Raw genomic sequence first — 144,179 nt, forward strand, 5'->3', positions numbered from 1 at the left:
AGCAGAGAAGGTGGCCTCTTTGGACAAAGGCACTATAATGCAGATGGATGTGGCAGTTCCAGTGGCAGAAAAGCCACTTCTGGCAGATATAGACTTAAATCACAATAAGCAGGCTCTCGACAAAGATGCTGACAACCTGAAAATGCAAGAGAATGCAGCTCATCAAGCAAACCTGCAGCAGCTCTGCCGCATCTGTGGAGTTTCATTTAAAACTGATCGCTACAAGAGAAGTCATCCTGTGCATGGACCAGTGGACAGTGAAACTCAGGGACTTCTGAGAAAGAAAGAGAAAAGAGCAACATCTTGGCCAGATCTTATTGCCAAAGTTTTTAAGATTGACGTGCGAGGAGATATCGACACAATCCACCCAACTCGGTTTTGTCATAACTGCTGGAGCATCATCCACAGAAAGTTCAGCAACGCCCCATGTGAAGTGTATTTCCCGAGGAACAGCACCATGGATTGGAAGTCCCACTCCCCAAACTGCACTGTTTGTTATACTGCTCATCGTGGGGTTAAGAGAAAGAACCAGCCATCCAATTTACAGCTGGGCAAAAGGCTCAAGATCATTGCAGAATGTGCCAGAAAAACTAAAAGTGTAAAAAAACAAGTACAGGTGAACAACAAAAATCTTATGAAAAAGATTGCTAACTGTAAGAAGATACATCTTAGCACCAAACTTCTTGCAGTTGACTACCCTGCAGATTTCATTAAGTCCATCTCTTGCCAGGTCTGTGAGCATATTCTGGCAGATCCAGTGGAGACGACATGTAGCCACTTATTCTGCAAAACTTGCATTCTTAAGTGCCTCAAAGTTATGGGCAGCTATTGTCCCTCCTGCCGATACCCTTGCTTCCCTACTGACCTGGTGAGTCCAGTGAAATCCTTTCTGAACATCCTCAATTCCCTGGCTGTGCGATGCCCAGTGAAAGAATGTGATGAGGAGGTTTTGCTGGGCAAATACTGCCATCATCTGTCCACCCACAAAGAGGTGAAAAAGAAAGAGATTTACACACACGTAAATAAAGGCGGCCGACCGAGGCAACACTTACTCTCATTGACCCGGAGAGCACAAAAGCATCGTCTGAGAGAACTCAAGCTTCAAGTCAAAGCTTTTGCTGAGAAAGAAGAAGGAGGTGATATAAAGGCTGTGTGCCTAACTTTGTTCCTGCTGGCTCTGAGAGCAAGAAATGAACACAGACAAGCAGATGAGTTGGAAGCTATAATGCAAGGGAAGGGATCAGGGCTTCACCCAGCTGTTTGCCTGGCAATCCGAGTCAACACCTTTCTCAGCTGTAGCCAGTACCATAAAATGTACAGAACTGTAAAAGCTATAAGTGGGAGACAGATCTTCCAGCCATTGCATGCTCTCCGCACTGCTGAGAAGGCACTTTTGCCAGGTTATCATCCATTTGAGTGGAAACCCCCTTTGAAAAATGTGTCCACTAATACAGAAGTGGGAATTATAGATGGGCTGTCAGGGCTGCCACATTCAGTTGATGACTACCCGGTAGACACAATTGCCAAGAGGTTTCGATATGATGCAGCCTTGGTTTCTGCCTTAATGGACCTGGAGGAAGACATTTTGGAAGGCATGAAAGCACAAGACCTGGATGACTATTTGAATGGCCCCTTCACTGTGGTGGTGAAGGAGTCTTGTGATGGGATGGGAGATGTCAGTGAGAAGCATGGAAGTGGACCAGCTGTCCCTGAGAAGGCAGTTCGATTTTCTTTCACCCTCATGAACATCAGTATAGCTCATGGTAATGAAAATATAAGGATCTTTGAAGAAGTCAAGCCCAATTCAGAGCTGTGTTGCAAGCCCTTGTGCCTTATGCTAGCCGATGAATCAGACCATGAGACTCTGACAGCTATCCTGAGCCCTGTCATAGCAGAAAGAGAGACCATGAAAAGCAGCATTTTGCTTCTTGAAATGGGAGGCATCCTCAGAACATTCAAATTCATCTTTAGGGGTACAGGTTATGATGAGAAACTTGTCCGTGAAGTGGAAGGTCTTGAAGCCTCAGGCTCTACTTACATCTGCACTCTTTGTGATGCAACTCGCCTGGAAGCCTCTCAGAACTTGGTCCTCCACTCCATAACAAGAAATCATGCTGAAAACCTGGAGCGGTATGAGGTATGGAGGTCTAACCCATATAATGAATCTGTTGATGAGTTACGTGACAGAGTGAAGGGTGTTTCTGCCAAACCTTTCATTGAGACTGTTCCTTCCATAGATGCACTGCATTGTGACATTGGCAATGCGGCTGAGTTCTACAAGATATTCCAGTTTGAGATAGGTGAGGTGTATAAGAACCCTGACATATCTAAAGAAGAGAGGAAGAGGTGGCAGTCGACTCTTGACAAGCACCTTAGGAAGAAGATGAACCTGAAGCCCATAATGAGGATGAATGGAAACTTTGCTAGAAAGCTTATGACCAAAGAGACAGTGGAAGCAGTATGTGAATTAATAAAGTGTGAGGAAAGGCAGGAAGCCCTAAGAGAACTGATGGACCTTTACCTTAAGATGAAACCAGTGTGGAGGTCTTCATGCCCAGCCAAAGAGTGCCCAGAATTGCTGTGTCAGTATAGCTTCAACTCACAACGTTTTGCTGAGCTGCTGTCCACAAAGTTCAAGTACAGATATGAGGGCAAGATTACAAATTACTTTCACAAAACTCTTGCTCATGTTCCTGAAATTATTGAAAGAGATGGCTCCATTGGTGCCTGGGCAAGTGAAGGGAATGAGTCTGGGAACAAATTATTTAGGCGTTTCCGAAAAATGAATGCCAGGCAGTCAAAATGCTATGAAATGGAGGATGTCTTGAAGCACCACTGGCTGTATACCTCTAAGTACCTGCAGAAGTTCATGAATGCCCATAATACATTGAAAAGCCAGGGCTTCACAATCGATCCAGGCCAGAGTTTAGAAGACTCTCTGGCATTGGAAGACACTTTAGAAATGACTGATTCTATGGAATTCTAAACATAATGATCATTTGAATTGGGTTTGCAATTAAGTCTTCCTAGACGGGGTGCAGTAAGGCCCGCAAATATCACTTTTACACTGAGTGTTAAAGGGAATCTGTCCCTGCTCAGAGGAGTTTGGTAAACATCTGGATGGTAGTTTCCAGAAAATGGTAATACAGAGTAACTGGTTGGTGTCATTTTCCAGCCATTTTGTGAGGTAAAAGTGGAAAGAAAGGTGGTCAATTTATTTTGGTCTCAGATTACTGTTTAATAAATAGCCAAAGTGACCCTAAGTTTTTATACTATGTGATGTATGTGAAATAAAGAGGATTCAGAAGAGAGTTGCAAAGAAAGTGAGGATGTTTTTTTCTTCTGTTTGCATCATTGCATTTTACTTGCTATTTAAGAATAGTTTTTCTTCTTTTAAATTGATGGTCTCTCATTTCTTAAAACATGGAGACATTTAGACAACCATTCTGAAGTACACAGTCAGTATTTTTTGTATAACACATTGATTCAAAGGTTGACCTCACCAACAGTTTAAAATATTATTATTTTATTTAACATTTATATTGTGGTAGTGCCTAGAAACCAATCAGGTTTGGGGCTCATTGTGCTAAGTACTGTACAAGCACAGAGAAAAATTAGTCAGCATTTTAAAATAATAATTATAACCTAGTCAAATTGTTCTATAATGCAAGCTTGTGCATAAGCTTTGAAATCAGACCTTAAAATGAAATATTTTTTGTCTTTGTACATTGTATACTTTCAAGCTTTGCTACAAACCTTGCTAACAGCTGGCACCTACAAGGAATTTTGTTCAATAGGCAAACTGTACTTCCAAGATTAGATCCTAAATGGTGTATATGATCTTAGTTCCACTGGATGAAATCCAGTGAAGACAATGTCACAATTCATATTGACTTCCAGATGCAGAATTTCCCCTATTGATCTTAATGAAGCAACACATACACAGCAGCCAAGGATCTGGCCTGTAGAGATTCCTCAGTTCTGTATATTGATTGCTGTTATGCTCTTCTGTAGGGTATATTTCACAGACTAAGGGAACCTTTTATTGTGTTCCAGTCCTGGCTCTAATATAGACACTGCTGTCTGGAGCATGTCATTTAATTTCTCTGCCTCAGTTTCCATGCCTATAAAATGGAAATAGTTTTTACCTATCTCACAGGTATGTTGTGAGAATTATTTAGTCAATAATGGTGAACTGCTTTGAAAATGAAATAGCTATTTAAATGCTAAGCATTATTACCTCAATATTTAGAAAGCTCATAAGAACAGTTTACATTGTACTAGGGGCATCATTAAAATGGTGGCAATTTTCTTGTACAGTGATATTGATAGATGCCTTATATACATAATAGAAATACATAATTTAGCACAGCAAACTTGACTCTTACAGGTGATAAACATCCAGTCTGTAATATTGACCATGGGTAAATGATTTTAACATATTTGTTGAATATTTATTAAAAAATGTTGTGAAATTTGGCAACCAAATTATTCCTGAACATACTAATTGAATTAATAGCATAGTTTTATGACCCTGATGTAGCAAAGCACTAAAGCACATGCTTTTAAGTATGTGAATTGTCCCATTAAATTCAGTATGACTACTCAGATGCTTAAAGTTAATCCCGTGCTTAAGTGCTGTGCTGGTTGGGGTTCAAATTTAAATTACAAAATTAATCCAATTTTTTTTTCAGGAAATATAATTCAAAAGTACCTAAATGACTGGGAGTTTTGCTCCTAAACACTTACGCACTTTTGAAAATTCCACAATGATTAGCTCAGGTATTTTGATATTTGGAGAATTATACATGACACAGGATTAAATGCACAAATAACTACTGCACATGTGTTTTTTTTAAAGCAATTCAATTCTGCTTTTATTTTCTGTTTTGATATTGCATTTGGCTCATTGGCAATTAAACTGTAATGAGCTAATTGTTTTTATCTTCTGTAGTAGTTTTTAGTTGTGATTATATACTGTATCTTTTAGAGTTTGGTATTTACCATTTATAGACAATTTATAGGGAGAATTAAGTGCTAGTAATTCCTAAATATATTTTAGTGTTATTCTGACTGATTATTTTGATTTTATTGGATGCAATATCTACTTCTCATAAAAGAGTTTTATAATTTAGATTTCACACTTCATATCGTTTCCTTAAACAAACTTTAAGCATTACATCAGGATTGCCAATATTTAATACAAGGTTTTTTGGAACTTACATGCTTCCAAATCATTTTTCAGAAGCACTGCAAAAATGGTGCCTTTTATATATTTTGCAGCATAATTTTCCATTTATAGCATAGTGCTGACTTTGATCATTTTAATTCTCTTTCTTCCCAGATCATTTTTTAAAACTCTTTATACACTATAACAAATATTTTCAATAATGTTTAAATGTCAGTTTTACATAATGTAGCTAACTTTTCTAATAAATTCAGAAACCAACTCAAACAATATTTTTGGTTTGGTTTGGAAATGTTTCATCATGCAAATATGTTGTATCCATTTTTTTTTGCATGTTTATGTGCTATGATTGTAATATACCATGTTTTTTATACTTGAATCCGTTTCAATACCACAGCACCCAATCTAGCAACCCTCATTCATGGTGAAATTCATCCCTGTGCTGAGGGTCAGCATAAGACAAATGCAACATTTAAGACTAGTCTTTAAAGTAGGGTTCAAATGGGATTTAAGTAGTGCATGCTAGCCCTCTGGACAGAAGTGAATTTCACCCATAAGTAGTCCTTACTCACACATGTAGTTCCATCCAAGTCAATGGGCCAAAATCTTCTCCTTTTGCTCAAATTGTCTCAGTACTTTTACTAAAATTCTCAAATCAAAAAATGATTTCAACTAACTGCTTATGTAAAAGCAAGTGAGTTTTGACTCACTGACTTCAACAGGACTAAGTAAGAATTACTCATGCACTTAAGGATTTACAAGACTAGGCACATACTCTGGGGAAGTTCAGTACACTGAACAGTACATGGACTGGGACTTAGGAGTGCAATAGAATTTAAACATATTCTTTTGTGAAATAACAGTGTGGAGTTACACTATTAAGCCAGCAAAACATATTACAAGTACTAGCAATATGTACAGTTTGGCTGGCTTTCATCAGAAAGACAATTGTTATTTTTATTTTTTTTAACAAACTTGAATTTAGTTTCATCTCTTTTTTCCGTTGTTGTCATAGTATTTAAATCTGCTTGAAAGTTTTGAACTCATTAAACCAAACAATTCAAATGCTGAACACCTGCTGCAAGTGAAGCTTTTGTACACAGAAACTAGAAAAACAATACTACAGATGCACAGGCATGCATCTGAATGCAAGTGATTCTTGATTGCTAAAAGGTGCACTGTGTTTTCCCTTCATATTTGAGAAATGATCTATCATTAAGCTGTTTGATTTTGAAGTAGCTTCAAATAAGTGGAGACACTTGTATTCATTTTATGCTTTCAAAAATCACATTTTTTCCTACTCTAATAATTAGTGTAAATACCTCAGATGATTACTTTGTGGGCAATGGTTTTCTTGTTGTGAAAATTGTATTGAATTCTTGATGTTTTTATACAATCATACTCTTATCTTTCTTTGTTTAAAGTTTCTGTAAGAACTTATTAAAGGCATATTCAATTATTGTGCTGTGAAATGTTGTGTAGCAAGCTAGGGTCCTGATTCTGGTCTCATACCATTTTTTTTCGTAAGGATATCTCCATTGATTTTAATGGAATCAGTCCTGATTTATGCTGGAATAAAGGAGTTTAGAACCAGACCCTAGATATTTACAACATCATAATTTCTAATTTGAATAAGATGTTTTCAGTGCATTGTAACACAACATTTGTCTAAGGTTTTTATTGTTACTTATTGTATCCCAGTCTCTTTATTTTTAAAATTGGTTTTAAATAAAGTTCTTATAAATAGACTTTGGATTTGTATGTCTTGGACAGTTTTTTAGCTGTGCAATTTAATGATAATCATTTTGCATTTATTCAGTACCTTTCATTCAAATTATGAGTATTTGTCAACATTTACATTGTAGTAAAGCCAAAGGCCCCAGGCAGGATCTGGGGCCCCGCTGTGGTAGCCGTTACACAAACACATATGAAGATTCACCAAAAGCCCACTCCAGCCCCTCACTCCATAGGACATTACATGCACTATAGCACAGTTAAAAACTCTTTTACTTTTCTTGGAATCTCCTACTGCTTCATTTAGAAATGACATCTGGTCTCTGTTTAAATTCATCTGCCTTGCTCTGACCATGTCTAGCCCTTCTTCAAGTTTCTCCACTGGCTTCCTCACATCCTCTGCATCAAATTCTAGCTTGCCATCCTTGGCTTTAAAGTCAACTGCAGAAATAACTCACCTACCTCTTAGTTCTTGTCTCCTTTCATTGCCTCCACTCCACCCAAGATATACAATCTCTCTCTCTTTGTCTCTCTCTCTCTTTGTGCCCATCACAGTGATAGCTCAAAAATGTATGTGAAACGTCTATCAGTTTTGTGAGCACAAATGACAATGTTTAGTCTTTTCGCTATTTGCTTTTCTTGTACAATCAGGTAATTAGACATCTAATGCTATACTTTGCACCTCCAATCTTATACTTCCAATTGACATTTGACGCAAAATGGTGGGTGGAAAAATTGAGACCATGTTAAAAAACATAGTCCAGTGAGTCTCCTGAGGTTTTGGATTAGCTTAATTCTTTGGCTGGGTTTCACTTTCCACATATAGCATCAGAATCATGGGGGAACTGGAGGATAAAGAGCACTTGAAAGGAGGTAGAGCCCCTTCCCTCTCCAGGGCACTGGTTCAAATCCACCACTTGATGTTTGGTGGCCTGATTAAATTTGACCTGATTTGCAAAGGTTTTGAGCACCAGCACCTCCCAACAACTCTGGTGCTTATTACCATTGAAATCAGGTCAAATTGTTCTTAGTATTGTTTACATTATACAAATATCAACATCTTAAAACTACAGCATTCAGAAAGCAGTAATTGGCCCCCTTGGCAGTCTCAGGAGTGGGACCAAGAAATGAAGATGCTTGGAGTTTGAACTACCTTTTCATCCGAAAAGGTAATCATTGTGACAGTATAACATGCTAGCGTTGTGTTTATGAGAACACCACAAAGAGGCTAAGGTACCTACTACTACTATGAGGTAAAGAAGTTTATTGGCTCACGTGGTATAGAGTTCTGTATGTCCGCTTCCCCACCCCACCCAACAGATATATGTGTGTGTCGGAGACGGAGGTTTATGAACTAATTGGGGCCTATATTTATCAAAAAGTGATTCGTGAGTTTGGGAGCCTCAATTTTTGAGGCCCAAACTGAGATACCTTAATGGCAATGGGGCCTGATTTTCAGAGGGCTGGTGCTTAGCAATTTCTCAGAAGTCAGTTCCCTTTAAAAAATAATAGAATCATAGAAATGTAGGGCTGGAAGGAACTTTGAGAGGCAGTCTAGTCCAGCCCCCCCGTGCTGAGGCAGGACCAAGTAAATCCAGACCATCCTTGAGAGGTGTTTGTCCAACCTGTTCTTAAAAGCCTCCAATGACAGGGATTCCGCAACCTCCCTTAGAAGCCTATTCCAGAGTTTACATATCATTATAGTTGGAAAGTTTTTCCTAAAATCTAACCTAAATCTCCTTTGCTGCAGATTAAGCCCATTACTTCTTGTCCTACCTTCAGTGGACACAGAGAACAATTGATCATCATCTTCTTTATAACAGCCCTTAACGTATTTGAAGACTGTTATCAGGTCTCCCCTCAGTCTTCTTTTCTCATGACTAAACATGCCCAGTGTTTTTAATCTTTCCCCATAGATCAAGTTTTCTAACCCTTTTATCATTTTTGTTGCTCGCCTCTGGCCCCTCTCCAATTTGTCCACATCTTTCTTAAATGTCTCAAGTTAGATAACCAGTAGTGGAAGTAAATAAATAAAATAAATAACTGGAGATATACCAGTCTCCTAGAACTGGAAGGGACCTTGAAAGGTAATTGAATCCAGCCTCCTGCCTTCACTAGCAGGACCAATTTTTGCCCCAGATCCCTAGGTGGCCCCCTCAAGAATTGAACTCACAATCCTAGGTTTAGCAGGCCAATGCTCAAACCATTGAAGTATCCCTCCCCCAATAATCACTAGTCATTTTTTTTTAAACTATGCCTGATTGTTTTGTCTGTAACACATGGATTCTTTGCAGAAGATTTAAGGCAGAGAGATGTGCCTTGGAAGCCTGCACTACTACTGTTTATGCTGTTCCTGTTCTATAGATAGAAGACATGTCAGACTCCAGGTCCCTTTCATAAACATTAAAATCCATGAATGAGTCTTTTGAAAGCCAATAGCAAAATCATGTCCCTAAAAGGAGATTGGAGATCATGATATTGCCCATTCTTGTTACAAAACACAAAGGTCAAATAGATGCAGATGTGAAAGAGGTTTACTTACCTAAACATTAATATCTGCTATATTTTATCTTCTTAGTCAACCCTCTGTGAAGAAAGAATATTTCCTATTGATTATATATCTTTTGGAACCAATCAGCACTTTTCCACAACACACATCTGGTTTCCGGTGGCATTGGAGACACCACAAAATCAACTACCATATATACTTGTTCATTAGACTATTTGTTTATAAGCCAACCCCCCCAAAATGGATAGGCAAAAATAGCAAAAACTGTATGACCCTTTCATAAGCCAAACTTATATTTCAGGGGCTGGAACATGTTGGCTCCCAGTCCATCAGGGTAAGCTGCTGGCGGATCAGGACATTTTGTTTACTTGGAGCATCTGCAGGCATGGAGCCCCTCAGCTGAAAGGCTCCATACCTGCAGATGCTCCAGGTAAACAAAACAACAATGTATTAGATATTCAATTCAATGATTCCATAGAGTTTAAAATCATCAAATTTTGGTGTAGACCCATTTATAAGCCGACCCCCACTCTTTGATGCGTCACTTTTTTTTAACAAAAATATTTGGCTTATGAACAAGTATATACAGTATATTCTCTAATCTTGAATGCTATGTTAAGCATCTTCACAATAATGACTAATGACCACTGATCTCTTATTTCAGTCCATCTGGGATATTATATTTTATACTGCTTATGACTTCCTTTTCCTGCAGTAATTGTATTTTCTGATTTGTGATTCGATACCTGTTAAGTGGCCTCTCACATCAAAGCTGGACTCATGGTTTCACTTAGCAATTTTCTTCTCTATTTGAAATAAATGCATATTTTAAAAAGGCAGCACAAATATACACTGTATTAGTACAATGGACTGGGACCCTGGCTGGACAAGAGATAAGGCCAGCTTCTGTGCTATTTTTCTCAGAAGGCACATCCCGGGAGTGGAGGGGCACAGGGTAGTGACTAGACAAAAGGTGGCTGTAAGCCATTTTTTGTGCCTGGTAGATTCTAGTCTTCCATATTATATAGTGCTCTGGAAGCTGATGTAGACCCCAGTGTAAATTTCAGCAACCCCAGGGGCTATTCTAAGATATTGAAGCTCTTCATGTCTGTCAATGGGCTGCTATGTAGTTCAGAATAGCCTGAGCACAGAGAACTTTGGACATGACACCTCCTACCATTAATCATTCCTCTGATGTGATCTCATGCTGCAGGATGTGATGGTGGCAGTGTGGCAAAAGTCACCTATGCCACCCCTGTGCTAGAGTTAGGCCCTGGAGATTGTTTCTGGCCCTTTATGTCTCCAGAATAGTGTGGCCTTAGCAGAGTAGAATCTGCCCCACAGAATATGGATTTTGGCAGCCAAATTTCTACCAATTTTAAGGGATATTTTTCATGTTATTTGGAAGAACATATTGAGCTTGATTCTGCTCTCATTTATGATGGCATGAAAAAGGAGTAACATCATTGAAGCCAATGGACTTACACTAGTGTAAAATTAGTGTGAGCGGAGAATCAGGTTGGCTCACTTCTGAGTTATGACCCTGTGGTAAACTTTTTCCCATATCTGGACTTTAGCGTACAAAATCTGGGTGCTTACTGTGAACCTCCCCAAGCTTATACCCAGCTTGGATCTTATCTCGCTGCCACCAGCCGAAGTTTTCCAGGGTTTCGGCCCCCTCGGGTTCACAAACTTTTTTCCCTTGGGAGAACACCCCTCCAAGACCAACAAGACCCTGGGGTCTCCTCTATCTCATCCCACCAGTTTCCCCCCTTTCACTGGGTTAGCCGGTGCGATGCTATAACTTAACTCCGGAAATGCAAAACCAAGAGAGCTATTTACCTCCCTCGAGGCTATTGCATTCAAAAACATAGTCACAGCAAAACACACCAAGGGATCACCCCTCCTTGTCTCGAGCAAGTAACTTGAGAACAAACCTCAAACACAAGAGAAAGAATTCGAATTCTTTACACCTTTCTTTCTCTCCATAGCCTGTTCCCATCCCCCGCCTGGGGACAATAGGAAAGTCAACCACACCCTCACATCGAATGTAATGCTTTCAAAGCTTCCTCCCCCTCCCTGTCTTCCCGTGAGGGAGACAGATACTGTCAATTGAAATTTCTATTCCCTCACCCCTCAATGCCTCAACAAGAGAAACAGAAATCCCCCACAAGATAATTAAAAAAACACTTATATATATAAAAAAAAACAGAACTTCTCTACATATACATAAACTCTGCATTAAGAAATTCAATAACAGAGGAAATGGCTTATAAAATAACGAAAATAACAGCAACTGATAAAAAGAAGACACCAATTAAACAGTACCAACAAAATATCAAAGCCACCCCATGTAAAACAAAATCAACCAGCACATCACAGCCCATTCACTTTGTCTTCCTTTGTATCTCACAACTTGTATAAGTAGGAATAATCTGCAAAGCACGAGAGTTAGAAGAAAAGCTTGTTTACTCAAGCGATGGAACAACCACAAAAAACGAACCCCAAAAACCACACCACACGAAGTATCTACAGATATCCATCCCAGACACTTTAAAAAAAAAATTCATGGTTCTGAGTTGCTCTCTGGTCAGGTGTTTGGTTCCCCCTTTGTTCACCCTTTACAGGTAAAAGAAAATTAACCCTTACCTATCTACTTATGACAGACCCTTTCTGCACTGCAACCCCCAACACACTTAGAAGCTGGAAACAGACATTTGTTTATTGTAGATCTTTGTTTTCCTCTATTGCTTATATATGTGCATACTGAATGTTATTGTAGGACTGGACATGAGTATGGTGCTGAGAGCATTCCTTGGTGACAATAGGGTTGCTCAGGAATGTTTGACTACATATACTTGTTTGTAAGGGTGGCCAGAGCTGCACAGGTTGCTCAAGAGTACTGGTCTGCTCATGTTGTTTTTCTATTTTATCCAAGGGCCAGACACGTGAGTTGGACTATGAACACAATGCTTTAATATCATAGGCTCACAAGTGTTGATCTGATTATACTGATATTTTTTTTTAAAGTGAATTGGAACAGTAATTCTAACAACAATAAATTAATTAAATAAATAAATAAAATAAATTAAAGACTTACTGGGACTTTACAAACAGGTAATCCAAGACACCACAAAAAGTTAATAAAATTGGGCCAGTCAATCTTGACAGTGACTTTTGCAATCTGAATTCAATCTGCCCATTCTGCTTTGAGCGCACAACAGTATTAGTTTCCACCCCTCACAATGGCCCATTGGCAAAATCAACCACTATGAGCTAAAGTCTACATTTCAATACTTTCACAGACTGCGAGTCACCCTGGGGTGGGGGGCCGGGTAAAGAAATAGCAGGATAGCAGCGGACCCAAGGGAAATGATATAAGTCCTGTTCAATGTGAGGAACTCCTTTTGAAGTCAATGGGAATTCTGGGCATGGAGCAGGTGCAGAATCAGGCTCTTTATCAGACTTCACATAGGCATCTCAGACATATATACTATACCAATTACAGTCATTGTTTGCAAATGAAGACAGAGCTATTTCCAACCTGAGATTCACAGTACTTAGCTACCCACATAATAGGTGGAAACAAACGTAAAGACCATTTTTATTATAAACTTTATTAGTTCATTATACTTTTTAAAATACAAACACAAATGGCAGGCTGAACAAAGTGATTTTTCTTACATGAGGAGGCCTGTCCATGAGACCCACCTTGAAAAATGAAAATAAAAGAAGTATTTAGGCACCTAAATAAGTGGCCTGATTTTTTGATGAGCTGAGCTTCCACAATTCCAGCTGGTGCTGATCTGTGGCTGCCCAGCACCTCTTAAAATCAAAATTAGGTCCAAAATTAGTCACCCCAAAATAGAGGCTTCCCAAATTAGAGATCCCTTTTGAAAACTGTCTTCATATTTTTGATACAATGGGCCTGAACTAACACGGCTTTACTCCAATTTAACATCAGCTTAAGTCATCTGATTTTAATTCATCAGAGCAGCGTAAAACTGGAGCAATGCAATCATGAATTAGATCTGATATTTCTAGTTCTACTGATTGAATAGATTGATTTGCAAAAGCAAAATGGGTAACACTGTGCTTCCTATGGACCAGAGTCTATATCATTATTCACACAGGGTAGTGCCTTACTCTTCAAATAGTTTCTGTAAAGTCAATGGGGGATATTTATGAAGTAATTGTACTATTCTATTTGAGGAATGCTATCTAAATATGATTCTATGTGTTTGTATAGTGCCCAGCACAATGGGGCACTAATCTTGATTGGGACCACTGACAGCTACTACAATACACACAATAAACATTGATTTGTGAGCTACATTAAATTGAAATAATCTAACAATTAAAATTAATAAAATAAAACACCACTAGGAGCTCTAATATTAAATTCGGTTGCAACCATCATTAACTATCCTTGGTTTGTGATTTCTTCATTTAATCCTAGCAGAACCTTAATCATTAGCTCAAATCTACTCAAATAACCTCCGAAGAAAAGATTTTTTCACTGGCGTTGCTATCTTCATGGATGTTTTTCTGCGCAGTGGTTTCATAGGTTGTTTTTTCACAGGCAGAACCTTCTTTGGTGTTTGCAGCCCTCTAGCAAGATCAACATGCTCATTGCAGAAGTACTTGACATTTGCCTCTGAAAGATGTATGAGCATGCGCTCAGATAGCTCCATACACTGAGCATGGACCCAGTGGCCATTTCCATTGGAACAGTAGATCATAGCTGGCTTGTTCAGTTCAGTCGAATAGAAAGGGACCCAAGTGTTGATGTCAATGTCACAGCTGGAAGAACAGGTGATCCAGTAGCCTGTTTCTGATTCATCTTCTTCATCATCTTCATTATAGGTGTCAATATCATCATCGTCAAAACTATTGGCTTCAGCACTAAAACAGAACTCCTCTGAATCTTCAAATGGTGTGGAATCCCCTGGGTCTTCTGTAGATGTCTGACTGCAAGTTTGTGCCGTCTCCTCCTCATCCTCTCTTGTTCCTCCACATCTCAAAATGTAAAAGTAGTTTGCATCTGAAATTAGTTGCCTGTTGTCCCCTGGTATGCCAAGCAATATGGCCCCATTACCCATATCACTACCAAACCATATCTTGCAGTGTTTAATATCTGGTGTCCAATCTGGGGTCTCCCTTTCCACAATCTCTATGTTGTTATCTTCTAAAGTGATTGTATTACAAAACATCCTTTTCTGGTTGTCGCACTGGTAGCCTCCAACCACGACAAACTCTTTATCACCAGTCTGAGTCACAAGAGCACTGGAGACAGAGATCCCCCCAGGTAAGATGGTGCAGCTCACAGCTGGGCTGCCTAGTGGCAGGTCAATTTTTAGCCTGTATAGGTTGGGAGGCCTGATGTTATTTTCAAGGGAATGACCTCCTAGGATGTAGATGGTATCATTTCTGGCAATGGAGACGTGGAAAGAAACTCCATCCTGAAGCTCTGGAAGGATGTATGAGGTACAGCACCCAAACTCAAAATCAACCAAAAACACATGGGGCATACAGTCTACTACACTATTCCATTTTTCTGTGGTTCTTTGTCCAAGAGGGATATATGACCTTCCCCCAAATATAACACTCATGCTTTTACCTCGGCTATGAACTACATTAATGGTATGGCCATATCTGGCTTCAGGAACATCCCCAACTAACTCTTTCTCAGTGCATTTAAAGGTGATTTTTTTGCTAGACTTGGATACTATAGCCATAACATAAATCTTATCAGATAGTTCATTGTTTGGTGTTTTCCCACCATGGATGACATACTGGGATTTCTCAGACTCTATTCTGCCCCTGAGAGCGCAGACAGCAGGATAACGGAGAGGGGGAAGATAGCAGGAATCCTTAGAGAAAAATGCAGGCTTCAATTTGAGCTCTTTTTTTTTTAAGTCAAGGAGAAAAACTCCAGTGGGGCAAGATCTCTTTGGCCAGCCTTTCTGTCCAAAAAAGAAAACCTGCCCATCAAAATTCAGCAGAGAAAAGCCTGGCTGAATCAAGGATGAATTATTAATAGCTGATATCATCTGCAGGGACATTATGTCTGGTGATTGCGTCATGGTACTGTCAGTATCTGAAAAAAAAAAAAAAGATACAGAAAACCATATCAGGCACGCTTTAAACAATGTCAAGGTGATCAGCTAGGCAACTGACTGACTGTGTGACTTTGGACAAGCCATATCAATTCTGTACCTCAGTTTCCTCACCTATAAAATAGAATAATGATATTTACTCAGCCTTGTAAAATGCTTTGAGATCTACAAATGAAAAGCACAATATAATAGCTATTAAGGTCTAAATAAGGAATTATGCCAGAACTGGGTGAATATTGTAAAAAAAAATACCCCTTTGAATATTTGACTGCATTTGTGACCTTTTTTCTGTGAACTTACTAGGTAAAAAGTATAACGGAGGGAATGGGGGGAGAATGTTCACTGAAAGGGTGAATAATGCAGAATGTTCAAGAAAGGCAAATTCTGAATTACTAATCGTGACTATCTGAACCAGAAATCTGATTCTCAGAGTCGTGCCCAGTCAGAGAACAGAAACATACCATGTGACCTATGTGTTCAATTAAAAGTTTGCATTTTGAATATCAACACTACTTACAGGTGAGCTATAGACCAAGAATTAGTCACAGAAATTATTTAGTGCATTTTAAAAAACAAATTAGTTGAGTAAATCACAATCTACAGAAATCTCACTTCTACACCAGAATCTCCTGCAAAATACATTTGTTATGAATTTATTTGCTGGACTCTAACAAGGGTTGCCACCTGTCCAGGTTTTCCCAGGATCACTCTTTCTTTAACATAGCAGCCCTGGGAAATCTGAAAGGGTGCTCAGTACACACTGCCAACTGTCTAGTTTTATAGGCTCAGGATCATCCCAGGTGTCCTGTTTTTTTTGTACCTAGTGCTAACTACCATATCATGGTTCACTACATCAGCTTCTTCGAGATGTAGGTTCAAGTTGTTCTATAATTTAATAAGGCTGAGCATAAATAAAATATTTTCTTAAAATGTATTCATAGGTTGAATTTGGTGCTTGGATAGTAACTCTGGATTGGACTCCATAACTTTTGCATATGTTCAGTAACATTTACTCCATTGCTTGGCACTACTCACTTGAGCAAATACCACTTTTGTGGGTAAAGGTGGGAGAACCAGGCCTTCCCTGAGTTTAGTTTGATCTTTAAATGGACACCACCTATACTAAGTAACTAATCTCAGCCTGTTGCTTGGTTGGTTGCTGAGGTCAGGTTTTGTTGTATTTAATTACTGCTGGTATTTTAAATGTTAATAAAGAGGGACGCTTTCCCCTACCTGTTCACATCCCCTACACCTATATCAGAACCATTCTGCACCTACACTTCCTGCCACCCAGGACTGCTTTTAAAGAGACACTTGGTATCACACCCCTTCTGGGAACTGGAGTTTTTTCTCTCGTTAGCGTAAATCTCCCAATAGGGAACTGTCCAGCGGAGGGAACTACATTTCCCAGCAGCTGCCTGAGTCTGAGTACGTTATCGATTTGCCGTGACCTCCGCAGAATGGGTTTCAGGTAGGTGAATTGTCAGCGCTGGCGTGAAGGGTTAAGCTGCAGGCTCGTTAGGTGCGAGCACAGGTCCGGTGAAAGCCGTGAGATGGGAGACGGGGGAGGCTGCAGACCGCTCTGGGCTCGGGAGACGCGCCAGGGCCTGGGGGTGGGTAAATGGGGGAGGATCCCTCCACGTGTTTGTCAACATCATGTCAGGGGCAGGGGTGGCCGCTGGGCCGCCAGATCGCAGCGTCCCGGAGGCAGGGAGGTTCTGTCTGCCCTGGGCTCTGCGTCTGGCTCTGACGCTGAGCTATTCTGTGACTAGGGGCAAGTCACTTCGCTGCCTTTGTGCCTTAGTTTCCCCAGGGTGGTGTACGTGAAGATATCGCACTGCAGGCTGCACTCCTGGCCAGGGGGAGCGGGTATCTCCCCTCCGTTTCTCTCCTTGAAGCTCCTAGTATACTCTGGATGCCGCAGAGACTGGTTTATTTTTCTTGCCCTATTTTGCACAGTGCACGGGCTGTGAGGGAAGGGGGCAGAGCACAAGGAACCTCCATGTAGTCTGGGTCAGCAGTTCTCAACCAGCGTCTGGGGCACCCCGGCGGGGGCGGGGGGGGGGCGCACAGGCAGGTTTCAGGGGGTCTGCCAACCAGAGCCAGTGTTAGACTTACTAGGGCCCAGGGCAGAAAGCCAATGTCCAGCCACGGGGCTGAAGCCCTTAACCCTCAGCCCTGCTACCTGGGGCTTAAGCCAAAGCCTGAGCAGCTTAGCTTTGCAGGGTCCCGGGCAACTGCCTTGCTTGCCACCCCCTAACGCCGACACTGGTTTTTATATGCAGAAAAATAGTTGTGGCCACGGAGTTCTTACAGCATGTTGAGGGAGGGGGCTCAGAGGGGGGCTCAGAAAGAAAAAGGTTGAGAACACCTGGTCTGGGTTACAAACATTTAAAGACCAATATGCTGGTAGGAAAATCCAGTTTTATATGTTTTTCCTTCTTCCCCCTAGTCATATTGTTTAGAATATGGACTGAGCTTGGCATAAATGTGATACTGACCCATCCAGGCATCAGAAAGATACTTGTGGCAGAATAAATACTATGGTTGGGCTGTGAATTGTAATCCACACACCCTGTTCAATAATATGGAGTCTGCGAGTGAGGAAACATTTAAGACCAGGCAGTCCAAAAATGACTCTCTTCTCCATATACACACAGGACCTGATGTACTGTAATATTTCTCAGTGAAAATCCAGTTGAACATTGAGAAATTTGAGAATTCACTATAAAAATACTGTAAAAATTATTTAAGTGTATCGGTCAAATTCATGTCAGATTTAATGTCACCATATGGGTGTTATGAAGGCCTAGAGGATCTGTATCCCATCATGCCTACTGGATACAGATCTGCACCTTTAAAATCATATTGTGTGGATTGTGTTAGAACCTAGGGGAGAGCCTGTGTTACCAACATGTCCAGCAAAAATGTCTTTGTTTTTTCAGAAATAGCCATTGAAAAGCTTGGGATATAAAGTTTTCAGATAACTGTTTTTTTCCCTTAACTGTGTCCTCTTTGACTATAATGCTGTTTGATTGGTCATCTAAGTCACATGATAATGTTTCTGCTCTCCAGTTGGATGACTGAAGCAATTTAAACAGGAGGATAATGAATAACAAACATTGCTCTTTAATATGAATTTTCAAATATCATTTGGCTAAAATTCATAAAATGTTTAGTACCCTCAGCTGTTTTCACAAATACCTCGTAGGTGTCTGGATAGTAAATTGCAAGTAATGAATGATATGGCCTCATGAATCTAGTGAACCAACTAAGCTTCTGGTCACAAACAGATTCGCAAAGCACTTTATTTGCTATTTGAATAGCATTTATTAGAATGTTAGACTGCTGACTCTCTAAGAGATCAGATCCCAGGGTAACATTGAATCTTAATTGGTAAATGCTCCCTCTGCTGTTTCTCGAATTCTCCCATCAGTCTGCAATCACTGGTATCTTGGCAGGAACACAGGTGCTTAGTGCAGGGATTAAAAGCTACTTTGCAAGATTGCATTTATTTTCCTCTCGGATGATTCTGCCATTGCAGCATTTTCTTCAAAAAGATTAACCCAGGGCCTTCTGAAGGAGCTGGGGCTAACTCCCCACAGTACATACCCAAGACTTGTAAACTGAGAAGCAAATGTGGCTTCTAAATTCTTTAGGATCAGATTCCCATCTGGACCCCCCCAAGACAGCTCTAGTCTAAACCAGTCAACTACTGAAACATGTAGATAACATTTCTCAAAACTTTCTCTAACTTTGGCATCCAGAGTTTGTTTGGGTAAAACAATAAATATATTAGACCTACCTGGCTGAGGGAGGGTTTTTGGTTCCTCCTGAAACCTTTGTTTGTAACAGGGATTCAAAAGTCAGCACTTGTGAAATCTTCTGTGACTGCACAAAGAGGGGCTGTGGCATGGACAAGCAGGCAGGCAGAAGGTATGTGTGCTTAGCTTGCAGATGTGCTCCTTAGTACTCCTCTAATGTGGCTAACTGTCTGTGACCGTTTTTTTTTTCTTCAGATGGTGCAAAAAGAAATCCATCTTGCACCTTTAGAAGTTTAACCTGTTCATGCCTAGCCAGCTCAGAGTGACAGCAGACATCTGTCATTGAGACTGCAAATTCATTGGGGGTAGATGCGATTTTTTATTTGATATTTGTACAGTGACCATCCCAGTGGGGTCCGATTTTTGCTGTGGCTTTTGGATACTACTGTATTGTAAAGTCGCTGCTAAATTCAAAGACAACGTTTGGAATTCTAATTTCTACAAACTTAAACAACCCCAACACTTTGTTTGGAATAATTTTTTCCCCTTGGAATTCTTAGGCTATAACTAGATTATGACATTGAAACCGAATAAAAGAAGTAGTAAGTGTGTGCAACCCAAAAAGTGAAGGCTTAAGCTCTGATTCAAAGCCCATTGAAGTGAATAGAAACTTTTCCATTGACTTCAAAGGGCTTTGAATCAGGCTCTAAAAGAATGTTAGTACACTGCACACTTCTGTGGCACTTTTCATCAGAGTTCCTCAGAACCCTTTTCACATAAACCGTAATTGAGCCTACTAATTCCCTTGAGAATAGATCCCTTTTACAGATGGAGCAACTGGGGCTCAGAGAGGGTAAGTGACTTGCCTATATGATCACTCAGCAACTCAGTGGAAGAAGCAGGAACAGAGTTCACAGCTGCCTCACCAGCTCCCTTCTGTGGCTGGCAAGGGATCATTTCAGGTACCACTGAAATACAACAGCCTTTGAAGGTGGGACACAGCAGCTGTTTTATGTCACAGAGTAATTCTGCACAACAGTTAAGAACAAATCTGGTATCCAATTAGGGTGACCAGATGTCCAGATTTTATAGGGACAGTCCCGATGTTCAGGGCTTTGTCTTATATAGGTGCCTATTACTCCTTACCCACTGTCCCGATTTTTCACATTTGCTGTCTCGTTACCCTATAGCCAATTGAAAGTGCAGTGGGAATTTAAGGGTTTGGCTACATTTGCAAGTTAGAGCGCATTAAAGCAGCCGCGGGCACCCTAATTCATTATGCCTCCATACTGGCAAGTCACATTGAGTGCCCAGACTCCACAGCTGGAGCGCTCTTGGTAATCCACCTCCACGAGAAGCATAATGCTTGCTCAGCCAGGTATGGAGTGCTGTCAGTGAATCTTTCCAGGTGACCATGCCTACATGTGCCAGGCGATCCCCAGTATGGAGCAATGGCGAGGTGCTGGACCTCATCAGTGTTCAGGGAGAGGAAACTGTCCCGTCCCAGCTGCGCTCCAGCGATAGGAATTATGATACCTTCGGGCAGATATCAAGTGACATGATGGAAAGGGGCTATGACAGGGACGCACGGCAGTGCAGCGTTAAAGTGAAGGAGCTGTGGAATGCGTACTGCAAAGTATGCGAGGCAAACTGCTGCCCCGGTGCAGCACCCGCAACCTGCAGTTTCTACGAAGAGCTGGACGCAATACTTGAGGGCGACCCCACTTCCATTCTGAAGACCACCATGAACACTTGAGAGCCCAGTTCAACAAGGCAGGAGGAGGAGGAAAGCAGGAGTGAGGGTGCTGAGGAGGAGGGAGACAGCCCGGCATCCCTAGATGCATGCAGCCAGGAGCTGTTTTCAAGCCAGGAGCATGGTAGTCAGTTGCAGCGGATGGTGCTTGGGAAAGAACCAACACCAGAGGAGGAGCCTGGTAAGCGGCTTTTATTTTGGGAAGGAAGTTGTTCGGTGCGGGCTCTTGGGGCGAGGAGGATTAGGGCTGCATGCATGCCTAGATGCAGAATAGAGCATTGGTGTGTTCTCTCACATCACGGAAACCGGCTTTAGTGATCTTTTCAAAGGTCTCATGCAGAAGCTGGGCAATCTGCTTGCGCAGGTTCCTTGGCAGAGCTGCTATGCTACTTGTCCCAGTAAGGCTAACATATCTGCGCCACTGTGCTGTGAGGGGCGGGGGGACAATTGCTGCACACAGGCAAGCTGCATATGGGCCAGGGTGGAAGCCGCATTGTAGTAGAAGACCCTCCCTTGCTTCCCAGGTCACCTTCAGCAGCGAGATATCTTCCAGGACGAACTAATCCTGTGGAAAATGTGAGGACAGTGTTCAGTATGGGCCTCCCTTCAGATGTTGGCTTTCCCCGAGGCACAGCACCCAAGAGGACAGTACAGCCGTGAAACAATCAGCCCCCCTTATCCCTGTGCTTACTCACCATTTTGGGGCTCCTGTGGGTTATGTGCGTTCGCTTGGGATGGGCAATTTCTGCTATTGTGTACAATGGCTGAATCATTGCTCTTACTAATGTGAATGATGCTACCTCTGTTAAGTGTTGCATTTTGGCTTTACAGATGCAACCTTGAGATCCCAGCTGTCCTTGTTATCAACGGCCGAAAGACTCCAAAGAATTAGGAAGCGGACGCATAGAAGGTGGGGAGGAATAGCTCAGTGGTTTGAGCATTGGCCTGCTAAACCCAGGATTGTGAGCTCAATCCTTGAGGGGGCAATTTGGGGATTGGTCCTGCTTTGAGCAGGGGGCTGGACTAGATGATTTCCTGAGGTCCTTCCAACCCTAATAATCTATGATTCTATGAAAGAGGACATACTGGATGAAGTAATGCAGCAATCTCTTAATTAAAATCAAAAAGGGAAGTTGGGTATGGCAGCAGAATGCAGATTGCCAGCACTAAAGCACAGAGCGGCTGCTAAGCGTCATGGAGCATTGAGTGGACTTGATACAGGTGCTCATAGCAATACAGGTGGAACACTTCTGTGCCCCCCCCCCCCGCAGCCCTTGTCCCAAAACTCTTTCCCTTCTGCCCCTGTGTCACCACCAACCCACTTTCCACAACATCCAGGTTCTTATCGCCACTAGCTGCTTCCAACACCTGTAGCTTCACCACCCATCCCTGCAGACTACAACCCTTACCCACTGCACTCAACTCCCATCACCATGTAATTTAGCCAGCCTGAAGTGCAGCATTCATTGCAAGGCACTCCAGACAGGAAGGCTGAGCATGATAACAGGACATATGCAAATCTGTGATTGTCCTGTTTCCCACCCCACCCTCTTCCCAAACAGCACGGTTGTCTCATGTCCTTTCTGTTTCCCAAGTAGTTTTGTTTCTTTTCAATAAATGAATTTTTTGGCTTTGAAAACATTCTTTATTATTTCATTAAGAAAAAATTCAACCATATCCCAGGAAAGCAACAGGCAAGTCTGTGCATTATATGCAAAACATTATAACAAACACAGATTCCTACTAACCTTGGAACCACTGCACTTCACTTCACTCACGTGCAGGGCACCAAACATTACTGGTGGCTTTCAGCCTCAAATTGCTCCCTCAATGCATCCCTAATCCTTGCAGCCCCGTGCTGTGCCCCTCTAATAGCCCTGCTCTCTGACTGTTCAAATTCAGCCTCCAGGTGTTGAAACTCTGTGGTCCATGCCTGAGTGAATCTTTCACCCTTCCCTTCACAAATGTTATGAAGGGTACAGCATATGGATATAAGCGTGGGAATGTTGTCATCGGCCAGGTCCAGCTTCGCATACAGACAGCACCAGCAACCCTTTAAACGGTGAAAAGCACACTCCACAGTCGTTCTGCACCGACTCAGTGTGTTGTTGAACCATTCCTTGCTGCTGTCAAGGCTCCCTGTGTAGGGTTTCATGCGCCACGACATTAAAGGGTAAGCAGGGTCTCCAAGGATCCCAATGGGCATTTTGACTTCCCTTATGGTGATCTTCTGGTCTGGGAAGAATGTCCCGGCTTGCAGTTTCCTGAACAGGTCTGTGTTCTGAAAGATGCATGCATGCATCTTTCCGAACCAACCTGTGTTAATGTCAGTGAAACGCCTACGGTGATCCACAAGTGTCTGGAGAACCACAGAGAAATACCCCTTCCGATTTATGTACTCAGAGGCTAGGTGGGCTGTTGTCAGAATTGGAATATGTATCCCATCTATCGCCTCTCCGCAGTTAGGGAAACCCATTTGTGCAAAGCCAGCCAGAATGTCATACACGTTACCCAAAGTCACGGTTCTTCTGAGCAGGATGCAATTAATGGCCCTGCAAACTTGCATCAGCACGATTCCAATGGTCGATTTTCCCACTCCAAACTGGTTAGCGACCGATCGGTAGCTGTCTGGAGTGGCAAGCTTCCAGATTGCAATAGCCACCTGCATCTCCACTGGCAGGGCAGCTCTCAATCTTGTGTCCTTGCGCTGTAGGCTGGGGGTAAGCTCAGTACACAGTCCCATGAGAAAAGTGGCTTTTCTCATCAAAAGTTCTGCAGCCACTGCTCATCATCCCAGACTTGCATGATGATGTGATCCCACCACTCAGTGCTTGTTTCCCAAGCCCAAAAGCGGTGTTCCACTGTCATGAGCATGTCCGTGAATGCCACAAGCAATCTCGTGTTGTATGTGTTATGCAAGTCGACGTAATTGTTGGAGTCCTCATTGTCAGTTTGTAGCTTAAGCTGTAACTCGACTGCAATTCGTGACATGCTGGCGAAACCCATTAGCATATTCCTCAGCAGTTCGGGATCCATTCCCTCAGACTGAAAGGAAAGACAGAGCGCACAGTACAAAAAATGTTGAAAGATGGTGCCAAATGTGGATGGAAGCACAGGGATTGTTGGGATGTGAAGCGATGCATCACAGGGCAACGGGACAGGACCCAGAATGACCCACACCTCCCTGCCCCCTTCGCAGAAGCCACAGTGCCAGAATGGAAAGAGGTGCTCTGTGGGATAGCTGCCCATAATGCACCACTCCCAATGCCGCTGCAAGTGCCGCAAATGTGGCCACGCCAGTGTCTTGCAGCTGACAGTGTGAACACACTGCAGCGCTTTCCCTGATGCAGTCTCTGAGGGCTGGTTTAACTCACAGCGCTCTACATCTGCAAGTGTAGCCAAGCCAGGACATCAGGGTGAATACAGTCGTGTGAAAAGTGCCAGGAGACCTTTAATGACTGTAATGCAGACATAAGAGTGGCTTTATGTCTCATCTGAAATATGGCATCTCCAGCAGCACAACATTCTCTAACACCCGTGTTGGTACATTGCTTCAGTGCTGACACTTGGAGACCATCACATTAATAAAGATAGACTTGAATCACAATGTTCAGATCCAGAATTAACTTCCCCAAATAATTCTGGGCTGTTCAGATCAGGTTCATTTCTATTTCCAGTAGCACCTAGATGATATTTGTCAGTTTCCCATCCAAGAATTGACCCAGCCTGACCCTCTTTAGTTTGTATGATCAGAGGAAAAGTTGGCCTCACTGCAGAAGTGCTGCACAGATTTCAAAAGAAAATTGACAGATTTTTTTCTAGTGCCTCACTTTGTATTTTAGATTCCTTTTACTCTCCCTATGTCACTTAGTGTGTCTTGTCCTTAGAAAATGCTTGTCTTTCTGACATAATTTGGCTCAGAGGAAAGGGAGGTTAAACTTTACCTGCAACAAAATGCTAATCACAGGTAATGCCCTACTGGATGAGAACAATGGTCTTTTTAGTCCAGTTGCCTTTCTCCAACAGTGATCAGCTCCTTCAAAGGAAGGGGCATGAAATCCTGCAGTAGGTAGTTTTGGAGTCACCTGTTCACAAGGGAAATCAGAAGAATCCTGTACACAATTATGTGGGCTCAGAACACTCAGATCCCTAACATGAAAATGCTGGATTCTCCTCCTGAATTTGTTTGGCAGTTAAAGGCATCGCACTATACAAAAACTGTATGCATTTAACAGACCCATTCCTTTAAAAATAATATTTTAATAAAATGAGTATACGTAGCAGGCCTTTAACTAGTCACTTGCTATCCTGGGCATATTGTTTCAGTTGGTTTATTTCTTCTATGGGAATTCATTTGAAATATATCTCTTACATTTAATACAGGATCCTTCATTCCAAATGATCCCAAATTGCTTTACAAATTTCAGAAAACATGCAGTCACCTCTGAGGTGGACCTCATCAGTTGGCTAACCGTGCACTGCAGTTTGCTGTGGAGATGTCTTATTCAATTGCAAGAGGGCTGTAGAGCTGACACTGGCTCTGGTGAAAGGTACCATGGGGTCCTTAATGACCTCAGAACAGTTCCCTTTAACACTGTACCTTACTGGGCATCAGAGCCATCCCTTGGGTATGGTGAATTGGGGCGCTTTGGGGGGCCTCACGGGCTGCTGGTGTGGTTGACTGGCGCTGGGCAGGTTCGGTCCTGGAAGTGACGGGTCGGTCCTGGAAGAAACGGATTCGTCACTTCCGCCCCAGGCCCCTCACCCCCCTAGGGACAGCCCTGCTGAGCATTCAGCGCTGACATGGGCTATGTCTATACTGCCTGCAGCAGCGAGTCTCAGAGACAGACTTGGGCTCGCGACGCCTGTGCAATAGCACTAAAATTAGCAGTGTAGACATTTGGGCTCAGGTTCTGAAGCCAAGGGAGGGGGGGCTGGCCAAACTCCAGGCCAAGACACAATGTCTGCATAGCTATTTTTAGTTCTGTAGTGTGAGCCCCATGAGCCCACGTCTGTTGACCCGGGCTATAAACTCACTGCTCTACCATTGCTCACTGTGTAGATGTACCTAATGTTAAAGAGTGGCCAACTGCATTCCCAGCATCACCTTTTGAAGCAAATGAGGTTTCTTTGGAGGCCTCCTATACGAGAGCTGATGAAACCCACCAGCATTTAGTCTCTGAGATCTGAAAAGGTCATACGTCATGGGATTGTGGCTGCTGGTTTTAGAAAAAGAAATTTACCCTTGTAACCAGTCCAATTCTTTTCTTTTCCTAAATAATCTTTTAAGTAGGCAGCGCTGTCAGAGCCATTTGGAATGCACAACAACTAATTAGGCACTAAGCTCAGGTAATATTTCCACAATCAAACGAGAGCAATATGGTTGCTTGCAGTTAAAGCTCTTAGATAGCAGGGCATCTGCAAAGATGAGATTTAGGGCCAAGTATTATAAAAGCACAAGCAAATCCCAGTCAAGTAAATGGGTGCTGCACACATGTGCTTCTAAAGGCCTGCTCCTTCTCCCACTAAAGTCAGTGGGAAAGTTCCAGTGACTTCAATGGGATCAGGCCCCTAGCTCTTGAAAACAGTTTGAACTAAACAAGAAGCATCCAAGAATCATTTGAAAGTTTTTCTCCTTCATATGTGAAACATCCATGCTTTGAGTTCGTTCATATAGTTCAGTTGATCTGCACCTGCTCATAACCAGAGGCTTAGGGTCTTCTTTAAAGTTCATTCCAGGAGCTGCTGTCTAGCTGCAGGTGGCTGGGGTTTGGGGAAGGAGGTAGGTAGGGCAGGACTGTAACACAAGGGGAGGAGGGAGTTTTTCTGTACAACTGCAGTGCTGTAATCCAACCAACATGACAAACTGCTATAGAGGAATGTAGTTTTTAAAAAGTTGGTGCTCCTGTCTCCAGAAAATTAGGGATCCCCAAGCATCACCCCTCTTATACCTCTTTTATTCTCTGTTCTCTTCAGGTACCATGTTGTAGTGACTTTTCTGATATATGGAATCAATTTAAGCTCTTCTTCAACAGGAAGAAAAAAGCTACAACTACAGACAAAACAAGCTTCCATTCAGCTTGAGTTCCACCTTTGTCTCTATTGTTTACCAGGGACTACAGCCTGTTTGGAACTATACAGCACACAGGACCATCTAGAGGCTGAATGATATATTGTGAGTTAACATATTACAGGGACTGCCATTCTGGCCAAGGTGGATGGACCACAGCTTTCTGAGGAGTTTGTCACTGAGGTTCTTGAGCTGTCCAGTAGGCAGGGGATAAGACTGTGAAATGCAGGGTACTTATGACCCATCTGTCAAATGCAACATGTTATGAAGCATGCTTGCTTAATTTAGACTCACATATACTTCTGCCCTACAGAGACCTGATGCTAACTCATTGTTTATTGCATTAATAATAATATTGTAGCAAATCCATAACCACCTAAGACTTCATGGTGACGTTCATGCTGATCACCATTGTGACAATGGGGACAGAATTCAGACCCTCTTGCTTCAGAAGCATAGACTCCTACTACTAAGGCTAAGTGAGAAATGGCTGTAGGTGTTAGCAGTATAGGGTCTATGAGACACAGTTCAACTGTCCTAATTCTGTGCAATAGAGGATAGTAGTAAATTAGCCTAATTAATGAGGTAATTACGATATCTATATCCATCTGTCTCTCTATCTAATAATCTATGGGATTTCTATGGTATTGATGTCAAAGGGTTAAATAGTGACATTACAGTCTGCCCTGTGTAAGGGACAGCATATTGTTGCACAGCCACTGGAGGAGCCTGGGAGGGACAGTGTTACTCAGGGAGGTACAATCTTCCTTCTGGTCAGCCTGCTGCTCTGGGGAGGGAGTATTGGGTCTATACCTGCTACAGTGTATGCTTCCCAATTTGCCAGTATAACTATGTAGCCAAGGCTTCATCTGTTTCCCACCCTGCGCCGCCCAACTGCATGAGGAATGGAGATAACAGACTTTCCTGGCTTGCTTCCCCGCCTACTCTGCTGCATGCCTGGCTCTCCCTTAGCCGCTATGCTGCCACCCTAGCCAGGCCACAATTCACCCCAAAGGAAGTTCCTTGCATGGAGGTTTTGCTGGTGCAAGAGCAGAGTTAGTACGTTTTACTGATGAAAGGTGCTACAGAAATGTATGTGGCCTATCACTGTCATCTAGGCTGAAAGAGAACAGATTTTGGTTTTGTAATCTGGCTACTCAAGGAGATTTGGAAAACAATGATTTGAGTCCAATATAGGTAGTGGAGTGACTGTACAGGGGAATGAATCAGGCACTATACAATGAAAACACAGCACCTGACGTTAAACTAATAGAGTTGTGGAGCCTGAGACATTCAGATTTAGATTATAAACTTTTCAGGACAGTGATTCTGTCTTCCTGTATCTCTACATGCATCTAAATAAGGCTCTATGAATAAATATATTAATGAATTACCTGTTTTTATTGAGGATGATTGTTGACAGATCCAAATTCCCAGCATTTTAATGTGACTTTCCCCTTTGTATGATAATCAAAAAGACTATACCATATAATGCAGTAGTGGAATATTTATTTCTGAACAGTAGAATTATGTAGGATTTTTCTATGTGCGGTTAGGCACTGCTGCTTTCTCAGTTTATAAGTTTGTAAGTTCATTTTGCTTTCACTGGTTTAAAAAATATAATGACTTTAAAAAAATAATAATGAAGTGCTCAAAAATGCTGTATAAAGCAAGAAGTCCATGTCTCATAGCTACTACATTTTTCATTGTTTAATGGAATTAATAACTGTAATTGAAATCATGCTAATACTCAGCCAACTTGCCTCTGGGATTCACTGCAGACATCTCTGGTTTGGTTTAAACAGCTGAGAGGAAGACTACATTTTGGGAAATAAAATTGATTTTGCACAATCTGCTGATGATCAGCAAGCGTTAATGAATGATAGCCTGAAGTAACCTCATTACTGTAACTTGGATGGATGAGCAGGAGAGGAATGCAAATTTTTCTAAAAGAAAAATTTTTTGTTTCTGCTTAAACACATCATTTTCAGAAACTCTTATTCTGTTACTATTCATAAGAATGTAAAAACAACCATACTGGGCCAATGGCCCACCTAGCTCAGTATCCTGTCTTCAGACAGTAGCCAGTATAGATACTTCAGAGGGAATGAACAGAACAGGGCAATTATCAACTGATCCATCCCCTGTCATCCAGTCCCAGCTTCTGGCAATTGGAAGTTTAGGGAAACCAGAGCATGGGGTTGCATGCCTGATCATCTTGGTTAATAGCCATTGAGGGACCTATCCTCCATGAACTTATCTAATTATTTTTTGAACCCAGTTGTACTTTCCCTCCAGTGTTTCTAACAAGTGGAAATGATTCAGGGGCTTTGACATCTTCTTCCCCCAAGGAGAAACTTCATAACTCCTTTGATGTATTGGAAGGACCTCCTCTGGGGAGAAAAAGGATGATATCAGTCATCATGGTCTATTCAAGCCTTGTTCTCATTATTGAGACTGTTAGCAACAGCAGGCATCAGATCCTCTGGGAAGTGGACTAATTCACCAACATCTTTTACATAGGCAGCCAAACAGCAGTCACGGGACAGTGTCTTTTGGCTGATAGCAACCTGAGCTAGATTTGAACTGGTGACCTAGCTGTCAAAGTTTCCCCAAGCCAAGGTTGATGCAGTTCAGGCACCTCCAAATCATAGCTAATAGTACACAAGGGAATGATGTAGCCAGCATCACGTCCACTGCCTTTGACTGCCCTAGCCCACTAGATCAGGTGTCTGTTATACAGCTGGATAAACTGGAGGTGGCCTTTCGCTGTGAGATTGATTGAGTCTCAAACCCAGGTCTCTCAGGACTGTCATTGAGCACCTTACTACTAAGCCATCCTCCTTTGAAAGGCTCTATATGCCCCTAGTCTTCCTTCAGTGTGATTCTCTCCTCTGCAAGACAAAAAATTGACTTCAGTCCCTGCCAACTTTCTGGTTCTATATTGTCTCTTTTCCTCTAGATTTGGATGGAGGTACCACAGTGTAACAAATCCTTAAAAAGTCGCATTCTGAGAAATATGGCCACATCAAACGTAGAAATCCTGAAGGATTCTCAAGCATTAGGAGATCCAGAATGCTAAGCTAAGAGAAACTCAGTTGCTTTGTTGATATGAGTTCAGCTAGGGTGCTCTTGTATATTGTGAATTGCATAACTGTTTCGCTTTTGGAGAGCAGGGTTCAGATATGAGTTAGTTCAAAAACGAAAATGAGAGTTCGCTGGTCAGCCTGGTTTCCCTTGTTTGCACCACAAAACTTCTGCACAGGGCTGACAGTCTGAAACAACTGCTGGTCTTTATTTAAGAGAGACACGGGACTGGTGTAGAAATGATGCAGCAGGAAGCCACAATGGAGTATAAATGTGTCAGTATAAGAATGTAGGTAGATAGTGTTGGGACAGTTTTCCTAACACATTTCCTGCCATGTACAACTTGTCAATTTCAAGAATGCTAATAATCCACCAACTCTCAACCCTTATCATCCAGACCCATGCAACATAGAACCCAAAACTTCTCCAGAGTGACTAGAATGAGAATGAATAGACCATTTGGGTGTAGAATCCACATACAAAGCTATCTGCATATTTCACGGTGTGAAAAACTGGAAGGTTTTTTTGATTGATAGAACCTTATGCTTCTATAAAGAAGCCACCTGATTCTTCCTAGTCACCATCTCCTAATGTTATTAGGCCTGCAATAGACCCCAGGAAATTTGGGGAAAGTTTGTATCCAGATTGAAACACTACATTTTGGGCCTATCTTTAGTTTTTATTGTTGGATTTCTTGCTCCTGTTTTTTTAAATAAAATAGCAAAACCCTAACACACATCAGCAGGGGTAAAATATACATGCGAGTGACAATAAATGAAATGGAGGTAGGTTTTTTATCTCCCATCTCAGGATTTATCAAATGTATAACTAATTATTTTGTTCTGTAATGCGCTTTTGTGGTTTTCAAAAAATATAAAAGGAAATTCACCCTATGAATTATATAGGTTACAGTACTTATTTTATTTCCTTAACCAAGAGGAACTATATTTCACTCTTCAGCATAGCTAAGGCCAGACACTGGTCTCATTTTCTGGACCAACTGGAGTAACTCCACTGACTCCACAGAATCTGGTCCATTCTTTTGCAGAAAGACTTTTCAAAACTTGAGAAAGTGACCATTTGCCAAGCCTGGAAAACCACTGGGAAATTTCCTCTCATGTCTTTAAGAAGCAGCAGTAGAATCAGTGGGTTTTCTCCCTGTAGTGCATGTATAAATGCCAGTATCCAGGACTGGCTCTTGAGGAGATTAGAGTTCCAGACTTTACCCCTGGTATTTGACTGGACATCCTCACCTGGAGGTCAACATTGCATCTTCTCTCCAACTTTAATTATAAAACCAAGGCCCAGCTTTTTGTGTCGAATCCTAGTGTGCCATTGCTGTCCTGCCAGTTATTCAGCAGGGGATGTTCGCACCTACAACTGAGCTTAGCCAGCTCCAGTTCCAGCATTTAGAGCCTCTCAAGTTCTGTTACAAGTTAGCGAGTACACAAATGAGTGAGAGGTGGGCAGGAGCCTTGGTCTAAGAGCCAGCATGAAGAGCCTCAAGCTGATCATTAAGGAAGGGTGGTTGCAGAGCCTGCTGGATGGGGAAGTCACCGATGAGCACAGCTGGAATCTTAGTTTGGTAAAGAGTTACAGTTGCCCCCCAAATTTGGGAACCACTGGTCTAAGTTATTAGCACAGGGATCAACAACCTTTGGCACGCAGCTCGTCAGGAAAATCCGCTGGTGGGCCAGGATGGTTTGTTTACCTGCAGTGTCTGCAGGTTCGGCCGATTGCAGCTCCCACTGGCCGCGATTCGCCGTTCCATCCCTCAGCCCGCACCACTTCCCGCAGCCCCCATTGGCCTGGAACAGCGAACCGCGGCCAGTGGGAGCTGCGATTGGCTGAACCTGCAGACGCTGCAGGTAAAGAAATCATCCCAGCCCACCAGCGGATTTCCCTGTTGGGCTGCATGCCAAAGGTTGCCAATCTCTGTACTAGCACATAATAGAGCAAACGATTATTAGGAGATCTTGGCTGTATTCCCAACTTTACCGCTAGCTCACTGGCAAATCACTTTAACTCTCTGTGCCTCAGTTTCACCGTTTGTAAAAGGGGGATAATATTTCTTGGCACTTATCACCCAGGATGGTTGTGAGTTGAATTAATTCATGTTCTAAAGTTCTTAGAAATCCTTAGCTAGCAGGTGCTGCAGAAGGGCAAAGCATTGTCATTAGTATTTAGATCATAGATTAACAAATGAGGTTCTTTCATAAATCCTTACAAGTGTTAGCCTTTTGCACAGTGAAATTTACTTGGAGTAGTGACACTAATAACTGAACAGTGATGAAAATATAAAACAAAGCATTGCTTCCTCTTGAAAACCACGAGAATTTGCATAAACCACATTGTTCGTCTGGTAAATGATTATCTGCTCGGTCAGTGCCTAGAGTGGTTAATATTAGCTTGTTTTTAGTGAAACTTAAAGTTCTGTGTTTTGGACTCTATGTGTTTTGGTTTATTTTAAACTTCAGAACAATCACCTCCTGTGACAGTCAACATCACGACAGAGTTAGAATTCATGGTTTATTTTGATGCTGTGGTTAGGATGTTCCGGATTCATTCTGCTTTAACTGCAAATCCAAAATAAAAGGATAAATAAACGTAGCTCCATTGAGATCAACCATGATTATCATGGTAATATTGCCATTGACTTCAGTGGAGCAAGTTTTCACCTCTAAAGTTATTTCTTAGTGCTCCTGTAAATTAAAGACTGTATTTCCAAAAGGCAAGAAACCCTGGGCAGTGTGAAAACATTTGTGTGTAATTGCACGCTTAATATGCATACACATCTATAAAAATTGTGTATACAAACTGGGTAGTTACACATGCACAGCTAGGCTCCCACATGGCCACTTGAGTGTGAGACTGCAGTAATGTGTAGAAATTATGCATATGTGCACGCTAGCCTGGATTCTCTCCTTTAGGTAATCTGGTCCTATATGTACTGAAATTTCATAATTTCCATAATGATAGTACATAGTTCTTTGAAGCACAACAACATTAATGATGTAGTTGAAATGCAACTGTCTCAGGGGCTGTCACTTTCCTTATGCCCTATTGAAAGAGTCAAGATCAGTTGGATGCTGCAGCTGTCTAGCCAGAGCGTTAAATTCCTGGAGACAGGTAGAGAATTGTCAGTGGAGTCCCGTAGTTCTTGGCATTTGTTCTTTGCCTCCCACACTGTGTCCCTTGTGCTGATTGGGGCCTTTGTGTTCTGCCTCAATACAAATAAATAATATTGTAATATCACATTCTTCCAAAGCTTGTGTTTAGTGGCTTTGAGAATATAGTACAAGATGCACCTGTGAAATGAGCTGGTGGATTCAGTCCAAGTTCCCTATGTACAGGTGTCCCTATCATAAAATCCAACACCACAACGAGTGCTAAGTGGCACCCTCTCAGCAAAGAAAGCAAGGGTTGGACAGGCAGTGTTACTGAATTACTTAGACATGGTCCCTCCTGAACAGGGTGGAAGCATGTTGGTAGGACATTCTGAGAGACGCAAACACTGTTGCGCTGCCTACACAGTACCTGTTCTATGGATAGACACCTTCTTTCTCCCAGCATTCAAATAAACCATTTATTTTTCACTTAAATGCACCTGAAATAACTATGGCACTAATCCTACAAATGCCTTCCCCTGTGCCTTCCAAGAACCCCAATGAAGGAATCACGGCCTACAGAATGAGAGAAATAGCTGATTCTCTGAATTCCCGTGCTCACCTACACTATGGTAACTAGAGAAACTCCCTCTGAATTTAAAAGACTCTGATTTGTTTTCTGCCTGAAGAATAAAAAAGACTTTGTTATTATGTATGGTTCTCCCTTTTTTCATTATACAGGAATCCTCTTAGCATAGGTATGCCTATTTGACTGCCATGGTCTTGGATGATGGAAAAGCAACCGTCAAACAACAGTATCCTCGATCAGTTTATTAATAGCCAGAAGCAGACATATGAAGAATTTCTCCGCACGTTCACTTATCTTTGGAAAGGTATGTCAGCTTCTAGAGTTTCCCATAACAAATTACATTGAGAAAGAAAGAATGTAATCATAAAGAGAGGCAGTGTTGTCTACTGGACAGGGCGCTCTACTGGGAGTCAGGACACCTGGGTTCTTTCCTGGTTTTGTCATTGACCTACTGTGTGACCTTGGGCAAGTCACTTCAACTCTCTGTGCCTTAATTTCCCCTGCCACCTTTTGTTTGCCATATCTATTTAGATTATAATCTTTTGGGGACAGGGACTCTGTCTCTCTCTCTTTGTATGTACAGTGCCTACCACGATGAGGTCTCAGTGTTGGTTGAGGTCTCCAGGTACTAGTGGAATGATAATAGGTTGGCCAGGTTTATTGTGTTTTTAAAATACAGTACGAATGGAATTCACAACCACATTGCCATCCACAACTTTACTTCACCTGGTTTATAGGCTGTTGGTCTTGACATAATGCTAGATGTGTATTGTATAAGAAGTTCTGAATCTTTGTAGGGCATGCAGTTCAGTGAGTGTAGGAAGGTGGAAGATTGTAGGCTGCTTGGAAGAGTACAGGCTAGAATTTCCAATCCTGGGTGATGTCAATGGAAGCTGTGGGTGTTCAGCACTTCTGAAATCAAATCATTGTTACGTGGGTGCCTGAATATGGATTTAGTTTCCCCATGTTTGAAAATTTTGACCACAGAGTATAGTATTTTTCACTGAATTCAATTGCCAGTTGATTTGACTTTCTGATTGATTTGATCAAGACCCGCTGGGGAACAATGTTAATAAAATAGCAAAACTTCGTTCCTTTATTTTGATCAATTTTGACCACATTAGTCAGATTTTATTGGGTGATTCCATACCTGTCTTGAGTTTATCACTAATAAGGAGGGGACCAAAAATTTGAATGCAAGAAAGATAAAGAGCCCAAGGAAGATACACAATAATAAAAGATGCCTTGTGGCTCATGGTTAGGGCTGTGATTTTGACATGGAGACTATTCAAATTCATGCTTTCCATGAGTGCTGTAAAGTTTGTGAAATCTTGAAAATGGCTGCTAAACACACATTTGATTAGGCCCCCAAACCAAATGTCGTTGCGAACTGGTGCGCAGGGACGCAGATTCAGCCTGTCTGCCACTCCATCTCCATGTATGGAGGGGTGAGGGTGGGGCCAAACATGAGTGGCACTGTGACCCAGTAAGACAAGTCACAAGGCCCAGCGTTGTGGTACAAGAGCTGCCGCTGCAGGGTGAAAGTGTGGTGAGCTCTCTCTCTAACCCCTCACTGTCCAGGTCTCATCTTTCAGTACCTCCACCTTATTCCTGTGTATGATGTAGAAAAACTGTATTATTTGGTGACCTTTCTGGGACTTACTGTTTTCCCCCCCTGCTTCTCTGATGTGAAATTTACTAAAAATTTCCTTACTCATGGTTGTGTTATTCAGGCACTCTGATTGGCATTATAAGCGCTGATTACATGTGTTCTGCAATCTCTGCTATGCACTGAGCTGGTCATATGGATAACTTAGATTGACAATTGATAAGAAAGGATTTAAAGTGAAGGAAGACCCTGTAGTGAATGGAAGATTAAAGTATTTCTTTCTGACAGCCATACTTTCTGAATGAAGTAAGCGTAACAGATGGAGCTGAAACAGTCTCCGAGATCCAAACATCCACAAACTCTAGCAAAGTTCAGATCTGGCTTCAAAGTCTACAGCTCAGGCTCATGACTGGTAGAAACTGTACCCCTGGGTTCTTTAAATCAGCCTTACAAAATGAGTATGTCAATTTAATATTCCACAATTACATTGCTCCTGGACACAGCTTTCTATTAAGAGTTATATCTTCATCTTATTCCATAAGTAGAGTATTTTCCAATTACACCATGCGGCATGCTCCATTGATTGGCACTCAGAACGCTGCTCTGTTCTTGTCTCTCAGGCATTAGAGCCTTGTCATTCACAGGCACTAGAGTAGAAAAAGCAGCTGGGGGAGTGGAAACGATCTCAGCAGTGCTCCCATGCCAGTCTTCCCACTCTCAGAAAACCAGAGAGAAGGTGAGACACTGAGGGGATCAGATAAGAGGGTTAATAGTAGGGTCTGGTCTGCAACAAGCTTTTTTATGTACAGCTGCTACACTGGGGAGAACTCAGATCCAAGACACAGGGTGCATCTTGCTATGCAGCTTGCAGAAAGCCACAGCATGTACTTCTTTCACCTTGGTTCTCAACACAGCATCTGGCTCTAAATGTATAAAACCTATCTGAAGTTCTAGCTGAAATAAATGATTGTACCAGCCCAGGAAGCTGCATTTCTAAACAAAATAACTTGGGTTGCTTTTTTTCCCCCTTTCAGAATTCCCAAAGGCATCGGTTCACATTATAAACTAATTACCTGCAAAAATTACACTTAAAGCACAAAGCCTTAAGAGCTGGAACATAAGAACATAAGAACGGCCGTACCGACTCAGGCCAAAGGTCCATCTAGCCCAGTATCTGTCTACCGACAGTGACCAATGCCAGGTGCCCCAGAGGGAGTGAAGCTAACAGGCAATGATCCAGTGATCTCTCTCCTGCCATCCATCTGCGTCCTCTGATGAACAGAAGCTAGGGACACCATTCTTACCCTTTTCTGCTAATAGCCATTTATGAACTTAGGGTCCTTATGAATTTAATCCAGTTCTCCTTTTAAACGTTTGTGTTATAGTCCCAGCCTTTCAGAACCTCCTTCAGGTAAGGAGTTCCACAAGTTGACTGGCTGCTTAACTTGTGAAAGAAGAACTTCCTTTTATTTTCCTCCATGTTTTAAAACCTAGCGACTATTAATTTCATTATGGTGACCCTAGTTCTTGCATTATGTTGATTAAGGTAAATAACTCTTTCCTTATCCACTTTCCCACATCACTCAGATTTTATAACTCTATCATATCCCCCTTAGTTTCCGCTTTTCCAAGGCTGAAGAGGCCTAGCCTCTGTTAATCTTTCCTTCATATGGACCACCTACTCCCAAAACCTTATCATTTCAGTGTGCCCGTTACTGAACCTTTTCTAGTGCCAAGAATATCTTTTATTTTAGAGGGTGAGGAGGACCACATCTGTTACACGGTATTGAGATGGTGGGGTACCATGGATTTATATAGGGCATTAATACGTTCTCAGTCTTATTCTCTATCCCGTTTTTAATTGATTACCTAAACATCCTGTTTGCTTTTTGACCACTTCTTATGCGCACTGCGTTGGACCTCTTCAGAGAAACCATCCACGGTGACTCTCAAGATCTTTTTCCTGACTCGTAGTGTAGCTGAAATTAACCCCCCATTCATATTGCAATGTACTCTGGATATATTTTTCCAGAGTGCAATTACTTGAGCATTTTTTATCTTACATTTAAATTTCATTGTCCATTTTGTTGCCCAATCACTTAGTTTTGTTGAGATCTTATTTTGTATTAGCTTCTTCTCTTCACAATCTGCTTTGGTCTTAACTGTCTTGAGCAGTTTAGTATCATCTGCAAACTTTGCCACCTCACTGTTTACCCTTTTCTCCAGATCATTTATGAATAAATTGAATAGGATTGGTCCTAGGACTGACCCTTGGGGAACACCACTAGTTACCCCTCTCCATTCTGAGAATTTACCATTAATTCCTACCCTGGAATATACCCTGGAACAGTGCAAAAATGCATTTTAAACTATTGGACTCCTATTTTATTTCTTTGGTACTCAAATATCATGAAGAAGAGCTATTTGGATTTTAATGAAAATAATTTAAAAGGGCAACTGGGGTAGCTCAGGGTATATCTGATAGTGAAGCTCATAGCTTTTCACTTCCAGGTAAGCACCAGTTCAAGTCCCTTGTATGTCCAGACGTAAAAATAAAAGACTGCTGATGTTTTGCCCGTTTATTTGCATGATTAAATTTGCATGCACTATAAACATGATTATACTTTTACAACCAGTTATATACATGTGAAAATGCCTAGTTTGTGTCTGCAGTCTCAGTAATTTCACATATACATTTTTAGACCTCTAAGTACCTATTTGCATCCTCAAATATCTAGTGTGCGTATGCCCTTGTGTGTGCAAATTGAGATACTTAAGTATACACACATTTTTAACATGTGGACTGTGGACATCTTTTTAAAAACAATTTTTCTTGCAAGTGGTCCCCATCTAATGGCTCTTTGGTGGTCAAACTGCTGGGAAATTAGGAGAAAAAATCACAGAGTTACTTGGATCCCATTTGTATCTCAGGTGTCTGTGTGTTTAGATTCTTATGCGTGGTGATTCTTGTTCATGTGCATGGGGTCAAAGTGCCTTCCTGATTTGGGGTCAGGAGAAAATTTTCCCTAGAGGTTTTTTTTTTTTTATCACTCAAGCATCCCGTAAGGCCCTATCTGCCTATTATTAATACATTATTTTATCCTTATTTGCTAAGCATCAGTAGCTCCAAAAAAACACAGAAGAATGGATGGTCTCTGTCCCAGGGAACTCATGATCTAAACGGACAGGCAAGACAAAATACAACGGGAGATCCAGAGGAAGGGGCCTTTTGGCAGTACAAGTACGTCACCCAGGAGTTTCCTATTGTGTGCATGTAGGGCTCATCTCTTGGTTTTGTATTCCAAAACCTGTGTCTTGGGATTGTAGAAAGCTGAGTATTAATGGACCTTGGTACTTTCTATTTTCTATGGCTACAATAAAGACTATGATCCCAATAAAGCAAAACTAATTTTTTATAATACTGTCTATATATGAATGTGTGATGTTACTCTCTGTTGGCTGCTCTACAGGAAAGGTAGAGGATCTATTACTACTCCTAGTTAAGGAAATTCTCCTTTAGCTCAAGTGGTCCAGGTGTATTGTTTTGGAGTAGAAGGCTAGGACTGTCGGCTTGTTTCCCCAGTTTTGTGTGATTTATCTAATGGTAACTGTGTCTGTTATAAGTAGCCCATGGAGCCATGGTAACTTGGGTGGGGAAAAAAGCCGGGTGTTTAGTACAAGAAATTAAAGTTTTTTGATTTTGGGATTCCTAAGCAGAGCTAGCTTGAGTCACTATTACTGCATACATACTACCAGTGGCAGTGTGAGGGTTCAAGAAACGAAGTGTTATACCTCACTTCTACCAGATCTGATAACTATGGCAGATGGTTAAATGTCATTTAAAAAAGAGTGAACACAGCATTTTAAAGGTCAGCACTCCTATAAAAGATGACCCAGATCTTTTTAATATATCGTCTTTTAAAAAATTGACAGGACACGGCAGCACTCCATGCATAGTTGGTAGAGATTGTAATCATTTTTATTGACCCTATAGTGGGTAGACACGTGAAGGCTAAATTGCAGCTCCAGTAAGTCCTGTGGTTTTCCTGTGAATACTGTCCCAGGTATTTCCTTCATCCTTAGGATAGCATTAACAAGGGGCATGTAGTGTTTAGGGTATTGATGGACCTTCAGACAGGCAATATAGTTTAGTGGTACAGTTTTTTTCTGGTAGAAATAAACTCCTGCATTCTCCTTGAAGGGCTCTCAGAAGCTTCAGCATGGGCAGAATACAACTGCTTGCTTATATAATGGGATGTGAGTAAATCCATAAAAGGCAATGGAAAGCAGCATTCTTTTATAGATCATATTTCTTTCAACATATTCATTTATATTTTTCCCAGTTTCATCGTAACCTATTGTGCTCATGCTAGTATATGCATTTCTTTTTGATTCGTTTGCACCTTTACATTTTTCATATAAAAATGATGAAATAGAAATAAATAAAGAATATTTACTTCCAGGCTCTGGGAAGTTTCAGTGCAGAGCAAATATTAACAAGAATAGTCTGATTGCGCAATTGGACCCATTTGGATGGACTTTCATGACTTGGCGAAATCCCCTCGATGTCAGTGGAGCTCTGCATGGATACAGAGATCCGGTTGCAGGATCAAGGCCTGAGTTAGAAGCCTGGGAAAAGTGGGTTTACAATGGAACTGATGACACGGCTTTATTTAGGTTGGCAGATGAGCGATATTTTCAATACTGACCATTCAGTAGAGCTGATTTATGCCCCACATCTCTTTGATTTGAGCAAAAAATCAAATATTTTAACTGCCTTTTCCAGCTTTAAAAACATGTTTTGAAATCTACTGGTACAAAATAATAAGACAGCATCTGCTTGTTTTTCTAACTTCAGAGTGGAATGGGAAGTTCACTAGAGCATAAAGTATCTTCTTCCTCCCTTCCACAGAAACACAGAGAAAAATTAGAAATGGACTAAGCTGCAAAATTTGCATCTGGATTTTAAATCATCCTTCTGAAAATCTGGAGATGTTTTGATCCAGCACCTGGATTAGCCTGTTATGTAGACAGAGGCTATCAGTAGTTAAATTCTGATCTGAATTTGAGTTTGAGAGTGTTTGGGTACTGTGTTTAAGTTAGTGTGGCCATATAGCAAGTGTGAAAAATTGGGACAGAGGGTGGGGTGTAATAGGAGCCCATATAAAAAAAAGCCCCAAATATCAGGACTGTCCCTATAAAATTGGGACATCTGGTCACTCTAATTTAAGTTCAGTCCATTATAGTTATTATATGTTCTATAGTTCACATCTCAAATATAGGGATTTAGTTTGGATCTTGGCTTTTTGATCAGACACTTTAAGAAAACTAAGTCCTTTTTGTGTGCAGTGCTGTTGTAGCCAGGTTGGTCCCAAGGTATTAGAGAGACAAGGTGGGTGAGGTTTGTCTCTCTTCACACCAACAGAAGTTGGTCCAATAATACATATTACCGCACCCACCTTGACCTTCAATGCTGTTGTTTTGATATTTTTGCACCCAGCAGCAGGCTGGCTAGCAGAGGAAGTTGGAAACTGACTGGCCACTTTTGTGCTTCCAGGTGGCATTTAAGAGGCATTTTCTGTGCTGTTGTGATCAGGTTAATTTAATTCCCCAGTGAATGTTAAGTGGTGTAGTTAGTTCACACTCCATTTAGCAATATCTGTCTGCTTCCTTTTTTTCGTTAACCACGTTTAAAAAAAACAACAAGTTTAAATTTCAGCATAAGTGGCTATGAAGGCCCTTTACACATGTGAGTTTCACAGCATGAAGCACGGCTGAAAATAACACAAGGGACAGCAATAAATTTACTTTAATTTAAAAAATGGACCAATAGGATGACATTAACCCCAAGAGAAATTTGTAGTAGGCCTCGTATGAGTGGATTTGCCAATAAAAGCAACTAGGCAGTTCAATAAAACTAATTAAATTAATCTGTCATCCCCAGGGAACTTAAGCAGGGCATGAAATAGGGAAACAGCCTCAATTCAGAGCTTTTTATTGATGTGTTTTGCCAGATCATTGGAAAATAATTGGTGGGGAGAAAAAAAGGTTTGCAATTTTCTATTGATCGTAAATTCACTGCCCATCTCTATGTAATCTCTTTTATCATGGTGTAAAAGCAAATACCATACAGAGCCCTGAAGTTTAAAAAACAACTATGTGGATACAATGGACTGTAACAGATTTGTATTGCAATAATAATAGCTTATCTGTCCTCTGAATGATTTTCATCCATAGATCTCAAAATATTTATCAAGGGAGGTAAGTAGCATTATCTCCATTTTACAGACAGGGAAACTGAGGCCAAGAGCAGGGAAGTTATCAGCCCAAGTTTGCAAAGTGGATCAGGACAAATTTAGTGTGGCAGCTGCTAATAGCCATTGAATGACACTGCCTCTCAAAAGTGCATGTCAGCAATTGTTTCTTGCTGTTGTGTGGGATTTCTACGTATTATAATCAAACAATTTTTAAAAAAAGTTATTATTTTGTTTTAAATTGTAAAAGATAAAACATCGCTAGTTTGGTTGCATAATTGATTTTTTTCTGTTTCCAGAAAGAAAGATTTAAAGGAGATTAAGTCATTTCTGGTTTGGATATTTTGCTATAAATCTCTTTCTACTGTTTTATACATTGCATGGTTGTGTAGTATGCTTATTTATGAAACCGTAATATACAGTATGTAACAATAGTTTGGTTTGCCAGAGCACTCTTCCACCAATGATACCAAAATGCTTTGTACATATCAGTTAGCTAAGCCTCACAGCACCCAGGTGAGGTAGGGAAATACTATATTCCCTTTTACACATGGGCAAATAGAGGCACAAGGTAAAGAAAATTTCCCAAAGTCATATAGTGGATCTGTGGGAAAGCCAGGAGCATAATCCAAGAGGTCTACATCCCAGTCTTGTGCAGTAGACAGTAGACACACTGGCGAGGGTTTCCCAAAATGTATCAGTGTCTCTAATTAGGCACCTCAAAATTGATGAACTCCAAATCACTATCTGCTTTTTAAAATCTTGTCTGTTTCTTCTTTTTATCCTGTTCCCTGTTTGTCTCAGATGTTCTATGATAGTAATTGGTATGGGAGAAAGAAATTGTATGAAACTGTTAGTGTCAGGGGATTGGACCATTTAAATTGCATCCAGTTTCGACAGTACATGCAATGCTTAATAAAACCAGCTGAGATATCTACCAGTTTATTGAATTCCACCTTTATGAGATCTGCATACAACTTTTCAAGTCTGTTGCGGTCCTTATTTGAATATTGTTAGTGTATCACTCAACCATTCTACTGTCTCTCTCTCCTTGGCAGTTCCCAGTGTATATACATATTTAGCAGCTAGGAGTTGTGGTGGGGAAGCAAGAAAGGATTCTGACTTCCCGAGTAGAGCTTAAAAGCTTGTGGTAGGCTTTATTATAAAACAGAAAAGTTAATGTAATGAATACCTTTAAGAACCAAACACAAATACACCAGGCTTCTCTCAGTCAAGGTGAAAGTAAAGGTCTAAACTGTGGCTCTATCAGTCAAGTTCAAGAGAAAAAGTGGAAATTACCCCTAGGTGTCCTTCATCCTCTTCTGAGAGCCTTCTTCTTGATGCTACCTGACAGATTTGTGTCCAGTTTTCCCTAAAGAATGCCCCTCTTGTGTGTTTTTTTGGAAGGAATTAATTATTTCCGCAATCTGGCACACCTGTGGTCAGGTCAAGCAACAGTAAGATCACTCTGTGGACAGAAGGAGCAGGCCAGTTTTTCCCAACTAATTTCTGGAGAGAGTCTGTATCCCAACCACATGTGCATATAAACTCTCAAGTCAAATGCAAATTGTACAATATATACCTCTTAAGAAGTTGCTCCTGGATTTTTTCACATAGTCACTCACCATATAGCCAGAGTTACGTATATGATCTACTGTTTTTACCCTGTCTGGGCCAGATCCTCAGCTGATGTAAATTGATGTAGCTCCTTTAATAGAGGAGCTTCACCGATATACATCAGCTGAGGTTCTGACCTTATGTTTTTGTCTTGGATGTTTTGGACCTTTACAGAATTATTTTTGGCCATTGTTTGTTTCTGTGCTGGAAAAGGTAGGATCTTGCCCATTCAGGAAGCTGAAATGGTCAGGTGAACATGTGCCTTGTGATTCAACTGAGTGGGTGCATATTCAAATATGGAAAGTTTTTAGCAACATCACTGTTGAACCGTGGAAGAAAAATATATTTTTTTAAAAAATGGTCAGATGGGCAAAAAAGTGGTACAAACAGGAAATGTTTCCTCTACAAAGTCCAAACATTGTCAACATGTAAAGCAAAGCATAGACAAGGAATTATTTTTTAAATATTATATTTAGGTTACATAAGGAAAAAGGAGAAACATTGATACAGTAAGAGAATAGTTAGGCTTCTGCAAATTTACAGCTGCATTTGTTACAGGGAAGTAGTGTGGTACACCAAAATAAGGTAGATATGTCAGTAGTAGTTGAATTGTTGGATTGTACCTGCCAGCAGCAATCAGTTTGTTATTGCAGGATGATAGACAAACAAGACAAAGAACCCCAAAAGGAAAGGACTAAACATAAAGCACTTGGACATAACAGTCAAAATCTAATACTTAGGATTTGATTCTTTATTCACAACATTGTAATCAGAAGTAATTCCAACACAATCAATTGGCCAGATTCATGGATCACTGATTTACACCAGCTAAGGGTCTGAGACAGTAGAGTTACTCCAGAGTAAAACTGGCATAAGTGAAAGGAGAATCAGACCCTTATTGGTTGTAGTAGAACTTGTAATGAAAATCTATAGCTAAGCAATCTTTGCAGTTTACCTACGTCTGGTCTGGGTAAGACCAAAGGAGTATGAGGGAGAGATCTAGAAGGGCCTGATTCTCCTCTGACTTACACCAGTATAAATTGGGAATAACTCCATTGAAGTGAGCAGAGGTACGCTGGCTTAAAACAGGTATCAGTGAGAGAAGAATCAGCCCCATAAATGTCCTCGTTATGGAAAGAGGAGATATAATATGATACAGAGGGGAATAGTCAGGAAAGATCCCAGGAAAGATTCCCTACAGTATTATATTGATTGTTGGCTCTAGCCTTGTCTTAAAATATTTCAAGCTATAGGGCTTTTGTCATTCTTCTTTGGCTACTGTTTAATTGAATAGATTTTACTGTCGGGAAATGATCAGATAATCCTGATACCACTCTTCTCTGACTTTGTGATAATTGATTTCACTATTTTTTGAAATAGATGGGTGACCAGTGGGCATCTCTAAGAAAAGCCAGTCCAAATGGGATGACAAGAACTATTTTAAACAATATAAAGGTTGGATAGATGGACAGAGAGAACACATCAAGTTGGATAGTTGAATAGCTTCTCTATGTGTTTATAAAGCCTGGCACCTACTTCTCAGAGACACCTGATTATAATTTATGTACCTCACAGACTCATAGACTTTAAGGCTAGAAGGGATCATCATGATAATCTAGTCAGACTCTTGACCATTGCAGGCCACAGAACCTCACCCACCCACATGCCTGTATTAGACCCATAACATCTGGCTGAGTTACTCAAGTCCCCAAATCTTGATTTAAAGACTTCAAATTATAGAGACTCCACCTTTTACTCTGGGTTAGACTGGCAGGTGACCCGTGCCTCACTCTGCAGAGAAAGACAAAATCCCCCAGGGTCTCTGCCAATCTGACCTGGGGGAAATTCCGCCCCAACCCCAAATACAGCCATATGTAGGCAAGACCCAACAGCCAGACACCTGGGAAAGAATTCTCTGTAGTAGCTCAGAGCCCTCCTCAACTAGTGTCCTGTCTCCGGCTGTTGGAGATATTTGCTAGTAGCAGTTGTAGATGGGCCATATGCTATTGTAGGGAACCTCATCATACCTTCCCCCCTGTAGACTTTATCAAGACTTCCTTAGAGGTTCATATTTCTCACTCACCCATACCTGTTTGTTTCTTCATTGCTTTAAGATATTGGCAGTGGAAATTATAAAAAGTAAAACCGTTTGGAAGACTTTCTGCAAGTCAAATAAATGAATCCCTCTGTTATTTTAGGCGTCCTGCTCTGCTACTTTTTATTGTGTTTGCGTCCTTTATTTTGGGCCTTTATGACATGTTATAAAGGCCAGTGTGGTATATTTGGGTCTTGGCAGGTAGAGAAATATGGCTGTGAATAATGAGTCAATTATTGCTTAGCCAGGGGGAAGACAGACTGATCCTCCCACTGGCTGGAATGTGGTCCCTCTTTCTTCCTCCGTGTCCTTCACAAGGAAGGACAAGCAAATGGTTAGCTTTCAGACCACTGAGAAAGGAATTTAGCCAAAACATTTGTCTACAAATTGGAGTTTCTTCAGGTTTACACCAGTTTATGATGGAGTGTTCTTAAATTACTTATTTATAATCTCTACTGCAACCGCTTCAGGGGAGGCCAGTTACTGAGATCCACTTGGTAAGGAAGCTATGGATTGCTTTAGCTACAAATCAAGAGTAAATCTCACTAGCCCAGAGGGACTGTGCCCCAGGCTACCACTGTAATGTTAAAATCAATCCCCAATTTATATGATGTAGCCTCATTACAGACACGATAGCATAGCTTGTATTCCGCTGCAGCATGCATTTTTAACTGCCCTGGGTTGCTTGGATTTTTTTCTTCCCTGTGACTTTTGCTTCCTTTCCAGTCGTGAATCTCATTGCTTCTGTGAACATTTCATCAAATGAAATGCTCAGTATTATATAACCCAACAGCTCTGGAAGGGTCTTGGCAGCAAAAACGTTTCTGACAGTACTTCACGTCTGACCCAAGTGCCTCACCTTTGACTTGGGGATAGGGAGAGTTCTATAGGTTGGTTTTTTTGGGTTGGGAATACTACCTGTGGAGATGAAAGGCCTGTGTCTGTTGAAATGACACTTGATTGCTTATTTGTTCATTTGATCTGAATAGCTTTTCCTTTTGAAATCAAGGAAATAACTGGGCCCCCAGAAAATATATAATCGACACAGTATAATGAGCTTGTGTGTGTGTTTTGTGGCTGTGTTGAATCGGAACTGCTCTTCTATGTATCATAGGCCCTATAAGGCTAATGAAGACATTCCATTAGCTGAGGTTTTGGAGCTGAAGAATGAGTTCTATCTTCATTGCTGCCATGAAGTTCTGAATGGCTATGCTCTATAGCAGGGATCAGCAACCTTTGGCCCGTGGCCTGTCAGGAAAATCTGCTGGTGGGCCAGGGCGGTTTATTTACCTGCAGTGTCCACAGGTTGGGCCGATCGCAGTTCCCACTGGCCGTGGTTCGCTTTTCCAGTCCAATGGGGGCTGCAGGAAATGGTGCGGGCCAAGGGATGTGCTGACTGCTGCTTCCTGCAGCCCCCATTGGCCTGGAACGGCAACCGCGGCAATTGGGTGCTGCGATCGGCCGGACCTGCGGACGCTGCAGGTAAACAAACCATCCTGGCCCACCAGTGGATTTCCCTGTTGGGCTGCATGCCAGAGGTTGCCGATTCCTGCTCTACAGTATAGTAATAATACCTTTTATTACTCATATAGTGCTTTTAATCAGCACATCTTAAAGTGCTTTACAAATAGAGATCAGTATTATTATCCCCATTTTACAGATGGGGAAACAGAGGCACAGAATGATGAAGTGACTTGCCCAGGGTCATCTAAGAGGCCAGTGACAGAGCCAAGGAATAGAATCCAGGTCTTCTGAGTTACAGCACAGTGCTCTATGCACTAGGCCACTGTGCAGTTTTGTATGATGATACGGATTTGTACCAGGAGGATCATAGAATGTCAGCTTTACATAGCATGGCCTTGATTCTTCTTCCATTGAAGTCAATGAGATTCTTCTTCATTGACTTCACCGAGAATTGGATTGTACCCCTACTTTTCCAGTGTTACATTTGTTGCATTTCTGAAACAAGATACCAGTTGCCTGGTGGCCTGGTACAGGCGATCAGCTGGAAGTTTGCCTGGTATCAAAATAAATTGAGATACCATTCCTGCAGAGTAATGAAACGTTAAAAAAAACCTTTGGAAAAACTTTTGTTTCATGTGTATTAAAATTGTGACTTAAAAAATGCCAAAAGAAAGCTCTCTTTCAGGTGGTGGAGCCTTGTTGTTCCATGAAACACTGTTAGATTTTGTAAAACATATGTCTGACACTTATTGCAAAGCAAGAAATATAAGGGGTGGGATGAAAGAGTGGCACAAAGTTCTGATGAAAAATAGAAACGAAAATGAGATGAGACAGACATTTATGTATCAAATCTGTGTTGCCAAATGCATAGACATAGGAAGCATCTGGCTAACAAAGTAATCAGAGCTTCAGGCCAAACTCTATTCAGGGGCTCACAAACATCCTTTTGTGACTTGATAGCTCTGAAAACAACCTTTTCTCTTTCAGTCCTTAAGGCAGGCTGCTTAACTTTTGATCTTTTTTTTTTTAAAAAAATTCAAGCTTTTCCAGTGACTCAGTTTGCGGTTTCTGTTATTTTGGGGGAAAAGAAGGATGCCTTCAGATAGAAACCAACCATCTCATCTGTAGGGTATTTAGGAGAGGTCTTCTAGTTAGGGCTGGCTCCAGGCACCAGCCGAGCAAGCAGTTGCTTGAGGTGGCCAACTATAAGGGGCAGCACGTCCAGGTCTTTGGCGGCAGCTCGGCGGCGGGTCCCTCACTCCGCCTCGGGATGAAGGACCAGCCACTGAATTGCCGCCAAAGACTGAAGCAGCAGCAGTAGAGCTGCAGATCGCGATCACAGCTTTTTTTGTTTTTTCTTATTGCTGCCTAGAGCTGCCCTTGTGTCATTTTCATTTTGTCTTCTTTTAAAGAAGAACCTTGTGGAGTTATAAAAAAGCAGTGCAAAGTCCAGTGTTCAAGTGGGATATCTAGGAGGTAGGAAAGGCTCAGAGAATCTTGAGCCATATATTATTTTACTCTGACCTGTAAAGTGCATCTTACTTCGTTAATTCCTAGTAATATAGGCCTACTACTGCAGCCTTTACTTATGTGAGTGAGGACTGCAGGGCTGTGGCCATAGTATTGCCATGATTTGTATACAATAATGACTGTAGCACAGAGGTGACCCTGGGGATTAATAATTAACTGGGAGAGTTGATTTCTGAGTATACTAATCCTGAGACTGTCATTAAATTCTTGGAAAATGCTCCATCCACATTGTACATTGAGTGGTGTTATAATGCATGAGTGACTTTAAATGCATGAGACATGTAATCATGCTTGAGAAATGCATTGCAGATTGCGTCTTGTTGTTATTAGAAAATGTAATTTTGAAATTAAAAATAAGGCAGATAGACTTGTGCATTTATTATGCATTATGAGCATAGGTGTGCTCTTGGCATGAAGTGAGACATCCATTTGTGCCTGTTGTTCTAAAGCTATTTAATAATTTACAATGTAATTTTTTTTTATAGAAAAAAGCAAAAAAGCACACTTTACTATTTTCCTCTTGGCGTCCAACAAAGTATTTTTTTATAGTGCTGCAGGGAGAAAACCATCCTATTGTTCAATGCTCGGTCAGTAATAAATAAGCCAGTTATTAAACATATCCTGATTGGTCAGGAATGCCTAGACTGAGCTTACATTGCTGAAATCTGGTTAGGTGACACTTCTATCTAAGCCCTATCTCAACAGGTGCACCACAGATACTGGTATTTTCAGAAGCATTCACAGTTGTCCTAACTCTGCTTCTATTGAAGTTGGGGAGATTTTCAAAGACACAAAGGGTTGTTAGGTGTCACTCATCTACTAATGAAAGTTATTTGTGTCTTTGAAAATCTTCCCCATTAGGGTAGAACTTCAGTGGGTTCAGAGGGAGGCCAGTACTGAGTACTTTTGAAAATTCAACCTAGACATCGGAGTAGCCATACTATTCTAATCTAACCTTCAGTGCCAGAGAAGTCCTCCAAGAGAACCAACCTTGTTTGAATGCATCCACTTAATCTTTGCACTCAGGAACAAGACCAAATACTGGCATCCTACTGACAGTTGTCTAACAAACAGCAAGTGTTTCCTAGTGTAATTGCCCTCATCCAGTGGGTTTTCAGGAATGCTTTGGAAAACCAAACCAGGAACATGACAGTGCAGAGGGTGATCTGTACTCTGCCCTGTAAGCTATCTTGGAGGGATCCCAATAAGCACTCATGCATGTCTCAAATGAGAGAATTCTTTACTAGGGCTGCCAAGAAGAGAAGGATGCAGATAAACTAGTACAACAGGTTAGTTACATACAGACAGAGATGAATATAGTAATTCCCAATTTAGCCTTTAGATGGGTGTCCAGGGTAGAATGCTAACCTTGTCCCCTGGGGTTCACATAATACCTGTGGTGTCTCTTCTAGTCTGTTCTTTTATGAGAGGGCTTGTAGATTGCTGTGGCCAGATCTCAGTCCCTGAGATATGTCACTGGGGCCCCTCCACATTGTACCCCAGTTATCCAGTTATAGCATTTGCCTCCTGCCTCCTTCCTGCCAGCTGCTGCAGTGTGGGTGACAGTAGGCTACAAGCCCACCCCAGAATCTCTTGTCTGTATGTCCTAGGACCTAGACAAGCAGAGCTAGCAGAAACATTGTCCATAAAGGTGCTTGAGTTCCCCAATCCTGTTGTCTTGGGAGACTTCAAACACCCACAGGAGCAATGACACTGACGAAGAAACCTCAGTGCCGTATTTCTTCTTTAGCCACCATGGGATTCTTCCAGACACATACATAAGGGTAGAAGCTTGACCTGGCCTTCACACCAGAGGAGGAGATAGGAGATACAAGAATTACTCCTATCTTGTATGGCAAGAAGATTCTCCCACAGTATAGGAATATGAAGGAGGAGAGGAAAGTTACTTAGTACAGTGGTTCTCAAACTAGGACTGCTGCTTGTTCAGGGAAAGCCTCTGATGGGCTGGATCGGTTTGTTTACCTGCCGCATCCGCAAGTTTGGCTGATCGTGGCTCCCACTGGCCGCGGTTTGCCGCTCCAGGCCAATGCAGCCCTAGTTTGAGAACCACAGACTTAGTATATTGCGTGGGAGATAGCTTTCTGTGTGCAGGGAGCAGCATGAGAAATGGCCAATGGAATTTTGTGAATACAGCTTCCACAGTTGTGCATGCAAATGTGTTATATTATTGAAAGTAGACATATAGTTGCTGGACTGTGTTCTGGTGTTGAGGAGCAAGAGTCACATTCTGGTCGGAGATATATTGATGTAAATCTGACGTAACTCTGTTAAATGCAGTTACTCCAGATTTCACTGGTATCACAGAAGATTCTGGTTCTGTCTGCACTGGTGTTTACTTGTCAAATGAGGGCACGTGCCCAAGTGCGTGCCATTTTGCACAGCATATACATGGTGGCCAACCCATGAATAAGTATCCCATAGTGTTTAAATGAAGAACAGAGTAGCAACCTTCATTAGGAACTGGGCTTTTGTCTTTCTGTTTTTCATTCATTGTGTTATTTTATCTAGTTTTCTGTACAACATATGAGACTGCATGACAGCAGCGAGTACTTGAAGAACAAGGGCAAAAGGGACTTACTGTGTTTTACATATACAAAATGTTTATTCAATTTTATGAAAAAGACCATGCAATACATGTCACAAAACACATGCATGTATCTTAAGCTCCAAGTATGAATGGAAAACGACATTGAATAGACAAAAGAAGCAGTTATAGTAATAACGCTTGTTCCAACAAGATACAATGTGCATTTGTTATGCATCTTTCTTTTTTCTTGGAGGGTGTATTGTGTTTTCTAATGCACTATGATTTCTCCCTGCAGAAGAGGTGAAAATGAAAAGCCGAGTATCTGAAATGGATTCCATAGAAAACACATTTTCAATGCTTGAGTTGTCAAACAGAAATAAACAGAATGTCTCTCCTATAAGAAACAAAGAGCCATCAGTGTCTCTCTCATCACAGACTGTGGATGAAGACCAGGTAACGAGACTGGCATCAGTCCACAGAGGCAAACATTAAATTAAAGAGAAGACAGGCAAAAATATTCATGCATGGAGAGGAAGATGCTCTCTTCTGGCTCTAAATGCCCTGAGAGAGTGAAGTAGAGGAGATGCTCTGGCTGAGTGGTAGTGACTGAAGGGAACATCTGATCTGAAGCAGATTCTGTAGAATCCTATATAAGGTGTGGGAGGGAGGGAACACGAGGCACTTGAGGGGAACACGCCAGCCATTTGCTCTACCTGTAGAGCAGCTGTAATATACGGGGTGGTCAGGCTTCTGCAGGGATCATAGTCCTGTGTGAATGAAACTCAGATAGGAGTTTTAAAAGAATCACAGCCTTTCAGACCCTTGTATAATACTACTGATAACAGAAACTTTGTGCTGTTTCTCTCATCAAGAATATGGTTCCATCTTTGGATAAACTGCCTTTCGGTCTCTTGTCTTAGCCACTTGGGAACTGGCTTTGTGCCTTGTAAAGCACGATGAAACCTCCACTATCTCTTAGTTAATAGAATAGCCTAATGTTTATCGTTGTTGCTATGGAACAAAAGTTTCAGGCACGATTGCACGTTTTTATCACAGTAGTAGTTTAAGAAACAAATCCAGTAATAACTGGATGCACTGGGAACATTGCTCCAGTAATAGCAAAAAGCATTCATAATGCAGTGAATTGGCTGCTGTAACCTTTACACCTGCCTTTCGGAATAGAATGGAGAGAACAACTGCCATTGAAAATATTGCTTCTGTTCTAAACACTGGTGTTGTGCTTATTTTGATTGCTCATTGTGTTTCTCCATTGGACCTAGTTTGGATATATTTATGATGATATTCCCTAACCTCTGTTCAGAAACCATTTCGTTCACTCTTTTTTTTTTTTTATTCCAAATACATTTTAAAGGACCCAAACATGCAGCCCTTTTGCAAATGTAAATCAGTGGGAGCTTTGAATGTGATCTGTATTCTTGCTTCATTTTAATGCATGTAAATATGTCTGCAGATAATGATGGGTGAAAGCTGGAAAGTTGGCTGCTCTAACCAAGGTGACCTTAGTCTGGCAAGAAGAGTGAAGGTAAGATTTGCTTCAGTGCTTTTCAGGGTAGGAATTATAAGCAGAACACATCTAATCTCTGTCTCATGCACTGATTTACAAATTATTTTACTTGGGGTGGGGAAAGTGTCTGGAAATACAGTGTTTGCTTCCACGATCATTCTGAGGGAAGGAAGAACTCTAGCAGCACCATCTAACCAGTTTTTTTCTGTTAACAAGTTTGTACCTTTAATATGATATAAAAGTGTCCGCTTTGTAAGGGCTTAAATTGCAAGGGGCTGGTTGGAGGGATTGGTCTTGAACTGGATGAGATGATTAAACCTTTTGCATCTCTAATTTCTCTGTGGTTCTGTGCTGTAAACTCAGTGCAATATGGGGCAACTCTCCAACTCAGCAAAGGAGAATAGTACAGCTGTGCTCCGGTGTTTGCTCTGGTTACCAGTTCACTTCCAGGTATAGTTCAAGATGCTCATTTTGACCTACAAATCCCATTCGGGATTGTGTCTCCTCCCTTCTTTTAACCTAAGACCTGAGGTCAGTTGAGATGCTCTACCTGACAATCCCTGAATATGTTTGTCTGCGAGTTGGGGGAAAGGCATTCCCAATGTATGGTTTCGACTGTGAAAGTTACTCCCCACTTTGCTCCTACTGAGCTCAGATTCATTGACATTCATCCCATGTTGCCAGGGCAATCCATTTTTCCAGGCTTTTTTTAAAGAGGCTTGGTTGAGTGGAATGGGTGGGGAAGGTCTCAGTTTTTTAGCATGAGGTTGAGTCATTTTGAGATTTTTTTGTAATGTGTGTGTAGAGACTAGACTGTTCATATGTTCAGAGTTGCAGATAGGCACATTGTTTATTAGCATAGTTTTCTACATCTCTCCTCTAAGAAAAGCAAGTTCGAAGCCCAAGGAGGAAAAGTTTCCTGTCATTTCTCTTGTATATGCTATGTATTTAATCAATGAACTCATTTTATCATTTATAGGCACTTAGGAGGGAATTCTATTTTGAATTGTTAAGAAGGTCTCATATGGGACAGAGGACTTTTTCTGGCCCTCTACACCCATCAGCACAGAGGATGAACTTAATGAGTGAAATTTTGTCAGGCCTTATGTAGGCAACGCTTGTGGGGAGAATCTTTGTGCCCCCTCCCACTATGCACCTGTGGAGATTTTAATGATAAAGCAATATTCTTACAAAACACTTTAAATACGCCTAAGACATTTTTAAACTACCATTGTTAAGGCTAAAAAAAATAACAAAAAACCTCCTGATTTAAGTCTGAAAAAAATTCAAGTAAGTTGTTTCTTTGCTTTTTTCACTTAAACCACTTGAAAAATGAAACTATAATGGTCAGTTTCTCTTTTGTTTAGAGTCAGTTTCACTTTCTGGGTCTCAGGCAGTGGATTCCCAAGACTGCAGAGTAACATTTGTCTCTTATTCCATTTACAAAGAAAAATGTTTTTACATTATTGTAAGTTATGAAAACACTGCTATTCAAATTAGGCATAGTAGAATTTATGAAATCTATTTTTCTCCTCCCCAAAACCTAAAGTTGATACAAAACTATTTGTCAGTGTTTCTTTAACTACTTTTAAAAATACAGGAAGTATACCAAACATTTCTTTCTTTCAAATAACAATAGTAATAATTTTAATAAACTTTCAAACTCCTGTAAAAGCTACAAAGGGAATGGAGAAACTGATATTAACAGTCATAATTTTTGCTTTGCTCCAAGTTGTAGTTAGAACAATGGAAAGAATAGACTTAATTTTATTTGTTCAATCTTTTGGTTTTGGGTCTTGTCACAGGTGGACAATTACTTGGAGTTGGAAGATTTTGACACAGATGATGAATTCGGTCAAGGGACATATAGTGGTATGTTTCTTTTCTTTCACTCTTGTGCTTGCTCTCTGTCTCTAACTCCAAATGTATGAATTTTCCTTCCTCTTTAGATTCTGAATCAGGCTGTGGTTAGGAAAAAATAACTCATGCCTTCACTCTGGAAGAGAATATTGAAATAATTTCTTTATTCAAGGTTGTGAGCAGTTCAGTACAAGTAACAGCCTCAGATTTATTATTCTGGCTCCTGGTGAATGGTATTTTTTGATAACTGTTCCTGAATTTTTGTCCACATTTTTATTTTAATCATTCTAATTCTTGCAAAATTTCTCAACAAGGCTACCAAGAGATGCAGAATCCTGAAGTTCTGTCTGTTTTTACTGTAGAAAAACAATTTCACTCAAATTGGACCCATGTTCACTATAAATATTTCATCATAGTGTTAACATTTCACAAAGATGGACCCATTTTGAATTTCTAGAGACATGTCCCACAAACTTTCAAATATTTCATTGCAGATATTTCATACACCTATAGTAATTTTAACCTCCTCCCTTCAAAAAAACATCCTACAGCTGAAATTCTGCCAGAGTATATCCTTGATACTTGTGTGTCCCCTACCACCCACCATTACCACTGTGCTTCAGAGCACCTTACACAGTCTTTAACAGATTTATCCTCACAACACACCTGTGAAATAGGAAAGTGCAGATAGACCACACAGCAATTAAACACTTGTGGCTGGCCCAGGCCAGCTGACTCAGACTCATGTGGCTGTAAAATTGCTGTGTATAGACATTAAGGTTTGGGCTGGAACCTGATTTCTGGGGCCACAAGAGGGAGGAGGGTCACAAAGCCCAGGCTCCATCCCAAGCCCAAACATCAAAAATTGTTTAGCCCTGCAGCCTGAGCCCTGTGAGCCTGAGTCAACTGACCCCAAGCCAGCTGTGTCTGTCCAACGGCTCTTTTATTCCAGCGTGGGGGTACCTTAAGTGTCTTGCCTAAGATCACGCAAAGAATCTGTGGCAGAGTGTGGAATTGAATGAAGGGCTCTGAGCCCACAGTGAGTGCTCTAACTGCTTGACTACCCTTCACTTCTCTGTGGGTACAGAGCTTCCATTGAAGCCAGAGAGCCTGCAGGAGAATATTCAAAGTCTGGCTTTAATTCTCAGAAGAAAGCAAATAGAGAGTTAATGTTTTGTTCTTCACCCCTGGCATTTCAGAACACAGGCTATGAGATTGCTCTCTTATATTAGGCCCGGACAGCAAAGGTTTCTATTCAGTGTGATGATTCTTAGTTCCCTCATTTTTCCTTTTATAGATTTCTGGGACTCAGGTCTGAGTACACCTCTCAAATTCTAAGTATATCTGTTAAAGAATTAAAGGTTCCATAGGTGGAGTGAGTTTACTCTCTAGGCTGCCTTTTGACTGGAAACCTGAATTCAGATCTGGTTTATATCACTAGCGAAATGAGTTAAGTGATCTTAATCTAATCCATAGTGAACACCTGTTCCTATTTCAGAACAGGTGACAAGGTGATAGGTCTGAAATAATTGGCAGTAGGGCTGTTGATTAATCGCAGTTAACTCACACAGTTAACTCAAAAAAAAATTAATCGCACTTGTAAACATCAGAATACTAATTGAAATGTATTAAATATTTTGGGATGTTTTTCTGCATTTTCAAATATATTGATTTCTATTACAACACAGAATACAAAGTGTACAGTGCTAACTTTATATTATTTTTTATTACAAATATTTGCACTGTAAATATGATAAACAAAAAAATTGTGTTTTTCAATTAATCTCATACAAGTACTGTAGTGCAATCTCTTTATTGTGAAAGTGTAATTTACAAATATAGAGTTTTTTTTGTTACATAACTGCATTCAAAAATAAAACAATGTAAAATTTTAGAGTCTACAAATCCACTCAGTCCTACTTCTTGTTCTGCCAATTGCTAAGACAGACGTGTTTATTTACATTTATGGGAGTTACTGCTGCCTGCGTCTTATTTACAATGTCATCTGAAAGTGAGAACAGGCTTTCGCATGAAACTTTTGTCATCATTGCAAGGTATTTACATGCTAGATATACTAAACATTCGTATGCCTCTTCCATGTTTCCTCTGGAATGGTGGATGACATGCTTCCATGCTGATGATGCTTGTTAAAAAAATAATGTGTTAATGTGTTAATTAAATTTGTGACTGAACTCCTTAGGGGAGGATTGTATGTGTCCTGTTCTGTTTTACCTGCATTCTGCCAAATATTTCATGTTATAGGAGTCTCGGATGATGACCCAGCACATGTTCATTTTAAAAACACTTCCACTGCAGATTTGACAAAACGCAAAGAAGGTACCAATGTGAGATTTCTAAAAATAGCTACAGCACTCGACCCAAGGTTTAAGAATCTGAAGTGCCGTCCAAAACCTGAGAGGGACGAGGTGAGAAGCATGCTTTCAGAAGTCTTAAAAGAGCAACTCTCAGATGTGGAAACTACAGAACTCAAACCACCAAAAAGAAAATCAACCTTCTGTGGGGGCAGCTGACTCAGATGATGAAAATGACCATGTGTTGGTCTGCTCTGCTTTGGATCGTTATCAAGAAAACCCATCATCAGCATGGACACGTGTCCTCTGGAATGGTGGTTGAAGCATGAAGGGACATATGAATCTTTAGTGCATCTGGCATGTAAATACCATGCGACTCTGGCTACAATAGTGCCATCTGAATGCCTCTTCTCACTTTCAGGTGATACTGTAAACAAGAAGCGGGCAACTTTATCTCCTGCAAATTTTAACCAAACTTTGTCCGAGTGATTTGCTGAAGTAGGAATAGGTGGACTTGTAGGCTCTAAAGTTTTACATTGTTTTATTTTTGAATGCAGTTTTTTTTTGTACATAATTCTACTTTTGTAAGTTCAACTTTCATGGTAAAGAGATTGCACTACAGTACCTGTATTAGGTGAATTGAAAAATTCTATTTCTTTTGTTTTTTACAGTCAAATATTTGTAATAAAAAATTAAATATAAAGTGAGCACTGTACACTTTGTATTCTGTGTTGTAATTGAAATCGATACATTTGAAAATGTAGAAAACATCCAAAAATATTTAAATAAATGGTACTCCATTATTGCTTAACAGCGTGATTAATCATTTTAATCGCCTGACAGCCTAATTAGCAGTTCTCACTCATGGCAGGTCCAGTTCTAGAATAGCACAGATGATGGTCAGAAGTGAAGAGCACTGGCAAAGGTGTATAATAGCTTACACTGAAGCTTCCCACTCTTGCCTAGCTATATGATGCACTGTCAGTCATTTTTGTGAGCATTAATATTAATCACATACATTTAAAAACACCAAGTTAAACAGATTGCATTTAAAGAGGTTGAAAACTACAAAAATTATCATCTGCTTTCCCTGCCTAAATACAGATTTATGGTAGGAATGCAAACCATATTGAGTTAATCTGGCAATTGCTGCTTTTATGGGTGATTATAAAATAATCGTAATGGTCTACCTTCACTACTGCAGATTATGACTGAGCTAACTACTATCCTTTTATGTGACACTTGATTTAGTTTGCAATAGCTGCTCTCCTCGGCTTTTCCCATGAGAAAACCTTCATTGCCCCTTAATGCAGGAGTAATCTGTATCAACTCTCAGCAATCTTCAGTGTACATAACAACACTAAGGGTTTATATAGTGTATTACAGCCTTGAAAGCGCTGCACTGATATGAACTAATTCCTCATAATCCCCCGTGAATAAGGCAAATAGCATCCAGAGTTACAGATGGGGAAACTGAGGCATGGGAATTAGCTGTATATTGTCTGTGGCAACAGTGGAGACAGTTGCAAAGCTGAGATAGAATTCAGGACTTCTGGGCTCCTGGTCCAGTGCTCCGACTACTAGACTTCACTGACTGGTTTGTATCTTGTATGGTAAAACCATCATAATAAGCCTAATGAGAATGAAGGTACTGTCCTCTATACGGTAGAGTACACACCTGTAAAAAGTGTAAATCTTAAACATTAATGAACACAAGCATAATTGATCACAGGTATTAAAATGTCCCAGTTGAACTAATACTTTTTTCAGGTGTGTCTTGGAGGAAATCGCACTCTTTTCTTTCCTTTTTAAAATTCTGTGTCCAACTAACCTGTCCTTTCAGGGCCGGTTGTAGCTGCTGCTTATGAACAAAAGAATTCATAGAAATACTATGGTCTCTATAAATCAGATCGCCAATATACAAATAAATTGTAGTTATTTTAGTTAGACAGTAGTCTTGCAACTAAAAGCTGGAACTAGTCTTTGAATTGTGGGAATTTGGCATAATAACTCTAGTTAGCCATGCAAATCTGATTCCCCAAACCAGAGCTTTAACCCACAGTGTACAGACAGCACGTGCATGGTGCACACCATTTAATCTCTATCTTTCTTATTAAATTTAATCTCTGACTGTAAGTAGCTTAAGGCAACAATACAAAGGATCATGAATTCTCATGGGACATGGAGAAATACTTGGTTTCCACACTGTGGCAGTATGATTAATTTTACATCTAACCTTTTTCAAGAGTGTTGACAAATCATTTTCTGCACTGCTCCAAGAATGGCACAATTACTGGGTCTTCTCGAAGTAAAATGTAAAATAAAACAAAAAAATCCTATATGCATAACATCTATAAAGATCTCAAAATGTGTTAAGGACACAAGTAAATATAAATTCAAAATGATTCTGAGTGCTGGGTGAGGGGAACAGCATCAGAAATAATACCACTTAGCACTTATTTTGCACTTTTCGTCTGTAGATCTCAAATGCTTACTCATTTCCCCCATTTCACTGATGGGGAAATGGAAGCACAGAGAGGGGCTTGAGAGATTTGTCCAAAGTCACTAGCAGAGTTTCAAACAGAACCCTCCTGACTTCCAGTTTTAGAGCCTTTTCATAGACCTACCATCTCCAAGTTAAGCTTAAGCTTTCAATATATAACCTTCTGATTTTTAGGGGTTCATGACTTCATGGTAAAAATGCCCTCCACGTACGAGCTCATTGGGACTTGGCATTCTGTAAAAGACAGTCACCGTCACTTCCAAAACCTCTTTTAAAGGTGATGTGCAAGAGAACTAAAGTAAAATGGTGCCTACACACAGAGACATATTCAAATAATCCCAAGAAATAATAAAAGAGCTATAATCGATAATATTTGGGTTTAAAGAAATTTTATTGCATGCTGTGATGTCCCACTCCCCAGGACTCACTGTCTTTTAAAATCTCTGTGGAAAATTAGTGACTAGAACAAATATTTCCTTGTAATAAGTGACTCAGGGCACATATATGGAAATATTATTTTTTCATTGCTAAGAGCCATTCTCAGGTCATGAGGCATGAGCTACCACTGCTTCGAATAATTCTTGGCAGTGCAAATTATAATGGTTCTGAGAAACCATTTTGATTTACTGGGGGAATGTTCCACGTACTGTACTGGGAAGGGGAACCTAGTGTCTGACTCATCTAGAGCCTGATCTTACCCCATTTAAGTAACTGGACGTTTTATCATTGACTTAAGTGAGAGCAGGATCAGGCCTTAAATACAATGATACCAGTACGAGAGGCCTGTCAATGGGGCTGCTTGTGTGAGTAAGGGTTTGCGGTATTGGGCCTTAGGGCCAGCAGCAAAGAATAATACAGTATCCTGTTGAAACTGCAAGGTAAATGCACAAGGGAGTAATTTTCTAAGGCCCCAGTTCAGAGCACTATCCCTAATCAGCAAATCACCTAAGTATGTGCTTAAGTAAGGAATTTGCTGAATAGGGATGGATGTAAGCATTTTACAGAATGGGGCCTAATGCTCTAATTGTGATACACTCATATTGAGTAGTACCTTCCTCTGCAAATAGTCCCATTGGAATAAATGTAACTGAAGAGTAACAAACTATTCCACATGGGTAAAGGTATTACAACCTAGCACTAAGCTGGTTTAGGACCACAGGACACTATGGATCTGATATTCAAAGGTGTTGAATACTCACAACTCCAGATGAAGATGAATGAGGGCAGTGGGTACTCAGTACCTCTAAAAATCAGGCCAGCTATCATCAGTTAACAACCACTTTAATATGTTTTTCTGGGGGTGAAAAGGATCATTACCCATTATTTTGCATAATCCATGCTTCCTTGTTTACATTTTGAACCTATATTTACATGCAATAAAACAGCATGGGGAACCAGATTCAGAGTAAGTACTGTGAGTTTTTTTTAATACTTGGAAAAAAATCCATGAATAGCTTGTTGTTCCCAGCCTCTGCTAGTTTTAGCACCGCTTCAAGACTGTTTCACATGAGGTAGCTCTTTAGGGCTGACAGCCTGACGCTTGAGAATCAGAGGAGATAGGAAAATTGAGCTTTTAAGCTTTCTATTTATTTACCAAACCTCCTGACACCCCCTAGCAAAATTTTTTTGTCAGATGAGTTCTGAAAGTGGTAACCTACTTGGGCCCACTATAGTTAGACATGGTGGGTTGTAATGAAGATATACAGTCAAGACTTGGAATTTCTTCACACTTGTGAGTTCAAACCATCCATAACATTAGCATTAGTTTTTTTTAAAGTTTAATTAATATGTCAGTGCTACATAACTACCTAAGAAATTGGCTTATTTAACAGTGTTCACTGATTTAGCAACCACTTGCTGCTGATCTATCATAACACCAAAGACTAAAAATAAGAGAATTGCTCAGTTTCTGAATCTGCCCTGCTATGCTGTGTTGTATGTTACTAGAATCCCAGGATTTCACAACCACCTCATCCAGGAAGGTGATTCTCCATAGTATTAAGAAAGGTGCATTCCAAATCCTTCTTGCTTTTCTGATATCAGTACTTTCTCAATTATCTCTATCTATATAATGTCATTGGCAGTGTCCAAGGCAATCCTGTTGCTAATTAATCACCACCAGTGACAATGTAATTAGTAGCTTAATTAGGATCATCATCTTCCACTAGTGCTATAGCATTGGGCTAAGCCAGCTGTGAGGTACTGGCTAAATCATACAGAACTGTACAGTTCTTGTGGAACCTCCCACTGAGAAGGAAGGCTGTCAAGACTCCCTAATTTTAATCTCCAAAGGAGTTTCTTGATGAAACTTTACCAAGGAAAGCAGCATTTACTGATTAGGCTCTCCTTTGCTGTCACACAGCCAGGGTACAGAGAAAATGCTCATTTCTGACATGTCTACTGGCAAACAAAGGTTGATTACCACATTCTTATGGATTGAAAGAAATCTGAAACATTGTTTGCATTACTAACAAGCTTTAAAAAATTAGGACTGACATCCTGAGTATGACAAAGCACTTCTTGCTGAAAGCAAAAATACATTTCCTTCTGTTGTCCTAATTTTTAAGTGTTGTCTTTTGGAGATTTTGCCAGATGGTTTCATTATGGGGGTCCCCCTCTCCTCCACAAATTGGTTTATTGGGAATAAACAGTGACATATTTGTTCTTTATACAGAAATGATCAACGATTTACATCAGGAGGGAATGCTCAGGCATACCTCCTGCAATAAGTACATTGAGCAAGTGAATTTGAAACAAGTTGGGAGAGATTCCACCATATTTAGATGTTGGCCCACTTCTTCCTTCTGTAGCAAAGGAATAGTTTTGATCCCTATGAGTCATAAATGAATGGGTGTGTTCTAGTGAGGTCTGGCAGGGATTGGTTCTTGGTCCTACACAGAAATATAGCTAAACGTTATGTGTATACATTTAGGAACAAAGAATATAGGCCATTCTTACAGGTTGGGGTGGGGGGCTTGTATCTTGGGAAGCAGTGACTCTGAAAAAGATTTAGCCATCAGGCCCTTCAGTCAGCTGAACATGAGCTCCCAGTGTGATGCTGTGGCCAAAAGAGCTAATGCGATCCTTGGATGCATAAACAGGGGAAGCTCAAGTAGGAATAGAGAGGTTATTTTACCACTGTATTTGGCATTAAAGGTTACTAGTACCATTGTATTTGCTGCCGAATACTATGTCCAGTTGTGGTGTCCACAATTCAAGGATGTTGCTAAATTGGAGAGATTTCAGAGAAGGATCATGAGAATGATTAAAGAATTAGAAAACAAGCCTTACAGTGATAGACTCAAGGAGCTTAGTCTATTTAACAAGGAAATGATTACAGTCTATAAGTACCTATTGTCACAGTTCAGGACAAATTCAACTGTATCTCCCCTCCATGATTCAGCAAGGGTACCAACTTTTAGGTTTCAGCTCACAGGTATCAGGTATCTTGGGTGGATACCATGTCTGTCTCCCTCCTGACCAGAGTTTTTCTAGGCTGCCTGGTTCCCTGCCTTCATTGTGAATTCTCCAGCAAGCCAGACTGCCTAGACTAACCAGCACTGCACTATGCTTTATCTTCAGAGAGTACACAACCCTTTATAAGCAAACACAGTTATTCTTAATATAAAAGCATTGCAGAGAAAATATTACAAACAACAAAAATACCTACATGCATGCTAATAAGATTACCAGAGATCATCCCCAATTTCAGTAAGGGCTGTGGCAGGTGTCAGTCCTTTCAACCCTTCCCTAAAACTTGCTCCCTGCCCCCTGGGGAGAAGGTTCTGTCTGTTTGCTGGATCAGGAAGAAGACCCTGAGACAGTGTAAACTCCAGCTATTTATCCAAAAGTCCTTTCTTTGTCTGTTGGTCTCTGGAGAATCCAATTTGACCCAATATATGTGAGCTACTCCAGATGGTAGTACCTCTCCGCAGGTGTTACAACATGAATAAATTGGTCTAACCAGCCCACCCTCCTCCCCGCTGTTCTTAATTCCTGGAAGACTGTGGTCACTCTCCTTCATGGAATTATATACAATCCGTGGCCCAAAATGATACATATACTTAATATAGTAAGATCTCCCAAAGATCCCACAGAAAATTGCCATATCTGGTACACCTACATAGGAACAAACATTTAATAATCGGCTCTTCAATGTAGCAGACAAAGGTAAAACTTGATCCAAGGGTCAAAGTTGAAGTTAGATAAATTCAGACTGGGAATAAGGCATACTTTTTTAATAGTGACAGTAATTAATCACTGAAACCATTTACTAAGGGTCATAGTAGATTCTCCATCACTCACCATTTTAAAGTTAAGGTTGGCTCTTTTCCTAAACTATATGCTCTGGGAAGTTCCATGGCCTGTGTGATGCAGGAGGGTAGACTAGATGATCACAGTGGTCCCTTCTGGCCTTGGAATTGATGAATAACGGAATGAGCTTCCTTTGCAGCATGAGGCATGGGTCACTTGAAGGTTTAAACTAGTGTAAATGGTGGAGTCTCTGTAACTTAAAATCTTTGAATCATGATTTGAGGACTTCAGTAACTCAGCCAGCGGTTGGGGTCTATGACAGGAGTGAGTGGGTGTGGTTCTGTGGCAATGTGCAGGAGGTCAAACTAGATCATCATGATGGTTTCGTGGCCTTAAAGTCTATGAGTGGTTGAACATGTCAAGGCTTAGCACACACCTATTAACAACCTTACCCAGGTTCTTTCCACCTTTCAAAAGGCTTTGCCTATCTAATTGACCTGGAGGATGTTCAAATATTATGGAAATGAGAGCCAATACAAACCCCTAAGATACAAAGATTTATGGAGCAAAATACAAGGAAGTTAGGCTGAAAGGTGAAAACTTTAATTCCTCAACTTTCATCTTCTGGCTCATGATTTGAACCTAATTTGAGATCCCGGGGGGACGAGCTTCAACTCTTTAATAAAGAAGAGTCCCTTTTACAAAGCCACTGTGTATAATTTTGCTGACTTTGACACAATAAACAATCTTCAGAGGAGAAGCTAGATGAAGCTAGGCCTCCCTGGGACATCCATAACCTAAATAGAACAATGGAACTATATAAATTCATCTTCTGTCAGCAAAACTGGGAAGTGAAAAGATGTGGCTGGATCATTGCTCTCTTCTGAACTTCCCAGGTGCCCCATCACACCCACAAGTCACCCCAAGAAGTCTCTGTCTCCAGGGTCCACAGGTACAGGCTTCCTCCTATCTAGTTTACAGATGAAGAAACTGAAGTGAAGTGATTTGCCAAAGGTCACCCAGCAGGTTAGAGTTGGGGATAGACCCCATGTTTCCTGTCTCCCAATCCACTGACCTCTGCACTGGCCCTTGCCTCCTCTTTTGAATAGAGAGACATCCAGACCTAAACTTCCCCAGAGTTTGGTGGTCTCCACGATCTGTGGTTTTTATTTAACTTATTTGAGAAATTGGGGCCAGTCATCAAGTTCAAATCCAATTTGACTTCCCCAAAGAACAGGCATTTTTTTGATCTGGCTTTTGATTCAGGACTGCATCTGCTCTAAAGATAAGTACCTGTATTATATTTTGTACAACAAGAAAAGTATAATACAAGTGCTACCAAGTTTTTGAGCTTTGCGAGATTTTAGAGTATGATTTTGCTAAATTATATGTTGAGTGGAAGGATTGAGTCAAGTATTTTGTATTCAGCAGGGTCATTAGTGCTTCCAGGAGAGGTGGAACAGACAGCAACTTGCTATACACCTTCCTTTGATCAGCCTACTAATCTGGAGTTTGGAACCTTGTCAATTACACAACCATCAATCAGCGGAACACAAGAGGTATGAGGTCAGATTTATTTAAACATAGTTTTCTTTTTTCTGAGTGGATTTTAATGCTATTTCTATGCAGGAACAGAGGGATGTAGAGGGAGCTTTGTGATCCTTGAACTGAGTTAGCAATTCATTTTTAAATATATTAAAAAAAAATTAACAAGTTAAGGTAATTATGCTCTTTGATGGAACAGCTACTGATTTGTGATGCACGCTGCTGTTGTATAATAAATGAGCCGGTGAAATATATCACTTTTTTGCTTACCTGTAATTTTAGCCAATAAATTTTTTATAATTGGTAAAGCTTACATGCTATTCAAGCAAACCTTTTGTAGCTCCTGACCTTTTAACAAAACATAAAGTTACATAAAATGAGGTACTATTTAATTTCCTGATGGCTTTGACTGTATTACACTACACAAATTCTTGCTGGGGTGAGTGCAGAAATCCATGTCCCAAATTGCAGCTAGCGAACAATTCCTTTAATGCCACATTAAAACCAAACCAAAACAAAAAAGAAAAAAACAAAATAAAAAAGAATCCCTAGAACATATCTTGATCACAGAGTTTATCTTTTGGAAATTATTGTCACTGAGATGCAATTCACTATTAACACTGTCTACCAGCTGAAGTGCAGAGGACTGGACCATGGCATGACAGCAATCAGTATATGTTTTAATTTAAATTGCCACTTTCTCTCAGAATTTCAACCCCATTCAAATCAGAAATGTAGGTCTAGAATGCTTGCAGGCTTATTTTAAGTCTTTAAACCTCCTGACAAATCAGCCAGTGTGAACATTAACTTTAGAATAAGGAATTTTTGTGTTGCAGAGGTTGTGTGGTGGTGGTGTTTTTTTGTTTTGTTTTGTTTTGGGGTTTTTTTGGTTAATCATTATAATAGACGCTGAAATGTTAAGCTTGCTTCTGGCTAAAATCAGGCAGCTTTACTAGTTTCATTTGGTTATTGATATCCTATGAGGCTTAAATCAAGACGGTAAAGATGTTTGACCAATGAAGGATTGATGCTCCTGCATTGCATACGCAGTTTTGCTGAGCTCAAAAGTATTTGATTCTTTGCAGTCAACACTAGAAACTATACCATTAACAATTCTGCATTGGCAGGGAGATGGACTAGATGCTCTAATAGGTCTTTTCCTGTTCTAACGCATATGGTTCTGTGATTAAAACAAAAACCTCTGAATGACGTATACATGGTAGTTAACCTCCATCTTTATACATTTAGAAATATACTTTTTTTACACAAAAATACTATGACATATTGAAATGCATATCCCAGGAGATTAATGTATGGGGACATAAAGAAGAAGGGGGTTGCAAAAATCTCACGTGTTAACAAATGAGTGCACATGATACTGGAAGCTACAACTTGTGAGAAGTGGATGAAAATCCCATTCACTGCAGCATTTATTTCTGTGAGAGGAACAGTTTGATCATACAGTAGAACCTTGGAGTTATGAACACCAGAGTTATGAACTGACCAGTCAACCACACACCTCATTCGGAACCAGAAGTACACAATCAGGCAGCAGCAGAGACCGCTCCCCACCCACCCCAAACAAATACGGTACAGTGCTGTGTTAAAAGTAAACTATTTAAAAAAAAGAGAAAGCAGCATTTTTCTTCTGCATAGTAAAATTTCAAAGCTGTATTAAGACAATGTTCAGTTGTAAACTTTGAAAAAACCATAACATTTTATTCAGAGTTACGAACATTTCAGAGTTACAAACAACCTTCATTCCTGATGTGTTCTAACTCTGAGGTTTTACTATCCATAAAATAAACGGAGTGTTACAGGGGACAATGGAAGGGTGTGAAGGTGTGCCAACATGCTCAATGCTTTTTGGATACAGAGTGAAGCTAGTTCCTACCTTAAATTATACAAGTGTTTATGGCCATCCACTTAGACAATATAGTTAGAGGCTAGTTTTCAGAGTTGCTGAGCTCCCACAATTCCAATTGAAGTCAATGGGTGTGTGAGTGCTCAATACCTCGATAAACAAGTCCTAAGCTCTTCAGGGCAGGGAACCTGCCATGGAACATGGGAGAAGATTATTTCCAGAGGCTCAAAAGAGCACAAAATCATCTCCATCCCTTCTTTCAACCCAAACATGTCCCAGCCCATCAAAACAGCTGTTGGAGGAGGGCAATAAAATAATGACCATCTATACTGTGTTACTGGGATTTGGCTTTTCTATGCCCCACCTCCTAAAAATACTCCAAACCACTAGTATGCTACAGGATGCTGAAGGAGAGTTCATGTCCCTGACATACTGTGTGAGGGATTTGGGAGAAAGTGTAGTTTTCATCAAATGGCCATAGTTAATGTGTTTACTGAGGGGAAATTACATGCAAGTGTGCCTAATTGTTAAAGAGACGCTCATCATCCTGAAAATTATCCCTCTCTCGGATGCAATGAGAACAAGGATGAGCAATTCAGTAACTTGTTGATTTTGGCTAGCAACTTAGCTTCCACTTTCTCTAGTGGTTTTAGGCATGTGTGCTTCCCCTTATAGTAAAAGTACCATGTGCTGTATGAATGCTGTCACAAACTGCAGCTTGTGACAGTGTTACTGCAGGATTTGAGTCCATTACCCTAGAATACTCATATCCCTAGCCCAGGCAGCCATCCCTTTCTCGACTCCTACTCATGCCTTTCTTTCAACCCCGTCATCCTTTTTCTCCACCCCGTGTATTCATTTCTGCTTCCCCAGTTCCCTCCTTTCTTGCTCTCTTCCCCTCATGTTCTCTAGATGAACATAAACTTTCCATCCCATGATACATATGATACTTCCCTCATCACCTATCTCTGTCCAGTTAAAGTATTTATATAGTGCCAATTACTGTGTCATTATTAATTATTATTTTTATTTGTATTATGGTAGCACCTGCAAGATAAAATCCTGTCCCCACTGAAGTCAGTAGCAAAACTCCCACGGATTTCAATAGGTTCACAGTTTTACCCATAGTCTTGTACCAAGATCAGGGTCCCATTGTGTTTTACGTGTTGTACATACCCATAGTAAAAGCAAGGGCTTGCCTCAAAGAACCTCTAGTCTCAAGACAAGGCAGACAAAGGGTGAGAGAAAGAAAATGCCATATGTCTATGGTGCAAACCCCCGCTGCGGCAGCAAGTCTGATAGCCGAGGTCCCTTGACTCAAGATCGCGTGGCTCCTGCTACAGTGCTAAAAATAGCATTGCAGATGTTCCCGCTCGAATTGGAGCTTGGCTTCTGAGATCCACCCTTCTCTCTGGGTTTCAGAGCCCGGGCTCCAGAGTGGGAATATCTACACTGCTATGTTTAGCCCCATAGTGTGAGCTACATGAGCCCGGATCCATTAAGCTGGGTTCTGAGAATCGTTGCCATGGGTTTGGGTTTTTTTTCCAGTGTAGACGTACCTATAGGTTAAGTGGCTTGTCCAGTGTCACACAGGAAATCTATGGGAAAAGTGTGAATTGAAGCTAGGTTTTCTGATTCCCACCTCAGTGCCTTAACATCCAGACAATCCTTTCTTTCTCCAAGTATCTTAGTTCATCATTACATTCATGTGTACTCTGCCTACACACATTTTTTCTATCTTTTCCACCTGGGTATTGAGCTGATCAGTTTTCCCTTGAACGTACAATACATTCAGCAGTGTTTATCTGTGGGGAAAACCCTTTACATAATTTAAACAAGAGAACTGTAGATTGCCCCGAGTTATGCAAAAATAGAGGTTAGGAAGGACAGAATCAAGGCTTTTAGTTCAATGTATCTGCACAGAGATTAAATAAAAAGACACTGAATTGCCAACTATTAATAGACTTTTGAAACTCTCAGTTTAGGGTGTTTTATTTACAACATTACTTTGCAAAGTGGCCTCCAGCAAAATGCTCTAGTTATTAATCTGAACATTACATTCTTTCCTCTTTAATTTGGACTTGTGGTAGCTGTGAATGAAAATGATTCTTCCTTCAGAGGTGTCTCCGTTTGAGTAAATCACGTGGGCAATCTTAAGAAAATTGGCAGTTCTCTAATAGAGCACAAATTCTGTTCCTAGAGAGCTTCCAGAAAATATTTCAATTAGATGTTAAATTAGACATACACATATTTCTCTCAGCTCCTTAGGCAAAAATAACAAGATAATAACTTGATTGACTGTTGTTTTTGTTCAGCTGTGAGGGATTCAGTGGTCCGTAGCAGAATTTTTTCCTTTTGAAATAAATCAGAATTTCAGTTTGCAGTCTAAAGGCCTTTGGACTGATTTCCTTCATACGAGGCTGAAATGAACTAATACTTGGGAGAAGATAAAAACGAACCAAACCCACTGCTTTCAACGCTTGCCTGAGAGATGAAGCACACAAATAGACATACAACTGAACTAGACTTTTTGAAACTTGCAATGAGGAGATAACAGAGTGAAGTCTGGTGTGGTCTATTCTTATATCCAATTTCATTTGGAATTACATGTACATTTTTCTTTTTTACAAACACTTTTCTGTTACACATCTGCATGTTCATGAAGTGGTTTAGTTAAATGCAAATCAAGACAAGGTCATAGTGGCTGAATGTGTATTCTCAATACCGTAATAGCTTTGGTGCAGAGGTGACAGATTTGATTTTGTAGAACTGCTACAAAGGTTTATGGCAATCTGAAGTTTTCTTAATTTAATTACCTGTAATCATGGTATCAGACACTATTACAGCTAGAGCAAATGGAAAAACATTTTGAGATTAAATAATATTTTATAGGGTTTGTTTTTGGATTTTTCTCTTAAGTGAACACTTAGACAATTAAGTTAGATCACTGTTAGATCTTAAGGGCATCGTCCATGCCATGGTATTTTAACAGGCTTCTCCTGGGAGAATTAGTGGAATGGGTACTGAGTGGGTTGAGGGAGTAGGACTTTAGTTTTGGTGGGTCAAGAGAACTTGTTTGTGGATATTGACTCAATTGAGCTTTATTTGAATAATGTTTATAAAAAAACATTCTGCACCTAAGATTTGACCCAAAGCACACTTAAATCAATAGAAAGACTTTCAGGAGTTAGACAGGTACAGCTGATGAAAGAAAATTAAACAAATCAAGACACATAAATACCATCCGTGCTGTCTGTTCAGTTCTAGAGTCAGTAGTTTTAGCTTTTGCAGAGAACAAGGTTTTTGGCGGACAACACTAATCCTTGCAACGGAGCCACAGTTACTGACCTGCAGATCCGGAGTCTGATCCATTCCTTACCGAAGTCAGTGGGACGACTCACGTGCAGGATCAGACTCTTATTTCCTAACTGTAAGTCTGTTCAGCACAAGAAGGGTGATGAAATTTAAGCCGATTGCATAGAACAGAAATATAGAAATTGAACTTCTGAAAGTGCATCCAAAAAGTGAAGAGAAAGCATTCTAATTCTTCCAAAGAGACTTAAAACTAAGTTAATACTAGTCAGACTCATTGAGACCTGGAAGATTCTACTCCCACATATTTAATGTTGTGCATTTCCTTTGGGTTTTTTTCCAGCAGATTTTGCAAACTGGAGGGTAAATATTTTTGATTGTAAGCCATCCCCTCCTCCTGCCACTAAAACAAAACAAAAAACAAGAGTCATGCTTCTACATAATGAGGGTACACTCATTGCTGCATTATTAGCTCTGCACCATCAAAAAAACCTCATTAAAATTATCATGATTGCTTCTTAGCCTTGTGACTAAAATCAAGTGTAGAGTATGATCAGTTTAATATCTACTGTATGATCAAAACCTACTCTTGCAGGAGGTGGATCTGGTGATTTTACAGATCTTTTCTATATCTAACTCTAATGTCTATGATTTATTATGTGAGATTCATTGTGGCAATGTGACCTCTTGCATAATCTCAGCAGAAATCCATGGGATAATGTGACTCCTAAATTGAGTAGCTAATGAACACAAGTGTGAATTTTAAATATGAGCTAGAGTGATTTCCTCTTCTTTTGAGGAAGCCTCTTTTTCCAGGATTATCCCCGAAGTGATCCTATGTTTTTAATCCTAGCTCACTGATGGATGTTTGTGAGTCTCAAAATAAATTTCAGAGACTCGTAAATATTGTTGAACTATGACCCAATGACATTTTGACACAACAGGATGACGCACTACTTCGTCATTGTGCTATGATTTAAATGTCACTTTCCCTTGATGCGCAAGCCTGTTCCGTTGTACAGTCTTGATTGGAAATTCCAGTTAGCTCCATTAGAACCCTTCAATAGGTCTTGATTGAATTCTGCTGGACTCTGTTGATTTCAGGTAAATTGCAAGTTTGCACTGAAACTAGTAGTCCAGTAGACCTGTTACTGTGTTTCAAAACTTTGTTGCCAACTAGAATGAATAGGAAGCAGGAGTATTCTGAACAGGAATTTCCACTAGATGGCAATTCCTAATAAGACTTTGAGGATTTTACAGCTTTCATCCGTATGCAAGAAACAAAAAAGAGCTAAGATTGGATTTCATGCTATGACATAGAATTCGTAGCAGTTTTCTCACATCAGTTTCCATGCCTGCTTTCACTTCAGCAGCCTGAAAAGCTGCTTATCCTGCAACGCCATTGATATAAGATCTTTAAATACCACGATAATCAAAATCAATTTTCATTCCAAAAGGTAGAAAACTGATGCAAAAGGTCGTCAATTTAGGTGGTCCTGTGAACTTCAAGGGAATATGGAGGCGGGGGGTCGGGGGTAGAGGTAGGGCGAACACTTTCCGCACCAGGATTCTGTAGTGTAAGAGATCTAAGGTAAAGGGCAGACATTTCCTTCCATAGACTACAATTTAATGAACTTATCTGAGGAAAAAATAGGTGGATTATAGTAGAAAACCTATGGGTGCCTGCTTCAAGTTACATTTTACTGCTTCTGCTAAGGTCATTGTTGATACCAGATTTTCTGTCATGAAAGTGCGAGTGACAAAAGTTAATAATAGTATCACAGGAATTAGAAATAGGAAAGATCTATGACTGTGAGGTCATCTGGTCAACCCTCTCGCCAGCACAAAATTGTTCTCCTGTGCTTTGTCTGGTCTTATTTAAACTGACTCAAGAGAGGGGGCAGGCCCATGGGAGACTGGTTGGCAGTGTAATAGAGCTCATGCTCAGGAAATTGTTCCTGCTATTCCACTCACATTTTCCCATTAATTTTACCCCATTGCCCCTTGTTACACCTCTCTTGAACAATCCAAGGTATTACTAATTGATGAAAAAACCTCAACCCCAGTGTGCATATAGTGAGATGTTGAGCATCTGGCACAAAGCTGCATGTTACACAAACTCAAGTGGAAAACAGAAAACAGAGCAAAACAAGTCTAGGCTGAGATTTTCAAAGGTGCTCAGGGATTGAGGCACACATCTTTTTTCTGTTTTGCTCTCAAGCTGGTGTAAATGCTGATTTGTGCCACACTCTTGATATTTTCGACTTGTGAATTCTGAAGTGTCCCATCATGTGCAAAGCATTTGGGGCTCAATCTTGCAAAAGGATCTGATCCAGTACAGCACCTAAATGCTTAAATGCTTTGCTTGAGTGGGGCAGGAGTGTTCAGCACTTTGTAGCATAGATTTCTTGATGCTCAAGAAAAAAACATCTTACTAATAATGAATTGTCTATGATTATTGAAGCCCCACAGGGTTGTCTACACTGTTCACTGAGGCCCGGCTCTGACTCAGGTTAGAGTCCAAGCCTCACTTCTTTCCACACACAAATCAGTCTGATCTGGGTCAGCAAGCACTCAGGTCCTGAGAACTAGGGCCCTGCCTGTTGGGTGGATCAGAGCCTGAGTCCCCCTGTGACTTGGGTGGAAGCCCTGTCATTTAGCAGTATGGATGCAGCTTGAACCACAGTCTCGAGTCAGAAGGTCTGTGTAGTACAGTATGGACATGTTAGCCCAACTGTGAGACCCAGGTCCAGCAACTGTAAACCCAGGTTTACAAAGCAGTGTGGACGCTCAGGCATGGGGTTGGAAACAACAAGTCCACAAAGAAACCTAGGTGCCACACACCCGGGTTTACAGTGCAATGTAGACCTACCCATAGACGTATTATGCTAAATTGAGCAAAGCACAGGGAACAATCCTGTACTGGTGGAAGGCAGGGAGGATGTAAAAGATATGCTAACAAGATGTCCCCATCTGTAATTTCTAGGATTAGTTGTATCTAGTGTCTTATTAAAAACATTTTATGCTATGGTCCCTCTGCTTGTCCTTATTAATATGCAGCCTTTAAAATATTATGATTTACTTATTTATCTTATTTATAAATTGTGCCAACTGAGGTCTTTTCCAAACACATTTATAATTAAAAATATTCAATGCAGCATATGTCAGCTGACCCAGTACTAACTAATTCTGCAATACTGTACCTCCCATCGACCAAATAATCCATTGCACACCTCTGCAAGCAACTTCTTTGGTTAAAGGAAACAGACCTTGCAGTGATTGAATAACTGAACATTGATTATGCTTCTTTGCTCCTTAGAGGCATTCCTGTTGCTACAAAATGTAGTATCAGTTGAGTAAACAGCACTTAAAACTAGCCAAAATCTTAAAGTTGCGGGACCTATCCTTGCAACTTAATGTAGCTCTACCTATTTTTTCTGTATCCTCACAACCCTGCTGCTACAAGTGGTGGAAATGTAATAGATGTATGCAAGGGAGGTCTTTTGATTCCTTGCCTCGAGCAAAAATTAGTTAATGATATTCATTCTGATACAGTGTGGTACAAATGGGGCACAGTAAATGGCTTAAATTAGGTCAAATTGAATAATTGAATTTATTCTTTTACTTAAAAACAGCTTAATCAGCTGAGAGTGCTGGAGTCTAAAAAGTAGTTTAATTAAATATTAATCAGGAGTTTATGTTTTGAGCTTCTTTATCGTTACTTGCTGCTGTTTTATTTATATTTCTGTATTTTTCCCTGTTGCAGCTATGTGGGGATGAAGTTCAGCTGTTCTCCCTTGATGAAGAATTTGACTATGACAGTGTGCCACTGACCCCCAAGTTCTCTGAGGCTGAGATGAAGGCCATTGTAAACTTGTCTGAACAGAAAAAAGTAAGGATCGGCCTTAAGTCTGAAGACTGAAGCTGATGGACCTTGCTGAACATTCTCTGTTATTCAGCTGGAAAAATATTTGTAAGGGGAAAATCCAACTCTCTTTTCTGCAGTCATAGAGGGCTCTTTTGCAATGAAGCCAGTGTGGGCCTGTCATAGAACCTGTGTCTCTCAAAATTTTGTACTGGTGACCCCTTTCACATAGCAAGCCTCTGTGTGCAACCCCCTCTTACACATTAAAACACTTTTTCATATATTTAACACCATTATAAATGCTGGAGGCAAAGTGGGGTTTGGGGTGGAGGCTGACAGCTCATGACCCCCCCATGTAATAACCTTGCACCCCCCTGAGGGGTCCTGACTCCCAGTCTGAGAACCCCTGATAAACCCTGCGCAGCACTGGGCTGAAGTAGCCTCTGCATAGTAGTAGTATATATTATTTGTATTACTGTAGTGCCTAGGAGCTCTAATCATAGATCAGGACCCCATTGTGCTAGCTGCTCTTCAAACACAGAACCAAAAGGTGGTCCCTGCTCCAAAGAGCTTACAATCTAAACATAGCAGCTCCACTGCCTGGAGGATAGGTGCCTCTCTCTCTGCCCCCTTTACATATCCCTAGAGCAACTTGCCTAGGTACTCATACTGGATGCTGGGGTCTGTATTGATTCCTATATGCATACAATTCCTACATATATCAGTGGGTTTTGAAAGACTTAAGCCCTGGTTCTCAGCCCCAGTTCCAGTTGCTTTGTTGTTCTCTGGCAGCATGAAGCAACAGGAATGGTTCATTAAAAGGCAGTTAGGAATTCCTGTGTTGAAGAAAAAATCTGTGAATGGCATACAATGTGTGCAGTGCTAGAATAATGACTCCTTAGGGGTCAGTATAAACCGGTGTAAATTAGACTACGTTTTGTGCTGGCTTCAGCCCCCAACCAGCCCAGAGTTGTCTCAGAGCCGTTTTTGCCTGGCTCCCTCAGGAGTGTAAACATTAACTTGTGGCAACTGAGCATTCAGCCTTTAGTCTCTTTTTCTGGCATTATAAGGTAAAAAGATACAGAGCTGTGGACCAGTGATCAAACCCAGGAAGGATTTTGATACCTTCTATGTGATTTCAGTTCTTCAGACCAGTAATATTCCTATTTTTTCAATGTTTTTTCCTTTTGTGGGTTTGAATTAAATGTATATAATTCCTGAAAATCACAGTAACGTCTGTTCTTTTTTTTTTGGTCACAAAAAAGTCTGCAGGGCAGGAGAAGCAGAATAGCAGTGATTTAACCCATTACCTAACTTGACAAGCAAAATTTCGACTGTAAAGAAGCACATTTCATACATTTATATAGGAAATGGTCCCAAGGTTTTTCACCACGTGACATACATTCAGCACCACTGAAATGCAGCAACCTTGGGGTGGAGAGTGAAAAGTGCATACATTATACTGCATAGCATGTGAGGAAAGGAGACCATGTGGCTAAAGTCCCTGGGGAAGATGCTTACTCTTACACAAAGAGTCATGAGATATGTAGGACTCAGTCCTTCTTACTTTTCATGAGCCACTGGGGCTATTGCATGAGTAAAAGTACCAACACTTGGTCCATAATGGGTCAGATACATACTGGTGTAATTCCATTAATTTTAGTTTGTGGACCAACAATTCATCATTGGCATAACACCATTACCTTTGCCATAGAAGATTACAGTGATGAGTGTGGTAAGAATGCCTGGCTAGATAGCTTTGGGATTGAACAACATGCAGTTTAAATACTTTGAATGAAATCCATAAGGCTGGATGGCTGCTCCAAAGCCAACAGTTTCCATGAGTGAAAAAGGGGAATCCTCGTGCCAAAGGAAATGATTTGTTTCAATTATGTGGCAAATTATAAATAGGCACCACTGACAGCAGGATATTTTTTGTTTTGATTGATTAGACAACATCATTTGAGGTAGGGTAAATAAATGGGAAAGAAAGAAGAGAGTGCCCAGATACTAAGCAGATAGGCAGTCATATAAAACCCTAAGATAGGCTAGGCAGAGAAGGTAAACAGTATAGAACCAACCTGGTGGGAGAACATGAGAACATTTTTTAAAACTGTCTTTAAAACTATGCTAAAGCTGTGGTAAAAATGGACTGAAAACACTGTCCTTAATTCATTTTGTTTTGCCAAGTGTTTTGCTAGAGCTTTGTGTATAAAATGAGGGGGAGGGGTGCATGGCTAGATTTCAGCTGGATGAAAAGGGGGACCTGGAAGGGCATTGTTATAGAAAAGGTTGAGATCCAGTGTATTAAGACATCCAGGCCTCCCTTAAAAACATTAACTGTGGCTCACTGCATACCTGTTATGTAAGTTCAGTGAAGCTGGACTACCTCTAGTAAGCAACCCTCTGTTTAAGAGACCACTATGAAACATCCCCATAGTTTCCAGACTTTGTTCAACCCGAAGCTGAAGAACCAACACTATTCGGAAACAGAGTGTTGCAGGTCCATGGGATGATTTGTTTAAGCCGTGTTTCATTGCATTTGTTGCCTATTTTTCAGAAGGGCAAACTCAGGCACAGCGAAGGGTCAATTCCACTTTCATTGAGGTCAATGACAAAACTTGGCCAGACTTGCATAATGTATCAGTAGGCCAAATAGATCCCTAGTAAATGTAAGCACATCTACTATTGACTCCAGTAACAGTTGTGTCCCTGACCCTAGGGATGAAGTTAGCCACTCCCTTCCATTTCTTTCAGATGGATGCACTTCTCTTACCGACTTCTCAGGGTCCATATTATGTTCTATACACTGTCATTCAGACAGATCATTACATGGTTCAGTTTGGGATAAAGAAATACACCTCATTGGTTAATGTTGAACAATTGTTAAACTCTGGTGCACCATTCGTCTTGTGGAGAGAGGTGGGATACTTCACTTAGGCCTCTGATGAGTTATCCGTTCTCCCTCTGCTTATAGAGATAAATATCATAATGGAGAGCAGGCACAGTAAGTCAGACTTGCTGGTCAGCTCATTTTATTGACCTGCTTAGATGTAATTGAGTTGTTAATGTACCGTTTCATTGCTTATCTGCTGCTGGGAAATCATATTTCCTATCCTGTAATTATTCATCAGGTCTTTATTCAGTTGATATTGATACCTAGATAGATACAGATAGATAGATATCTGGTATTGTTTAATTGTCTGCATAATAAGACTTTGGGGCCTGACTGGTAGATTCCTTCCTCCCCACCCAGTAATTAGCATTTGGCTGGGGGAGAGGAAGGAGAAGGGAAAGAGGGGGAGAGAATGACCTAACTAACACACACACACACACACACACACACACACACACACTCTCTCTAACTTTTTATTTGCAGCCAATTGTACTAAATTAATTTTCCTCTCCTCCAGAATCAGTTCTCCTGTACATGGCAAAAATCCAGACAAGGGACAAGAAACAGTTCAAGGTTCCCCCTTGAGTTTTTCTCTGGATTGTTCCTTCAGTGTGGGGTTTTCCCCCCTCCCAAAATGACCAGGATTTTGAATTGGAAATCTCACGGATCTTGGAGGATTCATCAAAATGCAGAAACTTTAGAGGGAGAATGTAGAAAACAGAGCTTAAATTGTTCATTTGTTAGTTTCAACACAAAGTCCTCTTGCACTCCTTCTCTACCTACAGACACTTCAGAACACCAAATTTGTTATATTTAACAAAAAAAATCTAATACATTTTCAAATCATGTTTAGAGCAGTTATTTTCCCAATACAAGTTAGAGTTAATTATAATAAAGATTAATAATTTTTTAAGAGGATAACTTGCTGGCAAGTGGTGCTAAAACAGACAGACAGACAGACAGACACACACCCATTTCTTTTACGGTCTTTTAATCTAACCTATCTATATGAGGATTGGGAAAACCTGGGGCAAAATTGGGCCTTATATACACTTTGGAATTGTTTTTAGAAGTCCCCACATTACTCAGAAATAGTGACAGGTTGTTGAAGAGGTTCAGATATTGGGCTCAGAGCCAAACCTTTGTGGTATAGAAATCAACATGGAACTAAATTCCATGTTTGGCACAAATCCAGCAACCCCATATGTTGCGCAGTTTGACTAACCAACAGCTTGGATGTCAAAATATCCACTTGGCTAGCAGGATGAACTATGCCCACTATGGTTTTTACCACTCATTTTCAGTAGCACTCAGTGATAGCCTGATTTTCACTTTGGCCCAGATTCCTCAGTCCAAGCGAGGGCAGGAAAGGCCAAGCAGAGAGTGGAACCTGTTCAGTTTCACTTCACCAGGGGCCTGCAGCCTCTTTCAGGCTGCACCACAAAGGGTCCTACGCCCTAGTTCAGTTGCATGCAGGTATGCACATCTGCTGGTCAAAACTCCCTGCATAAAGAATTGTGGTGGAACAGCTGTGGCTGCTACTGCAGCCCTGAAGCTGTAGTATTGGATGCAGAGTGGCAACTGAAAAGGGTTGGGCAAAGATTAATTTGCTCTGATCCCAGCAGACCTCATCAGCACATGGTTCATTTACTGAGGCTGACTGCTGCCGAGAGGGCTTGAAAATGTTGGCTTCACAAACCGCAAAAATTCAGCTCACGATAGTTCAAGTGACACATGAAAGATGAGGAAACCCTTGATAATGATTCTTGACAGCCTTACGAGATGAGTTCCCTACACCACAGAGATGAGCACTTGTGATAAGTAAGGGCATTCCCACCACTATGAACTTTCTTGTGGTGAACTGGCAGTTAGCACAGGTGGGCGTGAGGAGCCACATGTACCTTGAGGGTTCTCTTGAAGGGAATGTATCCTTTTCACGGATTGGTTGGTTGCTTTGGCCAATCCCTGGCATCTGAAATTCTACCAGGTGTTAAATGTCTGCCTGTCCTTTCTGAAAACAAAAAGGGCATTTTCTCTTAAAGGGCTTTAATTAAATTCTAAACTCCTCAAATGATTATGAGTTTGGTAAAGCCGCTTGAGGAGACATCTTGTTCTATGTTGGCAGGACTATTGTACAGCCGTATCACATGTTTATGATGCTGTCAGATACTAAGGAAGTAAAGTGGAGATATTTTAGCTTTACCACTTGTTTATGAAATATTTGCAAGAAGCAAGGGTTAAGATGTACTGTCATTCTTATAGTCAAGCTAATTTATATGAGATCACATGGACTCATAGCTAAATGGAAATCAATTGTAATAAATTCTGAGAAAGCAAAATGATTGTCTTATTTTCATAATCTCTGACAAAGACAATGGCAATGAAAATCCCCCAGAGCAATCAATTGCGATCTTATACAAGATGTTGGGTATCTTCTTCAGAGCAACTATTCACATACTCATGTTTCAAAATAGCATGTAAGGATAGATGTAAACCAAACCCCGGGTCTGATTTCAAGTTGCGCTGCAGGGGCTAACCCCACTCACTATATCAAGGGCCAAATCACACTCCCAGGTCTGAACACCCCAAACTTGGGGAAGTTCAAACTTGGACCTGTATCCAAATGTTGCTTAGTGCTGTTTCTAAGGGTCCATCTGTAGTACAAAAATAACAGAGTAAGGGGACCTGCCTGTGTGGAAAAATCCAGTGGAATTTAATAATAATGAAAACAATTGGGTTCTATAGAAATGTAATAGTGGTCTATGGAAATTATTGTAAAAACAGAGAAAATACATGGAAAATTATCTTTTCTGTAAGTTGAATCAGCCTATAAAAATTCTATAGCATGGATATAATTCTCTAGTTAATTTTATAGAATGGTTCAAAAACCTATAGGAAGTTTATGATTTTGTCATGAAGATGATTACAACACAGCTGTTCTTTATCCCATTACAGTAAGGTTAAAATTTGTAGGCAGGACTTAATTGTGTTTCATAACTATGCTAAAGTCCAAGGCTTTTTCTTGATTGCATGAGATGATTACAACAGAGTTAGAGCCCATCAGCACAACATTTTTGAACTATGTTGTAACTAGGCCTTCAGACCTGGTTGTTTTTGTCGTGCAAACAGGCCCTAGCAGCAAATAAACCTCAAGATTCATAGGTATTGTAGAACACATCTGCTATTCTGTTCCTATGAATAAAACCTTAGAATATCTAATATGCATAACTTTCAGAAAGATGCAAGTGTTATCCATCATATTACTCCTGTTTCTCAGAATAAATCATCTAGAGGACAAATTCCACCTATTACTTAGAAGTGTTGACGCTGCCATTTAGATTCACTGCAAATTGCACATTCGCTCTTTAAAAGATGGAAGCTGAGATGCAATTTTTTGGTTTGTGTCAGATTTACAACTAGCTTCCCTAAACATGACAAGACAATACATTTGTCCAATGAGCTATTTTCCTGCTGGATACATTTTTACAGTAAAAGAAGATGGAAGGCTAGTGTCTCTCCCAGGCACCATCAATTCTGTGTTAGGATTTTTATGCATAAGCTTATTATTTACAAAGCTTTCAAAAACAAAGACCCAGGAAGCACAAATTATGGTCAGACTGCTTATTGAATGAAAATGTAATGCAGGATTGTCCTTTGTTTAAGTTAGATGCTTAGACTTAGTTTCCCAGCCCACCAAAAGTTCTGTTAACTAGTCTAGTTCAAAATCCAGGCTGTCAAAACACTGATAGCTAGCACTAGCTGAATAGTATTCACTGAATCAAAAAATTGACCAATTTAAGGCCTTTTTGTTTTGTTTATGTAACACTTGCAAACAGTTCCTGAATTCTGCAGATGTCTGTCGCTCATAAGCTTTCATCAGATAGACTGGATGAATAATTTCCTGACTTGCGCTTGTATAAGGACTGGATGCAGAAAGATTTATTTTTACTGTTTGTGGCATGTGATTTGTCACATGGCATATTTTTTGCTCTCTGAGTCATTGGAAGACTGAAACTCTTTAATCAGGAGAATGTGAATGAGGGATAGTAGATAACGAGCAGACAATAATGGAAATGAGATGTGAACAGTGAATAATGCATCTCTGGTGCAAATTTGTGGAAATTTTGCTGTCACCACCATGAATACTTACAATGATATTAGTATTCACAAACAAGGCTTAATCCTACAAGATGTTGAATACCCTCACCTTCCATTGTCTTAATGAAAGTGCCTTGTAGAATGGGGCTCATAATGAAGGACCCCATGAATAGCTGCAAATTTAATTGGTTGACAAGATATTCAGTCACCTGTTTTTTCATTGCTCATGCAGCTGTACTGACACCCAGGACTCTAATACTGATACTTTAAAGCAGTGGTCCCCAACGTAGTGCCCACGGGTGCCATGGCGCCTGCCGGGGCATTTATGTGCACCCACCTGGTGCTCAGCAGGGGAAAGAAGCTGCGGCCCCGTACCTGCCAGAGACAGAGAACTCCAGGGCTGCGGGCGCTGATGCTCTCTGTCCCTGGCAGGCACGGGGCCGCGGCTTCTCTCCGGCTTCAAGAAGAGAAGCCACGGACCCGCTCCTGCCGGGCACGGAGCACTCCAGGGCTGCAGAGAAGCCGCAAACCCGCGCCTGCCGGGCACAGAGCACTCCGGGGCTGCAGGCGCCAGTGTTCTCTGTTCCTGGCAGGCGCAGGGCCCGCCTAGTGCCCAGCAGGGGAGAGATGCCAGGGCCCCCCGCCTGCTGGGGACAGAGTACTTTGGGGTTGCAGGCTGCGCAGCTTCTCTCAGGCTTCTCGCTGCACTGCCCAGAACTGCCGCCAAACCCCCGCCCACAAAACGCTCCGCCTCTGTGGAATGGACCAAATGCTGCTCTGTAGCATGTGCTGACACAGGCACCTGCTTGCTCCACTGGTGCCTGGAGCGGGCCCTGTATGTGGGTATTCTTCCTGTACTGATACTGCTGTTTTCTTGTGCTTTGCAATTTATTATTTTTTTAACATTTTGCTCCAAAATGAGTGGTTCAAATAAGAGACAACGTGTGTATTATTTCAACCCAGAGTGGGAAGAATATTAAATATGATGTACAAATACAAAATAAGCCTTGAAAAATTGTTAGCACCCAGCACACTCTTCTGAAAATATGAATGTGCTACTGGCCACAAAAAGGTTGGAGACCACTATTTTAAAGGGTCAAAAACTGGACATCAAACTTCTGCAAATCATATTTGCAACTCAGTCAGTATTGTGCTTTGCAACCCATTCCATATGATCCCTTCTCCTAAGCCACAGCAGCAAGGTAGATATCTACCAGGCCATTAGTTTTTCATAAGTAGATGTTCGATGCAGTCCAACAAAGATCAGATCAAATGGCTACATAGCCTAAATAATTTCAGGTGGTTTAAACAGAAGTAATGGATGAAATTAAGCAAAGTTAGGCGGCAGGTCCAAACCCACTCTTGCCAGTGACGAGTGGCTGATACTGCAGTCTGCCCCAGTGAACAGGGGCTAGATGGAGACTGGGCAGTAGCCAAAACAGAGGCAAAGTGGGGATAGTGGGTTGGGGGTTCCACAGGGAGGGGAGACCCAGATTGGTGGGGTACTGCCAGGGGGCAGCACCCCAGTTAAAAGGGCACCGGGGTCCAGGGAGAGACACAGGGCCAAGAGGATAGGTGGATCACTGGCCTGCAGAGGGCGCTCCTGGCTGGAAAAAGAGCTAATTCCCGAGGACAACCAGCAGGAGGCACCGCAGGGGTGAGTCTGCACGTCTACAACCCTCTACAAAGAAAAGTATGATTAGAAAGTGCTCACCATTGCTATTGTGAGAGGCATATCCCAAATACTTTAGACAGCTCATTCAGCATATGCGTCTGCTTTTACTCAGTTTTCAATTTTGCTTTGCAGATCACCTTTCCCAACCTTTTGTTTCTACATGGAATTTACATAACCCACAAGCACAGGGGAAACAAAAAGTCTTTCAAACAATCACCATCTTATTAGCACTCTGAAAGATGTTTGCTGAAGAATTCAGTAAAAGAGGGTGCTGATTGCTACCCTGTGTTAAGGTTTCTCTGTTTTAAATATTAATGGTTGTATGTACTCGAGATTTCAGTGACCTCTGAGTCACATTTTTTATGATGGTTGATGCAATCTGTCACAAGATGGGAATAAAAAAGTAGCTTGACGGTCTAATTTGAAGTAATCTCTAAGAGCTCAAGAGGACTGATTACACATAAAAGCACCACAACTTTTATAAAGCTTTATTTGAATGCCACAGGAAAAAATGTTAGAAATTCAATTAACTTTCCACATGAAAAAATGCCTCATATGGTGGCTAAGCTCACCTTACATAGTTTCTTGATTATGTTTGGAAGCAAATTGCCTTGATTATACCTTTGATGGGAAGGGAAGCCTGTTAATTAATTGCTACATGCTATAGTGGTTCTAAATTGTATCATGGAACGATTAAATTAGCCTTCACCGATATTTGTCTCCTGTAGAAAATAAATATTGCTCACTCAGTCAGTCTCACTTTTTGCTGAGTTGGCACAACTTGCTCTTTATTACCATGCATGTTAAAACAAAAATTATTGCTGTTATATTCAGAAAGGTAGAAGTAGAAAACAAATTGCCTACATAGTTGAATTGAGATTGAAACAAATCTCCCTGGTTCAGAGCACCTCTGAATTTTAGAGAAGTTTTGATTTGAACTTCACAGCTGGCTTGTATCACTGCACGTGCTGAACCAGAGCCTCAGATTCAGACACAACAGAGTTTTGGGAACGTTCAGGTTTGGATCTAAATTCTTATTTCTACTGGTCAGTGGCTGAACATGGTTCAAGTGAGAAGTCATATTGGTTCCTAAATTTGTCCTGTCACTACATAAGAAAAAAAATTCCCCCAAAATTGCACAATTATTATTTTTAATAATATGATTAATATTATTATTTTATTAGTTTCTGGTAGCATACACAATATTGTAGGTACTTTCCAAAAACAGCAGAAAGTATGGTCTCTGACCCAAGGTGTTAATAATTTGAAAGATTTACACATTGTCAATTCCTTTTGTTCAAAATGTGACTTACACGTAGAGACAATGCCAAGAGTAAAATGCTGTATTTACAAAAAATATGTCCTGTGTTATTAATATCATAGCAGATTATTAAACCAAAAAGAATGTAAAGAATCTCCTTTACTTGTCTCCACTGTTTGTTTTCACATTTTGTTCAGTTAGGGCAGTGAAAGCAGACTGGTCAGTTTCACTTTCTGGTTCTTATAAATTGGTGCTATAATCATCTGCACGATCTCAAAGTGCAGTTGTGGAGGCTTTCCTGCTATGCTGTGGGATTAAATATTCTGAGAACCAACTAGCGGGATTAAATGTTTGGAGAGGCAGATTCCCCACGAGAACATTTCTCTGTTTTATGAAATTGTCCGCAGAAGTCAAAGCTAGGAGAACTCATTATCTCAGCATGTCGAATATCCCAGAGCAGACACCTTTAAATAATCTAGCTTCACAGTTAGGGAACAATACTCTGACTGTAGCCCACTATTATCAACTATTTCTGCTTTCTTAGAGATGAGCAAACCAAAGTGAGAGTTGAAAGGGAAGCTAATATTCATAGCTAGGGAAAAATCCTGAAGAGAGAACGGTTTTTTGCAGCATGCTCTCAGGGTGACTCTTTGGCAGGAATGAACTCTAGAGCTGAAGAACTGCGACTGCAAAGGGCTAACCTTTGGTCCTTAACACAAGGGCCAAATTCATTCCTGGCGTAACTCAAATGTAATTTCAATAGAGTTACACTAGGGATGAATTTGGGTCAGAGTTTTAGATAGTGTGAGGGGCAGCGCCAGGCGTGCCTAGGGCGGCAAACCATGGGGGGCGGCCTGCTGGTCGCTGTGAGGGTGGCAGTCAGGCAGCATTCAGCGGCATGCCTGCGGGACGTCCACAGGTCCCGCAGCCTCGGTGGCAATTTGGCAGTGGGTACGCCTAAGACGCAGGACCGGCAGATCACCCGCAGAAACACTGCTGCAGGGATACTGCCAAAGTTTGCCTGACTGCCGAGCTTGGGGTGGTAAAAAACATAGAGCTGCTTCAACACAGTGTCCTTTTATTTGTTTGTTTGTTGTGGGAATTTAGGATGTAGTATATTTTGATGAGTTTCCCATCCAGATCACGGATCATTAATTAATAACTCAAATTGTGCCCTGAGAATAGAGAAAACCAGAAAGAGAATATGAAGTGTGATTCTAGTGTTGTTGAACTTCCATAAGAGGTTAAAGGATGATGGACAGGCTTTCAGGGAAGGTTGATTAGGAGAGGGTAGTACAATGGCTACTAACTAGGAAGCTATTGTCTGTGCAGGAAGAAAGATTAAATGAATGACAGCAAAAATGTGAGTTTGAGTGTGGAAAACTTGATTACAAATTTAATATTGGGATCCTTTGATTGGCATCATTTTGCAGTCCTAGGACACTGCTTTGATATTTCTGTGCACTGATTTCCTGATTCCAAGTTCAAAACCATCATCTACATTGTAATGGAAAAAACACATCCTTTGGAAGCACTTAGTTTTTTTAAACTACATATGATGGAAAACAGGAAAATAACAGTCATGTCAAAAAAAATTCTCCTTTGAGAACACATGGTGGCAATGTTGCACCATTTCTGACTATATAGTAGTTCACAGTACTTACCCAACCAATATTAATTTAATAAGCAATAAACAGGGAGATGCAGTATAGTGATGCTTTAACCAGGGAACATTATACTTGTGCTTGGTAGCACTGACTATATTTTCTAATAAAATATAGAGAATGGTATGGGAAAAATACATTTTTGTCTTTTTATAACACTTGTATAATTCAAATGCATAATAAACACAGATACAGCCTGAATTCCAGAGCAATAATATACCCAGTTTTGCAGAAAAGATCTGACTAATTAGTTTTATTCCATCAAACCAACAGTATCTGCCTGAGAGGAACATTTAATCTAATAAAACAAACCACCCACCAAGCACACAAAGAAACTAGCACGCACATCGCACCAAGGTTACAAGGCAGCGTTCTTTTACCTCTCGGAAGAAAGGTTTACTGCTCTAATGTGCTTACCATGAACTCTTTTTCTTTCTCTCTCTCTCTGTCAGAAAGCTCTCTATTCTAAATATAAACTTTCCCCTTAACTTGAATACCCAAAAACATCTTTGAAAAAATGGTGCCACTGCAAAATGTGTCATAGAGCTAAACAGGAAAATCTTCAAGAGAGATGTTAGCATGAGTTTCCTGGTCCAGTTGCCAGCACACAAGTGTCCACATCACTAAACCGACCACCCGGTATTATAATTGACCTTCCTTGTTGACAAACTCAGCATAGCAGCCAAAAAGTCGATGGGCCATGGATCTTCACTACCCTCTCAGTCCTGCAGAAAGTTCCCTCAAATCCAAAGCTGACACCAGAGGTGAAAGTAAGCCAGTATGGGCTGGTACAGCCTACTGGTAAGAAAGTTGCCCCTGGTACGGGCCGGTACACAGCTGACATTAAAGCGCTGCCATGGCAGCACTTTAAGCACCATACCAGCAGGCCTGTTGACTGGGAGGGGAAGATGGAGGGGAAAGGGGCAGCTGCCCCAGGGCTCAGGGATTTAAAAGAGCCCAGGGCTCCTGACAGCACTGGAGCCCTGGACCCTTTAAGTTGCCACTGGAGCCCTGGGTGGTGTAGACCAGGCAGCACTGAAGGACTGGCTGGGGGAGTCTGGCCACAGTCCCGCTCCTTCCTTCTGAGGCCACGCCCCATTCTGGGGGCTCAGAGCCACCCCTCACCTTGCTCAACATGGGAGAAGCTCACACTGCCATCGCCAGGTGCTATATAGAGGATTCCAGTCTCCAGGACTGTCAATCTAGCACCCTTCATGATGTCCTGCTCTGTTATTGTACCTCTGACTTTACACCTGTGCCTGTCCCTTGTTTGGTTGTCTCCCATATTAGCTGACCTCTATGTCTTTGTGGCCCCTCCCCTCTTGCAAAGAGGAGGACATTGCTTTTCCTGTAGCTCCATGCCCTGCTTAGATGTCATATAAACTGATATCTTCCACCCCACTAAACATTTTAAGGGGGCATTTTTTAAGGCTGTTAGGCTCTAAGGGAGAGCTACCACCTGTCACCATTGGGTTATTGCGATAGCTCTTCACCTCTATAGAAGAGAATTCAAATCCTGATTTCAGGGATGACTTACACCAGGGATGACTTTGGACCAATTGGTTAATAAAAATAATGTAAAAGGTATGTTGCCTATGCCTGTTTAAGGTGAAGACTGGTAACCCTAGAACTCTTAAATTATCTCTTTATCTACAGAACAAGCAAAGCATTAGCAGTATTAGGGAAATGTTCCTCATTTATCACTCCCTCAAATTTTAGATGGAGAGGCCACTTTGACTGCTAATCAGGAGTTCAGTATCTATAGTCACTGGTCTCAGTTCTGAGAAAGAAAACTAGAAATATATATCTGAACTTGCCAACTCCAAAAAATATTCTTCATGCAGGAAACTTAAAATATCATTCCTTTGGGTGTAAATACCAATCTTTGTAACTTGAGTTTTAGGATTCTTTATTTCTGACATCAGTAACTTTGAACAAGAGAAATGAGAAGCCAAATTTATGTGGAATGGTGGTAACTTTGGGACTAAAATGAGTAATATTCCTTGAAATGATCTGTACTTGAGAGGTATGACTAGAAATTGGACAGAGACCATCACATTCATTTCACAAAGGCCAACAAATAGCCTTCATATGGCACTATTTACCAGGGTTGATTGATACTGGTTATTATCTTTGTACCCATCTACTAATCCCAACAGATATCTTGCTCTTTGACTAAGGGACTGTAAGAAGTGTTTGTTTTTTTGAAGGAGCTGAGAAGGTACATTTCAAAGGTATTTTTTCTTTTATTTCCTGTATTCAACCTCTTCCAAGTTCCCATCTGCGTTATATCTCCTTAAATACTACCTTTCAATTGCACTATACTGTGCAATTTTCAACATCTATTGCCTCTCTCTCTCTCTCTCTCTCTCTCTCTCTCTCTATCTATCTATTGTTCTTTTGGTCTTGTGAGGATTACAAATGAGTAGGATTTTCATTATGTGCAGTTGATCCTAGTCTGGACAGGCATGACGCAAGGAAATATACAACATCTGTATTTCCAAACAATTTGACTTACATGCTTCCTCCTCTTCTTCTTCTTTTTAAAAATAAAGTAAGCTTGAATTGAAAATGAAGTAGAACACATTTATCCCTATTATTAAGAAAATAATAATTTCCCTTTTGTAAAAATTACTACCTGTGATCTACAGAGAAGATGTGAGGCCTAATATTTTTATTTTTAAAAGGGACATTAAGATTCCTTCCTTACTACTTCCACTTCTTTTCTCCTCCTTTTTAAAAAAAGGCTTTGGGCTCTCTCTCTCCCCACCAATACACACTGATAAAATATAGTAGTTCTCTAGTCTCAGACAAGCACTAAGAAAAGTAGCTTTGATATTGATTAAGAAAACAAATTGCGCCCTCAGGGCTTTATATTAATGGCATGATGATCCTTTGCAGTGGTCTCTGCCCATCTTGCTTAAAGGAGTGATGTTAGGCAACAAGTCCCTAGAATCCCTTGCAAGGTTTCCTTAGCATGCAGATTTATTTCCACTATGCAGCTGGAAATACTTCAGGATGTGAAATATACTGTAGAGAAATACAGTAGTTACAGATAGCTTTGAGGGCAGGTTCTGTAAAAGCATTGCCAGAGGGATAGAAAATTACTGAGATTGTTGAGTCTGGTCCTGGCCATTATTTTATCTGAGGTAACCTCCTTTCCCACAGTGGTACTATTTTACTTGGGTGTTGTTTGAAAAAAATGTCTTTGCTTTGTGTGATTTTTCTTTTTGAGACTAATACACAGAAAAAAGCATGAAGCTTACTAGAGTCTCCTGGATCTATCATCTTGTTTTTATGGAAGCAGAGACTATCTAAGCCTGTGCAGGGATACATTGCTTCGGTTTGAGAACTTGATTTTCCAGGGAGTCCACAAATGGTTTTTGAAGCATAGGGCCAAATTCCTTCTCAGCAGGTAGAGGGGATGAAAACCTAGTAAATTCCCAGTTGGGGGGCAAAGAAATAGAGTCATCCACCTCTGCACCAACATAATCCCCTTTGCTCCCACACAGGAAGTAGATCCAGACTAGGAAGGGATGGGATCAGGAGGGAAAGAGCTGGTGGAGATATGGCTGTGCCATATGGATTATCCTTCTCATCCCCCTATCCTCAATGTCCTCGAACCACTAGGCCATCCACTTTGAAGTTAATAGCAGTTGAGGCTGTATTAATGTTTGTGCACCTCCATCCTGCACTAAGAGGGTTCTGGAGGCAGCTATCTGCATTGGAAGCTCTGTCAGCATGGCTCCATGGGAATCATGCTCAGAGGGAGCGGAAGCAGGCTGGAGTAGGATGTTTGGACAGCCCTGGCCTCCCATAGACCTGCATCTTTGGGGTGGTTAGATTTCCCCTTCCCCCCATTCTGCAGGGGGAAAGCTTCCCTTCCTGATGCAATGATCAGATGGAAATACAGTGAGAGCAACCTCATGGTATTTCCTGAGTCCTATATTGGGGCAGGGGAACAAAGAGCATAATGATGAACAGGTTAATAAGTGATAACAGATGCATTGCAGCACTGGAACAATTCTCATCGGTTGATCATTGTCCTGCCTTCAGGGGTCTGTTTCTTAGTCACTTTTGGTTAGCCCGTCTCCTCACCCTCCCATGATGGGAAAAGCCATCTCCTGTCATCAGGTGGTTTCAGAAGCAGCAGGTGGGAGGTATAGGGGTATAACTGGAGAAACAAAGGGATCCTTTGCTTGAATCAGGTGTCATGGCCCCATTTGAAGCAATATTAGGAGTAAATTCACCACCTCCCTAAGGAAGGCTCTACTGTAGCAAGCTCTGCCACCTGCACTACATGTTAACCTGGCCTTTCCAGAAAGTGTAATATGGAGAAGAGGCATGTGAAGGTGACCATGCTACTAACACTGGTGCACATGTGCACCTAAGGGTAAGACTGGGCATATGCTACATCACAATGACACCAGAGTCCAGTGCTGGGATCAGGGCTGTCATATCATAAGAACTATACTCTCTGCCTTTCCCTCTTATATCTTAGGTTGTATAATTCTGTGCACAAATTTCAACACTAGGTAAAACACCAATGTTTCCTTTCACCTTTTTGACCAAATACCTGAAAGTTTATACTATATGTCCAAATGAAATGGAGATTTTTGACCAAATGGCTGAATGTCTTGTTTGACAGGGCAAGTGCAACCGAAATACACCACATGTTACAGGTTACAACCCTGTCCTGCTCCTTTCATGTGTTATGTGGCATCTTAACAGAGAACATTCTGGGATATGCTGGTCCCATGATGGAATGCCTGTTATTTTCCTTTCTATGATGGGTGCATGGTGTTATTGCTACCAAGGATTTTTTGCTGTTCTAGACATTTGTAGGAGAGAAATGGAAAGAAAAAACTATCCCCAATGGGGTGAATGAGGATGTTTGAAAAAAAATTAACAAAACATGACTACACTGTTTTCAGTTTTTATGCTGCCTGGATTTCAGGGATAAAGACACTAATGTTGCTAGTAAACTTTGGCCTAGAAATACTGTCCTTTTCAGTTTCTAACTCCTCATTACATAAGGAGCATTTCTTTCTAGCCTACAGCAGCAAGAGTTCACATTTATTTATTGCCCCCCAACTTTATATCACATGAAATCTCAGATGCTTTATGATTAACTAGTGTAATTGGCTTCTAAAAAATCAAAGAATTCACATGGGAAAAGCCGTGTAATAAAATAAAGCCTGGATTTTATCCAGATTTCAGGTAGGAAACAGAAGAAATAGACCTCTAATACCATGAATAAAGGCAATCAGTGACAAAAAATGGCACCCCAAGTTGTTAAACAGGGAGATAGAGGGGTCTAATATCACTAAACAGTATGGAGAATGTAAGTAAACACAGAATGATCAAGTCATCGATGAAATCCAGGAACTGGCTGGATAGCGAAGTGTTGTCAAAATAAGCAATAAGACTGCTGTATTAAGGAAGCATGGAATAACTCTTACGAGTCATTTGCCCCAGCCTTTTGCTGCTCAGGACATAAGCTTACTGATAACAGTCCATTCCACTCTGGAAATGTATCTTCCTCATAAATTCACCTTGCAGTTGGCTGCATTGCTGGGTGGCTGCCAGTCTTTGTTCAGAAAAAGCCCAGGAGTAGTCACCATAGGTAGGGACTGTACAACATTGCCAACTTGAGCCTGAAATTGTACAGGAAGGTGCTGCATGCTGTGCCTTTGCTCTAACCAGTGCTCTGAGTCACTATCATTAATTAATAGTAAAATTCAAGATACAAACATGGTTAGTCAGTCACTATCTACACCAGTGTTAATAATATGGCTCAGAACCATTCAAATGCAAGGGAGTTTAACAGCTGCAGAATTTTGCACGAGCTGTATTCATGGGAATCCAGCATGGTGGAAAATATCAGCATCAGCATGCACCCAGACGAAAGTATAAGTGCAGTAGATAAGCTGTTAAATGTTAATGGATTTGTCATTTAAACATCTTCTCTAAAATCCTAAAATCCCTCGAATCACAGTTTCAAAACCTTCTAAAGCAGATAGAGTGCAGTTTACTCTGGGTTGTATTTGGGGGGATGGGGATGTGTCCTTAAAATAGTACTCTGTCTGCTCTGCTTGGATATTTAAGATCCTGCGGCAGTTTTTGTAAGACTAGAGGTTTTCCCTAGTGTCCTAACTAGAAGTCTTCTCCTGCTACTCTTCAACTACTATGCAGTATACTTTTCCCTGCCACTGTAGAAATGGGTAGATTTTCTAATTGCTCAGTAACAAAAGATCTTAAAATTAATACTGGTCTTCAGGAATGCGAAGTCTTTTAAATGTTTTTTTAGAGGAACTCAGTGTTATTCAATGAAATTCACACTACAGAAGAGAAGGAGTTGTAAGGTTTTTGGAATATATACAGAGTAGAAGTCAAGTAAGTGTGATTTGGGTGAGGGCAGCACATTTTCTTCTCTGCTTAGCGTATAGGGCAGTGGTGGGCAACCTGCGGCCCATCAGGGTAATCTGCCAGCAGGCAATGAGACAGTGTTTACATTGACCATCACAAGCATGGCTGCCCGCAGCTCCCAGTGGCCCGCAGCTCCCAGGGATATGCTGCCTGCCTCTTCTCGCAGTTCCCATTGGTTGGGAACAGCAAACTGTGGCCACTGGAGCTGCGGGTGGCCGTGCCTGCGGACAGTCAATGTAAACACTGTCTCATGGATTACACTGACAGGTTATGGGTGGCCCACAGGCCACAGGTTGCCCTCCACTGGCATAAGGCATATCTACATTGCAGTTGTGAGCGTGTTTCTCAGTGTGGGTAGATAGACACGTGCTAGCTCTGTTTGAGCTACTATGCTGAAAATAGCAGTATAGCCATGGGTAGTGTAGACAGCAAGTTGGGCTAGCTGCCTGAGCACAAACCTGGTTGGGCTAGCCTGAGCACACACCCACACTACCCCAGCTATGCTGCTATTTTTAGCATGCTAGCTCAAGCAGTGTTAGTATATGTCCATCTACCGCTCTGGGAAGCAGTCTCCCAGCTGTAGTGTAGATGTATCCATAGGGAGAGCATGCACTCCTCTTTCACGGTGTGGTGGTGAGAGCTCCCCCTCCTGCTTCAATCCATTCTACCCAGTAATGGACTTCGGAGCGATGGACTTTGGTGAACTCCAGCCAGTTGTTGTTTTTTTTTAACTACAGAGCTGCATTTTAGAGATGGGAAACAAATAATAATATGACAGGGTCTGAAGAAACCTGATGATGTTCTCTTGTTAATAAAAGAAAATTGAATAGAGAAAGGGATAAGACAGAGGAGATTAAATGACTCCTTACTTCACAGTGCACTGACATTTTCCCATGATTAGAATTCTAGACCACATCTAAGAATTGTGTTAGTAAATGTGTATATTAAAATTCAAAACTACTTGCTGAACTTTAAATTTTTTTCTCTAATGCTCATTAGATTGAAAATTGAAAAAAAAAACAATCCTGCATTGCTTCTTTATTTGTGAGTAAAGCTGCCTTCAGCTGGCTTTATTTTGAGTTGCTAGTAGCTGAAGTCTTGCTTTACCTATATTTAGAATGGCTAGACTTACAGAGTGATACATAACATATTGTGAATTAAATAATAATTTGTGAATAGGTGTACAGTATGCAAAAATGTCATAGAGTTTGCAGAGAATAATGTATGAGGCAAGTGCAAATATATTAACTTAACCAACTATCTGGAAAGCAAGCTTAATGAAAACTGGAAATGAAAGCAACTGGGGGAGAAAAAAGCATTATGGAGACAGAATATTTTAAGTAGAATATATAACCTAACATGGGGACGTGTATGACGTAAGGGCTCATCTGTGACCTCAAGTATGCAGACATATATCATGAGCAGGAGAGGACATATGGTCTGGGATAAGCCAATTGCATCTGACTCTGACAAACACAACTCTAATGCTGGAGGTTTGGAGCTAGGTCTTTTAAATGGTTGTGCCATGGCAACATGACATCACATCTCCAGGTACTGATGCATTGTTGCGCAACATTTTCAAGCAAATACCCATGTCTCATGCCACCAGCTTCCATTCTTCTACAATGCAAGAAAGGTTAAAAGGCTGGGCCACAGCTGAATGTCTCCACATCTGAACATCTCTAGTAAATTACTTCATACTGAAAGTTCTGCTCATCTTCTCCTGCAGAAAGGTGTAGATTGCACAACTGAGGTCAGTACTAAAGCCAATTCCAAGGTCTTCAGGGGTCTGGGTTACCCTTTAACATATGTGTAATACTGACAGATCCCAGCTGGCAGTGGGCAGAATCGAACCTTGGACCTCTGGAGCTAAATGCATGAGCTTCTACTGCATGAACTAAAAGCCATATGCCTTTTAGCTAAAGCTCTAGAGCAAACTCATTAATCTCTCTGTAAGTGGTCTCAGGGCCACTAGATGAGACAGAGCACCACACCCAGAAGGTGTGTGGATTACACATCGAGGTTATTTGCATGACACTTTTCTCTACATTAATGGAATTTGCCATGCAAAAATTCCTGAACTATTTTGTTGATATCAGAAAGATGGTTTGTGTGGGCTATTTTGTGCCTATACTTGGCATGGAATGGCACACTGTGATTGTAACCTTTTCTGATAACAGGGAGATAGTTATGCTTAGGCTTAATCAAGACTACAGCTACCTGAGAATGCTACCATCAAGGGAAAAAGTCCCGACTCAATATCCCACATATTTTTTCTATGATGTGAGGCCAGTTAACCTAATTTTCTCCAGTACTTTTTGATTTCAGGTATTATAGATGGATTGTACTACAGGAGAGACCAGACTACACTTCAGTGTCTTACCACAACTATAGACCCAGTTCTCCCCTTTCCTTATGACAGTATAGAAAAGATATTCAAGGTGGAGTGGAGGATGTCTGATTAGATGGGAACAATGACTCTGGCTGATGCTCTCCTCCTCAAAGGGGAGGAGAAGCTGGGGAGCAGCACTCTAACTGACATGGTTTTCTAAAGTTCATAGTAAATTGCCCTGGATGACAATATTGGCCAGAAATGTATTAACTCCCACATTTCAGTATTAACCGCCTGTGAAGATAGCATGGCACATGAGCTAACCATGTTGTCAGAGGGAAAGGAATTTCCTGAGGATCCCTGGCCTAAGTGCCACACCACATGGGGAAATAATGGGGGAGAGAAACCATCCCAAGGTTCTCACGTTAATGTATTTAGCTAAATAACTGTTTTCTGCCAATGGCTCCATTACATTTATGGGATCCTGCTGTGTACAGAACTAGCTGCCATTTTGTGAAGTAGAACAGATGCAGTATGTTACAGAGAGACGTACACTGTGCTTTGTTATAAAGACTTTTTATTTTTTCTTGTTTTGCCAGTTACCATAATCTAAAATAAATCACCCAGATGCAACTACCACTTGAGACATGGAAAAACAACCCATACAGTCTTGCTAGACTAACTCTTCTCCTTCTAAGGGTGTTAGATTGGAAACTATGGGTTCATGTTCCTCAGACATCATAACATTTCCCCAAATGACATTTTGTCTCTGTTTACAATTTTATTTGCAGATTTCCTTTTAAGGAAAAATCTCATCCTTATACATACATATATCTTGCATTTTTTTATAATATTTTTTTCTAAGATACTTTATGTAGAAAGACTACTATCAATTTTGCCATAGTAATATTAAGGTATTGTTAACTCAAATATAAAGATCACTAAGTAAACACTGCACACAGTAATTGCCCATACGTTTCTTGAAAACACAGTTTTAAACTTTGATATGTGTGATTTCTTAAAATGATACTGAAGAAATCAAATACTGTCTATTTTAGTTAACAAATTTGTATTTTGTTGTACTCAAAGTACTATACGGGATCTTTTCAGGGGGATTAAGGCAAAACGCCACATTTATTAGTAATACAGGTATTAATTAATACTCTATCATATGCATATGATATATTACAGTCATGCATTCACACACACACACACACACACAGACACACTCCGTCTTGCTGTTGTTACCAACTAGTTGCTCCCCTTAACTGCACTGGCCAGGTGAGTTAGATGGGGGAGGGGTGGAGCCGGGCTTCTGCCGATCCGGATCGATGCTCCGATGGTGACAAGACGAGACCCAGGGTCCTTCTGCAAGACACCTTGTATTTATAGCAGCTTCCCTCTTATGCAAATCCAGACCAGATTCAAAATCTGGGTCTGTGTCCGTTGGTCTTTGTGCTGCTTTTTTTCTGGGTGTTGTCCCAATGCTGCTCAAAGAGGGCGTTTTCTAAAGAAGGTGCTTGCTTCTAATCCCTGAGGTCGTCAATATGTCTGCTCTTCTTTATTGGGCCCACTTGACAAGTTGTATTGTCCTTTGCTCTGGCTTCCATTCCCTCTTTAACTGTTGTAGCTGTCTGGAGGTGGGTGTCTTCCAAGCCTCACTCATTCACACCTCATTCAGTCAATGGGGCAATTGATTACAGAGGGGGGGGGGGGAGATCTTATTCTACTTCTAGCAAAAAGGCACATGTTTCTTTCACTTTAACTATACTATCCTTAGGGGCTATAACATTTGATACAAAGTTTTCTACCAATTTTCTAATACAAAGTTGTATGAGAGAGGCACAATGCCAAGTCATATGAAATACAAAATCAAACAGTGAACAGAAGTTACAATGCAGGCAAGTGTAGTGAATGGTGAACAGAACTTACATTAATAAAGTGAACAATTAAAAACAATTTCATTTATCAGTTCTACAATTGAAGATAAAACAGAACTGTTGACAATAAAAGCTATTTTCTAAATAAGCAGCCAATGTGTGGTTGTAGATGTAAGGGCGTACTGTAGAGTTGAATATATATGGGTTATAGTAAGCATGCCTGCTCTTAGAAAAGTTCTTAATTATTATTTAGTATTTGCCAAGCAAAAAAAAAATGTGATTGGTTTATTTTTTAATCAACTCTTCTGTCTTGGGCCATTCTTTTCTCCAATAGTATTAAGAAGAGAATGAAGCCATTTTGTTTAATCCTTTTATTCTTGCCTACCACATTTCTATAGTAGGTATTAGTTATTTGAAGCCAAGGGGCAAGATTGTCCCTTTGCTTCCAGCCATAATTAGAGGGTGGTGTGTTCTACTTTAGAAGCAATATATGGAAAGAACTGTGCCTCCCCTACTCTCCCCTTGCTCCAAGGGGATAGTAAAATGCTACTGGAATGGACCACCAGTATATTACTATCCCATTACGTACTGGCTCAGTTGCACTGGCTGTGTGTTGGAGGGGCAGAGCCCAGGTTCTGCATGTTGCCCACTCACCTGCTCAGAAAAAAGTGGGTACATAGTGCCCAGTTACCTCTGCACACCTGGACCCAAAGTCTGACTCTCTCTTATGCATCCAGTGAGATCCACATTCTGGCCTGTAGCTATGAAATCCGTGGATTGGCTTGCCCACACCATCAGGTTCCTTCCAGCCTTTTGCTATGAATTTCATGTCTATTTTCTTTTGTAAGACTGATGTGCGATAGTATCTAATGAAATTTTTCTACTGGTATTCACCTCACGAGGGATCATAGTGCTATGCATTATATTCTTCCAATACTCTGGAGAGATTTGTTGGTTCATTTCCTCCCCCCAACCTAGCTGCACAATATCAATATGGCCTTATAGTTCTGCAGAGAAATGTGAAAACAATGTACCTATTTTTAATTTATTTTTCACTAGAGACCTTATTATCTTCTAATTTCTGCACATAGCTCTCTACTAAGGATAAATCTGATTCAAACTGCCTCCAGGTCTTATGATTTTGTAAATAATGGGTATGGTTCTGATTTTACCCCAGAAAATGTCCATTGACTTCAGTGGAGTTACTTCTCATTTACACTTTTGGGTGGGGAGAAACAGGCCTAATATCTTCACCTTAAGAAGATGGAAAAGTCCTACTTTAGGAACATATTTCTCTTGCCATTCTATGTTTTGTCAAAGCATTTCTTAGGGTTGGATTCTGTCGCCATTAAACACTGGTTTTACTGGGAGAGATTGCCATTTACACTAAACCCCCTTAGTACTCCCCATGCAACATAATTGAGTCCTGCAATAAAACCCCTTTACACTACCAGCCTGGTGTAAAGGGCCATTAGTGTAAATGAGAATCTGGTACAATATATCTACTCACTGAGTAAAGTACTACAAAATGAATCTGATCCAAAGTCCATTGAAATCGATGACAGTCTTTTCATTGATGTCAATAGGCTAAGGACCAGCCCTAGATAAGGGTAGCAGGGTCTGAGTCTTGTATATTCTAATCATTCTGTGGCCATTTTTCCCTTACATCTCTTGTGAAATTAAGTATCAACCATATGGGACATTATAAAAAGTGATCAGAAGCACTAGTGTTTTCTTACATTGTCTGCACAATGGAAACCCACAAATTGTTTCCTGAGATTTTGTGTTTGTTTCTGATTTAGTCGACCAGTACATACCTCTTTCAATGTTATTAATTGGGTCTCATCTTTTCCAATCTGGTAACCATTTTAATCTCATCATCTTTGACCGAGTCTGCCATAAACTTGAAGTGAGATACGCAATAGCATAATCATACATTTGACCCAGATACTCTCTCATAATTCCTGGTTCATATGAATCTTTACATGTGCTTCTCAATTAAGTCTGTCTCTGAGGTATTGTTAGTAGAAAATATTGGAAGAAACCCAATATTTCTAGGCCTTTTGATTATTTCTATTAGATTTAGTAAAGATAAGGGCAGACTATCCCATCTATTTAAATAATCTTTTATTCCTTGGAATAATTTACTGTAATGTTCTTTAAATGAATCAGTGAAAGCTAGCTTTATTTGTGCTTCCTATGTACTCCAGTCCTCTTTGGTTCCATTTAAATATATCCATAATACCAGTATTATCTGTTTACCTGTTGTTTAGCATCATAGCTGCTGTTTTCTTGTCATTTATCTTATAGCCAGAGACCGGGTCATATTCCTTTAGTGTTCTGTATAGTTCTGGAATTGATTTTGAAGGGTTTCAAATAGACTATAAATCATCATCTGCATAAAAGGGAATTTTTATGTAAGACTTTTCCTATTATTATCCCCTTTATTTTTTTCTCTCTCTAATATTTGTCACAGTTAAGGGCAACTGCACCTGTATTCCCTCTCTGTAGTCCAGCAAGGACACCCATTCCAGGTTCCTGCCTTCTCAGCCACCACCTCTCTTGGGCAGAGACCCACATCTTTCTCCCTCGTGAATGGGGATTTTCCAGGCTGCAGATTTCCCTGCCTACACTGTGTTAGTCCCAAACTAGACTGACTAAACAGGCCAGCATATGCTCTTTGCCCTGTCTCCAAAAGCTATAAACAGTCTAATTACCGACCATTATCAGTTACCACACAGTTCTTTCTAAGCAAGCACATTTATTCTTAAAATGAAAGCATTACTGAGAAAATATATCCAAAACAACTACAGAATCTGCATACATGCTAATAAGCTTACCAGAGATTGCACCCTCAGCTCCAGCAGGGGCTCTGGTAGGAGCAGTCCTTCAACCTCATAAAGTGTTATTTTCTGTGATTACAAGTTCATAACAGCCTCTGCTCAGGACAAGCACATCCATTTGGTTAATCTTTCCTTTATACAGCTTAGGCCTTTGATCTTCAGATTCCAGGAACAGGTAACCAGTAGACAATGGTCCCCTCCTCAGGGCATGGCTTCAAAAGACTGGGCTTTTGCTTTTGGAAGGGGGAATTTGCATCCACATCCCCCTAGAGACCTCCCAGGCAAACACTGTTGGTCCAAACGTCCATTGTTGTCTGGCCCTTGCTCAATATAGTCAAATAACAAAAACAAACAAAACAAAACACACAAAAAAGGCAAAAGCTGACATGTACCCCTGGTGGATGGCACTCAGAATAAATGAAGGCACTGCAAGTGGCCTGCTCCCCTCTTCCACTCCTAACATCCTTCCTTCTGCTGCAGATAGATCTTAGTTTCAAAGAGAAAAACTGTAGTTGGAGATAAGGGAGGCTGTGTCAGTGGGAGATAATGGAGGTGAGTAGGGAAGTAGAAAGGAAAATGGGAGCCCTTTCCCATCCCCTACGCTCTTCCACTTTCAGAATGAAAAACTGGGACACCTGAGAAAAATCCTTAGCTCAGAGTCTCTCCTGGTGATGGAACTAATGTGGTTCTACTATACAAAAGGGCAGATGGGGGTACATAGGTACACAACTCTTGTATGGTACCCTTGCATGGTTCCCTGTGCAGCAGGGCACTGGTATGGGTGAGCCCAGATCTGCCACTAGCTCAGTCCTCCACCTTGTGGAAAGGACAAATAGAAAGTAGGCTAAAGAAGACTGCATGGAGGAGGGCTCTGTTGATTTCAATGGGAATTCCACATGCAGAGCAATTACAGGATCAGGCACAGTTGAAAGGGTGAAATAGATTTCACTTTTTTATTTATATCTTTACTTCATTATATTTGCCACTCAAATATGTTTAATTTTTTTTAAAAAGAGAGACAGTTAAATATATTAATAATAAGAAAGAAAGCAAACCTTGTTCCAAGCAGGTGTCAGGCCAGTTGGTGTTCTTACGTGTTTTACAGTATATTACAGTCTAGTGTACTTTAATGTTAGAGTGCAAAAGAAGTCTTTATGTGATGGCCATTAAAGACTGTCATTTTTTCTCAGTGTATCAAAGTTACAGAAACACCCTCACTAAATAATTATGTTCAATGATTTTCAACATTTCTCATTTCATACCTGTGGTGTGATGGTCTAATTGGTACACTAGGTGGATGTATAAATCATGAACAGAGATGGGAATCACTAAAGTTATGTATTTACACAGCCTACAAGTTAGACCAGACATTTCTTACTTTCTCTCTTTCTCTCGTCTCTCTCTTTGCCCTCTCTTTCTGATATGTCTGGCTCAACCCTAGACTAAATTTACAATGGATCTCTCTGGATCCAGATCTGATTACTGCTCCATTGATCCATCTCTAATATGAACTTTTGTTGGACATTATCAGGTGACCTGTGAATACCCATACACAACCCTTGTAATCTTGCCTGAATTCTCAGAAAGGAAGCCCTCAATTGTATTTATAATATAATGGTTAAGTGTGTATGATTATGGCCTCCCCTACTGGCTGGCCAATGTATAGAGGATAACAGTTTAATATTGCTACCAGTTAATAGATTTATTCCTTTAGCTCAAGTGGTAGAGTTCTACACTGAAAGCTGCATGTTAAGTACCCACTTATAATCCATGGTAAGTGTCATTTTATGTGGGAAATGAATATGAAGTTGGAGTTTACCATTTGGGATTGGAAAAATAATTATAAAACATACAGTCTTATTTATAACTTAAAGTTGGATAGAAGCTCAGGATTTTATTGTTTGGAAATGGTTTATTTTCCAAATTATACAGTAGATCTAACAGACTATTACCAAATATACTGGTGTTTAGAAACCACACTAGCTTTCTGTCAGTACTTTTGAGACTGTTTTATAATCTAGACAATTTGGGTAAAAATATAGGAGGATCTGTCAACCATAATTCAAGTCATTACCCCACTCTGTCCATCTCTAATGGCCCACAATGAAGGATCACACTTTCAAAAACAGAAGCTCAGATGTTTTGTATGACATAGGTACATAAGATATTTGGATGGTCTGGACAGCTGAAATGGAATCCACTTTCATCAGAGGGGGTTACACTGGGAGTGGACTGGTCATGGGCATGCTGGTATTTAGGTGGGGAGGTGCTGAAGAGTCTGAGGGAGGGCATGGTGAATGGATGACAGCTGGTGCTGGGAAGGGTCAGAAGGTGCTTGTGGAGGGGGTCATACTGGTGCAGCAAGATGGTGGTGCTCCTGAGTGGTGATATTGATGAAAGAAGCTGGATAGAGACTAGTAGTTGCTTCTTCTCCTCCCTCCCCCGCTTCATATTGCACTCAGCTCCAAGGAAACACCCTTTAAAACATGATAATGAGCTGACTAAGAACTGAGAGCAGTAGAGACTGGAGTCAGTGAAGTGACTCCAGGGATATATTTGGCCCTAATACATGAAATCATTTCCAGCCATGTTTGTAATATAATTGTACAGTTACAAACCCCATCACAATTGTTATCAGAAGGTACCTCAGGCTCTAGTAACATAGCTGTTCTTTATAAGAGAAAAATCCCTTTTGAGGTAGGTACGGAGAAAGAGAAAGATATCTCTATTTTTGATAAATATTATATGTGCCTCAGTTTACTTGCTTGATACTATTATTCTGAAAAAAATGGAATTGAATTAAAAAGGGCTGTTAGGAAGAGCAAACAGAAAAGAAAACAACAGTCAGAGACAGGATAGAAAAGCAAAGGGAACAATAGCTGAGCCATTAATTGGGAAGGTGCTCTTTCCAGGCATCAGCCAAAGAAATGCTTGTTCTTTTTTTCATCCTCCTCATAGCATACTATTTGGAGATTTCAAAAGAGTTGTTTAGGTCAGCTTGAAATTTTCACATAGCTAAACCTTCACGGCCATTAATACCTTTCTGTAGCCTTCATATCACTATACCCTGCTGAGTTAATGTTTTGGATTCATTCATAGGCTCTCAAGGGCATGTGTAGACACATAAGAACCTAACAGGCAGTGAAGTAGTGAATCTGAAAAGATGAGATGCAGTGAACATAAGACAGTAAATGTGCTTCATTTTTAGTTTCCTGGATAATCACAGCTTGGAACAGAGCTGTTGAAATATTTTAAAATGTTCTGTATATTGAAAGCATAGCTTGTGAAGCATAGACAATCATATTTAAAGAAGTTGGCTGAGATCTGCCATATTTTGTAGCAAACCAATGATGGTATGTTACAAACAGAACCCTTTATGCTACCTTAAGAGAAGGCGAGCAATGCACAGATAACACACTGGGTTTCTGCTTAAGGATTCTTTAAAAAGGTAAATTTGGCATTGGATTATTACTGTGTGTAAGTTATATGCAAAACAAGCTGCTGAACATGGGACTGTTTCTATTATTCACCCTTGCGAAAAACAAGAGCATACAAGCAACACATTGGGGCTGTGTGTGGCACCAGCAGGATTCATTCATCCAGGACATTCATTTCGGGAGGCCATGCATTTTTATTTCCAATTTGATGAACTCGCTCTCCATAATGGAAATGGAACTGAGAACGTTAGGGAATGCAATAGTATTATAGCATACAGTAAGCAGATCCATATTAATAACAGGCTCATAGCCCGAGGCAGATTTACTCTGTTTAATTTTGTTTGTTGCAAAGGAGAGGTTAAAACTAGATACATTATTAAGCAGATAAAACAAATTTTTATACAGTGTTTACAGGAGCAACATCAGTTCCTAGGAGCTCTGCAATACTGCATAAATAAATCACATGTTTATGAAACAGCTCCGTAAACTGCCTTGTTAACATCTAGGGCCAGATCCATGACCCTCCATCTGGCTACTTTGCACTGCTCAGGCAATGCAAAGAAGCCAGAAGGGACACTAGATCATTTAGTCTGACTCCTGTATATCACAGGCCACCAATACCATGAAACACCTGCACTCTAAACCCAGCAACAGAAATGAGACCAACCCACAGGAGACTAGACTATTATATGCCAAAGTCTGCTAATAGAAGAGACCGAGGTGCACCAGCGACTGAAGCCCCTGCAATGGCAGGGAACTGATTGAATGAGATATACACAGTTAATCCTAGTAACAGGTCTGCACTCACAAGCTACAGAGGAAGGGGAAAAAAAACCCAAGGTCACTGCCAATCTGACCTGATGGAAAATTCTTTCCTGACCCCACATAAGGCGATCAATTAGGCCCTGAGCATGTGACGGAAACCCAGCCAGTCAAACACCTAGTGAAGCAGCTGGAGATCCCTCTGACAGAGATGGCTTAATACAGCACTACACTATCTGCTTCCGACCTGACAGAGGAGGCATATTAGGAGAGGGTGAAAAGGGCCTTCCCAGCAAGTGAAACTATTACAGCCCAATTTGCTGCCCAGAGCTTATTGGAACTTTTTTTTCCCCATGAAAAACTTTCAGAGAAAAAACATTTTTCTTAGATTTTTTTTTGGGTGGCTTGGTTGAAAAAATCTACCCTAAGCCCACATTTTATAATTTTCTGCCAATTTTTTTCAGTTTTTGATGGAGTTTTTTGTTGAGAAAAATCTGAAAACTTTTGTTTGAAAATGGACGTTTCCCACAGAAATTTCCATTATGACAAATGAGCCATTTTCTGTTGGAAATGTGACAGAACATTTTCAATGAACTCAATTAGAGCAGAGTTCAGATTGGCCTCTTGCTAGCTCTAGAAGGGGATGGTGTGATAGTGGTAGAAAGGTGATGTCAACTCACTTTTTTCTTCCTTCTTCAAGTGTTGCATGGAACACAGCTCAGCTGGACTTGGACCTTTAACCTTGTCATGAAGCGGTGATCTTGACAGACCCTCATAACAACAAAGAAGCATAGCAATGAAATAGAGCTTTGTGTCCTCAACTGCTCTACAAACATTAGCTAGTTAATGATAAGCAAATAACCACAAACTAAGTGGGGTCAAACCTTGTCAATGATTGGATGGGAGCTCTCCAGTGACCTTAAGGAAATGGCATTGGTGAGGTATAGGTGCCATTCTTACCTCTGAGGGTGCATCTACATTTGAGCAGGGAGGCGTGATTCCCAGCTTGTGCAGCTCTGCTCAAGCTAGTACTTATAAATATTAGTGTGTCTCCAGGTTAGCCACTTGAGTATGTACCCAGGGGATTGGGCAGACAGTGCTTGGGGAAGCTAGCCTGAATGGCCAGCTGTGCCACTGCAGACGCACTGGTACACCTCTACCTCGATATAACTCTGTCCTTGGGAGCCAAAAAATCTTACTGTGTTATAGGTGAAACGTGTTATATTGAACTTGCTTTGATGTACGGGAATGCGCAACCCCCCCACCCCCGGACCACTGCTTTGCTGCATTATATCCAGATTTGTGTTATATCGGGTGGCGTTATATTGAGGTAGCGGTGTATTTGTAGGTGCTGGCTCAAGCAGAGTTAGTATGGGTACATCCATTGCAAACTGGGAATCACACCTCCAAGCTCAAGTGTAGATGTACCCTGAACTGGTACAGAACCAATGCTCTGGCTTGATTTTTGGAGTAAAAGTTGGTCAACACAGTGATGTAAAGAACCCAGAAGAGGATTTCTCTCATTTTCTTCTTAGTTTTACTGCTGATTTTTTTTATACCAAATTTTGACAGAGAAGAAGTGGAGATTTGAATGCCTGGTGTTGAAAGAAGTTGGACCTGATTCTCATTTAAATGGACTTTACTGCTGATTTAAACCAGTGTAAATGAGATTAGCATTGGGGCTAGTCTGTCTGAAGTTTAAAAAAAAAATTAAGAACAATTCAGCCTGCAGACTTTGATACAGAATCTATGCAGTCCTGGTCATATCAACGGGAGCTTGGGTTATTTGTACTGGAAGTTAGAATTGCCTCTTTAATGCAGACTTCTGTGAAAAGATCAGGATGTTGTTTATGCATTGTGAATAGCTACATAATAAGCACTTGACTTGCGAACTAGTCTCTGAAAGATACCCCTGTACAGCATTGTAGTATATTGTTGGAGCAATTTGGGGATGAGACATATAATGCTTTCTTAGCCTATTTGTTCCCCAAATAATAACAATACAGTTTATTGAGCCTGATCTTTACCATGACAAGTTCACTTTCATCAGTTTTACTTTGGAGCGGAGCTCCTCTATAAGCTCTTAGAGATCAAATTTACTGTCTACCATCAGGAACATTGCATCTGCAAACACAAAGTATGGTATTTCATACCTTTCCACTGACACTGAGGCCTTTTTCTTCCTCACACAGATAATCTTAAAGAGACAGTGTTAGTTCATCCTACTCCTTCCTCTTAATCTCTTTCAAGTTTTTAATTATTCCTGTTTGCTAATAAGAGAGGGTTGTTCTATTTTTCTGTTTGTTTCCATGAAACTGAAAGATGAATGCTACCCGTGGCTTCGTAAAGTTAATTAAGATTATTGTTATGCTTTATTTGACAAAATTGCATAGCTTGTGACATCAGAGGGTCATAATATACACCATGTGACCTGGGAGCTTAAGTGACAAGAGTCTTCCAAAATAAGGAGCCTATTGTCCCTTCAGTATGCGCATTTCATTTATTTTTGACTAATTGGAGCTGAATACACAGATCAAAGGGATGAACAGACTCTTGAGATTTTGCAAGACCTGAGGTCAAAGACAAAATTGTAGTAGAACAATAGCATATCCAAAGTAAACAGTCTCAGCATTGACTCTCAGTATAAATTGAGCTGTGCACCTTTAGTCCTGAAGAAGACAAAAACAAAAGACAAAAGTAAGTTTGGTTTGAAGCTGCGGTACTGTCTCATATACAGGAAATCTACAGTTGGACAACTTTTTAATGTTTTATTAATATATGTATATATAGTAAAAAAAAACACAATGAAAAAAGTCAAAGAGTGGTGGTACATGGGGGTTGCAGTCAGAAGACGCGTGACCAGGATTCGTCACCGAATTTGGTTCTCTAATTGGATCATTAGCTTCCCCAGCCTGAGTACTGACTCCTCACTGACCCAACCATATGTGTGACCAACCTCTTTAAATGGTGTTTTTCTAATGACCTGCAATGCAGCTGTGGTCAGCTTCAGACAATGTTGCATATCATTGTTGAGTGCCCACTGACTTATTCTAATAGCAGGCTACCGGCTATCTGCCTGTCTGATGATGAGGCCATTAAATAGCTGGGCACATTGCGCATGTGCCGATGATGACTATGAAAAATACCTGGGCTGTTTTTGCAAAACCCTCAGACTATATCATTTAAACTATTAAAGCATAATTTAATTTCAGTTTGTCCATGTTGTTGAGTGTAGAGTTCTGATCCTGGAATCTTCCAGGTAGGACCCTGCTTATTATAGGCTCAATCCTGTTGGGTAAGAGTATTGAGTGCCCTTAGTTCCCATTCACTTTCAGATCAAACCATAAGTACTGCTGATGCTACTACTGCCCCTCAGTGTGCATGCTAATAGCATCTGTGAGATGTCCCTATATGCTGCTTAGAATACACAGTGCTGACTCCTGGCATCCTCCTAGATGGGAGGTACTGTGCTCTGGTTTGTGGTAGTACAGCTGATCAATCAGTAGTCAATATTGCCAGCGCATGATTTTATCACAAATCTTGTGATGATTAAAAAAGTTTTTTAAAGCCCAACTCCTGGAGTCATGTGATTACATGAGAAATCAGCTTTCATTTTCTATTAAAAAAATGATGCTCTAACCCAAAGAAAAGCTTGAAAACATGAACCCTAGAGAAGCTCCAAAACCTAAATGAAGTAAAATTTATTTATTTATTTATTTAACAAATCATGATTTTAAGGTCATTTTCATGATTTTGGGGGCGGGGGGGCTGACTCATAATTTTGTAATTCTTTGAGCTGGCAACACTGCAGTTCTTTCAAAATCCTGAGGTCTGTGTCTCTGGTTCAAAATGATCTCACTGCTCTGCCATCATGTCTAGGCTAATTCTCCATTCTGGCACTTGGAGTGCAGAAGGTGGGGTGCCATAAGGATTCTAAAAATTAATACTGGCCACTCCAGGCTTGTATTAAACTCCCAAGGTTACAGTTTTTCTTTGACCTTGGATTGGTAGATGCTGCCACCATTCAAGTTCAGAACCTCTTTGAGAGCCTAGGAAGGCACACTTGAAAATTCCTTCCTGTGGGGTAACCTCAAGCCCTTTCACCCCCCCCCACCATTCAGGGAAGAGCTGAGAAAGAAAAAAAAAGGGGAAATCAGCTGTTGCCACCAGCTAGTTAAACAACATGTGCACAAACCTCTTAAGACACAAAAATCCAATTCTGTCCTTAAAAAGGTAAATTTTATTTAAAAAAATGGAAGAAAATACATCTGGGAATTAAGGCTATTGCTAGATTTTAAAAGAGCAAATACGAGGATTAAGCATCAAGAATAGTTTCTTGAGGTCTAGCTTAAAGTTTACAAGCAAAACAAAAGCACCTGGGTTAGCACAGAAGAATCCACCTGCCATAAATAAATAAAAGGGATAAACCTAATTGCGTCTTTCTAGACATTTCCTGATCTACCTACATATCTGGGGTTTTAAATGAGAAGTTCCTAGATATGATACTCATGATTTTTTCATACCTGTCCCTGAGCATCTTACAGCATCACTGCTACCCTGTACCCTCTCTAGCCAGTAGTACCCCCACAAACAGACAAAGGGGAAGTTTTTTCTCAATTTTAAAAAGTTCTAGCCTTCCCATTGGCTCTTTTGGTCAGGTGCCAACTCACTTCCTTTTACCTATGCATCGCAGTGAGACTTTTTAACCCTTTACAGGTAGAGCAATTAGAGAACAGCTACTAAGAGGGATTTTATAGCTACTGGCTGGCTGGGTGTCCATAGAAGTGAGTTATGCTCCCACGCCCTTCATGTATCACATGTTCCTTCACCCAAAGTGTATTATATTAAGCCAGTATTTTTACAATCAGCTTGAGACCTGGTGGTGGTTTCTGGGGAATGTGGAGAATTGATGGTCTGCTACATCCCTTCTAGAATGCTTCTGACACCTCATAGAAGCACCTGGGGTCTGATTTTTTTCAGAAGTGCTGAGCACCAAAGCAGCTGTTGAAAAGCTGTAGGAGCTCAGTACTTCTGAAAAGCAGGCTCAAGGTGTCAGATGAGTTTCCCAAAAATGAAGCATCCCAAATGATTGGGCCTTTTTGAAAATATTGGCCTAAATTTTCCAGAGTGACTACTGACTTCGGGTGCCTCCATTTTTTCATTCCCTTAAAAAATTCTGGCTTTCAGAGGGTTGATGCTCAACACTTCGTGAAAACAGCTCTTTCAGGTTTCTCAGAATAGGTACCAAATAAGTGAAATACCCAAAATGTCTCGTCACTTTGGGAAATGTAGGCCTTTTGGCATTACCTGCAGGTGTCACAGCTCTCTTGACACACCATATAACAAAATTATAGCTTTATTATATTTTTGGTATTTGTCTTTCTTGCTATCAGTCAGTTTAATCAGAGGCTAAGCATGGAATAATTTTCTTTGCTTCTGCAGCATTTTATGACATTTCTGTTATAGCATGTAGTTTACAGTAGTGTCGCTGGTCTTTATAGCTGCTACATATAGCCTACATTATTTATGTACTGTGTCTCATTCGTTAATGTAAGGCCTTTTGAATATATTGTGGCTTGATTTCTCAATGAGACTAATGACAAGCCAAAGTTGGTACCGAGATTTTAAGGGGGAAAAAATTGAGAGTAGGAAATATTTGGAAGTTCTACCAAACCTTCCGGTTGCCATAAAATGGAGAATTCAATTTCCAGTCTTTACGGAAAAACTTCAAGGAGCAAATCCCACAATACTATCTACTTGATGGTGTGTTTTTCAAAAGCTATAAAAGACCAACGTCAAAGAGAGAGAGTGGGGAATACGAGGAAATGGGAAGGAGTTGGCAGCATTAAATTAAATGTCAGAAAAGAGCAATATTAACTGCACTGCAGCAGACTTGTTCAAGAGCTGTATTTCATGGCCTTAAAAACAGAAATGTGCAGTTTTGGGGAAAAATAAGAATGGATGGCAACTTAATACAAGTATGTCAGCATCACATATGCATGTAGCAAGCTTCAAGAAAGATCTGTTTATTTTTGCATGGACTGTTTTACAGGGAGAGAAAAAAAGTCTGTGTAGAGGCAGAAATATATAAGGGCCTAGTTTTGCAAACAGTGTCATATGAGTAGCCCTCCATCATGCACTAACCTCACTGACTTCCATGAGAATATTCCCTGAATATGGATTGCAGGACTGGACCCAAAACATTTAATTCCACAATTGTTAATTATCACATGGGGTTTATTTCGCAAAGGGGCAAAAAGCAGAAGCTGAAACACATAAAAGCGACTTCTTCCTTTCCCCTCTAGACTTCATGTACTGGCTTGGCAAGAGCAAAGATCAGCCATCTGTAACATACAAAGAATGATTTTATGAGGCTGACAACTTTCAGAAAGTAACTGAGAAGGGGGAGGGGAGAAATTGCATTGCTCTAAGATGTTAAGCTATTTGATGAGATTGACTTTTTGGCTATTCTAGTCAGACATTGGATCTGTGCCAGATTCTGCACAAGAAATTCCAGTAATTAATCCACAGAGACACCTTTGCAACTAATCAAATTTAATATGGGACATTTCTTGGCACAAGTAACATTTTATAATTGCTTAAGACTTGTATAAATTGGCATCATAGACCCGCTAGTTTGACTGTAGCCAACACCTGTACTGAACACGTGAACTCTGAGTTGTCAATAAACCTGTCTCCATCTTTCCTATTAAGAGAAGGAAAAGGGAGTATGTAATGAGGCACTGGGAAGCTCTGAAGCTTTAGCCCTATTACTAAGAGTTGGGACATTTAAGAATCTATTCTATACTTCTTGCATTAAAAAATGTTCAGTCAAATTATTTTAGTGCCTGCTGTTAGCATTAAGGCTAGTGAGCAAAGGTGATTCAAAATGTAACCTGTGTGGGGACATAGAGCTGAGATGACTGGAGATGTGGAGATGACTCGCCTCACAGTGCCTACCCCTCTATCACAGGAATTGTATCTTAACACCCATCTGAACCAAATGGCTATTCTGTGCTCATTGCTGAAGGGGGAGATGAAAAATCTCCAAGATCCCTGTCAATGCGTCTTTGGGGAAAATTCTCATTTCTCCAAGTTGAGTGATCAATTCAGCCTCAAACTCATGAATAAAAACCTCCGGGGTTAAGTATCTAATAGCAGTAAGGGTACTAAGATACATTTGGCATCTAAGAAAATGCCATATTTTTTTCCTTTTGAACTCCAGTAATATGGACTTTGTGGATACCTTCTGGAACAGGTGTACTGCAGCATGAATATAATGTTGTAGTCAGAGTGATCAGACCAGTGGTATATTTCTTGGGCAGTGCAAAGTGATGCACTGAAACTTGATGGTAGTAAGACGTCACAGGTAGTGTTCTATCCTGTAGAGGTTTGAATGAGGGATGGGAGAGAGCTGTGCTGAAACGCCAGTGAGGCTGTTAACTGTGCTGCTTTGCTATTCGCAATCCAATAAGTTTATATAAATTAAAGAGAGCAGGTACTACAGGATTATTATTATTATAGCTTGGAGAGGCTCCAGCCAAGATGAGATCCAGGCCTCATTATGTTGGGCATTGTGTAAACACATAGTAAAATACAGTTCTTGTCCCAAAGAGTTTACGGTGTAAATAGAAAAGCCAGAGTGTGAGAAAGGAAGGCTTATTATCCCATTTTACAGAGGGGGGAGTGAGGCACAGAGAAATCAAGTAACCTAGGGAATCTAGGGCAGAGTCAGGAGTTGATCCCATTTTTCCTGAGACACAGTTTAGAACATTAACCCCAAGTCCATCCTTATTCTCTCTTGGATGGTAAGCTGCAAGGCCACTGCACCTAGAATAAGCCATTGGGTACTGAATATCGACCTGTGAGAGATATTGCTTTCTTAGGATACGTCTACAGTGGAGTGCATACCTGAGTACTGGATCATGTCCATGGTTGTGCATGCTCTCCATACCCATACCTGAGAATTCACATATGCTGTGCTGGACACAGATATAATGCTGTGTACCTGAATCCACATTGCCACTCCAGTATGTGAAGTTACCGCTATCATTCCATAGGCTGTATCCCAGGGTCCTTTTTGTTACAGGGCGATACTCTAGGAACTGCTTTGTCATGTGTTTTTAGTGCCTTTCCCTGCCTTCACACATGTGCCAATGGCACTTTTGGATCATGTAGCCCCTCCCTTTTTTCCCTGAAAAACTAGATCGAACTTATGGATCAACTGGTTGACAATGTTCTGCTCTTATTCCCTCATTGTGGGAAAAATTTTTACGCAGTGTAGGATGTGCTCTGGGAGATGCCAGATGCCTTTTCAGCAGCAATTTCTGACTCAAAGATGTCAGGCCTTGAGGGTCAATGAAAATTCAGCTATGTCACCGATGACTAATATATTGATTGCTGCTATTGCCATGTTATCCTTTTAGGTTCACTGTTGCTTCACAGTGTGGTGGAATCACATAGTCTTGCAAACCTAGGATGACCAGTAGTGGCTGCAGAACATCTGCATGAGGACACAGACCTTCATGGAGTCATGTGAGGAGCTGTGTAAGGAGTTTTAATCAACTCTCCAACACTGGAACACTCAATCAGTTCAGAAGCAGGTTGCTATTGTCTGTGAAAACTGGTTACCCCAGACCAGCTATGTGGCCTTTACGAAGAGCTTTGTGGTTGGAAATGTCACTGTTGGGGTCATGGCTGTGCAGGTTTGTGAGGCAATTAATACTGTGCTTTACCCACAGAGGTTTCTGTAAGAAACATTCCAGAAATAATAGCTGGTTTTCAGAGGCTGGGATTGCCAAACTGTGCCAGACCATCAAAAACACTCATATCCCAATAGTTTGTCCACCACAAGAAGCTAGTGAGTGTGTGAACCAAAAATGGTTACTATTCCATCATTCTGCAAGGTGTGGTGGACATGGAGGCAGACTCATGAATACTAATGTGGGGAATGCTAGAAAGGCTTATGATGCCAGAGTACTGTGAAGATCAGGATTTTACTTGATGCAGGAAGAAGGGACTTTATTCCCCAGAATGGAGATTGGTCTGTATGGTGTATCTATACCAACTGTTATTTTGAGGGATCCTGCTTACCAGCTCCTTGCCTTGGGTCATGAAACCATACCCTGATGTAAATGGCCCAGGAAAAAGGGAATTCAATTTCAAGCTAAGTAACTGCAGAATGGTTGTGAAATGCGCACTTGATAGGCTCAAGGCTCATTGGCACTGCTTACAGATCCACCTGGATGCCAGCGTGGTTTGTATGATCATTGGCTGCTGTGCTACACAGTATTTGAGAGTGTAAGGGAGTGTATTTTCATCCCAAGTGGGCTGAGAACACATTCAGTATGCAAACTCTGTACAGGCAGCCAGTTCCCATACACATGTATATTGGTTCTGGGTCTCAGAGGGAAAGGGAAATTAAGGACACCATATGTGCACACATCCTGGCACAGCAGGGAGGCAGAGGATGACATCTACCTTGTACTTGTGGCAAAGGACACCTTCCCATCTTTCTGTGAAGCTGCTTTATATCAGGGAACATACCTATATTCTTATGGGGTTACATATCTTTTTAAGGGTTTTGTTTCCACTTTATGTGCTGTTACTGAAGTTTGTTATTCACTCCTGCAAGTTACTTTGCAAACATTTACAAACTCAATTATTACAGGGCACTTACACTGGGTTAAGAGCTTGGGTCTGGGTTTCTGCTGTTGCGGATGGTGGCTGTGTTGTTATGCACTCACTGTTCAATATCTTTGTTCTTCTCACTATTGATGCCTGAAAGTAAGCCAGTCCCTCTCTTGTGATTCGTTGTAAAAAACAAATGGAGTAGGTCTGATGATGGCGACTGTTTCATCAATTTGTACATGACCTTTTTTTTTAAATTTCTCCTCTTCCTAACTACATGTACAGCTGTATGAGGAGCTTCACTTAACCCAGTTCACACAGTAGTTTCTGCTTGGAAAAGTGAAGGACCCATTTGCACTTCTTTTTGTGAAATACTGGATTTCCAAATACTTTAATCAATAAAACATTTCACTGATGAATGCAACCCCTAATTTCAGCCTTTCGAGCACTGTTGAAGGTGTGGGATTTTCCTAGTGATGGAAATAAATGCTGTCATTGTGTGCCTGAATAACTTTTCAATGTCTCAAGCGCCTGTCACACTTCACATCTCTTTTAAAACCCCTGCTATTTGTATTTAAACTGTGCTAAGATGTTATTGATTGCTGTTGGTGATGGGGCAGATATAGTCTCCAGATTCCATGGGTGTGGGGACATAGAGGGCCCAGGCCTGTGGGGTTTCTGCTCTCTTTGAGGAGGGGGGGCAGAAAGGAAGGGGTGGCAGCATGGGATCTGTCCTGCATGCAGCCAGATGGCCACTCCTTGTCCCACCTTTCATTGAACTCCAGTCCCTCTGCTGGTGGAAGCAGTATCCTCAACCTTGCTCCTATGTTTGGGCTCTTGATCAGATGGGTTGCCTCAGGCCTGGCACAATGACATTAAGTGGCAGTTACAGAGATAAGGTGGGGGAGGCAATATCTTTTATTGGACCAACTTCTGTTGGTGAGAGAGACAAGCTTTCGAGCTACACAGAGCTCTTCCTCAGGTCTGGGAAATTAACTCAAAGTGTCACTGCTAAATACAAGGTTTGAACAGATTGTTTAGTGTAAATAGTTGACAGTGAGACCTAGGCCTTGCTGGGGTGGGGGAGTTGCTCCCTATACTATCAATAACAAACACTAAACCTGAGTGATGCTACCACTGTATGCACTAGGTTGTCACAGGGCTCATTCAAATTTCTGGCCCAACCTCCTTGAAAAGGGGCTGCCAAGCCAAATTTGACTGAGTGGTGTTGCAACCCTGAATGCCAAGCTCCAGTGCCACACAGATCTGACCTGACTTGGCCTGATTTCTATGGGTCCAAATGCACCAAAGACCCCAGCTAATGCCACCTCAATGGACAAAAATGGCTGTTGTGTTAATTTATCGATTAAGAATGCTCACCAGTGCTAAGTACAATTCACAGTTGTTAGATACCCTAGCCTTAATCCAATGTCTGCTTAAGGTTTGGGGAAGGATGATGATTTCAGTATAGGTTACCAACAGATGCTGTGTGATTTCAAGTATTTTTTTTTCTCTGTTTTTGATTTTCAACATGTTCAATAAAGTCATTAAGAAAGACATCAATCCACCCTTAGTGCCTATGTATAAGACATCTGCTCTGGTGAGAATTAGTAGAGGTTTTTTATAGCAGAGAAAATATACACTTCACTTTCCCCATTCCTCGTGCTTATCCCTGGGACTTCAGATATTTGTGGGCCTAGGGGGAAGATGCAAAATTTCCATTATAATGGCACCAAACATTACACATGATGCCATTACATTACTCACAAGGCTTAGGGCTCAGTCATAAACCAAAAACAAACAAACAAACAAAACACTCCCCTCCCCCCATCTTAAGTTTGCCACACCCAGGAAGGCGGAGACACACCGTTAAACAAATTATAAAATGTATTGAAACTCTGAGGTAGAAGGTGTATTTTCTAGAGAAATGTAAAAAGAACAATTAAGGCAAGATATGCAGCCAATAAACTACTGAAACTGTTTCAAAAGTGAAATTTTCTTTGGAATATTTAAAAGGACATATTTTGAAAGTACAACAATAATATCTTTTTTAAAATGTAGCGATGACAACCTAGAAGATCGCTCACACGTCAATGGCTTTGCACCTGTCTCCTGCCCCTCCTAAACAGAAAGGGTGAATAATGGTGGAGTGGGGGCAGGGGTGATGACTCTTGGTGACATGTTGGGTATCTCCTGTGAGGGATTTCAGGGGCTGATACATGCTGGTGTCCTGGGGCATTGCAGGCCCATTGTTGTCCTCCTGTATAGTATTTGGCAGAGGATCTCCAAGCTCAACAGAACCTTTGGTGGGAGCCAGAGGAGGAGGAGGAGAAGAAAGGAGCTGATGGGTTCTTCCAGGGGCCTCGGCAGCTGGAGGAGGCTGCATTCTGTCAGCTACCAACCCTTTTAGCCACTAATCCCTATGCTGTCTCTCCTCCTCCAAAAACTGGGTCATAAATCTCTCTTCCTACTGAAGAGACTACTCCTCCCTTTTCCTGAGAGACTCAGATTACTCCTGGATTCTCCTCTCCATTTCTGTGAGCAAATCCTTCATGGTCCTTCTCTGTCTACTCTGGCCCTCTCTGAGGTTCTGCTCCTGCCTTCTTGACAGCATGTTTCCCCTCTCTGGAGCCAAAGGTCCTGCCCATAGAAAGCAAAGGAGAGCATTATATTTTGGACCTTGGGAATAGGGTTGACCAGATGTCCCGATTTTATAGGGACAGTGCCGATTGTTGGGTCTTTTTCTTATATAGGCTCCTATTACCCCCACCCACTGTCCCGATATTTCACATTTGCTGTCTGGTCACCCTACTTGGGAACAAGCTAAGAAATCACCCCATATAATATGACTTTGCTGTAGAAGGCCACAATTTTGATACTTTTGAGCATTTCAGGAATGTAACTGTCTCAACATTCTTAGTTCTCATTAGTAAGGCTATGATTTTGTTGTGATATTTTTAGTAAAAGTCAGGGACAGGTCACGGGCAATAAACAAAAAGTCACGGAAACCATGACCTGTCCCTGACTTTTTTAAAAAACATCCCTAACAAAATGGGAATGAAGGAAGATGCAGCACCCTGCTGCCTCTCTGCCCCAGTAGCTGGGAACAGCAGGGACCCCATTGCCCAGTGGCTCGGAGTGGTCCTCCACCACCCTGTGGGTCTAGAGCTGCCCCACGCCTGGAGGGCTGGGAGTGGCAGGGTGGGGGCATCCTGCCAGTGGTGGAGTCTGGGGAGCTGTGAGGGGAAGCTCAGCCACTGAGCAACTCTGGGGGCCCTCTACTGCTGGTGGCTGGGAGCTGTGCAGGGAGCCGACTGCTCAAGGCAGCAGTGGAGCTGCAGGGAGGCCCTTGGCAGCTGGGGAGTGATGGAGGGCCCCCTAGGTGTCCCCCCACCTGTGGCCGCTGAGCAGCTCTGGGGACCCTCTGCCACCAGAAGCCGAGCCACTGCAGGGGAGATCCCTGCCAGCAGCAGCGGCCGGGCAGCTCAGGGGTCACCAGCAGCAGCCAGTCAGTTGCAGGAGTCTTGCCGCCCACAGGAGGGTCCCCCACTGTCTGTGGAGGCTGGGCTACTGCGGGGTCCCCAATGTCATGGAGGTTGCTGAAAGTCATGGATTCTGTGACTTCCGCAACCTCTATGACATAATCTTAGCTTTACTCATAAGCTGTTTGCAGCCCATAAGGAAGGAGAAGAAACACATAATGGTGAGAAACATTCAGGTGTGATTCTAACAATTTACAATGTTCATACTGTCTCAAGAGATTGAGGGGAGGTGGTAAAAGTCCTTGCAGGGTCTTTGTTGCCAGTTTACAATTCCTTCTTTTACGGCTGGCCAACATTGGGATAACATAACAATATTCAAAGTATCACAATGGAACAGAGAAGTGGCTTTTCAGTCCTGTGGAAGGGTTCCACCAGGCTATGCCAGAGAAATGTTTCTGCTAATGGTCACTCTATAAATTGCTGAATGGAGTGTTTTGGTCAACTCAGATTTGCACTGCTGGTGAACCTCAAGAATGAGCTGGAGTTTCTGCTGCAAGAGAAAGTTGCTGAGAGATGCTTACAGAAGTGGGAGAGAATCTGAATGGAAACCAACTACATTCTGATCTAGAATATGCAGACTTCATGCAAAGGTAGCTCTGAACCACAAACTGCCCCTCCATCTCAGCTGCAACAAACAAATCCTGCCCCTGTGCCTACATGACAATGGTGAAATGGACAGGGAATGAGAGACACAGAATACATCTTTATTAATTTTCCTGAAAATCCAGGTCAGCAGCACAAGTCTTTGCCTCAGACAACCAGAAAGGGACACTAAATTGCTTTTTCTTTGGTTACCTGACTGGACCCTTATCCAGCACTGCGCAGCCTGGCTTAAGCAGCATGGCTCTTTGTGGGGAGAGTGCAGACAGAAGGGACACATCTCAGCACCGCAAGCCTTCACCTCAGACAACGGGAAAAGGAAACTACACTGGTTTTACTATGACCATTGGACCCAGGGCCGCCCAGAGGATTCAGGGGGCCTGGGGCAAAGCAGTTTCGGCGGCCCCTTCCATAAAAAAAGTTGCAATACTATAGGAGGCCCCTGTGGGGCCTGGGGCAAATTGCCCCACTTGCCCCCCCTCTCGGCGGCCCTGCCACTTAGACTTGATTATCAGTGATTTCAGTGGTCACTTAACAAAACAAAAGACTATCTATGGAGCGTAATCAGCTCTGTCTTTAAACAGTGGAAAGGGGCAGGTCAAATAGTACCTGTGACTCAGGCAGACCAGCAAGCAAAACACCTGTCCCCACCCTCTCTCTTGATGTTCTCAATCAGCACAGGCTAATTACAGTTCTATTGCCTTTTACTTGTAAAATAAGAACAACATTTCATTCCCACCTCCCTCACCCCCCAAGTGGGGCAATGGTTGCCCGCGGCCCGCAGGGGCCCCGGCCGGACTGTGTGACTGTGTCTGATACTCCCTGAGGGGGCCGCTGGCCGAAGGCAGCCTCTAACCTCTGTCTTCGGAAGCAGCAGCGAGGCAACCCGAGACGCTGAGGGGAGCAGAGCCAGCCCGCTGGGTAGGGGAGGGGGGAGGAGGGGAGGAGGGGAAAGCTACCTGCTCACACTGAGGAGACAGCTTCTTCTGGTCCGGTGGGAGACTGACAGGATGGAAAATTCTCTCGGACCTCAATCACTGAACAGCTGCTGGAACTCCAACCGTGATGTTGACCCTGTGATTCCCCCTAGGTTTGTATATTGGGTGGTGTTGTGGTTTTCAGGGTGTTGCTATTTGGGGTGAGTTTGGCCTGCCTGGGTGGTCTGTTTCCAGAACTAAAGTTGGGATCATGACATGTAATTGTAACCAGGAAAAAAGTCTGCAATATGCATGGCAGGCTGAGACTTTTATCTCCCCCATCTCTGCAGAAGGGGAAACTGAGGCACAGCGTGATCTAATTCCCCTTTCCCAAATTAATTTGGAAAGGAAGGACTGGGGCTCCTATCCAACCAGTTTCCCTTCCCATCAACTCTGTTTTCCCTGCTGCAAGACCGCTGTAGGGCTGAAAATTTCCATTAAACTATGGTTCTTCATTTGCCTGCAACAATAAAATAGACCAGCTTGCGGGGGGCGGGGGCAGTGGTTGCAAAACAGGGTGAATTTAGCAGAGGGTGAGGGACTCGTGATGAACTGGGACTGTCTTAATGTTTGCTCTGAATACTGTGTTGGTGCCTCAGTGTCCCTATGCAGTTCTTAAGTATCTAGGTAGTGGGATAAGGAATGTGTGATAATTGCTGCAGAGCAAAGGGCCAGTGCACCGACCTAAATGGCTGGCACTCTGTCTCCTACAACTGAATGGCCTGGCTGGGCCCTCTTCTGCAAAGGTGCCAACTGTTCTAAAGGTGTTGGAGACAAAGGGATCAGGTGACCTCCTGGCCGGAAAGGAGCTGAGCAGAGAGAGGGCTGGAGGGGTTGTCGTCTGGAAGCTTCCTGGAATAAGGACTAAAGTGCAGACCTAGGGGTCTGGTCTCACTGCCCCCCAAAAATGGACCCGCTGAGGGGTCAGGTTCGCTGTATCTACAAGCTCTGTTTTAGACCTCTGTTCCTGTCATCGAATAAACCTCTGTTTTACTGGCTAAGAGTCACATCTGACGCAAAGTGGGGTGCAGGACCCTGTGGCTTCCCAGGACCCTGCCTGGGTGGGATCGCTGTGGGAAGCACACGGAGGGCAGAGGATGCTGATGCTCCAAGGAGAGACCCAGAGGTGAAGACGTTTGTAGCTTCTGCCCTGAACAGTTGCTCAAGGACGAGGAAGGCTCCCAAGCCTGACTGCTTAGGTGGGGAGCATTCCAGAGCATCGCCGGGGATCCGACAGGGGCACTTGAAATCCCCTGATGAGCCGCACACAGAATCACAGCAGTGTGGGAGAGCCAGGAGTGGAAGCAGGTGGCCTGGGGGTAGGGCATATTGCTTTTCAGTCCTGGCTCTGGTGGACTAGGCTGGGTGGTGGGTTCAGTTAGTCTTCAGCCTGCTGTTCTCACTGGGTCCCTCCCCGTGCCCCAGCCCAGAGATGCACCCAGCACCCAGACTCCGTCCCACTCAGCTAGGCAAAGCTCCTTGGTCTGGGGTCTGGCCCAGTCCCTCTCCAAAGTTGCAGCTGTCTGGAGGTGCTTGCCTTCACCACCTTCCTCATTACACCTCATTCATTCAATAGGCATTGATTACAAAGTGGAGGAAAGATCTCATTCCACTTCTAGCAATGAGACATTTTTCTTTTATTTTAATTATACTACTTTGGGGCCCACTATAACATATTACCAAGGTTCAATACAAAGTCATGTAAAAGTTATACAAAAGTGCATAATGCAGAGATTACCTACAACTGCACTGATTTGATTGCTGTGTGCAGTAATATAGTGACCCCTGGTTCTTTGACTGAGGTTATATACCGGGGGGCGCGTTGCAGCGGCAAGTCGGGCGAGCGGTGGGCAAGTGGCAGGTGGACAAAGAGGCAAGCAGTGAGCCAGCAGGGGTTCTAGGGCGGCCCCCGGGCCCCCAGCGCCACCCGCCTTGCAGAAACAGACTCTCCTTCCTCAGCGCCACCCTGTCGAAACAGCTGTGGGCCAAAGAGGAAGGTTTGGGGGGGGGGAGAAACAGCACACATAGGCAAAAGAAATATTCCATTCTATGCATGCGAAAGAAGTGGGCTGTAGCCCATGAAGGCTTATGTTGAAATAAATTTGTTAGTCTCTAAAGTGCCACAAGTACTCCTGTTCTTTTTGCAGATACAGACTAACCCGGCTGCTACTCTGAAACCTGCGCACAAATAGGGTGGCCAGATCAGAGCAGTAAAATAGGACCCCCCCCTCCCCACTCGAGCCCCACCATCACACCCTCTTCACGCCCTAGTCCTCCACTGACTTGCTGCGTCCCTCCTAGTCAGTCCCTACCACAACTCACCTCCTTTCACTTTCTCCCTCCCCTGCCAGAAACCTCTATGCCTCCGCCCTAGAACCCCGCTGGCCTCACTGCTTGCTCTTTGTCCACGCTGCCATTGCCCAATCCGCTCTGCCCCGACTTGCCGCTGCAGCGCCCCCCGTAATATAACCTCATGCCAAAGAACCCAGGGTCACTATATTAACTGCACACGCAATCAATCGTTGCAGTTGTAGGTAATCTCTGCATATGCACTTTTTGTATAACTTTACATGCTTGTATTGAAACCTTGGTAAATGTTATAAGTGGGCCCCAAATAGTATAATTAAAATAAAAGAAAAATGTCTCATTGCTAGAAGTGGAATGAGATCTTTCCTCCACTTTGTAATCAATTGCCATTGAATGAATGAGGTGTAATGAGGAAGGTGGTGAAGGCAAGCACCTCATCCAGACAGCTGCAACCTTTGGAGAGGACTGGGCCAGACCCCAGACCAAGGAGCTTTGCCTAGTGAGTGGACGGAGTCTGGTGCTGGGTGCATCTCTGGGCTGGGGCACGGGGAGGGACCCAGTGAGAACAGCAGGCTGAAGACTAACTGAACCCACCACCCAGCCTAGTCCACCAGAGCCAGGATGAAAGCAATATGCCTACCCCCGGCCACCTGCTTCCACTCCTGCTCTCCAACACTGCTGTGATTCTGTGTGCGGTCATCAGGTGGATTTCAAGTGCCCCTGTCCCGGATCCCCGGCGATGCTCGAATGCTCCCCACTAAGCAGTCAGTGCTTGGGAGCCTTCCTCGTCCTTGAGCAATGTTCAGGGCAGAGCTCACAACCTTCACCTCTGGGTCTCTCCTTGGAGCATCAGCATCCTCTGCCCCTCCGTGTGCTTCCCACAGCGATCCCACCCAGGCAGGGTCCTGGGGAAGCCACAGGGTCCTGCACCCCACTTTGCCGTCAGATGTGACTCTTAGCCAGTAAAACAGAGGTTTATTCGATGACAGGAACAGGGTCTAAAACAGAGCTTGTAGATACAGCGAACCTGACCCTCAGCTGGGTCCATTTTGGGGGGCAGTGAGACCAGACCCCTAGTCTGCACTTTAGTCCTATTCCAGGAAGCTCCAGACGACAACCCCTCCAGCCCTCTCTCTGCTCAGCTCCTTTCCGGCCAGGAGGTCACCTGATCCCTTTGTCTCCCAACACCTTTAGACAGTTGGCACCTTTGCAGAAGAGGGCCCAGCCAGGCCATTCAGTTGGTAGGAGACAGAGTGCCAGCCATTTAGGTCGGTGCACTGGCCCTTTGCTCTGCAGCAATTATCACACATTCCTTATCCCACTACCTAGATACTTAAGAACTGCATAGGACACTGAGGCACCAACACAGTATTCAGAGCAAACATTAAGACAGTCCCAGTTCATCACGAGTCCCTCAACCCTCTGCTAAATTCACCCTGTTTTGCAACCACTGCCCCCGCCCCCCGCAAGCTGGTCTATTTTATTGTTGCAGGCAAATGAAGAACCATAGTTTAATGGAAATTTCAGCCCTACAGCGGTCTGCAGCGAGGGAAAACAGAGTTGATGGGAAGGGAAACTGGTGTGGATAGGAGCCCCAGTCCCTTCCTTTCCAAATAATTTGGGAAAGGGGATTAGATCACGCTGTGCCTCAGTTTCCCCTTCTGCAGAGATGGGGGAGATAAAAGTCTCAGCCTGCCATGCATATTGCAGACTTTTTTCCTGGTTACAATTACATGTCATGATCCCAACTTTAGTTCTGGAAACAGACCACCCAGGCAGGCCAAACTCACCCCAAATAGCAACACCTGAAAACCACAACACCACCCAATTACAAACCTAGGGGGAATCACAGGGTCAACATCACGGTTGGAGTTCCAGCAGCTGTTCAGTGATGAGGTCCGAGAGAATTTTCCATCCTGTCAGTCTCCCACCGGACCAGAAGAAGCTGTCTCCTCCAGTGTGAGCAGGTAGCTTTCCCCTCCTCCCCTCCTCCCCCCTCCCTACCCAGCGGGCTGGCTCTGCCTCCCCTCAGCGTCTCGGGTTCCTCGCTGCTGCTTCCGAAGACAGAGGTTAGAGGCTGCCTTCGGCCAGCGGCCCCCTCAGGGAGTATCAGTACACAGTCACACAGTCGCGGCCGGGGCCCCTGCGGGCCGCGGGCAACCCATTGCCCCACTTGTCCCCCCCCCCCCCCGGGCGGCCCTGATTGGACCAGACACTTGTCTCCCCTACTCAGCCCAGCTTATGAGGGGAGAGAGAAAAGAGCAGTGACAGACACTTTAACTTTGCAAACTTCACAGGGACAGGGACAAATCAACGTTGTATCAACCCTTTCCTGAGAAAACTGTAAATTCTCTTGACAAGTGTTCCTACTTTCACAAGAATGGCCTTTTTAGCCACTCTCTGCCCCCAGGTTGTGTGGCCTTAGGACCATCACTGCCTGACAGGAGACAGAGAAATAGACAGACATGGGGGTAGACTGATTTTTACTTTGCAAACTTTTAAAAAAATGCATAAGAATCTAACGCACAGACTTTGTAACTGTGGTTTCTCAAAAATCAAATAAAACCATTGATTTGTAACTCAGGGTATGTCTACACAGAACCCATCATCCCCTGCAACCAACCAACCAAAAAACTCCCACAACAGTGATTCTCAGAGCCTGGATCTATTGATTTGGGCTTTCTTGATGGTGCTAAAAGTAGAAGTGTAGACATTCTGGCTGGGCTCTGAAATCCAGGGAGATGATGAGTTACAGAGCACCTGCTCCAGCCTGAGCCAGAATGTCTACACTGTTATTTTTCAAGCTGTAACATGAACCTGAGTCTGTTGACCCAGGCTCTGAAACTTGCTGCCATGTTTTTTGTTTGTTTTGCCATATAGATGTAGCCTCTGTCTCAGGCGATGGCCATTTTAGCAGTGGCTAAGAAAGTTGGAGGAGTTTGGTGTGGGTATGGCGTGTCACAGTGGAGTGGCTTCAGGTAAAGCACTGGGTAAAGATGCAGAATAACCTCCTCACCCTCCAGGTATTTTCGGGGGGACCTCCACAGTCCCTGCTGCCTCCTCAGTCTGGCCCTCATCACTGTCCTGTCAGACAATGAGGCTGGCTGGATTGAGGATGGAATCATGAGCCACTTTAAGCTCAATACTGGGGGCCTTGATAACATCTTCTACAATAAGCCCCACTGGAACTGTCTGAGTCCTTGGCCTTCCTGTGTAGGAAACACAAGTGTTGTGCAATCCTGTGAATGCCAGTCTACCCCAGACTCCATGAAATTTGGTTAAAGTTTCTGCCACTCTCGCCAGAATCACGGAGGGTGCTTCACTCCACTCAGACAGTGATTAGTACTTGGGTATCCTCTGCAGGCCAAGCGGCTGCTTTTGGAGCTGGATCCATTGTCACTTGTAGTGATTTGTAAAGAACACAGTGGAAAGCTATTCTGATGTGATCTGTGCAGCATGCTACTACTTGCATACAGGGGTACTGGAACAGAGGACAGGGGCCATGGCACCATCACTTTTACTGGCTGTAAGGGCAAGCGATGAGAGGGAGGAGGCGGAGAGGAGCAAGTAGGGGGTAGGGTCTCGGGGGAAGGGGCAACGCGAGGTGGGGGACTCAGGGCAAAGGGGTGGCATGGGGGGTGCGTCCATGGTTCAGGTGCTGGTGGCTCCCCCATTTTTAGGGAGCTTCCACCATTCTTGCATGCATTAGGGGTTCATATAGGGGGACAGGCACCTTTCTTATTATTATTACTTGAGGATTGCAACCATGCTAGCCCATTTTGTTTAATAGTCTGCTAATTTCATTGTGGATGAATAGTCGTTTTGATCCATACAGGATCCCATGTTGTCCATCCAGATCTTCTTTTTTTGCCCTGTGGTCTTCAGCTATCAACTTTCCCTTCTAGTATCCATAAACATGCATTCTGTTAAGCCTCTTAAAATGTGTCCTGCAAATCAAATGATCTTTTCATAAGATCTCTGACTAGCTTTTGCTGAGTTCCAGCAATCCCCAATACTTCTTGACTGGTTATGCAGTCTATCTATGATATTTTCAGAAGTCTCCTATAACACCATAATTTGAAGGACTGTAGTTTCTTTTTTTATTGATTATTTGAATCACAGCCATAATTTAACACAGACCAAATGTAAGCTTTTCAGGGTTGGAATTAAGTCTTCAGATTTATGTTCTTTATCATCAGATGTTTATTCTTTCAGAATGTCTCTTTTTCTCTTGCTATTCTGGTGCTGACTTCAGTATCTGATCTTCCATCTTTTGTAATGATGCTTCCTAAGCAACAATAATTTCTTACTTGCTTATGGCTGTGTCATTCATTGGAATCTAGCATGTTTTCCCAGCATTATCGTATACCACCATAGTTTTTGTCTATTCCACATTCAGCACTAGACCATATTCTTTGCCATATTTATATATAATCTCCACTAACTTTTAAACTTTATTCTGAATCAGCCAGCAGCACTATCATCTGCATAGCAAATGCTATTCACCTTTTTTTCATTCATCTTAATATATTCTTCTCTTTCTTTGATTAATTTAATCAGACACTTGCTATAAATGTTGAATGAAGTTGGTGACATTATACAACCTTGTCTCACTCCTCTCTTGATCTCTATTAGATTTGCATTTTCAACTCCCATTATAATCACCTGCTGATTCCAATATCATTGTTTTATTACTCAGAGTTCATATCCATCAATCCCTATGGATCTTAATACGTTGAGCAATTTGTAGTGGTAGAGTCTGTCAAATGCCTTTTGGAAGTCAGTAAAACTCAACTGTAGTGCTTTCCCCATTTCAGCACCTTAGCCTGTGTGAAGGTCAGGAAGGAAAGGGTTTAGAGCATTGTGGGAATGGGTGTGGAGGACTACTGAAACTCAGTGTTATGACTCTGTGGATCTTGAACCTGAGGGTTCCAAGTTAACTGATGTCATCGTGCTCTGACCCAGCAGCTCGCCATCAAGCAACTGGGGGTGGAGAGACCATGAAACCTGAAGCTACACCAGGGATGCTTCCCTTGGGCCTGGATTCGAGGAACACTAGGGCTTCTGATTGGTCAGGGCTTCGTGTTTAAACCCAAAGAGAGGAACAGGGACTACCTGGCTGCTGCTTAGGTCCCTCACCAGACGATACAGACTCTGACATGACTGATTCCAAACATCTTGACCTTGGCCTGACTTCTGGTAACCCAACCAGTACCCATCCCCATCTGGATTAGTTTGACTGGCTCCTGCCTGCTTACTGGTAACCAGAACATGACTCTGCTGAACTAGGTCGCTGACCACTAGACCCAGCTGCCTCCATTCTGATCCTGACAATTTGTTTGGACTGCAACCACAAGAAGTGGGCCCAGCAAAAGAATGAGAATGGAGTCAAATGGTCAACCTCAGCTTCAAGAAGAACCGGGCTCGCCTGTCTCCAGGCAGACAATCAAGCACTACAGGCTTGAGTTGTACAATTGACTGCTAAGACTGTTGCAAAAGCAGATAAGCCAACTCTGCAATGAGAATACAACGCTGTGGGCATGACCCATGATACCTGCCCCTGAGCAGAGTACCTCGAAACTCCTGCTGGAACAATTTGATTTTAATTGTCAGTGGTTCCAGGATTTTATGAATCAGTGCTGCCTCCAGTTCTTACTCTGTCACCAGACCTATGCCTCTAGAACAGAACAAAGTATCCTGATAGCTAGTGTACTGTCTGGGGAAGCTTTGGAGTGAGTCTTTCCCCTTGCTGGAGGGCCATAGCCAAGTATTGACAAACTGGGACACTTTTCTTCAGGAAATACTATCAGTTTATGATAACCCTCATTGCGCCCATTTGGCAGAAAGCACTTTAAAGAAGCTTCAGAAGGGTTAGGCATCATGGCGTCTTACACAGTGCACTTCCACTGGCTTGTCATGGACACTGAATGGAGTGCAGTGATACCAGTTCCAATGGGGTCTGCAGGAGGAAGCTAAGGATAAGTTAGCCCAGATAGAGAATCCTGCAGGCCAAAATGCTTTTGTTAACCTTGCTATCCAAACTGGGACTGATTGTGAAAATGGAGAGAGGAAAAAAAGGGGTCCCCTCAACCACCCTGTCCAGGTCCATTGGTGGATGACCAGCCTATTGAACGAAAGCAGATAAACCTAGCTCATCTATATCATCTATGGGTCTATTTTAGCAGTTTCTTTAGTATAAATTAGAGACAGGCCTTGTAACAGTAGCTACTGGAGTTGGTGGAGACTGATTATAGTCATGTGACAGGGGCAGGGCCAGCTCCAGGAGTTTTGTCACCCCAAGCAGCCAAAAAACACCCCAAAAAACAAAAAAACAAAAACAAAAGCCGCGATCGTGGTCATGATCTGGAGCAATTCAGCGGGAGGTCCTTCACTTGGAGCGGGAGTGAGACACCCTCCGCCGAATACCTGAAAGTGCCTCCCCGCTCCGGAGTTGCCACCCCAAGCACCTGCTTGATAAGCTGATGCCTGGAGCTGGCCCTGGGGTATTCACCTTTGCCACCTTGACCCATATCCTATAACTGGAGCCAGCAACCAAAGTCCAGCCTTTCCCCATCACTCCTGTGTGTTAGACCCCTACTACAGTTCTGAAGCAAAATCCCAGATTCAAGTATCACTTTCTCCATCCACGACCTTTGGTGAAAATTTAAACTGCAGATCTAGACTTTGCTATGTGGGCCCATCTGCAACAAAATCAAAACACAAGATCCAGTAACCATAGTCTCTGCCTAATTATTTCAAACCTGGTCCACTCATGATGGATATTTATGGAACATACACCACAATTAAAGTTATAAACTCACTTGGATTAAGCGAGCAAAGTAATTGGATGGTGATCATTCTCTTAACTGAGCTGAATGATTCATATGGTCTAATATGGATTAATCTATACGTAAATCATCTTGGTTCAATTACAACTTCTGCTTAACAATCTGCCGTTACGAGGCAGAAACATATTTTTTGTTATTATAAGGATTTTGTATTATATAAGATTTTATCACTCCTGCCTGAGACACCTGATACAAAAAGCCAGAGACCTACTCTTTTTATTTGATCAAAGATATGATAATCACATATATACCAATCCAAGCCTGTAATTTTGCCCAGTTGTTTGATCAGTATCTTTATATGGAGACAGGAAACAACAAGAGATCAATCAACAAAACAAATTTATTCTTTGGTTTCTTGTGAAAGGATAGTTGTTTCATCACTATGAGCATCTCCTAGTTATTTGCACTAGCGAGTCAGTCATCTAAGTCACATGGTATTTGTTTTGTTCCCTGATTGGATGACATAAGCTTTATAAACAGGAGTCCCTTCTTTTTACTCACAAATTACTCTTGAATATCTGTAGTTGTTCAGTAAAACCACTGTGTGAATAATAAAACATTGTATTCAAAGTGACTGAGAGAGCATTTCTAATGCAAATACTCTGATGAATATTTTATACACACTAGTACTTGTGATATTAATATCCACAAACATTCTTGCATACAAAAACTTGCTTACCTGAATGCTCTAGTGATATTCATGACCTCTTTCTTCAACTATCCTTAAGTGGATGTTATTCACAAAAATTGTCACAGATCCTTTTTTAATTCTGTCTACCCAGCTCTCTTTCTAATGGAGAACAATTGCTGTGCTCCTAGCTAATGTTCTGAGGAGGAAACAAATAACAATATTATAAGGAATAGTCAATATTATATATAATATATATTATTACAATATGCAAAGCAAACCTGCACAGCACCTTCAAAAGACATGTGTGGGAACTTAAATTCATAACTCTGCTAGACACCAAAAAACGGGCTCAGGCCTGGTCTACACTACAGAGTTAGGTTGACATAAAGCTGCTTATGTTGACCTAATTCTGTAAGTGTCTACCCTACAATGTAGCTCCCACTGATGTAACTGACCCCCTACACCAACATAATAACTCCACCTCCGTGAGAGGTGTAGCACTTAGGTCGATGCTGTGTCAGTGTAGACACTTCATTGCTTACGCTGACTGTTTCTGCCTTTCAGAAGCCATCCCGCAATATACCACACTGACAGTTAAATTGGTGCAAGTGCCCCTGATGAGGATGCACGCTACTGACACAAGGAATGTAGTGTGGACATGCAAAAGCCATTTAATTACTGCTGTGGCTGTACGTCCATGTAACATAAGTCAACTTAATTTTGTAGCATAGACTTGCCCTTAGAGTGGTTTTATAAATCACTACAACAATTTGTAACAAACCCTGCTGCTATTAACTCTCCATTGACCTATGTCTGTAGAAGTATTAAGTGCCGATTTAATCTTAAGTCGTCTTCTACAACATGTATTAACTATTTATGCTTAGCAACCTGTTCCAACTAGTATTTACCTTCTCCAGACCTGAAGAAGAGCTCTGTGTTAGCTAGAATTTTCTCCCTTCCACCAACAGAAATTGATCCAATAAAAGATATTACCTCACCCACCTTGTCTCTCAACAATATTAGATACACATAGCAACTATAAAGTCTATTTCCAACCATGAATGGTAAATTTATAGAGATAAACATTTTCTTATGCACCTTTTTAAAGTACAAAACATTTGCTGGCTAGTATAAGTTGAGATGATTTGGCTGAGCCCAGCATCCTTTTAACTCCACTGTTGTTAGTTCTGCCCTCATCAGAATGTATTACCAATAGTCAAATAAAACTGAAGCATTATACAAAATATAATAATGGAATCTTTGCATTAATAATGCCATTTTCAGTTGTTGAGTAGGACAAAATCACTCTTTACAAGTCCCATCTGCAGTTGCTATACAAAAAGACACCAGACACATGCAAAAGCAGACACTGAATGACGTCTAACTCAGGGGTCTCAAAATCCCGGCCCGCGGGCCATCTGCAGCCCGAGAACCGACTCACTGCAGCCAGCAGAAACTTTTTAAAACATTTTTTCATTCAGTCCTCAAGGCTGCCAGCTGAGTTTGGGGAGCAGGGGGCGGGAGGGGAGCGGGCAGGAGAACGTTGCTCCATCCTGCTGCTCCTGGAACCCTCCCAGGGATTGCACTCGGCAATGAGTCATTCACGTTGGGCAGCTCAGTTCCCTGCAAGCAGTTCCATATCCCTACTGTTGCTGGTGGAGCCATGCAGTCACGCTGCCGGCTGTCTGCTGCAGGAGCCACCCCCCACAGCTCCCATTGACTGGGAAGAGGGACAAAGGTACCATCACTAGTTACTGGGCAGTCAGCCATGCAGGCAGCATCATTAGTTGCCAGGCAGAGTCAGCCAGTGTGGCATGAGGCCAAGGGAGTGAGGGAAAAGAGTGGGAAACAGGCTGGGAGGTGGTGTGAACACCATCTTCAGTGAAGTTATTGGCCAGCTGGGAGGATCTGAGGACTTGCACTGGCCCTAAGGTAAATTGAGTTTGAGACCCCTGGTCTAACTCTATGAAACTCATGGCCTGTCAGCCACCTGTGGGCCTCAACATGCTACTGCAGCCTCTTGATGTCCCCTCCCCCCCGCCCCCAGTTACTGAAGACTTGAAGCTTTTATTTAAAAGAATATTAAGCTTCTGGCTCTTATGGCTAACCACAAGGGACAGCCATTGACACAGAAATGTGTTTGAGTTTTCCAAGGGTACATCTCCATGGTTTGCAGTGGGGGTGTGTAGCAGGTCTCAAGTGTATGAGCTGGAAGTAGGTGGGCAGCTTGAGTGGTTAGCAACCTAGTTCAAAAGTCATGTTCAGGCTGCTGGGAATCAGGCAAAAGCCAGTCAGACTAATTCAAATGGGATTAGGTGCTAATGGACCACCACACGCAATAATGATTAAAAGTCTAGCAAACATGGCCTATGAGGGAAGATTGAAAAAACTGGGTTTGTTTAGTCTGGAAAAGAAAAGACTGAGAGGGGGACATGATAACAGTTTTCAAGTACATAAAAGGTCATTAAAAGAAGGATGGAGAAAAATCGTTCTTACCTTCCAAGGATAGAACAAGAAGCAATGGGCTTAAATTGCAGCAAGGGAGGTTTAGGTTGGACATTTGGAAAAACTTCCTAATTGTCAGAGTGGATAAGCCCTGGAATAAATTGCCTAGGGAGGCTGTGGAATCTCCATCATTGGAGATTTTAAAGAGCAGGTTAGACAAACACCTGTCAGGGGGGTCTAGATAATACTTAGTCCTGCCATGAGTGCAGTGGTATGGATTAGATGACCTCTTGAGGTCCCTATCAGTCCTATGATTCTATGAAGTCAGGTTAAGGTCTGGATACTGAAATCAGACAGGAGCCAGTCAGACTAAACTGGTGGGGTCAGGCACTATTTGGGTCACCAGGATTCAGGCCAAAGTCAAGATACCAGGAAACAGGCAGGTCAGAGTCTCTAGTGCCAGCCAGGCAAGGGGTCCAAGCAACAGTCAGGCAGTGCCCACTTGTGCGGACAACTTCCTGTGCCTCTCTTTGGGTTTAAATAGGCCCTTGTGTTCCTCCACGCAAGGACCAAAGGGAGCGTCCCTGATGTAGCTTCTGGTTTTATGGCTTCTCCACCCAGCTGTTTGGTAGTGAGTCACTGGGTGAGAGCAGGGAAGCATTAGACAACGGGGAACCCTGTGAACTCAGATTTGAGACCTGTGGTGTCATGAAAGTATTCCCTTCCCTTGGAGTGTCTTTGGGGCAGTGCCAGACCAAATTTCTCAGGGTATTTTTGAGGAACACCTTCAGCAGCGCAGACGTGTGAACGTTTTCTAAAAGCTCCCAAGTATGCTTTTCTGGGCCATATCCTTCCCAGTCTATTAGGTACCAGATTTTGCCATGCCTAATTTTGGAATCTAGTATGGATGATGTATTCTTCAAGGTCTCGCACACAAACTGGTGGAGGGGATGATTGATCCCAAATGAGGGTAGGGGTTTTCTGTGTATGGTTTTAGTAATGAAACTGAAAAATAGGATGGATCCTGAGCGATTGAGGCAGGTGTAGCTCAAAGGTGACTGGGTTGATCTGTCATTGGATTTGATAGGGGCTCAGTAATGGGTGGTACAGCTTGTGGGAAGGTTTATCTGTACAAAGATATTCTGATGAGAGCCACACCTTATTGACACCTACCATATAAGGGGAAACCTGGTTGATGCTGCCGCTCTGCATGTTTTTGATAGCTACTGTTATAAGGCCTATCTCTAATTTGTTTTAAAGAAAATGCTAAATTACTATCTTGGCATTGGAAATTTAATTTTCCTCACACACATTCTTTTCCCAGGAGTGAAGGTGTTTGGAGAAACAGAGAATGCTAACTACTAGAGTGATGTGCCTGACAATTTCCACGTCCCCCAAAACCCTTCTGAGAGTACCATGTCACTTTCTGTGATATAGGATACTGGCATTTCAGAGTAAAAAATCACCCTGATCAATCTTTACTAATCTGCTGCTCTAGATGCAATATGAAAAATGAATAGCAATAAGGAAGGAGCTTTCCTTTCTTTTTATTCTCTCTCTGGAGTCAAGTTAAAATGGAATACAGTCATTAAAAGGTTATCTAGTGTAACAACCTAGCCAGTAAAAGGCAAAAGCAGAAGGCTATATTCCTCTGTGAGTTGTTTTATGAAGTATCTCATGGCTGACAATCAGTGAACTAAATCCTTCGACAAGAAGAGATTTACAAGGACTTGTCTACAGAGACAAAGTGTTTCTACAGACTGCAGGCAGCTCTGGGACCAGGGATTAGTAGAACTTCACATAAATACAGCTTACAGCTATAGAATGCCACAACTGGGAGCTTTCAGTGGGAAGCTATGTGTAAATATGCCTATGGAAATGGGCTTTAAATACTGATCATGGAATGTATAGGTTTTTAATAGCTGTACAGGCTTTTTGATTGGACTTCTAAAAGGTGTTTTTCTTAATTAACTCACAATATTTAATTTATGCCCCCAGAGTTTGGAAATCAGGCATCTCCTGGATATCACTCTTTCACAGAGGCCACCCTTTTACAAAGGGCTGGTCTACACTATGGGGGAAAATCAATCTCAGATACGCAACTTCAGCTACGTGAATAAAGTAGCTGAAGTCGAAGTATCTAAGATCGAATTACTCGACGTCTGCAGCTCCCCATGTTGACTCCGCACCTCCGTTTGGGTCGGTGGCGTTCAGGTATCGATATAAGCGCTTTCAGAGATCGATATATTGCGTCTAGATAAGACGCGATATATCGATCCCTGAGCAATCGATTGCTACCCGTCAATACGGCGGGTAGTGAAGACGTAGTGAAAGTCTCTTACTTGAGAAATTCCAAGTCACCATATGGCTTTTTGGATAGTGGCTGATCGTTGTCCTGTGCACTGGTATATTGCTAACTTTCTGTGTTTTTATCTACGGTGGGCATTAGAACATGAATAAAGCTCTTCAATATTACAAGCTGTTTAATATTTAACACTCAAACAATACTTAATTAAGCAATAAGGCTCGGCAGTAGTCCGTTTCTGAATGGTTATTGCACGCCTTGGGTGATACAATACAGGAAATGCATGACGTCTGATAACCTTTACTACTCATCTGAAGTGCTCAATAATCAACTACCATAGAAATTCCCTGCCTGAAGAGTACGTTATTATCAGTGAAATGAAGGAAAACCATGCACTGTCTGGGCATTACATGCACAAAACAGTCCTGACAGAATATTAAATATCTCATTGTGAACAGACAATTCTAAAGCTGTTGCATAATGCTGAGTCTAAGAAGGGTTCAGTTGGGCCAGTAATTGGAAGGGAGCCCCCACCTCTGAACATTTAATTGTTACAGGAGGTGGTATAGGTGAATCTGTAGCAGATACTCTTTGAGAATTTAAGTGCTCAAACATCATAGAAGCAGATGCGTGCTGTTGCTGAAGATACTCTCCTGTATTTCCGAGCAAATATCACAAGGAATCCCTGAGTGCTAATAGTCATTACAGATCACATGATATTTTTCTAAGAATAGGGATGTTAACCATAAGGCCTGAACAAAATCTAACTTGGCAATTACTTTCCACCTAAGCAAATCCCTGATTCAGCAAAGTATGAAAATATGTGCTTAGTTTTACTTGAAGTCAATGGGACTTAGCCTGTGCTTAAAATTAGGCACAAGCTAAGTGCTTTGCAGAATGGGGGCCTAAATTCTCCCTCTCTAGTTTCAGTTGGATATAGCTTTCTTCACTTCTTGCGCTGTCTAAACTGTTGTTGTCAGTGTTAAATATTTAGCAAATCCACCTCAGATCATGTGGTTGTAATTCAATGGTGGGTGAAGTGATAGCTCCTTTTATGTATGTTTACCTTGCTCGAGTACATTATTATGCCTCATTTATGCTCTGTGCACTAGCCCACCATCCTGGGAATAAAGCAACAATTCTAATTCCTTGAGCAGCTCCAAACACTCAACATTTCTTTTGAAATCAACTGGCTGGAGTAATGTTCCCTTTTTCTTCAGTCAAAGGGATATTTTCCCTCAATATTACTCTGAGGTGGTCAAGATACTTCCAGGGGACGTTGCTGGGTTTCCTGTATGTAAAAATGGCAAAATCTGAAGCCCATTATCTCATAGCCCTGCATGGCTAGAAGAGGGAGCATTATTCAGTTTGAACAGGGAGACTCCCAGTAACTCTGGCCCTTGCTTCTAGCCCTGGAAGAGCCTGAAATAACAGATTTAAAGTCATGGCACTGCTATGCTTAGAATGCTATTTGGTTATTTTAAAAAGATTTTAGAAGGATCCAATTTAAATCAAGATTGGATCCCCCCCCCCCAAAAACCCCCCCCCTATACTCTAGGAATTATTTTGGAGAAGTTCTGTGGCCTGTGCTATACAGGTGGTCAGATCAGATGATCACAATGGTCCCTTTTGGCCTTGGAATTTATGACTCCTACTGATCCCTCTGAAGTTGGACCCAAAGAGTATATCTACACTGGCAAATAAACACCCACGGCTGACCCGTGTCAGCTGGGCTTGTGGGGCTCGTGGGGCTAGGCCTTCAGGGCTGTTTAATTGTGGTGTAGACATTTAGGCTCAAGCTGAAGCCTGAGTTCTGGGACCCTCCCACGTCATGGATGGTGGATGATGGTTTTATTGCAACTCATTTGGATTACAGCCATCTCAGACAAATGCCAATGAACCCTTCATACCATAGCATACCATAATGTGTTCCCTATATAGCAGATAAATAGGTTTATACAGAGCTTTGGGATCTTCAGAATGAAAGGCATTTCGTTAAGTTAAAGTATTATTATTTAATCATATCTTTAATACATTTGTTATGCAATAAGTTGATGCTATTAATAATATCCATTTTTTCACAGGAGCCATGCTTCCTAGCAATAGAATATCAACTTGTTTATTTATGTAAGTGGTGTGAAATAGACAGAAAGCAAAAATGGCAACTTGGGATCAGGGAATGCTACTTAAAAATGTCTCTCAATAATACTGCTATTTTTAAACTTCTGCCTTTGGCAACCTTTCCTCCCTCAACATGCTTACTGATGAAGATGTTGTTATTATTGTGTGTGTGAGGGGGATGTAAGATATTCTTTAAAATATTTAATTTAAAAGAAATAGAGACTGTGAGTATTTTCATTCCCCAAAGAACAGTGAAGACATATCATAGACAGAAAGCAACAAAATTCCAGAGGCCAAGCTTCCAGTGCATGGGGGGGAGAAAGAAAAAAGAATAAACTCTTTCTTCTGTAATCATTTCTTCTTTGCGCTTTGTAATATTTGTGTCTCATTTTATTGTGAGGAGAAACATGTGTCCCTGAGCTGGGACAGTTTAGCTATTGTGACAGTTAAGAGTGATTATAAAAATAGAAAAATCACAATGGACAACTTGAAATCCACCTTAGTACAGAAAGTGCTGCACCACAGGCTTGCTGTGTGTACAGAGGAGTTTTTCTTTCACTTCTCAAATAGCTGTAACATTTTGTTGTTATTTTAAGATGAACACCTATTGAATAACAATACCAATTAACAATGAAAACATACATTCTGAGATGCATGCAATTGTGCTCCAGGCAACTGGTACAGACAGTCCTCTTTGGATGTTGCTAAAAAGTCTGTAGACTGTATGATGGCTTTTCAGTTTGAGCCTTCTTGAATCTTTTGTGCTGAAAGTTTTGAGACTGTAGTTCTGGAGTACATCAGGCCATGTCTATACTGGCAAATTTCTGCGTAGTAAAGCAGCTTCCTGCATTGTAACTCCCGAGGGGTACGCGCTGCCAAGCCACTTAGTGCACAGAAACTGCGCAGTTGCAGCACTGTAAAAAAAAAATACCCCAACGAGAGGCGTACAGCTTTCTGCACCGGGGATACAGCGCCCTGGTGCCAGTGTAGACACCGTGGTCGCTTACAGTGCTGTGATTGCAGGGCCGTCCTTAGCCATAGGCAGAATAGGCAGCCGCCAAGGGCACCACTAGGTCTGGGGGCACCGCTCTGCTGGGAGCCTGGACAAATGGGAAGCAGTGGAGCATGTAAGAGCAGGGCGCTGGTCTAGGAAGCCGAATGCAGCACAGCTGAGGGAGGATTAGCTGCTGGGTCTCTGGGAAGGGTGGGGAGGAACTCACCTGTAGGGTGACCAGATGGCCGATTTTATAGGCAGTCGATTTTGAATTTTTTTTTATATAGCTCCTATTCCCCCTACCCCCGTCCCGATTTTTCACACTTGCTGTCTGGTCATCCTAGGGGAATTGGTACCTAATGAGACAACCCCAAATATCAGACTGCCCTATAAAAATCCACATATCTGGTCACCTAGCTAGGGACGCGTCTCTCTCCGGGCTGCAGCGATCCATCTCATCGCGGGGGGCGGGAGCTACAGAGCAGGAGACTGCTGTGGCTCCATGGGTGCCCATCCCTGAGAATCAGATGTTATACCAATAAAACTAGCAGAGTCTTATTAAAGGGGACAAACATTTGTCACATTTATTGTAAATACCAAAATAAAAATAACAGCAACAACTTGTTGACTACTTAGTCCTATGATACTTAATATTATATATATTCATTCACTCACACAATCCTTCATACAAGTCTGTATGGATATTAAGTTACCAGCCTAAATTGTTGTGACGAATACTGCCAAGTACCTGTACACAATGAGCGACGTGTCAGTGCACTGAGCTCCTGGGAGCTGGCAGCAGAACCATAGACTCAAAGTCCTCATCTTCAGAGTCCGCTTTATAGGGATTTTTCCCTCTATGTTTAGTTCATGGAGTTGCTTCATTCTGTGTTTTAATCAATCAGCAGTGCTGGCTCCATGTGGCAGCAGAATGTTACCCAAAGTCTCTCATCTCACCCTTCTTTTTTACAGCTTTTAGTTTGGATTCAAAGTCTATAGGTCTTGTGTCACGCTGCCTTGGTTTGGATGATCACCCTCAATTGCAGTGTGACTTTCAGCTCAACCTGCTTGATCTTCTCTGGTTCTTTCTCTTCTTTTTAGTGGTGATGCTTTTCGTTTGTTTAGGCTGTATGTCTAGGTCTTCAGCGTTGGTATTGAACTTTATCTCATCAGACAGGCTGGCTGGAGTTTATCCATCACCATACATGCCCATTCACACTCTAAACTAACTAATAAGATTACCGCAGGTTTGCAAAAATGAAGTGGGAAGCTTTACAAAGTGAGTGGATGAGTTCTAAATGTTGATTACCAACATGGCAAACATGAACAGAAGTTACAATGTAGGCAAGTGTAGCGAATGATGAACAAAGTTACATTATAATAGAACATTTAAAACAATTTCATTTATCAGTTTTATTTTGGTATTTACAAAAATGTGACAAATTCTGTCCCTTTAATAATATCCTGCTAGTTTATTTGTATAAACACTGTCTAACTTCAACATGTTGTGTTGCTGCCGTGCGTCCATTGGCTTGTAGGACCTGGGGTTGCTGCTGCTGTTGCCACTCTGCACCCAAGGGTGGGATTTTGGTTCTGCTGTTTTCCACCTACTCTCCTCTTCTGCAGCAGTTGACCAGCAGGCTGGGTGAGGGGTGAGCCAAGCATGAAAGCATCTTAGTGTTGTATTTGAACTGTCATTTAACAAATTGTTTTCAAAAATGCTTGCTAACAATCCTGATATCAATTTCATATATTTTTTTAAAAAAATCAGTATCTTAGCCAAAACAGAAATTAAGTTGTTCAATATTTTTGTATAAGTTGTTATGGACAAGGGAATGGGCCAGTTTCAGCAGAGAAACTAAAAATGTGACTGACTTTCCTATAGCTTTTACTGCTAATAGAGCCCTCCAATAACTTAATATGCTAGCTCCTTTACTAAGATAGAGGCGGTCAGCCAACCTACGGCACATGCCAAAATGCGCGCATGCCTTTTGTGCATGCAGCGGTGGGCTGAGTGCTCAGCCTCCCTGCTTTGGCGTTCCGGCTGCTGCCCCATTGCCACCGGGTCCGGCCACCGGCCCCATCAGCAGCCACTGCTGCCTGACCAAGAACCAGGTTGGCAGTGGCTCGCGCCAGGGCTGATACCTGGCTGAGCCACAAGCCAGCTATCTGGCTGGTTCCATTCACTCAGCTGGTCCAAGTAGGTGCTGAGCACGGACTAAATTCAACGAATAGGACACAGAGCAACTAATGACAAAGTGCAAACCTAGAGCAGTGTCCCCCACCTTTTTTTGTCTGACGGGCCGTGATGAAGGACTGTGGGTGGATGAATCCCACCGCAATGCCGCCAAAATCGCAATGCATTTCGATGCAACGCCTTGATGACACTGCTTTGTGGTGCAAGCGGCCTCATCCAGAGCATTGTTGCCGAAAATGCCACCGAATTTTGGTGGCATTTCAGGTGATGTTCGTCTGCCGCCAGTACGCGGTGCACTAAGAGCCCCAGCGGGCACCATGCACCCGTTGAGCCTGCATTGGGCCTGCCTAGAGGAGCTCTGAGCAGGCAATAGTTTGATTTAAATGACTTGAACTGTATCAAGAATTGAGTACACTGTATAATTGGGTCCACATGCAAATCGATAGATGGACATTGTTACAGTTACTCATACTAGCAAACTTGTTGACATATATCCTAATACTTGCCACTCTATTCTACTGACAATTCCTGTAAAGTACGATCACGAGAATGGATATTCTTAACTAAAGTCATTTAAAACTATCTCTGGCTCTACCAAGGGTCAGGAACACTGATTGTAGTTTGCTTTCTTGCATCAACAAGACAAACACTTCGTCGTTTGTCATATAATGACATTATAACTGATTTTGCAGCCAACAAGCTCAGAAAGATTGCTTTAATAAAAACACAAATCCTTGTTTCATACCTCTTCCATATAAATTTCCAATAAAGATTGTTGACAAATTAAAAAAATTATTTTGCATCATCTTCAATCAGAATTTTGTCTTAGGCTAGCTCTTAGTGCTAGTCTCCATCAGCATTAACTGTGCCTTAATTAGTTAACTGTTTAATTAACATGCATGTGGCAAGTTTTCCAATAGTGTAAGCTTATGTTTGTGTTGCTAAGAGCAAGACAGGCACAGGGGCACCAGCTTAATAATCCCGCCTAGGGCACCATAAATCCTAAGGACGGCCCTGTGTGATTGGCCTCCGGGAGGTGTCCCACAATGCCTATTCTCACCTCTCTGGTCATTGATTTAAACTCTACTGCCCTGCCCTCGGGTGACCAATCGTCATCCCCACCCCTTAAATCCCTTGGGAATTTTGAAAGTCCCCTTCTTGTTTGCTTGGTGACGCATGCAATGCTCTCAGTGCATCTTTCCAGGTGACCATTCCTGCTCCATGCACCAGGCGATCCCCTCCTTGGAGCAATTCTGAGATGCTGAACCTCATCAGCATTTGGGGAGAGGAAGTTGTCCAGTCTCAGCTGCACTCCAGCTGTAGGAATTATGATACCTATGGACAGATTTCACAATGCATGACAGAAAGGGGCCGTGACCGGGACACACTGCAGTGCAGGGTCACAGTGAAGGAGCTGTGAAAAATCTACCACAAGGTGTGGGAGGCAAACTGCTGCTTCGGTGCTGTGCCCACAAGCTGCCAGTCCTACAAAGAGCTGGATGTGATACTTCATGGCGATCCCACTTCCATTGCGAAGGCTACTGTAGATACTTCGGTGGCTTGCTTGCCAGTCGAGAGTGGACTGAGCCAGGAGGAGGAAATCTTGGACGAGGATGTGGAGTGGGAGGGAGATCCAGAGGCAGAGGATGACTCGGAGGTCACAGATTCATGCAGTCAGGAGTTCTTTTCTACCCCAGAGGAGGCTAGCCAGTCACAGTTGTCGGAACTTGGTGAAGGGCAAACAGGAGAGGAGGCCCCTGGTAAGTGGCTTTGATTTTCGGAATCACTGAAGTGAGCTGTTGAGGGCAGGAGGGTTGCAGAAAACAGGCTTGTGTCTGTATGATGCACATATCCCTACATGCCTAGTCTGAGTGGCGGAACAGGGTGTTGATTGACTCCCTCACTTCACAGGAATCTGCCCTCAGAGATCTCCAGGAAACTCATACAGACACTGGGCCATTTGCTGCTGCAGGTTCTTTGGCACTGCTTTGTTTCTTGCCCCATTAAGGGTAACTTTCCTGCACCACTCTGCCATCATGGGTGGGGGAAGGGGAGGATGACTCTATAGCTGCACACAGGTAGCCGTACAAGGGCCAGGGGAGAAGCCGCAGTGGTGGAGAAGACCCTCCCTTGATTTCCTGCTCACCCTTAGCAGCGAGATATTTTCCATAAAGAACACCGTCTGTGGAAAATGTGGGGACAGTAATGATTATAAGGCCCCTGCTGCTACAGTGCTGGCTCTCTGCAAGACCCATATGCCCAGTGCACAGTACAATCCTGGAACACTGATTTCCCCTGCCCCTGTGGTTACTCACTATTTTGGGGATCTTGTGGCTCTGTGCTTGCCTGGAGTCAGCCAGTTAGTGACAGGTATGTGAACAGTGGCCGTGTTTAAAACCAGTGCTCTGTGTGTTGCAAACAATATTGATTCTGTAAAATTTTGCATTTTGACTTCAGAGGTATGACCTTGGGAGCCCAGCCTCCCTCTTTGTTATCACTGGCTGAACGGCTATGCAGAATTATAAAGCAGACACGAAGAACTAAAGAGGACTTTTTGCGTGAGGTCATGATGCACTTTGCGGCAGGAGTGGTGGAACTGCGAGAAGGAGTGGTGGAACAGCGAGAAGAGGGACTGAAAGGATAATGCAGCACATCAGAATGAAGCCATGGAGCAGCTCTTAAATATTATGAAGCGCCAAGTGGACATGTTCCAGGTCCTCCTCATACTGCCAATTAAGCAGCTCCGCACCTGCCCTTCCCTGCAGCAGCTGTCACAAAACTCTTTCCCATGTGCCCCCCAGACACCGCCAACACACTCTTACCAACCTCCTGGCTCCAGTCTGTACCCGCTGCACTCCTGCTCTGTCACAGTCCAGCCCTGCAGATTCCCAGTACCCACTGCACTCAATACCCGTCCCTCTGTAGTTTAGCCCTGCTGAAGTACCCTCTGCATTGTACTCCAAAGGAAAAGGTTGGATATGATACCTGGACATACACAAATCTTTAACCATCCTGACACCCCCAGCTCTTCCTGGGACCCTCCCTTCCCCTATCCCCCACAGTGCTGCTGTGTTTTTTTTTTTAATTTTTCTCTCTCCTCTCGTTGTTGTTTTTTAATAAAAGAATTTTGTTCAGTTTGAAAGCAATCTTTTTTCCATTAAATGAAAGAAAACAGAGCCCTGCAGGGCAACAGGCAATTTTCTTAAACTTTCATAATGCATCGTCTGCACCAATCACAATCACCTCCTAGCATTACAAGCACTGTACTCCTGAGCATAGCAACAAATATTAGTGGCTTTCAGCTTCAAATTGCTGCCTCAAGACATCCCTGATCCCTATGGTCTCATGCTGCGCCCCTCTAATAGCCTTGGTTTCTGGCTGTTCAAATTCAGCCTCCAGACGCTGAGCCTCAGTGTCCAGCCCTGAGTAAAGCTTTCACCCTTCCCTTCACAAATATCATGGAGAGTACAGCACGTGGCTATAAGCATAGGAATATTGTCATCGGCCAGGTCCAGCCTCCCATATAGTCAGCACCAGCAGGCCTTTAAACAGCCAAAATCACACTCCACAGGCATACTGCACTTGCTCAACCTGTTGTTGAACTGCTCCCAGTTACTGTCAAGATGCCCCATGTATGGCTTCATAAGCCACGACATTAAGGGGTAGGCACAGTCTCCCAGAATCACCATGGGCATTTCGACTTCCCCTACAGTGAACTTATGGTCTGGGAAGAAAATCCCTGCCTGCAGCTTCCTGAACAGGCCAGTATTCTGAAAGATATGTGCATCATGCACCTTTCTGGACCAGCCTGAGTTAATGTACATGAAATGCACACAGTGATCCACAAGCGCCTGGAGAACCACTGATAAATACCCTTTACAATTAATGTACTTGGTGGCTAGGTGGTCTGGTGCCAGATTTGGAATATGCATGCCATCTATCGCCCCTCTGGCATTTGTGCAAAAACATCCACAATTTCATGCACATTGCCCAGAGTCAAGGTATTTCGGAGCAGGATGTGATTAATGGCCCTGCACACTTCCATCAACACGAGTCCAATGGTTGACTTTCTCACTCCGAATTCATTAGTGTCCAATCGATAGCAGTCTGGAGTAGCCAGCTTCCACAGTGCAATCACCATGCGCTTCTCCAATGACAGGGCAGCTCTCATTCTTGTGTTCTTGTGCTGCAGGGCTGGGGTGAGCTCATCACACACTCCCATGAATGTGGCTTTCTTCATCCAAAAGTTCTGCAGCCACTGCTCGTCATCCCAGACATGCATCACGATGTGATCCAACCACTTAGTGCTTGTTTCCTGAGCCCAGAAGTGATGTGGTGAGATCAGTGTCAAACTGCTCTTGCCTTTGTAATTTAAGGAATAACTTCACTGCTACTCATGATGTGTTAGTGAGAGTGAGCAGCATATTGGGATCCATTCCTGCAGAATGAAGAGGCAGAGCAGAGTGCGCAATACACAAACCATTGAAAGATGGCACCAAATGCAGACGGAAGCACAGGAATTGCTGGGATGCGAAGCAATGAATCACAGGGCATTGGAACAGGACACAGGATGCCCCCCACTCTTAGTGGCAGAAGAGGAAGAGATGCTTTGTGGGATAGCTGCCCAGAGTCACCGCTTCGAATACTGCTGCAAATGCTGCAAGTGTGAACTTGCTATTACCCAGGCAGCTGACAGTGTGAACACACAACATCGGTTTCCCTTCAGCGCTCTCAGACGGGCACTGTAACTGCCAGCGCTGTAACTCTGCCAGTGTAAACAAAGCCTTAGAGAGAAGCTTAATTCCATTTTTCTAAAGTGAATTAGACATTGAGGAGCTAAAGTCTTACTGAAGATCAATGGGACTTAGGCATTTACAAGCCCAAGTCACTTTTAATATGGGATGTGACCTCCTAAGACACTGTAGTGAGGTGGATGGGCCTCCCTCCTCCAGGGTGAGTGAGTGAGCATTACCCGCCCCTGGGAGGGTGGGGCCTAAGCTTCCCTGCCTCCTTCGCCGGAAGGCAAAGGGCGGGGCCAGAAGTATAAAAGACCAGACCTGCAACCTATTCAGGGGGAAACCTGCAGAGGGGAAGGACATCCTGCTGGGTCTGGAGCAGCTCGAGGCAGATCCCCCGTCTAGCCTGGTCCAGGCCCCAGATGCAGATGACGACTGGCCTGGAGTGCCCACTGCAGTTTACCTGGAGGAGCTGGACAATGCCTGGACACAGGAGATACCCATGCCAGGGGAAGCAGAAAATGACACGGGGCAGCTGCTGTAGGGCTGGCTGCAAAGCCCAGACCCCCAGCATTGGCAAGTTGCGGCTGGATCCCCGCCGACCCTGGGGCAGCTGACTCTGCCCCTGCCAGGGCCCTGGGCTGGGACGCGGTGGAGTAGGGAGGGTCAGCATCCCCCTGGCCATCCCCCTGGGTGGCTGACCCGTGTTCCTCTGCAAAGGGCTCTCATCCTGAAGAGAAGTGGCCCCAGCCTATCTATAAGACTGTTGTTTGCTAGCTGCCTGAGCCCTGCCCACACTATAGCCAGCCCCCTTAAGACTTTGTTGGGTGCTGGCTGCCTGAGCCTGCAAGCCCAGGCCCCAGCCTACCTTTAGGACTGTTTGTTTGCTGGCCACTTGAGCCCCGGCAAGCCCAGTACTCAGATAAACAGAGACAGGCCTGGAGACAGGCTATCGCAGCCCTCCAGGGACCTCCCTGCTCTGGGGTGAGTGAGGGAGCGTTATAGTCACATACAATTTTTTGAGAATTTTACCTTTTTTTAGAACCAGGGTGAATCTAAAAAGTAATTTCTGATATGTTGCCTTCAAAGGACTACAGTGGTAGCAGGACCCTGTCTAACTGAGCACAGCAGAAAGTCTATGTCTGGGTGATATGAAAGTGAGACATAGCTGACAGAGAAGACTTGACGGAAGAGACTCTTCTCTATTTCATCAGCACTAAATAATACCTCAAGGAAGCAGAGTTATAAGAAAAAGAGCTTCATTAAACATACTACATGTTGAGGTATTGTTGTTTACCCATTATCAGCCAGCCCCTGGCTTGCATTTCTGAGCCTCTGGTCCTTCACCAGTGTAAGTCCATCCTTAGGAATGATCTTTGCTCCAGTTCCACTCATCATGCCATATTCAGGGGAGGACTTGGTGGCTCAAAGGATTGGGACTAAGCTACAGAGATAGTTGGTCAAAACTAGTTCAAATTGCAGTCCATTGGCT

General features: G+C 41.9%; 3 protein-coding genes and 1 long non-coding RNA gene across 10 annotated transcripts in view; 3 read left to right on the forward strand and 1 right to left on the reverse strand.

Moving 5' to 3' along the window:
- The window catches only part of RAG1 (recombination activating 1), a 3,120-nt gene extending 134 nt beyond the window's left edge, over positions 1-2,986 (forward strand). The window contains exon 1 of the mRNA XM_032805078.2: positions 1-2,986. This exon is cut by the window's left edge and continues 134 nt beyond it. Within this exon, the coding sequence (XP_032660969.2) occupies positions 1-2,986 (2,986 nt within the window).
- A 10,929-nt stretch (positions 2,987-13,915) lies between these two features.
- RAG2 (recombination activating 2) lies at positions 13,916-15,526 on the reverse strand. Its single transcript, XM_032805079.1, has one exon. It carries the CDS (start codon positions 15,515-15,517, stop codon positions 13,916-13,918), a length of 1,602 nt encoding a protein of 533 aa, XP_032660970.1. The 5' UTR covers positions 15,518-15,526.
- A 1,440-nt stretch (positions 15,527-16,966) lies between these two features.
- IFTAP (intraflagellar transport associated protein) lies at positions 16,967-79,312 on the forward strand. 7 transcript variants are annotated; one of them, XM_032805088.2, is made up of 8 exons: positions 16,967-17,021; positions 19,406-19,486; positions 34,073-34,224; positions 51,333-51,490; positions 52,509-52,580; positions 54,368-54,434; positions 64,920-65,050; positions 73,979-79,312. In XM_032805088.2, the coding sequence occupies exons 3-8, from the start codon at positions 34,119-34,121 to the stop codon at positions 74,132-74,134; spliced, it is 690 nt and encodes a 229-aa protein (XP_032660979.1). In that variant the 5' UTR covers positions 16,967-17,021; positions 19,406-19,486; positions 34,073-34,118; the 3' UTR covers positions 74,135-79,312. The 7 variants fall into 7 exon arrangements, with proteins under 7 accessions (XP_032660979.1, XP_032660976.1, XP_032660974.1 ...); XM_032805083.2 differs by lacking the exon at positions 19,406-19,486 and adding an exon at positions 27,044-27,242 and having other exon boundaries at positions 16,969-17,021; XM_032805086.2 differs by lacking the exon at positions 19,406-19,486 and adding an exon at positions 27,103-27,242 and having other exon boundaries at positions 16,980-17,021.
- Positions 42,148-42,773, forward strand: LOC142046765 (uncharacterized). The gene is made up of 2 exons (XR_012655774.1): positions 42,148-42,635; positions 42,675-42,773. It is a non-coding gene; the product is annotated as an uncharacterized LOC142046765 (long non-coding RNA).
- Positions 79,313-144,179: the final 64,867 nt, after the last annotated feature.

This window comes from Chelonoidis abingdonii, chromosome 4, assembly GCF_003597395.2.
Source record: "Chelonoidis abingdonii isolate Lonesome George chromosome 4, CheloAbing_2.0, whole genome shotgun sequence".
NCBI classification, from domain to species: domain Eukaryota; kingdom Metazoa; phylum Chordata; order Testudines; family Testudinidae; genus Chelonoidis; species Chelonoidis abingdonii.

Bases quoted from the DNA above. Each gene is read 5' to 3' on its own strand.
- IFTAP (XM_032805088.2), top strand. From the start codon at position 34,119: ATGATGGAAAAGCAACCGTCAAACAACAGTATCCTCGATCAGTTTATT. The intron at 34,225-51,332 runs GTATGTCAGCTT...TTCTCCCTGCAG, and splicing joins GTTCACTTATCTTTGGAAAG to AAGAGGTGAAAATGAAAAGC. The intron at 52,581-54,367 runs GTAAGATTTGCT...GTCTTGTCACAG, and splicing joins GTCTGGCAAGAAGAGTGAAG to GTGGACAATTACTTGGAGTT.
- RAG2 (XM_032805079.1), bottom strand. From the start codon at position 15,517: ATGACGCAATCACCAGACATAATGTCCCTGCAGATGATATCAGCTATT.